General features: G+C 36.7%; 5 protein-coding genes and 1 long non-coding RNA gene across 7 annotated transcripts; 4 read left to right on the top strand and 2 right to left on the bottom strand.

The window, feature by feature from the left end:
- Positions 1–31661: 31661 nt before the first annotated feature.
- On the top strand, positions 31662–62121 carry LOC149796031 (uncharacterized). Its single transcript, XR_016422479.1, has 3 exons — positions 31662–32989; positions 33579–34486; positions 61786–62121. It is a non-coding gene; the product is annotated as an uncharacterized LOC149796031 (long non-coding RNA).
- A 25352-nt stretch (positions 62122–87473) lies between these two features.
- Positions 87474–88810, bottom strand: LOC149796030 (uncharacterized). The gene has a single exon (XM_089965946.1). It carries the CDS (start codon positions 88712–88714, stop codon positions 87494–87496), a length of 1221 nt encoding a protein of 406 aa, XP_089822072.1. The 5' UTR covers positions 88715–88810; the 3' UTR covers positions 87474–87493.
- On the bottom strand, positions 88781–92687 carry LOC149796029 (uncharacterized). The gene is made up of 5 exons (XM_089965945.1): positions 92043–92687; positions 91482–91625; positions 90870–91010; positions 89602–90291; positions 88781–89313 (listed from the first exon to the last, which is right to left on the bottom strand). The coding sequence occupies exons 2-5, from the start codon at positions 91612–91614 to the stop codon at positions 88781–88783; spliced, it is 1497 nt and encodes a 498-aa protein (XP_089822071.1). The 5' UTR covers positions 91615–91625; positions 92043–92687.
- Positions 92688–92891: 204 nt separating this feature from the next.
- On the top strand, positions 92892–96958 carry LOC149796028 (uncharacterized). Its single transcript, XM_089965941.1, has 5 exons — positions 92892–93207; positions 93481–93573; positions 94023–94202; positions 95080–95140; positions 95895–96958. The coding sequence occupies exons 2-5, from the start codon at positions 93489–93491 to the stop codon at positions 96358–96360; spliced, it is 792 nt and encodes a 263-aa protein (XP_089822067.1). The 5' UTR covers positions 92892–93207; positions 93481–93488; the 3' UTR covers positions 96361–96958.
- A 5919-nt stretch (positions 96959–102877) lies between these two features.
- LOC149796027 (uncharacterized) lies at positions 102878–105313 on the top strand. The gene is made up of 3 exons (XM_089963916.1): positions 102878–103055; positions 103763–103902; positions 105215–105313. Exons 1-3 carry the CDS (start codon positions 102878–102880, stop codon positions 105311–105313), a joined length of 417 nt encoding a protein of 138 aa, XP_089820042.1.
- On the top strand, positions 103908–111302 carry LOC149796026 (uncharacterized). Of its 2 annotated transcripts, XM_089965942.1 has the most exons (6): positions 103908–104308; positions 104663–104779; positions 105719–106379; positions 106720–106773; positions 107816–107996; positions 108298–111302. In XM_089965942.1, exons 3-6 carry the CDS (start codon positions 106158–106160, stop codon positions 108387–108389), a joined length of 549 nt encoding a protein of 182 aa, XP_089822068.1. In that variant the 5' UTR covers positions 103908–104308; positions 104663–104779; positions 105719–106157; the 3' UTR covers positions 108390–111302. The 2 variants fall into 2 exon arrangements, with proteins under 2 accessions (XP_089822068.1, XP_089822070.1); XM_089965944.1 differs by having other exon boundaries at positions 103908–104779.
- The last annotated feature ends 25371 nt before the right edge of the window (positions 111303–136673 follow it).

The following is a 136673-nucleotide window of genomic DNA, read 5'->3' as shown; positions in this document are numbered from 1 at the left end:
CCTTCTATTCAGAATACAGGACAAAAAAAAATGTCCCCCGAAAACTCGAAGAGTTTCCAGGGACAAACTCGTTGAGTTTGCACTGACAACTTGGGTTACTTCAATAAATCTGAAACAGTTTCCGTGGCGGGGTCGTTATTGAAAAATCCATGGGTCGGGTCCATCCCCTCTGCTGCTCTGGGAAATGAGTTTCCAAGGAAAAACATTTTTATGTTGCAAATAGTGTATCAAGTCCAATACGGTATCTTGTTCTGGGATCGTGTAAATTTATTGTCACAAATCCGTGAGGTTTTCTTTGAGCATGACTGAAGAAATTTTTAAATTTATTTAAATCCATATCGCCACCACACCAGGTTTGATGAATATTTCTCAGTGTATGTGTATCAACTCCATTGAATATCGCAAGAAGATTACAATTATCCCTGATTACTTTAGGAATTTGTGTATAACGCTGAGTAACATAAATCACATCAGTGTTTTTGTGACGTCCCCGGGAAAATATTCTTGCGGGATTTTTTTGCTTGTCCAACATAACATCATCATACACTACTAGGTTGTTAATTGATTCATCAAGATCCTCGACGCTGGGGGCTTCTTCGATATCAGTGATAAATTCAACAACATCCTCACCGTCTTTACTCAGCGCGCTTGCACTCTCATTAAAATCTTTTATAACGTTATAGCATCGTTGATCATCTACAGATGGAGCTATCAAATACAGTTTATCCCATTTCATCCACTTCATTATCAAGTTCAGCAACAGCTGTGTTTTACCTGAACCGGATGGCCCAATTATAATCGCGCGGATAGAGTTTGGTAGCACTGAATTATGCTTAACTGGCTCTTTCTTTTTTGTCGCAGAAAAATCTGTAATTTCCATTTGTATATAAAGAATAATAATTATGGATCTATATTGTGTGAAGTGTAAGGCACGAACCCCTACGAATGATCTAACAACCATTACAACAAAAAATAACAGACAAGCACTTTCTGGTAAGTGTACGCGATGTGGCACAAAAAAATTTAGATTTCAAAAAAAAAGCGAGAATTTAGCGGAGGTGACATTGCAGCCAAACTTGGAAAGCTCCCCGGAACTCCCTGGGCAAAGTATCCCGGAGAAAAACATCTCCCAGGATACAATTACTGCGGTCCAGGGACCCGACTAGATATCAGACTTGATGAACAATCTAAACCAAAACCGGGAGAGTATCCGATAAACGCTATCGACGCAGCGTGTCACATACATGATGTTGCTTATCGAAGTAAAGATCTACAAGACAGGCATATCGCGGATGTGAAATTAATTCATGCACTAAGCGCCATAAAAAATAAATCATTTAAGGAGTCACTCGCTAATTGGTTAGTAAGATCAGCGATGAAATCTAAATTAGTATTAGGCGCTGGATAATTAAATAAAAATGCAAGCGATTTATTATTCCCCAATCGGATACTGGAGAGGTAACTCAGCAATTAATAAACTCGCCAACGCGGCATCAGTAACACGCGAGGTTGCCAAAAATTGGCTATCAAAACAAGCAATATGGCAAATCTACTTACCACCACCTCGACAAATCAACTTTGCACATTTTGATGTTAGTGTGCCCAATGAAGTTCATCAGGCTGACATACTATTCCTGCCTCATGATACTGTCCGTAGAAAAATATACAAATACGCGCTAACAGTAGTTGATGTTGCCAGTAGATACAAAGAAGCAGAACCGTTAGCGACTAAAACAGCGTCCGAAGTCGCCTCTGCGTTTAAACGAATTTATCAACGAGGACCTCTAAACTGGCCACGATTATTACAAGTTGATCCTGGCAAGGAATTTCAGGGCGCGGTGTCATCACTGACAAAGCAGCATAACGTTACCATACGACGAGGACATACTGAAATTCATCGGGATCAGGCAATTGTTGAGCGATTTAATAGAACACTCGCTGAGAGATTATTCGGATACCAGTACGCGAGGGAATTCATTTACGATACGAGATCTCGTGAATGGGTTGCAAGACTGCCAAACGTGATAGCCGCACTGAATAATGAAATTACCAGAACAACAAACATGAGACCTGTAAATGCAATCACAAAAAAATATATACCCCGCGTCAGTGAACGCGGACAACAGCAACAAAATGTTTCAACGCAGCCAGGGACGCTAGCGTCCCCACTGCTGGGTAATGTCACCGTTAGGTATTTATACGAACCAGGCGAACTAGAAGGAGGAAAAAAAAGAGCAACCGATCCCACATGGAGTGTTACTACACATAAGATATCCAGCATAACCAGATCAACTGGGAGAAACGCAATCTACAGATTAGATTCGACTGCTCCTCAACGCGGATTTAAACGCGAGCAACTTCAGGTGATTCCCGAGGATACACAATTACCACCCCGATCACTAAAGTGATCCGCACTGAAGTGATTCAATCATTTAAATAATTGCAGCAACACCTCTGCGTCGGTTACACTCAAGACAGGTCAACATCACATTTTCACGTGTATGACCGCGACTGCTATCTATTCTATCTACGGTGAATTGCCTTGGGTCGTTTTTCGAATACTGCCACAGCAATAAACAATTACAACTCGCACAGTGATTATTCTGCTGTTGTTGTAATTGTATTACAAATTCAACATCCAAACTTTGTTTGGGATCAAACTCTCTACCATTTTTTTTGTCGCTCTGTTTGTAACCGGCTAATTTCTTTCTTATTGTGTCATCAGCGATTGAGCTGTCGTTGACAACATCATCTAATACAATTCTTCGTAACTGACCTATCCTTCTTACTCTTGACACGGCTAAATAAACTAAATTTGACCACTCGATGCGATCATCAACAATCCAAACTGTTGTATCTGAAATAGTTAGTCCCTGCGAACTGTGGATGGTCATAGCGTATCCTAGCGTCCACGGGGATTTGCTCATTTTCAGTGCCTGTTCAACAGCATCAACATCAACTGTGACAATATCATTTAATACTAAATTCTGTTTCTCCGGACCCGACGCAGTCAGGCGCCCTGGAATATCAACATCAATATTCTGCAATCGCGTATCAGCTGGTCTATAACACAACGGCACTGGCAACATGGGAAATTTCTTCTGATGTAACTGAAATAACCGCTGCTGAAGTGTGTCCCTGACTATCTTTCTACTTGCCACAATTAAATCACCTGGTTTCCACGTTTCCCAAAAGTCGCTCAGCGAAGTCTCTGGAATTATTTCACGCATTATCTCACACTGGACTTTATTGGTTTGTAGCCTGATCAGTGCCTTAAACTCTTTCAGCGTTTCATCGAGTGCTCTAACATCGTTAGTTATTTCCTCATAATAATCTACAAAAGTTTTCAGCCACTCGTGTGGAGATTCACCTGTAAATGGGGGTGGTTGACCATGATCGCCGCACATCACCACTGCGGTATTTTTCTTTAGCAGCCAATCCAGAAACTGTTTTAATGTATCCAACGGCACAGTGTCTATCTCATCCCAGATGATTTTCTCGGGAATATATTTCGTTCCCATTCGTTCAGGTGTCCACGTGCCGCCGCTGTATTTGAAAAAACTGTGATACGTGCACGCGTTAACATCCCGTTGTCTCATCTCCCTGGCAAGTCTGTGTGTGGGTGTTAGCACAATCATGTCAGAGTTTCTAAATAATTCAATCGCTCGAGTTGTTTTACCAGAACCACCAGGACCGTTCAGATAAACTGTTTTGTGTCTTGTAACAGGATCGTGCACCGGCGGCAACAACGAAGTTGCCCCCGACGAAACCATCGAAGATATTTCTGCGCTGCGATACTCATCCTCGATTTCAACATCAGCCGATTTACAATATCCGTGTAACATTTCATTCTTTATTCTCCACGAGCCCCACGATGGATCATCCGATATAACATTATCCAACAGCGCTGAGTGTTTTTTATCAATATAAAATGAATCCGTTGCAACTCTCACTGCGGCAACAGGGAATCTATTGATCATCGACAACAAATTTATGGATACATAAGCCAGCATCGAAGATCTCAAATGTATGTACTGAGATGATTCTCCGTCAATATAACTAAAAACAGTCCCTAGTTTTTCCCCGTTTGACAGAAACACATCTTTGCGGTTACAGAACATGTTGTTCGTGGCTGCATCAGCGACAATAAGATCCAATTCAGTCTTGTCCATGATTAATCGACTGTGATGTTGTTTATGATCATACGCTCCACCTTGAGTGAATTTCCCTATTATTCTTCGTCCTAGATCTTTTGCTGTGCTTTCATCATTTCTGAGTTTGCTTTTAAGTACTTCAGGAGCTTTCTTGATGATAGCGTCGATAGAAGTTTCTGGATATTCTCGTGACCAATCTTCGATGACTTCTTCTAACGTAACCGGCGTTGGAGTTGGCAACCAAACTTCGGTTTGACGACAATAACATATAATCGCTTCGCTGACCGTCAGCGACAACAGTATTCGACTGTCAAGCATGTATCGCAATAACACTATCGGTGCCCATCGCTTCTCAACGAAATGTCTGCCAAACCAAACATAACACACAGGATGTAAATCCTTAACGAATTTAAACGACGACACACAAGCAAATCCGGTCAAGTCAAAATCGGGTAAAACACCGTTGACAGCTACTCTTGTCATGGTATTGCCAGCGTGGCCAAACCGTTTAAAATATTCGCTGCATTCTCCACGCCCAAGGAAACTTCCTGGATAACACGCCGTCATGTCCACGGATATCATACCGCGGTGATCATACTGAGTATTCCACAAACCGCCGTGTCCGTATTCGACACAGCTCTGCTGGATATCAGCAAGAAAACTTTTCGGAGTTGGTCTCCATGAATTTCGTTCCCGGGCTACATGCGCGACAACACCCGGGACAGTAAAACAGTGTGTCAGTAACGTATCAGTGTTGCCAGCATGATATTTTTCTGCGAGTTTTTTCATTTCCTGCTGTAACGCCATTGTTCTGTATATTTCCCCGTTGGGTCTCACAAACTGATCATATTCTCCATCTTCGCTACTTCTGAATAACCACACAGACACTGGATCGGTTTTACTTATCTGATAAATAAAATCAAACATGCTCCCAGAATTGCTTTGCAATTCCGGATAATACTTCACAACACGGTCTTGCGGAAATATCCTAACCGAGTCAGTCCAGGCGTGACTGTTATGATCGATAATAGTTATTGGTGTTCCACGGGAATTGTATTTACACTCATACAATACCTCACCGGTTAACGATGAAACCGTTATAGGAAATTTTAGTAATCGCTCTAGCTCAGCAACATCATTTATTGACGCTCCTTTATCCGCTACTCGTGTCGCCCACGCTGTTATTTTAGTTTGTCTTAGCGGTGTTAGGCCGTTTCCTCGCATTGCATTTTTAAAATGTTCCATTACTCGCTCAGCTACACAATTCAACACCGACACCTTCATCGGTTTGAGTTTATCAACGCGTGGTTTCTTCATCGGATAAATTCCATAAACAACTGCGGTCACAGGATACGCTCTGGCATAATATGGTATATCAATCCCAACAAGTACTCCCGGTTTTGAGTCTTTACTTAACAGAACGGTTTTTCCACGAACGCCTCTGGCATCAAGAACAGGGTCTAGTTTGTCTCTGATAATCCACGTTCCCTCGCCGACTCCAACAATAAATTTTATCTGTACGAAATATCTTCTATCGTCGAGATACCCAATTATGTTACGCGCGATTGTATCGTTCATGGTAGCATCAATGATACGGTCACGAGAAATGCTCGCGTTTCCGAGGATAATTTTATACGAAGACCACGTGTGTGCGGCACCATCACGACGAAACTCTTCTTTGGCATTCTTGATAACACCAATTACCTCTGCTAACTCTCTTCGTCGTGGATCAGCGGTTAACCGGTCAAGATCGAATCTAGAACCTGATATGGGTTTTATTCTGGATAGTCTTTCAAAACCCATTATTATAATTAAGACAAATATTTAAATAGACAAATATATTATATGATGAACCAATGCAAGTGGATCAAACTAAATTCATCAGCGCCGTGTAGCAAACCCTGCAGAGGCGAATACTGTGGACAACATGCTCAACAGGTCCGCGGTGGGAGTCTAGGACCGATACCGTGTATCAGATGCGGCATTGGAGTACGAGGAAAAACGCAATTATGTTCAGCGTGTGGTGGAAAACGCTATCGAGAACTAAAACGGTATTATGATAAAAAAAATCCAGACTGTGATAACGCTCTCAAATGCGAGCGTGATTACATAAATAAGTTTTCAGACAAATTATGAATTAGACAATGATTTGCTTATAGTATAATGAATCAAGAATTCGTCCGACATCCAACTATTCCAAATTATGAGGCAAACCGAGATGGCATAGTGAGAAACTACAGGCTGAGGAAACAAGTTGGTACAGTTGATAATGCTGGTTATTTAAGATTTACTGTTAGGAAAGGGAGGTATTTATGTCATCGTTTCGTCTATGAGGTTTTTAACGGAGAGATCCCTAAAGGCCTTGTCATTGATCATATTAACGGGAACAGACTTGATAACAGTATTGAAAACCTTCAAGCGATCACTCAGAGCAAGAATACCATACGAGGAAGAGTTAAATGTAAAACAGCTATAAGAAGAGCAGTGAAATCTGTGAATGTTGAGACTCGTGAAGAAATAATATTTCAATCAATGAGCGCAGCCGGTAGGTATTTCGGTATTTGTCCACCTTCTGTACAGCATGTCGCAGATGGGATCTACAAAACAGCATTTTCAAAGAAGCTCAAACAGAAGATTTCATTCTGTTATATAACTCTTATCGTTGACACAAACGACGATAACTCCTCCGAGAGTGTGTAACGCTTTGCAGAGTTGTCGTTGCTGGTCAGAGGATTTGCTCCCCCTAAGAAAGCCACCTTGATAAAATATTTTATCGAGTTCATAACATGTAATCATTTATTTACCGTAGAATATATATTTTTTTACAAACAATATCCTCGTTTTACTGAATATATCCGACTGTTTTGCTCTTCTGTGCTTGTTATATGACCGCGCTTAAGAAAACATACAATTAAAATATTTTAAACAAGTCCCGCCCACTGCTAGAGCGAATTTCCAACTCGCAAGTAACAGTTGGGTTATATACGAAATCGCTCCCTAAGACCTTTGGGTCGATCGAAAGTCAGCACGCGCAAGCAAAACCATAAATTTAATCCGCCAATGGCGGGTGTCTTTTGTGCACCATCCAATGGTCGATTCAATGGATGGTTTTGCTCTGCTGCTGACCGTAGAAAATGACCCACCTGTGTATGTTTGTGTCGTCATAGGATAAGGTCTTAGGATAAGTTAGGATAAGATTACATGTTCATTGTGCCTTTACTTGCTGTCATACTCGAATCAGAGGTTAAAGGTTGTCTGTTCTGTACCGTCTCTTAGGATAAGATTACATGTTCATTGTACCTTTGCTTGCTGTGATACTCGAATCAGAGGTAAAGGTTGTCTGTTCTGTACCGTCTCTTAGGATAAGATTACATGTTCATTGTACCTTTGCTTGCTGTGATACTCGAATCAGAGGTAAAGGTTGTTTGTGTTGTCAAATAAATGTTTGCCGGGCCTGCTAGAGAACTCGATCCTAGAAGCCAGGGCTGTCTCGTCTTGTAAATAAATGTGCCTCTGAGTCACTTGGCAGTCAGAGGGGTCCGTCCTTAGGATAAGTTACGTGTTATATGTTTGTCCTTGTCAATTCACTAAACACGTCCTCTTGAGCCTATAGAACGTTATTTGACGATCTAGAGGCTCTTGCAGGGGATAAAGTGTTTCGTGTTACATGTTGTATTGTCATGTCGGAAGCAGTCCTCGTGGGGTTCTAGAACGTTATTTGACGATCTAGGCCCTTGCAGGGGATAAATGTTTCCGACTGTCTCGTTTTGTTTTGGAAAGCTAGCGTTTCTCATGCAAAGTGTTTCTATTAAAAATATAAAAATATATAATAATATGAATCACGAAAATATAAATACCATACTTGTTGAAATTAAAGAATTACAACAGCGAGGTTTTAATATTTTACTAGACACTGAAACAATTATGTCAGATTTTGAATCCTTGAATGAGCTATCACGCTTGGGGAAGAACAATCTCCCTGCTCGTTATAGGTTCATTAAGGGTTTGCAAGATCGTGTTTACAGATCACTTGCCGGGATAACTGAAAATCAGGTATCTGAATTTATTCCACTGTGCCGTGCAGTTGAGAAGATTCGTCTTGGATTGTCACAAGAGTATGAGACTCGAAAATTAATTAGCACCAGGGTGAGACGGTTAAAAGGTTATATAAAGAATCTAGACACGGAAATGCCTTGCATTTCTGACAAAAATACTAGTGTTTCTGACTACGAGGCCGACAAGGAAGTATAAACCGCATAGCGTGTGACTCACAGCACAAAGTGAAAGTAGAACCTGAGAACGCTAGCGCCCCCCCCCCCCCCGCTTGGAGTGTAAAGCACATTTCCACGGGTAAAAAAAAAAGTGTATTATTTTTTTTGCCCTTGGAAACTCAAAGAGTTTCTCAAGTGAAGGGCGCTTTCAGATTTTCAGGATTTGCTTAAGCGTTTCAACATCAATACAGGAATGAGAATAGTTCATAATCTGTTCTCGTTGACACCAAACTATGATCATATGATTTTGCTGTAGCTCTGTTAATTGTGACGGAGTTAACAAGAAGTCTTCGTCACCATACACGTCAATAACTATTTTAACGGGGAAATACTGTTCTGGGAATGTCTGTATTTGAAATGCGGTTTTTATTGCCTCGTAAAGAATTTGCTTATCATGAATATGAACTCGTGCATGAATGTACTCGGGTTGATACATTATACACAACCGTTTTTTTTTAAATGCGTGCTAGCACTTTCAACGATAACTTATGCTGGTTTTGATAGGGTATTTGCACGATAAAATGACGAAAATGGATCAGTGCAGAAAAAAAAACTATTATAAATATTATGGATCCCTTGACTTAGGACTTCACCAGTAAGTTTATACTAACAGTCTCGTCACGCAGGTCCAACAAATTCCCCCTCTGGTCGGTGAGTTTGAAATTTATCGTTGACAACCACGGGTTATGACACCGTAGATAGACCGGATTGATTGGTTCTTGCACAATCAGAAAACCAGGGGGGTCTCTTGGTGTGAACGTATACAGGATAAACCCCTGTTGTGCCGTCGTAGTATCTGATGCGCTGTAACTGCCATCGATGACGTCACATACAAGATTGACCGCAATAACATCTGTGATATTTACGATCCCGGGTGAGATGTGTCTGCCATCGGATGCTGTACTGTTGTCGTGCTTGAGAATAACAGGTTGTGGTTTTATTCGTTCGTACGCGGCAAGAATATCTTCGAAAGATTGATCGATGAGATCAGAGACTGATTTTCTCAGCTCGGGCACGTTATATCCAGGAAATTTAAAATCTGAAATATCATTCACTTGAATACCATATTTAATTGCAAAATCTGCTCTGGCTATCTGTCTATAATTATCATCGATATAGTCTTTAAGATCGAGTAAAGCCTGAATTATTCTTAGATTTATAGTTTCCATGGCCGATGCGAGTTTGTTTAGTTTTTCTATGGTTGTGATAATATTATCACGCGGACTTGTTAAATCAGAAATATAATCTTGGAAATATACTCGCAGGAGTTGTAGCTGTTGTTTATGTACTAGATTGATCGGAATAAATAATTCAGATTCTATATCATCTAGACGGTAAACACGGAGCTCCTGCCCCCCCTTAACACGTGGAGCTTCTATACTCCAAGTATCGGGCATTAAAGTACTTTTTCTTGCTAGTAATTGATCTGCAAGGAGTAAATAATAATTGTACTCGAGGTCGTGTAGTGCTTCTTTATAGGTCATAAAATCCGATTTTTCAGGTTTTGGTGGACGAGGTTTAACCTCGGGGGCCTTTGGCCATCCTAATAATGTTCGGATTGAGCTGTTATAAATATCCACGGCGTATCCTGGCGTTGAGATTTCAATGACCGCAGACAGCGTTGGTTCATGAGCTGTTATAGATATTTTGGCTTCCTTGCCGGTGATTCGTTTTATTTGGCGTTGTATCTCATTATTGATTTCTTCGATCTGATAACTCCCAGTGGGAAGTGTAATTGTATTCCAGTCAAGTTCACCCTGTTCGCCGGAGTCGGCTTTGCTTTTCCCGAACACGAATGAATTATTTGGCTGCAGACCACCAAATGATGCCGACCTAACATTGGGCCAGCTGTGATACACACTGAGCTTTGCTAACGCGATTTCACTCACTGGAATTGGAGTTCGAAAATTAATACCGAATTCTGGTGTCGTCGAGGACACTGAGATCATTGTGGTCCTTACCGGTGTTGTGTTTGTGACTATTTGTTGAAGCAGTTCTATTGACATTATTTATTTGTTTAGTTTTCAAATAGTCATTGTACGCATCTGACATTAGTTTGAATTCAGAATCTGATATCGTAGCGTCGCTACTTTGCACGTCTAACGATGATGATATCAGCGATGATAATTTCTGATATGCGGTCGTGGCTGTATTTAATTTTGTCGTGTAATCGTGTAATTTTGTGTTAGCACATGATGATATTTTTTTTGCTATGATGCCGAAAACTCCAGCTGTTGTTGTGGCCGCGGAAACACAGATCGTGGCGGCGACTGCTGCAGTTACCGGAGTGACCGCTGATAGTATTGCTCCGGCAGATGCAACAACGGCAGATACTGAATAAACCATAATATCCAGCACTGTTATGCGGCGCTTGTATTTTTTTACTTTTTGACTAGTTACTTCGATGACAGTTTTTAACTCAGATTGCCACTCACGGACTTGATTGTATCGATATTGTTGAGCATCTGGCGTCGTTGACATTATTCAATTACGCGGTAACCAATTGAGGCGTTGCAGCGACGAATTCCAAACAAAACCAGTAAGATGTTGCTGTTAAACTATCGTCCTCGGCTTCAAGCATAAATGTTTCCTCGGTTCCGCTGTTTAGTATTACAGTGCAAACCCCGGAATACTTATCGGTGGAATGTCTCCAAGGATATGTTGTGAAGATTTCAAATTTAGCGGCTGAAAACACAGACAACCTGTAAACACCGGTGGCTGTTGCTGTATATTTGATAGTGTTATTTTGTCGTGACCATGTTGCGAATCCCGATGATACCGTGAATACGATGTTGGTGATATGCCCCGGAGTAACTCCAGTGGGAACTTTAATCAAACTGGTTTTGTTAACGATATCAGGAATACCCGATACGATATCCTGCTGTGTTTGTTTGATCGTGTTAATGTCGGTCTTTACATCAGCGAGTTTTACATCGACGACTGGAGGAGTCCCAAAGAACTTATCCACGACCTCATCAGTTTTTACGAAGTTTCTTCGAAATCTTGTAAACGCGCCCACGTGAACATCATGCTCTGCACGCAGCGTATTTAGTTTACCGTTGACGATGTCCACGTATTGTTTGTTTGACGCATCCTGGTCGGATTCGGGATTCGCTAACGCGGTTATTTTGTTGCCGCTCATGCTGAGTTCGCCTGTCATCGTGTCACCGGCTTTTTTCACACATTTATCAACACCTTTATCAATACTGTCTTTGATGCTTGCGATTGATATATTCGAGTCCTTGATCCGGCCGCCATCACTAAATGCAACGAAGTTATCCTTGGTAGCTCCAAGAACTCTGCGAATTATATCATTCCACTTAATGTTGCTCGTTCTTAGTTTTCCTTGCCTGTCTTGGAAAATAGCAACTTCATCTGGGTCAACTCCAGCTATATTCAAAAGATTATCGACTTCATCTTTGGTCGCATATTTTGAGAGATCAGCATCTGTGCTTGGTTTACCTCCTCGTGTGAAAGGTCTTCCGTAAATATCCACCATTATTCTTATTGCTGTTTTTCAAATGCTAGCATTTCTCGATGCGGTATATTCATACACTACTTTATGAGGAGGAGTTGCTGGATTTCTTGAGATTGCATCAAGAACATTTAAAACCTCCCTCCCACAAATGGGCGGATCAATTAATGTTTGTGTTGGTAACGTCGACTGCCACACTGGAACATTAGAAAATCTGCTGACATACTTGAGAAACTCAACTGGCGGTGCTAAACCGTACGAATCAAAATAGATAATTCCACGTGGATCGATCGCGTAAGCAACCCAGTGAGTTCCCGGACCATCTTTGTTGTCGAGATTGATAATGCCAGTTTCTGGATTATTCGGTCGTTGCGGTAATTGATCTCGCATAAATACGCCTCTGAAATGTTTTACACGCAATTTTTTAACAGCATCGAGTAAATCAAAATTGCTCAACGGCGTTAGAATTTTTTTGGATACCATGATGGTGGAGTTCCTGGTAGTCTTAGACCGCGTCCCTTTTTTTTCTTGTATCCTTTTCCCGTTGCCTTTTTTAGTGCCATTCCAGCTGCAGTTCCAACTGCACCGAGTGCTGCGGCTTTTGCTACGGCTGGTGCTGCCGCGGCAATCAACGCCGGTATTGCTGCGAGAAGAGGAAATATTCCACCGGTTTTAGTCATGTCCTTGATAGCTGCAGCAGAGAAATCAAGTCGGACACCGGTTTTTGCTGTTAGTGCCTTATTAAAATGTTTAAGCTGAGTATTAGTCAACGACAATTTGTTTGGACCACCAGTAATCTGATCTCGTTTTAGTGTTATTGATGTCCCGCACGTGCTTGCGTTCTTTGATTGCAATTTCTTCGTTTGACCGGAAGTCAAGGTGACATTAACATGACTGTATGACATTATATCCTAAGTTTGATTTTAATTGCGTTACATATTCTCGATTGGAGCGTCGATGACCCTCATTCGTCCGCCAACACCTTCAAGCAGCATTGCTTTATCGGAGAGTATGACAGCAATCGCTCTGTAACCACCAGCAGGAACACCTACACGAGCTCGGAAATGTAGGTCGACAACAGATTGTTTAACCAGATCAAGATGTTCCAGCGAAAAGTAATAAATCGGATATAAACTCATAAAGTCTCGCTGTGATATTTGCAGGCCAGTGTCTACATTAAGGTCGCGCCCCATAAATGACATCAGACGATGATACGCGCGTGCGACACGATGATGTTCGAAATCTATTAATATATCCTCAGATGGCTCCTGATGCCCATTTATTCTCAACGAAACTTCAGAAACTCCAAGTGTATCAAATACCATTGGATTTCTTTCCTGGCTATCTGTTCTAGCACGGTATTGAAATGCAATGAAAATATGTCGTGGTGCTGATACTCCTTGTTGCGATGATATATGCCATGTAAACAACCCACCATTATCACCCTGAATAACGTCTGTGGTTGTTGTTTTCCAGGATAGCAGTGATTTACCGCCCGTGTCCATGAAAGACAACAGTCGTTGTTCTTCGGTGATTGACGGAGACAACACTGGCATCCACAACCACAGTTTAGTTAGTATTACCTGACCAGGGGCAACAGCAGCATCTCGCCAGATAGCGTCATTATCATCAGGTTTTCGCACAAGTACAACTGTGTGTTTGGCACCGAATATGACCTTGTGGACATCTCTGCAGAATCCAAAGATGTGAGACAATGGAATCACACCTGAGAACTCTTCATCTCCACTTAACATCGATCTACGTGTTGCAAAACCCAAATTAAAATTTTCGTTCATCGATGCAACTGCGTCACCGGCATTATTCATTGTTACATTCCTGTTCTCGGGGCTGTCGGTTATATCCTTTGCAAACATCATTGATGGTCCGGCTGATCTGGTGTAATCATCCGAGTATCTCGCCAACCCGAGAATTGTTGTGGCAACGTCGACGTTATCATGAATTGTTTCAATTTCTTTTCCATCTATCATGTAAATAGCGGATTTAAATAACGCCATGATGCCGTTGTTAACAAATCCAACTCGGTCGCCGATTCCGTAGTTAGTGTTATCATTCTTTAAAAGCCTACCTTCAACTTCGATGAAGGCCTCAGCGGGCAAGAAGTATCTACTTGTATCCTGGACCTGTAGTTCAATTCTTCCGCGTTGGTTAGGATCACGTGCTTCATAAGAATAATATTGAAAATCACGTACAGAATCATCTTTAAGTACTGGTTTGGACATATCAAACGCGTCATTGGATTTTCGTGCAAACATTATTATTATTTGTGATGATCTAATTAAAATGTTATCGTCACCGGAAACCACTACCAGCTATCAAATTAGCAGTTACACTATCTTGCAACGCTTTGGAGGTAATTCCTGCTGTTGCGATCTCAGCTAATTTCTGATTTACGGCCTTATTTACTACGCTACTAACATTTGCCGGCATAGCTTCAGTGGATGGTAGTTTTACTGGCACCAACCTCTCGACTGGGTTTTTTTTTCGTATCAGCTGTGCTAGTCGATCCTTGATTGATTGAAATGCTTTCCCGGCAAGACTACCAACAGTGCCAATGGCTTTATCCTTGACAACATCAGCGGCTTTCATCGCGAATTGTTTTGCTAACGGTCCAGCTTTCGGAGCGATTCTTGTGACTAAATCCCTAACAACATCACCGACTCCATCTCCGTAAACAACCTCGTATACTGGTAATCGTGAGTTTACTACTCTGACACTTCTTGGTCTGCGAAAAGAATCGTGTAGTATCATTTTATTTAATTATTGTTTATCTAACTGAATTTGCTAGCAAATTTAATTATTAGTCGCTGTGGTAACCGTCTGCGAGTTCATCAATGAGCCCCCGGTAGATGCTGATATCCATGATGCCACGCTGAAATAGTCTCTGACAGATATCTGCGGCTTCATTTATAATTTCCGGAGAATTGTTTCCGGCACGTCTTCCTCCGATGAGAACTTCCAACCGTGATACATCATCGATGATATTATTAGGGCAGGCAATAAAACCGGATCCTAAACCCTCCCCTGTTGATGGTACAATTCTTGGGGATAAAATGTCTTGAGGCAAACTTTCAGAAGATGTTGTTAAGCTAATTATCGGCGACCTAGTTTGTTTGAATTTTTGGCCCCGCGGACTTCCTTCAGATGCAGCCTCGTATTCACTTAACGGAGTTAGGTCAGGATCTATTGCTCTTCGCCGTGAAGGATATTGTTGTCGTTCTGTGTGTTGCAACGGTGATTTTTCTTCTTGAGGTTGCGATGGTGGAATTTCAAGTTTACGTATAGCATCTACAAGTCTATCGTATTTTGTATCGTCCCTGCTGATTTGTTTTTTATTTTCACGTATACGATACGAATATTTGATAAAATTATCATCTGTCATAGAACCGTGTTCTGGGTTTAAAGACACATCTCTTCTAATCAATCCTAACAGTATTGTCTCAGGTAATTTCTCTTCTGGTACATTTTTAAGAAGTTCAATATAATCCGGCGTAAATCTTTTGGCGGGGTCAGTAATTCTCCCTGTTACTCGCTTACCAGCAGGTACTGACACAACAACTTCATCGGGTGGAGGCGGGGGTTTAAGTCCAGCTGAAATATCCTGTAAAATTTTCCTTTGCTCTATTAAAGCCTCTTTGGTAACAGCTGCGGATTTTTCAGTAGCTTTGGTCACGGGTTTAAATAATTCCTCCGTAGTCTCTGCAAAGCCTTCCCGTGCTTGCTGTCTTAGTTGTAATTTTTGTCTGACACTATCACGGACAGGAAGAAATTTCTGAATTGCTTCGAGACGTTCTCGAGCTAATCTAGTCGTATGTGCTTCTCCAATATTTGCCATTATTTATTTGTCAATGATTTAATTCCGCTAACATAAAAATGTTTTTCCTTGGAAACTCATTTCCCAGAGCAGCAGAGGGGATGGACCCGACCCATGGATTTTTCAATAACGACCCCGCCACGGAAACTGTTTCAGATTTATTGAAGTAACCCAAGTTGTCAGTGCAAACTCAACGAGTTTGTCCCTGGAAACTCTTCGAGTTTTCGGGGGACATTTTTTTTTGTCCTGTATTCTGAATAGAAGGGTTTATTTCGTCGAAATAAGCCCTCTATCGAGGAATAGTTTCCTGGAGGGGTTTATTGTGCAAAAAGTTTCGGTCTGTACAGCCCCTCTGCTGCTACTGTAATATACATCTAACAGCTAAATACAGATTACCAGCGCGTCATTTCTATAATGTACACCTACCACCTAAATATAGAGGACTAGCGCCTGAATTAGTTTTAAATTAAATTATAAATATCCAAGGTATATACCACGATTTACGTATAACCCAATTTGGACAATATTCGTGTATGTTTATAGAGGTTGTGGGAAAAAATAAACCTTAACAAGCCAGTATTATACCAACAGGAGGAAAAAAAATATTTCACTTTAAACATGTTTTTAGGTGGTTGGTTTGAAAAGGATGGAGGAAAGATTCGCATAAAGATGTTGTTGTTGTTGTTATTGTTGTAGGGTTTAACGTCATTTTTTCAGCACACGATAGGCTATGCATGGTGGCCAGTATTAATGGTGGAGGAAGAACCATGGAAAACCCCTGAAAGAACCACCGACCCGCGAGAAGCTACTGGCAAGCGTTCTGACATACCCACTTGGCCGTCGCATAAAGTATTTCAGACAGATTGTTAGTTTTTTTCTTTACGGGCTAATCTTTAGAGTAACTCGCATAGGTTCAAAATAATGATAAATTATCAGAAACAAACGGTGATTTAAAACATTATATTGCTCTAGAACTGGTAGTATGCAATCAAAGTATTTAGAAGAGACACATATCCAAATATGGATTAATTTGAAATACTTAAGGAGACTAATTTACCTGGCATTATAATTTTAATAATTTTTTTTTTTACAAGATCTTGAACTGGCTAGCATGATTGCAAATATGTTAAAAGCATTAAGAAACATTTCAATACAAAACTCTCCTTGATGATTACTATGACTACATTAAAAAGTATACACTAATGGCGTGCAATACGTTTTAGAAGTGTGCATAAATAGCTACAATCTTGATTTTACACATTATTTTGGCGATCCGGGACTAGGATATGATACTAGTGAGAACAACATAAGGTGTGGAATTAAAGTTCCAAATAAATTAATATATGTTTACAAGCACTGAATTAGGAAGAAGAGAATGGATAAGAATGATTTTAAACCGATACATAAAGGCTAACCATGAATTTTACTAGAGAGATGAAAATACAATGGATGATGGAGATTATAACTTGCTTGTAAAATATTGTATTGCTTATTCAAAGCGATAAATGGTTTGCTATTCTACCAGCCAAGCCTTTAAATAGCTTTTGAAAGTCAAATGACCAACAGATACACAGTATTTGAGGATTATATAATGCATTCGAAAGCTGCCAATTAATCTTGTGGAGTTTTAGAATAAGTTATACGAATTGCTAATGAATTTGGTGGAAATTTGGTTTCTGATATAGATGTTTCAGTACATTATCAATATTATTTTCGGTATTATCTATTATCACCTGAAGGATTCCGGTCAGATTTGATTGAATTTTCTCCGCTGAAAAAGAAATTAATAAACGAAAAGAAAGGAACAAACACGTTTCGTTCGATAAATTGGTTTGTACACTCAAAATTAAAATTAAAAATAGCATGTATAGTTTCATTTTATTAACAGACTTGTTTATATATATATATATATATATATATATATATATATATATATATATATATATATATATATATATATATATATAATACCAGCTTAATGCAAAAAGCAAACAATGATTTTGATTCTTTACACTAATGAATAATGCATACTATGGAAAACAAATGGAAACTCATAGAAAGAGATCTAATGCATTAATAAGCACGGACGAACCAAATACCTTCACTACAAATTGTTCGAAGAAAAGAACTATAGTAAATGAAAATATAACATTAGTTAATATAAAAAACAAATCAATGAAGCTATCAAAACACATTTTTGGTGGATTTACACATAAAATATACAAGTTATTGATTTTTCTATTAAAGTACGATAACGAAACATTTGTAATGATTAAATAAAATTTGTAATGACAAAAACAGGTTCTAAATGTATTCATGTGGAAACAGATACTTTATAATGATATTCATTTTTTTATCTACAAAAAGACAACGTATTTGGCATCCGATATTTAACCGAAATAAAAATCCACCCGGAGTTTGTCATGATGAAATAAATGGAATATCATTGCAAGAATTTTGTGGATTAAAACGTAAAAATATGTTCGTTTAGAAGGGATGATAAAGAGTATTGCGTTTGCAACGGTATTAAAAACGATTGGTTAAAGAAGGATTTAAAGCTGAAAATGTATCATGTTTGTCTTTCTAATGTATTGCAGTTAGACAGGATATAAATTTAATAAGATCTGATCGTTATGATTTGTGTAATAAAACGATTTTATGATCGTTATGATTTGTGTAATAAAATGATTTTATGATCGTTATGATTTGTGTAATAAAACGATTTTATGATCGTTATGAGTTGAGTAATAAAACTATTATATGATTGCTATGAGTTGTGTAATAAAACGATTATATGATTGTTATGAGTTGTGTAATAAAACGATTATATGATTGTTATGAGTTGTGTAATAAAACGATTATGTGATTGTTATGAATTGTGTAATAAAACGATTATATGATTGTTATGAGTTGTGTAATAAAACGATTATATGATTGTTACGAGTTGTGTTTTAAAACGATTATGTGATCGTTATGATTTGTGTAATAAAACGATTATGTGATTGTTATGAGTTGTGTAAAAACACGATTATATGATTGCTATGAGTTGTGTAATAAAACGATTATATGATTGTTATGAGTTGTGTAATAAAACGATTATATGATTATATGATTTTTATGAGTTTTGTAATAAAACGATTATGTGATTGTTATGAGTTGTGTAATAAAACGATTATATGATCGTTATAATTTGTGTAATAAAACGATTATATGATCGTTATGATTTGTGTAATAAAACGATTATGTGATTGTTATGAGTTGTGTAATAACACGATTATATGATTGCTATGAGTTGTGTAATAAAACGATTATATGATTGTTATGGGTGGTGTAATAAAACGATTATATGATTGTTATGAGTTTTGTAATAAAACGATTATGTGATTGTTATGAGTTGTGTAATAAAACGATTATGTGATTGTTATGAGTTGTGTAATAAAACGATTATATGATTGCTATGAGTTGTGTAATAAAACTATTTTATGACTGCTATGAGTTATGTAATAAAACTATTATATAATTGTTATGAGTTGTGTAATAAAACGATTATATGATTGCTATGAGTTGTGTAATAAAACGATTATATGATTGTTATGAGTTGTGTAATAAAACGATTATATGATTGCTATGAGTTGTGTAATAAAACGATTATATGATTGCTATGAGTTGTGTAACAAAACGATTATATGATTGTTATGAGTTGTGTAAGAAAACGATTATATGATTGTTATGAGTTGTGTAATAAAACGATTATATGATCGTTATGATTTGTATAATAAAACGATTATGTGATTGTTATGAGTTGTGTAATAAAACGATTATGTGATTGTTAAGAGTTGTGTAATAAAACGATTATATGATTGTTATGAGTTGTGTAATAAAACGACTATATGATTGCTGTGAATATCTATATTTTTTGTAATTCTTGGTACAAGATATGTATACTATTTGTAATTTTTGTTCATGTCTAAATTGCAATGATCATCTACAATCAAGCTATTATAGAGCTAATTTTTGTACACAGGTGTAACATTCTATTTTAAGATACTAAGAGCGTATATTGCGTAGGATCTATCAAATATATTTACGTAGATGTTTACAATCATTAATGATAATACTAAAGCCTGGTGACAAGTTTGAGGTAAGTTCTCATTGGCTGGTGGGATCAGGTGAGTTATTAGAAGAGTTAAATTGTTTCCCATTGGAATGGTAGGTCACGCGAGTAGATATCGTGAAATATTAGATTGAGTAGAAAGGTCTGTCAGGTGGCGTATATTGCAATACATATTTGAAATAGTTACTTGGAGATTTATAGAGATAACTGAGAAATTACTTCATTCCTATTTCGGATTCCTATTTTGGATTATTATTTCTTATATTCTTGTTGTAACAACAGTCTTCAAACTATTTAATGTTGTGGTTAGGTAACATTTGAGAGGAAACATTTTGTTTGGATTATTCATCGCAACTACAAAGTACTCATTATTCTAGAACGATTGTGAAATTATTCAAAGGAGTTCTGGACAATGCCGTTTTGATTAATTAGAACTGATGTCAGACCGGAACATTCGAGGATTTGAAATTCATTCTGGACACTCCATTCTTTTGGACTTGAATATACCTTTTAGGATTGTTTTAGATTCAATTCACAATACTATAATTTCCTTTTAAGTTTTCCTTTTTTAACTTTGATAATTAAATTATTTGTCAAGTATTACAGAACGTGATCGTTTTGATTCTTTATGTTACCGAGTTTATGACTAAAGAATCGTATCATGATGAACAACGTTACTCCATTCTATTTGTGAACATTTATCTACACAGTTATGGTACAGTGTCTACAACTAAATGCTTGTCTGGGTAGGTTTGTTGCCTTATCTCTAAATGCCTGTCTAGTTAAATTTGTTGCTTTACCTCTAAATGTTTGTCTAGTTAAATGTGTTGCCTTACCTCTAAATGCATGTCTAGTTAAATTTGTTGCCTTACCTCTAAATTCTTGTCTAGTTAAATGTGTTGCCGTACCTCTAAATGCTTGTCTATTTAAATTTGTTGCCTTACCTCTAAATGCTTGTCAGGTTAAATTTGTTGCTTTACCTCTAAATGTTTGTCTAGTTAAATTTGTTGTATTACCTCTAAATGCCTGTCTAGTTAAATTTGTTGCCTTACCTCTAAATGCTTGTCTAGTTTAATGTGTTGCCGTACCTCTAAATGCTTGTCTAGTTAAATTTGTTCTCTTACCACTAAATGCAAGTCTAGTCAAAGTTGTTGTTTTACCACTAAATGCTTGTTCAGTTAAGTTTGTTGCCTTATCCTAATAAAGTGAAACAATTTCTATTAAAAGGAATTGATTGTTTATGGTTTTAGGATTGTTATATCTTATTTGTATAAACTCATTTACTAACGTGTTTGCTTTGAACCCTCTCCCCCAAATATATATTTAATACATTAATTAATATTGTACATTTTTAAATTTAAAGTGAGGAGAGTGAAGAACTTTTACTATAACAATAAAAGTAGATTCTTTTGAATACTTACTTTTCATCAGAAACACAACTGTGTACATCTTTTCTGTTTATCTACATGTATATTCCTTGTTGAACAATTTACAATTTTGCACTTTTCCGGGTAATTTATTAGCATATTGTGCGGGCTTCATAGATCTAGCCATAAACAATTGTTTTATGTATACATTGGTCATTAATATTACTAAAATCTGCATGATATTTGTCACAGAAATATTTCTTTGTTACATTCAGCTGCTACTTCATTGTATAACCATGTGAATAAAATATATTTTTTAAATCTTCTGGAGTAATCATAATTTTATCTACATTTGAATTTCGATACATCTCATGATTAGTCTTTGAGTTTTCGTGTACATATTATCAATACTTCTGTTAAATTCCGACTTTTTGTGTACATATTATTAATACTTCTTTTAAACTCATTGGTTAATCACGTATGACACTTGTGTACATATTATCAATACTTCTTTTAAACTCCGAGGTTTTGTGTAATATTATTAATACTTCTTGTAAACTCCGAGTTTTTGTGTACATATTATCAATACTTCTGTTAAATTCCGAGTTTTTGTGTACATATTATCAATACTTCTGTTAAATTCCGAGTTTTTGTGTACATATTATCAATACTTCTGTAAAATTCCGAGTTTTCGTGTACATATTATCAATACTTCTGTTAAACTCCGAGTTTTCGTGTACATATTATCAATACTTCTGTTAAATTCCGAGTTTTTGTGTACATATTATCAATACTTCTGTTAAATTCCGAGTTTTTGTGTACATATTATCAATACTTCTTTTAAACTTCGAGTTTTTGTGAACATATTATCAATACTTCTTTTAAACTCATTGGTTAATCACGTATGACACTTGTATACATATTATCAATACTTCTTTTAAACTCATTGGTTAATCACGTATGACACTTGTGTACATATTATTAATACTTCTTTTAAACTCCAAGTTTTCGTGTACATATTATCAATACTTCTTTTAAACTCATTGGTTAATCACGTATGACACTTGTGTAATATTATTAATACTTCTTTTAAACTCATTGGTTAATCACGTATGACACTTGTGTAATATTATTAATACTTCTTGTAAACTCCAAGTTTTTATGTACATACTATCAATACTTCTTGTAAACTCCGAGTTTTCGTGTACATATTATCAATACTTCTTTTAAATTCCGAGTTTTTGTGTACATATTATCAATACTTCTGTTAAATTCCGAGTTTTTGTGTACATATTATCAATACTTCTGTTCAACTCCGAGTTTTCGTGTACATATTATCAATACTTCTGTTAAATTCCGAGTTTTTGTATACATATTATCAATGCTTCTTTTAAACTTCGAGTTTCCGTGTACATATTATCAGTACTTCTTTTAAACTCATTGGTTAATCACGTATGACACTTGTGTACATATTATCAATACTTCTTTTAAACTCATTGGTTAATCACGTATGACACTTGTGTACATATTATCAATACTTCTTTTAAACTCATTGGTTAATCACGTATGACACTTATGTACATATTATCAATACTTCTTTCAAACTCATTGGTTAATCACGTATGACACTTGTGTACATATTATTAATACTTCTTTTAAACTCCAAGTTTTCGTGTACATATTATCAATACTTCTTTTAAACTCATTGGTTAATCACGTATGACACTTGTGTAATATTATTAATACTTCTTTTAAACTCATTGGTTAATCACGTATGACACTTGTGTAATATTATTAATACTTCTTGTAAACTCCAAGTTTTTATGTACATACTATCAATACTTCTTGTAAACTCCGAGTTTTCGTGTACATATTATCAATACTTCTTTTAAATTCCGAGTTTTTGTGTACATATTATCAATACTTCTGTTAAATTCCGAGTTTTTGTGTACATATTATCAATACTTCTGTTCAACTCCGAGTTTTCGTGTACATATTATCAATACTTCTGTTAAATTCCGAGTTTTTGTATACATATTATCAATGCTTCTTTTAAACTTCGAGTTTCTGTGTACATATTATCAGTACTTCTTTTAAACTCATTGGTTAATCACGTATGACACTTGTGTACATATTATCAATACTTCTTTTAAACTCATTGGTTAATCACGTATGACACTTGTGTACATATTATCAATACTTCTTTTAAACTCATTGGTTAATCACGTATGACACTTGTGTACATATTATTAATACTTCTTTTAAACTCCAAGTTTTCGTGTACATATTATCAATACTTCTTTTAAACTCATTGGTTAATCACGTATGACACTTGTGTACATATTATCAATACTTCTTTTAAACTCATTGGTTAATCACGTATGACACTTGTGTAATATTATTAATACTTCTTGTAAACTCCAAGTTTTCGTGTACATATTATCAATACTTCTTTTAAACTCATTGGTTAATCACGTATGACACTTGTGTACATATTATCAATACTTCTTTTAAACTCATTGGTTAATCACGTATGACACTTGTGTAATATTATTAATACTTCTTGTAAACTCTGAGTTTTTGTGTACATATTATCAATACTTCTGTTAAATTCCGAATTTTTGTGTACATATTAACAATACTTCTTTTAAACTCCGACTTTTTGTGTACATATTATTAATACTTCTTTTAAACTCATTGATTAATCACGTATGACACTTGTGTAATATTATTAATACATCTTGTAAACTCCGAGTTTTTGTGTACATATTATCAATACTTCTGTTAAATTCCGAGTTTTCGTGTACATATTATCAATACTTCTGTTAAATTCCGAGTTTTTGTGTACATATTATCAATACTTCTGTTAAATTCCGAGTTTTTGTGTACATATTATCAATACTTCTGTTAAAATCCGAGTTTTTGTGTACATATTATCAATACTTCTGTTAAATTCCGAGTTTTTGTGTACATATTATCAATACTTCTGTTAAATTCCGAGTTTTTGTGTACATATTTTCAATACTTCTTTTAAACCCCGAGTTTTTGTGTACATATTATCAATACTTCTGTTAAATTCCGAGTTTTTGTGTACATATTATCAATACTTCTGTTAAACTCCGAGTTCTCGTGCACATATTATCAATACTTCTTTTAAATTCCGAGTTTTTGTGTACATATTATCAATACTTCTGTTAAACTCCGAGTTTTCGTGTACATATTATCAATACTTCTGTTAAATTCCAAGTTTTTGTGTACATATTATCAATACTTCTGTTCAACTCCGAGTTTTCGTGTACATATTATCAATACTTCTGTTAAATTCCGAGTTTTTGTGTACATATTATCAATACTTCTTTTAAACTTCGAGTTTCTGTGTACATATTATCAGTACTTCTTTTAAACTCATTGGTTAATCACGTATGACATTTGTGTACATATTATCAATACTTCTTTTAAACTCATTGGTTAATCACGTATGACACTTGTGTACATATTATCAATACTTCTTTTAAACTCATTGGTTAATCACGTATGACACTTGTGTACATATTATTAATACTTCTTTTAAACTCCAAGTTTTCGTGTACATATTATCAATACTTCTTTTAAACTCATTGGTTAATCACGTATGACACTTGTGTAATATTATTAATACTTCTTTTAAACTCCAAGTTTTCGTGTACATATTATCAATACTTCTTTTAAACTCATTGGTTAATCACGTATGACACTTGTGTACATATTATCAATACTTCTTTTAAACTCATTGGTTAATCACGTATGACACTTGTGTAATATTATTAATACTTCTTGTAAACTCTGAGTTTTTGTGTACATATTATCAATACTTCTGTTAAATTCCGAATTTTTGTGTACATATTAACAATACTTCTTTTAAACTCCGACTTTTTGTGTACATATTATTAATACTTCTTTTAAACTCATTGGTTAATCACGTATGACACTTGTGTAATATTATTAATACATCATGTAAACTCCGAGTTTTTGTGTACATATTATCAATACTTCTGTTAAATTCCGAGTTTTCGTGTACATATTATCAATACTTCTGTTAAATTCCGAGTTTTTGTGTACATATTATCAATACTTCTGTTAAATTCCGAGTTTTTGTGTACATATTATCAATACTTCTGTTAAATTCCGAGTTTTTGTGTACATATTATCAATACTTCTGTTAAATTCCGAGTTTTTGTGTACATATTATCAATACTTCTGTTAAATTCCGAGTTTTTGTGTACATATTTTCAATACTTCTTTTAAACTTCGAGTTTTTGTGTACATATTATCAATACTTCTTTTAAACTCATTGGTTAATCACGTATGACACTTGTGTAATATTATTAATACTTCTTGTAAACTCCAAGTTTTTATGTACATACTATCAATACTTCTTTTAAACTCCGAGTTTTTGTGTACATATTATCAATACTTCTGTTAAATTCCGAGTTTTTGTGCACACATTATCAATACTTCTGTTAAATTCCGAGTTTTTGTGTACATATTATCAATACTTCTGTTGAATTCCGAGTTTTTGTGTACATATTTTCAATACTTCTTTTAAACTCATTGGTTAATCACGTATGACACTTGTGTAATATTATTAATACTTCTTGTAAACTCCAAGTTTTTGTGTACAAACTATCAATACTTCTGTTAAATTCCGAGTTTTTGTGTACATATTATCAATACTTCTGTTAAATTCCGAGTTTTTGTGTACATATTATCAATACTTCTGTTAAATTCCGAGTTTTTGTGTACATATTTTCAATACTTCTTTTAAACTCCGAGTTTTTGTGTACATATTATCAATACTTCTTTTAAACTCATTGGTTAATCACGTATGACACTTGTGTAATATTATTAATACTTCTTGTAAACTCCAAGTTTTTGTGTACATACTATCAATACTTCTTTTAAACTCCGAGTTTTTGTGTACATATTATCAATACTTCTGTTAAATTCCGAGTTTTTGTGTACATATTATCAATACTTCTGTTAAATTCCGAGTTTTTGTGTACATATTATCAATACTTCTGTTAAAATCCGAGTTTTTGTGTACATATTATCAATACTTCTGTTAAATACCGAGTTTTTGTGTACATATTATCAATACTTCTGTTAAATTCCGAGTTTTTGTGTACATATTATCAATACTTCTGTTAAATTCCGAGCTTTTGTGTACATATTATCAATACTTCTGTTAAATTCCGAGTTTTTGTGTACATATTATCAATACTTCTGTTAAATTCCGAGTTTTTGTGTACATATTATCAATACTTCTGTTAAATTCCGAGTTTTTGTGTACATATTATCAATACTTCTGTTAAATTCCGAGTTTTTGTGTACATATTATCAATACTTCTGTTAAATTCCGAGTTTTTGTGTACATATTATCAATACTTCTGTTAAATTCCGAGCTTTTGTGTACATATTATCAATACTTCTGTTAAATTCCGAGTTTTTGTGTACATATTATCAATTTCTTCTGTTTAATTCCGAGCTTTTGTGTACATATTATCAATACTTCTGTTAAATTCCGAGTTTTTGTTTACATATTATCAATACTTCTGTTAAATTCCGAGTTTTCGTGTACATATTATCAATACTTCTGTTAAATTCCGAGTTTTCGTGTACATATTATCAATACTTCTGTTAAATTCCGAGTTTTTGTGTACATATTATCAATGCTTCTGTTAAATTCCGAGTTTTTGTGTACATATTATCAATACTTCTGTTAAATTCCGAGTTTTTGTGTACATATTATCAATACTTCTGTTAAATTCCGAGTTTTTGTGTACATATTATCAATACTTCTGTTAAATTCCGAGTTTTTGTGTACATATTATCAATACTTCTGTTAAATTCCGAGTTTTTGTGTACATATTTTCAATACTTCTTTTAAACTCCGAGTTTTTGTGTACATATTATCAATACTTCTTTTAAACTCATTGGTTAATCACGTATGACACTTGTTTAATATTATTAATACTTCTTGTAAACTCCAAGTTTTTATGTACATACTATCAATACTTCTTTTAAACTCCGAGTTTTTGTGTACATATTATCAATACTTCTGTTAAATTCCGAGTTTTTGTGTACACATTATCAATACTTCTGTTAAATTCCGAGTTTTTGTGTACATATTATCAATACTTCTGTTAAATTCCGAGTTTTTGTGTACATATCATCAATGCTTCTGTTAAATTCCGAGTTTTTGTGTACATATTTTCAATACTTCTTTTAAACTCATTGGTTAATCACATATGACACTTGTGTAATATTATTAATACTTCTTGTAAACTCCAAGTGTTTGTGTACATACTATCAATACTTCTGTTAAATTCCGAGTTTTTGTGTACATATTATCAATACTTCTGTTAAATTCCGAGTTTTTGTGTACATATTATCAATACTTCTGTTAAATTCCGAGTTTTTGTGTACATATTTTCAATACTTCTTTCAAACTCCGAGTTTTTGTGTACATATTATCAATACTTCTTTTAAACTCATTGGTTAATCACGTATGACACTTGTGTAATATTATTAATACTTCTTGTAAACTCCAAGTTTTTATGTACATACTATCAATACTTCTTTTAAACTCCGAGTTGTTGTGTACATATTATCAATACTTCTGTTAAATTCCGAGTTTTTGTGTACATATTATCAATACTTCTGTTAAATTCCGAGTTTTTGTGTACATATTATCAATACTTCTGTTAAATTCCGAGTTTTTGTGTACATATTATCAATACTTCTGTTAAATTCCGAGTTTTTGTGTACATATTATCAATACTTCTGTTAAATTCCGAGTTTTTGTGTACATATTATCAATACTTCTGTTAAATTCCGAGTTTTTGTGTACATATTTTCAATACTTCTTTTAAACTCCGAGTTTTTGTGTACATATTATCAATACTTCTTTTAAACTCATTGGTTAATCACGTATGACACTTGTTTAATATTATTAATACTTCTTGTAAACTCCAAGTTTTTATGTACATACTATCAATACTTCTTTTAAACTCCGAGTTTTTGTGTACATATTATCAATACTTCTGTTAAATTCCGAGTTTTTGTGTACACATTATCAATACTTCTGTTAAATTCCGAGTTTTTGTGTACATATTATCAATACTTCTGTTAAATTCCGAGTTTTTGTGTACATATCATCAATACTTCTGTTAAATTCCGAGTTTTTGTGTACATATTTTCAATACTTCTTTTAAACTCATTGGTTAATCACATATGACACTTGTGTAATATTATTAATACTTCTTGTAAACTCCAAGTGTTTGTGTACATACTATCAATACTTCTGTTAAATTCCGAGTTTTTGTGTACATATTATCAATACTTCTGTTAAATTCCGAGTTTTTGTGTACATATTATCAATACTTCTGTTAAATTCCGAGTTTTTGTGTACATATTTTCAATACTTCTTTCAAACTCCGAGTTTTTGTGTACATATTATCAATACTTCTTTTAAACTCATTGGTTAATCACGTATGACACTTGTGTAATATTATTAATACTTCTTGTAAACTCCAAGTTTTTATGTACATACTATCAATACTTCTTTTAAACTCCGAGTTGTTGTGTACATATTATCAATACTTCTGTTAAATTCCGAGTTTTTGTGTACATATTATCAATACTTCTGTTAAATTCCGAGTTTTTGTGTACATATTATCAATACTTCTGTTAAACTCCGAGTTTTCGTGTACATATTATCAATACTTCTGTTAAATTCCGAGTTTTTGTGTACATATTATCAATACTTCTGTTAAATTCCGAGTTTTCGTGTACATATTATCAATACTTCTGTTAAATTCCGAGTTTTCGTGTACATATTATCAATACTTCTGTTAAATTCAGAGTTTTTGTGTACATATTTTCAATACTTCTTTTAAGCTCATTGGTTAATCACGTATGACACTTGTGTAATATTATTAATACTTCTTGTAAACTCCAAGTTTTTATGTACATACTATCAATATTTCTTTTAAACTCCGAGTTTTTGTGTACATATTATCAATACTTCTGTTAAATTCCGAGTTTTTGTGGACATATTATCAATACTTCTGTTAAATTCCGAGCTTTTGTGTACATATTATCAATACTTCTGTTAAATTCCGAGTTTTTGTGTACATATTATCAATACTTCTGTTAAATTCCGAGTTTTTGTGTACATATTATCAATACTTCTGTTAAATTCCGAGTTTTTGTGTACATATTTTCAATACTTCTTTTAAACTCATTGGTTAATCACGTATGACACTTGTGTAATATTATTAATACTTCTTGTAAACTCCAAGTTTTTGTGTACATACTATCAATACTTCTTTTAAACTCCGAGTTTTTGTGTACATATTATCAATACTTCTGTTAAACTCCGAGTTTTCGTGTACATATTATCAATACTTCTGTTAAATTCCGAGTTTTTGTGTACATATTATCAATACTTCTGTTAAACTCCGAGTTTTTGTGTACATATTTTCAATACTTCTTTTAAACTCATTGGTTAATCACGTATGACACTTGTGTAATATTATTAATACTTCTTGTAAACTCCAAGTTTTTATGTACATACTATCAATACTTCTGTTAAATTCCGAGTTTTTGTGTACATATTATCAATACTTCTGTTAAACTCCGAGTTTTCGTGTACATATTATCAATACTTCTGTTAAATTCCGAGTTTTTGTGTACATATTATCAATACTTCTGTTAAACTCCGAGTTTTTGTGTACATATTATCAATACTTCTGTTAAATTCCGAGTTTTTGTGTACATATTATCAATACTTCTTTTAAACTTCGAGTTTTTGTGTACATATTATCAATACTTCTTTTAAACTCATTGGTTAATCACGTATGACACTTGTGTACATATTATCAATACTTCTTTTAAACTCATTGGTTAATCACGTATGACACTTGTGTACATATTATCAATACTTCTTTTAAACTCATTGGTTAATCACGTATGACACTTGTGTACATATTATTAATACTTCTTTTAAACTCCGAGTTTTTGTGTAGATATTATTAATACTTCTTTTAAACTCATTGGTTAATCACGTATGACACTTGTGTAGATATTATCAATACTTCTTTTAAACTCCGAGGTTTTGTGTAATATTATCAATACTTCTTGTAAACTCCAAGTTTTTGTGTACATACTATCAATACTTCTGTTAAATTCCGAGTTTTTGTGTACATATTATCAATACTTCTGTTAAACTCCGAGTTTTCGTGTACATATTATCAATACTTTTTGTAAACTCCATGTTTTTGTGTACATACTATGAATACTTCTTTTAATCTCCTTGGTTAATCGCGGATGACACTTTTTAATGTTGCATTAGCAGCTATATGAATAAGTTTCCCTTTTCTAAAGTAGTCATAAAAGAATGAAATACATTCTTTTTCTTTTTCTTAAAGGTATTATTCATGATACCGGAAGTAATTCTATCGCACTGAAAACAAATATTCGAATTCATTATTTTAGTTAACATAATCTATCACGTAAGATGCTTCACCTAGTGTAACTGTTCATTTTTGAAACACTGCTCTCTGTACAACCATAAATCTTGACGGGCGCCTTCATCCTAAAGAGCACTACTATACCCCTTAAAATATAAGTAATTGTGAACTACTATTTTATACATGCGTGGCAGTGTTAATTTTTTTTTTTCTTTAGATCTATTTTCTGAACATGTTGCTTTTAGTCATGGGACTTGATGAATGCAAACATCCTCAGAAGCTCAGCCAAATGGGGCCAACTATAGGTCTCTGACCAAATCTGAATATTCCAGGATCGTTGTCTAGTGCTCGTTACCATTGCAATTCATTGCCTACAAACGATACCAACATATGCATTTATGACACGTTCTACATGGCAGTTGGAGATGAAGCACGAGTTTATCTATAATTATTATCATGCTCCCACTCCATATACCACACCAATGCCAGAGCTAAAGATTTCATGAGTAATTCTCATCTGTTTCGACAAATCATTCAACAAACATGTCATTACAGAAGAAAGGGTAGGGAAGGATGTAATAACTGGATTCGTGTTGTGTAAATAGCAACTTTTCTAAAGGTAGAATCTATAGATTGAGTTGTATGTCTTCTTGTCTGCCGTCACATTTTTGATTCCATGTAATAACTCGATCAGTGTATACGTAGATGATGGACAGACTTCGTATGCAGATATATGCATGCTGCTTTTGAATGTCGTGCAGGGTAAGCAATACAGTACAATAGTCTTACCTTACTTGTACAAATTAAAAACAAACCAGCAACAATATTACATGTATACATAAAACATGTTGATTTGTATTTCAAATATATGTAACACACAACTTCTTTTCCCCCATGTGAAATATGATGTATTCTGCTTTTTGTTTGTGAATACTGTGTTAGATTCACTGAAATGCTCATGATAAATAGCTGTAGTTAACTTCAGGTTAAAGCCACCACGACCAGCCTGTCGCTTAGTCAGACAACACCAACGTTCCTTCAGCTTTTTATTGTTACGCACTTTTGTAGGGATTCTAAAGAAATGGCAATCAGCCAATACAGTTTCACTGTCATATTGATTGTCTGTTCTTGCATCCAAACACACAGCAAATAGAACTTTTTGCTTTCCCAAACTTTGGACATTTTTGTATGGAAGCCATATCTATCGATGTATAGCTCACTTTACACTTTATTTGGAGAAATTTGTGACGGTAAAGGCACAACGTTCCAGACAGATGCATCATTTAAATATGGTAATTAGTAATAAATGCAAACACAACTTATACAACGCTGGCAACTATTTCCACTTCCTGGTCATTGCACAGAGGCCCCGAGTGGTCTAAAGCGCTCTCCGTTACGGATCACTGCCATCTCACCTCTCTCTGCGTGGGTTCGAGTCTAGGATTCGGCCAATGTGGGTATGTGAGAAAGCTTGCCAGTAGCTTCTCGTGGATCGGTGGTTCTTCCCAGGGTTTTCCCGGGTTTTTCCTCCACCATTAATACTGGCCGCCATGCATAGCCTATCGTGTGCTGAAAAATGGCGTTAATCTCCACAACAACAACAACATGGTCATTGTACACATTCACCCAGCAGTGATAACCTCGTTTTGATTTTTAGCAATCCATAACAGGAATAGCAACTCGTCAGAAACGCGGATTGTGAAAAGGGTCTATGGACCTAAAGGAGATCCTTTTTACCTTTTTTCACAATTCCCCCTCCCACCCAAAATTTTGCTTCCATATGTTAACTCGGCACCAACCAAAATTTGAAAAATGATACCCATTGGTTGAAAGATCACTATTACTTTCAAGGCCAGTAGGTTAAAGTTCGACCTTGCTGTTACAAATATGTATAATGTGTTTACATCTGATACTTTAAGTTCCATGTGGTGGATATCAACCAAACCTTGTATCAAGCTACCCCTTAGTGAAAGGAGAGATCCTGGTCATTTAATGGTTATCGTATTGAAGGTCACGGTAACTACTAAAATAATGTATTATTTTCCTACAATAATTTAAAGTATGTCCTATTGATGAAAGTCAGTCTTGCTTTACAGATAACTTTTTCGTACAAGTCCATATCTCAATGGGTTAAAGGTTCAGGTCAACGACACTAAATTAGAAATGATGCTTTTGTCTGAAAACAAGTTTTGTTTGCAGATGTCAACCAAGCTGGTGCTGGATAACACGTGGAACAAGGAACTCCGTATTTCGGGTTTTGTAGTGTAAGTTCAAGGTCCACGTTTATTTATAGAAATATAAAATTTAATTTCCATACATTGATGCTTTCGTCCTCAAAAATAGAATTCATAATTTCCTATGAACAGCGACAAACAGCTGTTTCCAGGAATTTACTGTTAAATATCACACTCTGAAACTGTCTATGACTGTAAGTTATATTATCACCAATATTTACAATACTTTTGAGAGCAATATTTACAGACAGATTACACACTAAGTCTTGCTTACCCCGTTTGGGAAGGATCAAGATCAGAGAAGACTGGTGCTGATGTTTCAGATAAACTTTTCCATTTGCTTCCTTCATCTACGGATGAATGCTATGTAAACTTGAGATGCCATATTATGAATCAGAAAGAATTCATTTGTATAATGAACCTATACAGCAACAGGAGAATCTTTCTACAACAGATAAGTAATGAGATTCAGTAAATTTAAAATAAAAATTACTTAAAGAAATACACAACATAATATGCTTGGAAACTGCCGTTATTTTAGGATGGTGTATACGGAAGGCGACATATTTCAATGATGCAATACTTACCTGTTGCTACTCAGTAGCCTACTCTTTTCCAGATGGTAAAAACCCTCGACCATGAGAATTCACCACACACAATTGGATGATTCATAATGTTCTGGATTCCAGAACGTTCCCACGTAGCTACCTAAAGTCTGTCTTGATCATCCCCTGCACTGATTCGACTGAGGCTGGGATTCTCAACGGGAATGGAGAAACCAAATGGAAGCTGGTTGATTGACAGAAAACCTGGTTGGCGAAGAAGAAAAACTGATTCATAGTTGCCACTGAACCTAGTTCAGTCTTGAAAGAAAACCAGACTCGAGGATAAGGTTCTCTAAAGAAGATTCACCCAAAGGTTAATACTGGCAGGCCACAATACACAACTTTGTGTAGGAAATAGTGAGCGAGTCACTTGTTTATGCAGCTTGAAATATCTGTTACGGCATTCAATATGAACGTCTGCACCAAAATGAGACGCCTTCCAAAGATTTAAGTGTTTGATAGGGCTGCCATATCGCTCTTGATAGAAGAAACCAGGCAATGTCATTTTTTAAATAAAAGGATGAAAAAAGTAACTTATTGTGCCCACTGAGGGGTAGGTAGAACTGACGTTACCTTCTGCACCAATCGCAAAAGATTCTAACCTTGGCTTAACAGACCAAAAACGCAGATCGTTTCTTGGACTGAACGATCCATTTGGTAACATTGCTTAAAACCGTATCATGGAATAGAGATTTTACGAGACGAGTGAAGAATGATAATATGTGGGCTGCTATGTAGGAGAGAGTCTATGTGCTGCAAAGAACAGTCCATTCTCTGGGACAACGTAATAAGATGGTACACCAGTAGGTATTGAAAATCGGTGTACCACGATCGTTGGGGTCAAAGAGGGACTATCAAAATGAGCTGAACAAGCCTTGTTGAGAACAAGCCCATCGGAATGTCTCCCCCAAAGTCTAAATAGGTAATCTATCTCACTTTTTGGGGTAGACTGTCTGCCAAAATATTCTTTTTGACACGAAGGTGTGTCTTACTCCAAGGGTAATACCCTCTGAGACTGCCCAGGGAAGGAGGTTCGTTCAAGCACACAAGTAATTGAGCTGTTTATTGTTTGAAATACATCAACAGGTTTGGGGATTATTGTGCAGAAATAAAAGTAGATGGGTCTGACACTCGCACTCCTCTATAAAGTCTCTTGAATATATTACAAATTAATAACACGAATTTATATTCTTTGATTCACGTGAGTAGTGAAGTGGGATAGTATAGCGTCAATGGGACTTAGCATTAAAAATACCCTTGGGAACATATAGCGTCAAGGGAAATTTAACATGGAGAAAAATCGTGGGAACATATAGCGTCAAGGGAAATTAACATGGAGAAAAATCGTGGGACTGTTGAGCGTCAAGGGGAATTTAAACAGGGTGGGACTGTATAGCGTCAAGGGAAATGGAACATGGGATGTTTTTTATAAAAAAAATTTTAAAAAAGGGGTAGGCAATGGAAAGGCTATCTCTTTTCGAGAAATATGACTGGCCCTGAAAAGGGCCTTTGGGTTTTTCTTCTTCTTTTAACTTCTTAACTTCTTCCACCATCCTCTTATTTTGTCCATCATTCCTTTCTTCTTTTTCTTTTCTGTTTCCGGCAGCCAGTCCGGGTGGCCCATGGCCCGGAACTTCTCTTGGATTTTCATCCAGTTTGTGTTCAGTTTATCGAATTCATCCCTTTTTTTTCTATTTTCTTCTTCTTTTCTTTCATTGGACCACTTTTCTTTGATCTTCTTGACCTCTTTGGTCAGCACATTCCTCATTAGTTCTTCAGCTTTCTTAAGTTTTTCTAACCCCCATTTCGCGAAACACCAATCTGTCCATTCTACAATGTCTTCTAGAAAGAACCTTGCACTCGTCACATGATCTATCGCTTCTTTTAACTTACCCACTTTGACATACGGTGGGTTAATTAAACCTCTGATTCTCTTCTCCTCATCCTCTATCATTTCTTTTACAATATTTACGGATAAGTGGAGGCTGGTTACTTGTCTTGAGACTAAGTCTTTTGTCACTGCATACCTCCATTCCTGTTCAACCCTTTCTACTACACTCAATCCATCCACCATCCAATACCAACTTCCCATAAGATCATTGTATAAAGCTGAAGCTGCTGGCATCTTCTTGTTTGCTTATTCCGTAGAATGGGTTCCAATGGCCAACACTGTTAGTTTTATACTGAAAGCGCGTACGTGATGGAAAACATCCCCTAAAAACATAAAATTGATCTTACCTAGATCATGACCTAACAACGCGCGGACGTGAAGGAAAACATCCCCCTACTTTTTCATTTCATATATAACCCCAACTATACTCTTCACATACGCTAAGAAACCCATAATCTACTATTCACACTAACATACCTGAGCTCTTACAAACACAAACACACAAACGCATACCCTCACACTATCTTAAAAAAGAGTTAGTGTTTATACACACACTACTCTACCTACACACATTGGCAAATTGATCGTTATTTCTTTTCTAGAGTATTGGGTAGCCCTGAAAAGGGCTGTTTTTTGAACTCCTGATGCACCTATCTAATGGTTGCACCGTCCTGGCCTGGCGCCACACACGCATCTTCTTCCCCAGTCTTCTTTCACCTTTCTTCTGGGGAGCGCAGAGGGAGGATGATTCGCTTAAACACCCCAATCCTCTGTCTCGGGAATATTGAACGACATCCTCTCTTCTCTTTTCTTTTCCTCTTCTTCCCTCTCTCTTCTCTCCTCCTCTTCCTTCTTTACTCTTGCTTCTTCTACTATAGCCTCCGCTGATAGTTCGTTTACTATGCGCCTGGCATATTCCAGGTGCATCTGGAGTTCTAACAGTTTCACTATTCTGCTAGTCATTCTTCTGGCTGTGTTGATCAATCAACAAGGGTAGCTAGACTGCCCAGCGAGTTTCAATTTATAGTGAAAGCGCGGACGTGATGGAAAACATCCCCTAATAACATAAAATTGATCTTACCTAGATCGTGACCCAAAAAAACAGCAACGCGCGGACCTAAAAGAAACACTCACTCACTTTTTATGCTACCCATCACTATTTTAAAATTTTTTATAAATCACTTCAATAGTCTATCCACATACTCAAAGCAATTCAATCTAACTCCTAATATACACCTCAAACACCAAAAAACATCATTTTAATCTACTATCCACACCAACTTACTTGAGCTCTTACTAACACAAACACATACCCTCACATTTTTTAAAAGATTTAGTGTTTATTTTCACACTACTGTACCTACTCACATTGGCAAATTAATCGTTATTTCTTTTCTAGAGTATTGGGTAGCCCTGAAAAGGGCTGTTTTTTTGTTTGCTATGGCATTCTTTTTTAGTTTCTAAGAATGCGATGTCCTCTGAGGATAGACTTTCTGGCAATAGGTCTGCTTCTTCGGAAAGAGAAGAAGAACTCTTTGGTGTCGATACGGCAATCGACAAAGCCTCTGTCAGGTTCAGGTTGCTGCTGCTGTTGCTGCTGTCTCTGAAGTCTGTACTTCTCTGTCCATTCTTCTTTTTCCCTGTTCACTTCTTCTCTGAAGAGCTCTTCTATTAGGTCTTCAGTGATTTTTAGCATTCTCACATTCTCTATTTCTTCTGGCTTTGGTATCAGACTGTGTCTGACCCTATGCAAATTCACGTAGGCTTCGTTGAGCTTAGCTAGTTTGGAGCACATCTTCTTAGGAGGATGAGTCGACAATGGATGGTTAGACTGGGAACAAACCGGTTCTTAAAGTCAAAGCGCGGACGTGAAGGAAAACATCCCCCACACGGTTTTCGAGCCGCAACGTTCAGTGAGTGGCATGAGAGGGATAGTAAGAAAAAAGAGCATCAATCCAACATTCTTATAGCTAAACAAAAGACAAAGGCATTTTTTTTCAAAACGCAACATTTTTTATTCAAAAATCACTTAACACTAAACAACAACTCTAACATTTTTAACAATAATCCAACACTATAACATCAAACAATCTTTTCAAATACAATCTACTTAGAACAGGGTTGACAACGTTGTGAATGAAATTGTGATTTCCACTGTTGGAAATCATTAGGCCATTGATGGACACTACGTTTCCTAGCTTGAGACAAAAGATAAGCATAATGGTCACAAAACCATCGATCTACTTTCACATCGTTTCTAGCAGAAGAACGAGGATCAAAATGAGTCACTAAATGTTCTAAGGAATAGCCCAGGCTGCGATGATGCAGAAAATACACACAGTACTGTCCACACACCAAGGAATCTGTGCCTTGTAATTTCACGTTATTGAATCGGGTGGTCTGAGCATTTCTTCTCATAAAGTCGATGATATCGTCTTCCAAAGGGGGCAATCCGTACGAATCGAAATATTCCACACATCCTTCTTGAGGAAAGTAGACGGCTACCCAGTGGGTTCCTGGAAGATGACTGTCGTCCGTGTTGATCACGTAAGCTTGATGGTTTTTAGGTTTGCGATGAGGGAGTTCATCTTTAGCACAGACGACAGGATTCCAAGAAGACGTATACGAACTGTGGTTCAAAAGGTAATAAAGTTCCCAGGTATCCATTTGTGTGTTTCTTCTTCTTCTTCACAGGTAATAATAAGTCGTCAATTCGATCCTGACTTTTTGCTTGAAAATGTCTGACGAATAAACGGTTATTCGTTCTGTTTCCTCACTCTGATTCAGGAGAGCTTCGATACGATGGATCTCTTGAGTGGTTAATGGTGGACAAGAATGTTCACGCAAGTCTTTATACCACTGGTGCAACACGTCTTTGTTCGAGATGAGACTCCAAGCTTCGTCCAGATACTCGTCCAATTTTTCTTCTTGACTTAACATCAGGCATTTATCGTGTTGAATTTGACTGGGATGATCGTTTTGACATCCATAGCAATTTTTCTTGATCAATTCCGTCATTTTGTCGACCAAGTGTTTGGCAAAACAGGAGACTAAATGGGCTTCTTGTTCTGGCCATCTTGACTTCATCATGATCACTTCTTCTTCTTTTTCCACGGTCTCCTCACATTTCATGTCCAAAGTTTCTTCACTAGGTAAAGAGGGATAACAATCTTCCATGGTTACTAATAGTCTAGAATGACTTCTCTCAAACTGTTGATTTCTATGGTATTATCGAATTCGGCATACAGGATGACGTTCAACGTTGGATTATCATCAACACCGGTGGGTTTGATTGCAAACTGAATTTCCACACGAATCTGGCCGGATTTTATAGGGTGGAAATGTCCCTCGTCGCTGCCTTGGTCTGGAGTGAAATCGAAAGCCCACAAAGCGTAGCCTCCTGCATAATCTTCGTACGTAATGCCGTGACTGGTGTTGGTTCCTAACTGTCCGGTGGCTTCGTACAGGGACAAGTACGATCTCAAGTAATTCTTCTTGGTAAAGTCAGGTTCGAAAGGTCGGGTACACAAGGTCTTGCCATCGCGACTGACTTCAATCTTAGACACGTCAAAGTGTTTAAAGTAGAAAGGATTTTTAGTGATAGTTCCGTTGAAGGCTTCATTCTCGACGATACCAATGATTAAACGTTTGGGTAGCTGTCCTTGGAACAAATGATCTTCGATCATGGATCGCTGTCCCTTGGGAATGGTGAAAGTTTTCACTTCCACGCGTCGTATGGGATACTTGGCGGTCGTTCTGCTCAACGTCTGACTGATGTCGTTACCTACTTAGGTAGCACTTCCACACGTCGCACGTAGAGTCTGGCTTCTTGGATTTTGGTTTTGTAATCGACAGCACTAGCCAATAAATGGAAAGCGGTACTGCTCCGATTCAGTCTTAGGCGAACATTCACTCCGTTCAGCAAATATTTCTCTTGCAACCACATGTCCAAATGTAAACGATCCATCAGTTCTAAACTTTTGTTGTCTCCTTTGATTCTGTCTCTTCGTTCTAGAAATCCCGCATTGTGTTCTTTGGTTGTATCAATTTCAAATAATTCAAACTGACCTTCATCGTCAGCTTCCCATACCACACAGGCATTGAGATGAGTGTTCTTGGCATCTATTCCGTACGTCAAGAGATTTTCCAGGTAGGCTCGATAAGGGTAAGTATCCATGCTGCTGCTGACCAGTTTGTTGTTCAAGTACAAGTCCACTCCACTGAACAAGGAATGCATGAAATTGTTGACGGGAGCTACTGCTTCAGTGTCTATATCACCTCCTGTCTTATCTACAACTTTGACTTTCAGGTACAAGTAACTGCTATTCAGATCGATGTAATCTTCGGGCTGTCCTTTGATTTCAAACTCGATGGGAGCGGAATCGGTCAATGAGGAGACGGGGTGAAATTCCACCCACTGAGATTCTTGCATGGTCATCATGGTGGGGGGCATGGCAAACAGATCCAGTTCCGTCTTGGAACAAGCGCAAGACTCTCGGTGCATCATTTTTTTTGTTCTGTGTCTCAATAATCGAAAACGTCTAAGTCTCGAACGGTTCTTCTTTTCTTGGCCTTTCTCGCTTGAAGTCTGGTGAAAGGTGTTTTCTTCGTCGTCTCTTTCTACCTTGTCCTTGCTGAATGCCTGATTCGGTAGCGTGCAGGGCATTTATAGGTGTGTCTCGTCGGCCTAAAATGTCTTTACCCGTTTGCAGCAAGACATTTTTGCCTGCCCTCATCAAGGCTTCTTTAGGGTTTTGTTTGTCGATGATGACATTTTGGAGAAATTCTTTGCCTTGCGTCAGTGCCGCGTCTTTCAAGGCGTGCAATCCGCGTGTCACCATCGGTTTCAACACCGGGGCTGATTTTAACATGTCTCCTAAACCGTGTCCTCGCTGTCGTGCAACCCCTCGGTACACTGGATACATGACTTACTTACGAATCGTGAGAAAACCGTTTTCGAAAATGGAGTTTCACCGTGACTTTTCCTTTGGTGAATGGAATATTTTGTCCCAAATCTCCTTTTATAGTAATGTTGACCGTGTCCAAATACGACTTGCTGACAGGCAAATAGTGAGGATGGACAAATTCGCGGTGGACGTGGTAAGTGTTTCCACCTTCCTCGTCAGCGTTTGCGGCAGAATCCACTTTGAAAGGAATGACACGCAGTAACGGCACGGAGGTGTGTCCCACCACGTTGTACTCCACTACATCGGAGTACACAAACATCAAATTCAGTCCTTGGTTCAGTTCTACCGGGGTACGAAAATACTTGGCAAAGGTCTCGTTGTCAGAAATGACTGGTAATTCGGGTTTTTGTTCTACTTTCTTCCTCAGCTCCATGTCTCCGCCCAACATGTCAAACAATTCAGAACAAAATAAGAAAGACATCATTTTACGCCCCTCAGGAAATTTTATCAGGAAGCGACGAGCTGTTTTATGGTACTCCAGGGTGACGATACCTTTATTGACACTTTCCAAAGCTTTCAGAAACACGCCATTAAACCTGGTGGCTATGGTGCTGACCAAATGTTGACCACTAAAATAATAGCCTGGGGGAATGAACAAGTGATAGGTGGTGTACTTTTGTGTACGGGTTTTCTTGTCATATTTGCTATGGGTTTCCATCCACTGTTGCATTTGTTCGTCATAAACTTCCACATCAAATTTATTTTGATTGGGAAGGACATTGAGGACTTGGGTCGGGTGAATCATTTCTACTAAAGCCACTTCCCAATGGGCTTCGTGATCTAAGGGGATGGCTTGAGGTAATTTGGCCGTGTAACAGCACAACGTGTTGTGGGGAAACACCTCCATGGAACTGTCACTGGGTAAGGTTAAGTAAAATTGGTTTTCGTGACTCATAATTCCAGAGTTTTGTGGCTGTCCGAGGGGTTAGTGGACGTCAGAGGCGTGTCTCCGCCCAAAATGGGGTTCTGGTTGTGGTTGTTGTTGGAGTGGTGACTGGCACTGGCACTGGACACAACGTTCCCGTTCGAGGAGAATTTCAGGGAGGGATTGGGAAGCAGGTAACCGATGCAACTGCTCAATAAAATGGTCCACAATTGTTTGTCTCCTTGTTGCAAACTCAAATTGGCAATGGCTGCCCCGATGACACAATACACCACGAAAATTTGGCAGAAAAAGACGATTTGCGTTTTAGGCACACGTTCTCCACACCACACCCACAAGGGTTGTTTTTGTAAATCTTGCACAGAAGAACTAGGGGAAGAAGGACTGGTCGACGTAGCTGCGTCTGCTGTGTGAAAGGGCATGATGGTCACTTCTTCTTTTTATAGTCGATGACTTGCGAAGCGTCGATCCAAGAATCGAAACTGGGTGGATATCCTTTCCAACGTACTTTGACTTCTTTGACACGTCGTTTGCCCACTTTACGGGTTCTGCGTTCGAGAATGCTTTCGATGTCGTACACGTCTTCTTTTTTGGTGACACGTTGTAACTCGGGCAAATAAAACGTTCCTTTGAGTACTTCTCCGTTCATGTCTTCCAATTTATAGACGGTTGGATGACGGCCATGCACTCGTCCAGTGACGCGAAACAATTCGGTCGTCCAATTAGGTAAGTAACCTTTGTCGAAAGTGCGTTTGGTTTTGCCAATGCGCACCCAATCTCCTACGGCCAACTCTCCACTTTTCTTGGGGACAGCCCTCGTCGGGGACGTACCAAACAGGCGCTCAAACACCAGCACTTCGTTGTCGGGAGTCACGTCTTGCGGGGCACGTCCGATGCTTCGATGGTAAGATTGGTTGTACGCTTGCACCAGGTGCGGTAAGATGTCGATGTACTTCAGAGTGTGGTGATGCGTAAAATATTTCCACATGCGTTCTTTCAAAGTGCGTTGAAAACGTTCCACGATGCTGGCTTTGGTTTCGGGATTCTCGGTGGTAAAAAAATGAATCTCACGTTTCTTTAATTCTTTTTGGAAAGCTTGGTTCAGAAATTCGGTGCCTTTGTCCGTTTGCCATCGAAGAGGGTGACGACCGCTTTGTTTCAACACCCGTTGCAGGGCTCGCACTAACTCGCTGCTCGATTTGGAAGTCAAGGGCACGACCCAGGCAAATTTGGAAAAGACGTCGATGACACAAAACAAATATTTGTAGCCACGATTGTAGCTGGCCAAATGAGAGACATCGGCTAAATCGGCTTGCCATTGATGATCGATGCCTTCCACTCGGGTGCGACTTCTGGCAAACTTGCGTCGAATGGGTTTGTGTAAAGTGTAGGTAGCTTGTTCTTGTAACCATCGATGCACTTGAGGTAAACGGAGACTTTTCAGTCGCGTTTTGGCAGCATGATACAATTTTTGAACTCCTGCGTAACCTGCAGGATGCGAGGGATCGTAGTAAATGCTGGCTAAGACTTTTTCCATTTTTGTGTTGGTGTGTTAATAAGTCACCCACTCTTCGGTGATGCTACTTTGGGTGGGTCGAAAGGGTGGTTTGGAAACAGATTTACGTGTCCGATGGGCTACGGGAGTAGAAGTCGAAGGTAGTGGTGGAGGTGGCAATGGAATGGCTTTGGTTTTCTTTTCTTTTTTCGCTTCTGGTTTCCCTTCTTTCTTTTTCACTTCTGTCGAAGGAGGCGTGGACATCATCTTTTTAACCCAAGCTTTCATTTCTTCTCGTTGGGGTGTAGGGGACGGGGTCAATAAGGATGCTGCAATCTTACTCGAAATGGGAGCTGCTGACGGTGTTTGAAACACTTCGCGCGTCTCTTCTTCCTCAGGTCTTTGTGGGGTAGCATCTCTGGTGACGGTTGGGGATGACAGTAGTGGTGGTGGTGGTGGTAATGATGATGATGGTGCTGGACTTTTCATCAAGGTCTTAAAATCTTTCAGAGTGGGTAGAGCTGTTTCGTATAAAGCTTTCTGGTGAAAGAGTTGCAGTCGTTGCAAGAGTTGACCGTACTTTTGCGATTTTTCTGTTTCGGACAAATCTTGGCGATCCATCAAGGATTGCAATTCGTGTTGTAACTGGGACATCTCGCTCAAATGGGGATTGGGAGGTAAATGCGGGGTGCGTTGTTCTTGCCACCGATGGTATTCCATCCATCGTTTGTAAGGCACTAAAGCTAGTTTTCGTCCTTCCATGGGGTTGTCAGGGGTGAATTCTGAGATCTTGGGACTTCCGAGGGCCTTTTTATCTTGCTCCCACCAGTCCTCCCAACATGGTTCCCAAGACTCCTTTCAGTATGGGGCCTAACAAGAGAGGTAAAATGCCTCCACGTTGGACCAACATCTTCTTTTTTTGACGAATGGGAATTTTCTTTTGAACCATTTGGCGAAGAACGTGACGATGTTTGCCTAAGCATTGTTTCTGGTGTTTGGACAAAGGGATCGTGCCTTTCAAAACGTTCAAACAACATTCGCACACGGTATCGATGACCTCTTTGGAGGCCGTTTGAATGAGTTTTTTTCGTAGGGGTGGAGAAGCTTTGGACAGGACAGATAACAGGTCCCCATGTTTGGCTAAACGTGGTGGCAGTCCTTTCCTTTTCTTTCCTTGGGGTTTTCTGGAGGGTGACATCTTTGAGTCTTTAGGAGCACCAAAAGAACACTGATACCCTACTTGGTCACAGGCCTTTTTTATACTGGAACGCGTCGCCACTGATTGTCTTTACGGCGTATCAACTTCATGACAGGCATGACACGTCGTGCAGGGGTACGTAACGGACTAAATCGAGTCAGTTCTTGCTTGGACAAATCCAGTAAACTTTGTAACATGCCCGATCTTTCATGGACTTTGATTTTGGGAGAAGGTAATTTGTGAGCAGCAGCCACTGCCGCTAAATTGGAAGGTCCTGCCACTGGGGAAGTTCTTTTGGGGGTCATCAACGGAGAAGTTCTTGGTGTGATTAACGTCTCCAAGTACTCTTCAGTTCCTGGTGACATCAACGGAGAAGTGGATAAACGTGAGGCTGTCGGAGACACAGTCACCGCTGTGGCAGGTCGTGGTTTGCGAGTGTAAGGCTGCGTCCTGGCCGCAGTGCCTCTCTTGCGACTAGTTTTCTTCTGTGGACTTTTCTTTTTCTGAGGACTTTTTCTCTGTTTCTTTTTCTGGGGGCTTCTTTTCTTTTTTCGGGGTGGTGTCTGGTAAGAGGAGGGTCCCGCCACTGGAGAAGTTCTTCTATTTGGGGACCTGGTCTTTTTCTTCTTGGGGCTTCGTTGAACTTTTGTGTTAGGGATAACTTTGGGGGCATTAGGATCCCATCTTAAGAGTGAGCGAATGATGACCCCTCCTAGAGTACCGCTCCCTCCAGGTTTCAAAATGATTTGTTTTTTGGTTTGAGTGTCGATGCGGGGATCGGCCAGTTGGACCAAAGCGACTTTGTTTCGATCGAAAAAGCGTTTGGTTTGATGAGGAATCTGAATGATTCCTTGGAGTAATTGACGTGCCGTCACCGTAAATCATCGTAAGACTTCTTTGAGACTAGCTTCTAAGACACGAGCTCGTGTTTGTGGATCTTTTTCTCGACTGATGCCATACAAGGCACGAATCAATTTGACGGGAAGATGCGACTGAAGGGACGTCATGTTCGCACTGAGTGTGAGACAGACGAAAAAGGGTCTGAGGTTTTTATAGATTTTTTGATGGGGAGTGAAATGAAGTCGAGGACGGAGACGAGTACAGGACAGGCCCTCCGTCTTGGCACCAGTGGTGAAACAAGTGGGTACGAAATCGCAAATCCTCGGGAGTGGTAGGTTTCAAATCGACGAGTAAATAGGCGTGTGGCGTTTGAGTAGCATCGTCGTACGCCTGAGTCAGCCAAGGCGTTCCTAACTGTTTGGCTAAGACTTGCACTTGCGATTTATCTCGAGGGCTTTTAAACAAGACCACGTAATGCGCATTGAGACTGATGGTGCGATGGGCTTTACTTTGTTGAAACAAATTTTGGGTGATGTAAACGACACTGGCATTACGGTGATGCCCTTTGCGCGTGAACCACAATTTAATTTCTTCTTCGTCTTCTCCTAACATGTCGTCGAAAATGACCAAATGGGTTTGACGGGAGTCAGAGACGATGCCGTCGTCTTCTTTAGGAATGCCTTCCACAAACACGATGGAATCGCCTTGACTTTCTCGCAAAAGGCTGTACGCCGATTGCCACTCTTTGTAACACCACACGATCCGTTGAGGGGGCCGATCGATCAAATGATGTTTATGTTCGATCAAACGTTTGACGAATTCGGTTTTGCCTGAACCGCTAGGTCCAGCAATGAGCATGTTAAAGGGATGGCGAAGATACAAAGCCTCCCAACTGGCACGATCTAAGTGTTCGTCGATGACTTTGACAGTAGAGGAAGAGGGAGCAGAGACAGCAGAGGTAGCCATGGTGTGAGAAATGTCACTTGTGACACGAAAAAAACAAACAAGACAAGAGTTTATATACTTTTTTCAGAACACGTTTATTGAATGTTTCAAATATGAACACGAAAGACAAAAATACATACAACCCAAATAGTGATGTACAGGAATATAAAACACAGCAAAGCGATCAAAGTGGAATATAAACAAGTGTCTGTACAACATGTTTTGGGTAACCAAGATGTCCTAGGGACAGTGTGTAATGTTCTTACAGTCTCTACATGAGGTATTGTCACACAAGTGTCCTCCCGGAATGACCTTTCAGGAATGTCCATGACAGTCCTGTCCTGAAGCGAGTGGTTGTTCTCGGTGACGGGTTCTTCTGGCACCGTCACTAACACGGGTTGAAAAGTAACTTTTTTCCTTGAACAACTCTTGTGCATACTGGGCCACTTCTTGGGTCCAAGCCTCAAAACCCCCCTTTTTCCAGTCACGAACATCTGTCCAATGAGGGTGTAAGTCACAAGCTACACACACATCGTCATACACGTCTTGGGTAGCTAACAGTTGACGAATCTTTTTTTCCTGTTGAGGTCGAGAAGTATCCAGATGAAACCGCAAGGCTTTGAGCAAAAGGAGTTTTTCGTGACCATTTAAGGCCATGGAGGTGGTAAGTACTGATCGTAAAGAGTCCACAAAGAATCGGCTGGTAAACGAAATCCCAGAAAACAAGTCACTAAGACACACACCACTTGTCGTCCCAAATTAAATGGATACAATTCTTGTAATAATTGATGGTAATGATCCACGGTTTGAATATGGTCATTGAGTTCCTTCCACGGAATCTGTTGGATGACATGTGACATAAACCGTGGCATGGCAGCCTGTTTTTATATTCTCTTTTTTTTGGATGCAATACACGTACTTTCTAGCCAGAGATCTTCGTTCTCCAGTAGGGAATCTAAATCTTGCATACTGTAACCGAAACGTCAGAGTTCGTTTAGGTGTTTCCTCTTCCGCTAAGCAGATTCCACGTAAAATATGTTTGTAATCCTTTAACTTGTCTTCCTCAATGCGTTGCACTAGGTGAATCTCGAAGTAACCATAATCATGAACATGTCGATCATTAGCGACCTCAAAGTTTTGAACAATGTCTGACCATTGAAAGAATTTCTGACGAATCAGTTCTCTTATACCATTCAGGTACCAGTGGTTAAAGATCTGGTGACGTATCGGATGCAATTGTTCTTTACGTTTGACTTGTATTTTGACCAGCTCTCGGTAAATGCGTTCTCTCAGCTCCACAGGCAAAGCACGAATGTTCTCTTGTAAAGTATCCATGAATAGGTCATACTAAATCCTCTTTGGTCTGACACAAGAAATGTACTGTTTGCACAAACATGGTTTTAATTCATTGTCGAATCTAAATCGTTTCACCACTAATTTACACATTACAATTCGTTCAGAAGTTTCCTCTTTCACCAAGTTGACATTGCGTGAAAGATGTTGGTAATTCGTTAACTCTTCCTCTGGAATTCGATGCAGTACGTTTACAATGTAGTAGATAGAATCGTCCATACCAAACCATTCCTTTTTATAACCAGGAGGTCGTTGATCAATGTCTGTCTAATGGAACACTTTCAACTCAATCAGTCCTTGTATAGCCTGAAGGTACCAGTGGTTCAAACACCGGTGACGTAACGGATGCAATTGTTCTTTACGTTTCACTTGTATTTTGACCAGTTCTCGATAAATGCGTTCTCTCAACTCCACAGGCAAAGCACAAATGTTCTCTTGTAAAGTATCCATGAACAGATTATTATGGTAAGAAGTTACTTCAATGTCTCGGTCCCACTAAGGGTAAGTAATGACAATTCGGTGACCATCGAGCATGTTCTACGTAGGCCGAATCTTGCGGTTCCCAGTGGTGAAGTGACACACCACAACTGAAGCACTTGACTTTATCTCCTTCGCCCAAGTAGAAAAATCCGGCTCTGGCTAATTCTTCAGGGGTCGGTCCTCCCAGATACTTTGGCCATTTTCCTTTGAACGATTGAAGACGATTTTCAAAGTCGCAGTATTCCGACAAACGCACAGGAAACGAATATTCGTCTTTCACAGGTTCGTTTCGATGAGGGTTGGGTGACATGAACAGGTGTTTGCTCAGGGCTGGATGACATCCGTAGGGAGGTAAACGTGAAGGTCGACATTCCCCTTTAAACCCGGTAAAATGTCTAAGAGGACGAGCGGCATCGCTTTCGCATCCCTCAGGTTTGACACGCACAGCATCACTTTCCATGATAGGGGCAGTGAGAACAAAGTTCCCATGATGCTTTACGGCATCGCTCAGGTCACAAGGTACAGCATCGTATCCATCGCAAGGCTCACAATCGCACTCGTCTGCAAACTCCGTTACGCAATTACAATGGTAACCACATGGACAATCGCAGTTTCCTTCCGGACATTTTCCGTCGCAATGCCTGGGTCTTATCCATCCAATATTAGTCACACTAGAGGAAGATACAACTTTTTTACAATCCCCAAACTGGAACGATGCCTCTTTCAAAGTATTCATCTTGTTCGCTCGGTCTTGGTAGTCACAATGAACTATCGATCTTGCCTAGGGTTCCTTTTTTATATACAGACCAATACCGACGTGACCGTACGGTAAGGTGAAATGATTGGGAAGTCGAACTCGCTTCTGGTATACAATTTGATAGACTTTTTCCAAGGGTCGACTGACGATGTGGTGAGTGGGTAAACGTACAATCTTGTTCGGTTGGTGAGTGGTCACTTTAAAGTTTCCATCCTCTCCCGATTGCAAGGCTTCTTTCAATACCCCAAAGTTGACCACTCGACTGGTACGATAATTCAGAGTCAGTCCTTTCACTTTGCACGTCGTGTGCACTTCTCCTTGTTTGTCCCGGTATTCGTAGCCGTAATTTTTGGGACCGCCACTGACGAAACTTAGAATCTTGTCGTCGGAATGCTCGTCTGTCCAGGCTCCTAAACGGTCTCCTTCGATGTTAGGGTGATGTTGAATCGGGTGATGGATGTAAATGCAGCTGTCCGTGTCAAAGTACAGGACGCGTTCCCCTAACAGTTCTAAAGCTTCGTACAATTTTAAGCGAGCATGAGCTGTCACGTAAGCCGCAATGATGACATTTCCAAAAGGGTCGTCTTGTACAAAGTCCAGATCTTCTTCGTAATTGACCAAGATCAAATTCTCTCGAACGACGTCCACGTGTTTCATGTATTTGGTTTTGTCGTGAATCATCTGGAAGTAGCGGGAAGGTTCTGTCAAATATTCCGTCTTGGGTAAACATGGTCGTTGTGCCATTTTACCCCACAAGCAATTTAACATCACTTTGGCAAACGATCGCCTGCCTTCGTTTTTCTCGATGTGGTCTAAAGTGATGCCTTCTTGTTCGTAGTATTTCTCTTTGAATTTTATTTGGTCTTCGGGAGTGTGACACCAGGAAGGATAGCCGCTGGCCTCTTGCTTCAGTTTCAAAAAGGCATCCACGTAGTCGGCGAAAATGCCTTTCTGACTGGGGTCACCCTTGCGGTATTGTTGTGTCTTGGGAAAGTGGCAAATTTCGTACACTTCTAACAGTTGGTATCCCATGTCCAGAGCTTTGAACAATTCTACGCTGACCCAGGTTCCCGTCAAGGCCCGTTCTTCTTGGGTGTGCTGACAAGGCTGGTCTTGGTTGCACGTTTCGGCACAAGTACGGCACAATGGAAACATTAGTTTGCCTTGACAATGGTGAGGTAAGACGGGATGGTATAGGTTCGTGGGAGGCAAAACTTTACACTTGATCAAGCCTTCGTATTGTCGAATGTTTTTCAGGTCGATGTGTTCAGTTAACAATTGCGGGTGCCCTACAGGAAAGCGACAATATTTGCACACGTAGGGATACAGCGAACACACGTCCAAGTATTTGATTTCTTCTCCTTTCTCTTCGTCGGCTTGGTACAGCAAACAGGTGGCATTGGTCCTTCCTCCGTACAAACTATCCCTCGGGTTCAGCGGGTCCATGAACTGGTAACTTTCCACGAGGCGTTTAAACTCGGGATCGGTTTTCATACGGTGATCGTACTCGTGTTCCCACATTTCCACCACTTGGTATCCTTGCTGTTCTAACTTTAGGCGTCGCTGACAAGTGTCCTGGTACAGGTCTTCCATGGTTCGTTGTAAAAACTGATTTTTAGTGCCACGGTCAGGGTAACAGACGGGACATCCGTGAAATAAGCAACCGTTAAACTCGTACACGATCTTGGGGTTTTCTAAGTCCCAGCCATCGACCGAATACGTTCCGATGGTCTTTTCGCCCCCTCCGTTGCGGGCATGCTGAATCGACTTGTCTTCCTTGTCGCACAAGTAATGTAACCAGCGTAGGGCTTTGACCGAGTATTGACGTTTGACATAGTGGGTCGTTTGAGGGCTGATGACAGCCACGGTGTTTTCAGGCATGAATCGTTGTCGATACACTAAGGAACACGCTTTGGCAATGGTGCAAGCTTCTTTCAAAGGATCGACCCCTCCGTGTTCCATGAACAGTTCTCGAAATTTTCCACAGCAACGCCGTAAAATGTCCACGTCGGAACGACAATACTTTAGCATTTCTTCCTGAAAGTCGAAAGGGTCCGAGGCGTGAGCCTGGTACCAAGCGTAGAAAGCTTCTCGTTGTTCGGTACGCATGTTGTCGGGGTCATAATAGTGAGCCTCAGGCAAATGGGGTAGAACGGCGTGTTGATTGGCTTCCGTATTGAAAAAGTGTGGAAAGTACCCTTTAGCCATTTCTGTCATTCCAAACGTTTTAGGCATTCGACTCAAAGGCATGGCCAAGTAACTCATCGAATCTTTAAACTGCACTTGTCCCACTTGCATGAAAATGATTTTGGCTCCGTTCAAAGTCACTTTAGGACGCTCGGTGCCATGTTCCGTATAGTATCTCAAAAGAAACTGTCCATCGTATCCGGAGAAATTGTGAGCCATCACCGTGGCATGACGATGACAATCTCCGTAACGTTCGATGTCCTCTTGGCTCCACGTCTTGTCGATGGGGTCTAAGACCCATTGGGCAAAATCAGCTAGCGTGTTTGGTCCCCGAAAGATTTTTTCACGTCCTCCAGGAATCTTGCTGCATTGAGGGCAATGACTGAAGATAGGTTCTTGAATGCACTTCTCGCACGCTCGATGAGCCACGCAGAAATTAGGGATGTGAATGCCGGTCTCTTGCATGCATTCGAAATCGGAAAAGATGAAATTGCCTTTCTTCTTGTGACCGTCCTCTTTCTCTGGTGGGGGTTGGTATTTTTGCACGTAGCATTGGTGTTCCAAGTCCACGATGTGGTGACAAATGTGACATTTTTTCTTTCCTCGACATACGTGTGCCTTGGCATTGTTGGTAAGTATGCCTTGTCCACAGGTAGGGCACAATCTCAGCAGTTGACAAGCACATTTCTTCTGTGAACCTTGCGTCTTCAAATGTTGTTGGTAACAGGTAGGGCTGACAAACGTGCGCAAACAAGTTGAACAAGGCACTGGTTCTTCGCTCAGACAGGGTGAAGAGGCCAAACATCCTGAGCATTTCGATCCACAATGCTTGTGTTGCTCTCGATTATTATAACCATGGTCACATTTCTCACAGTAATAACCGTATCCCAGGAATCCGGTGATACTGGTAATGGTATCGAAATGTTCATCGTGATGATAAACATGAATGTATTTTCCGTCCTTAAAATCTTGCCCTCGAAACAACAAAGACCCGCGCACTTCTTGAGGGTGCACTTTCAAGGTGTATCGTGGAGCTAGGGCATCTTGCAATTTTTGCATCTCAGGAATGCCACAGGGTGTGTCTTTGGACAGGCCAGCTTGTTGCAACAGGAGTTCTGCTTCATTTCGTTGTTTGGCTCGGTCCGATTGTTGAATAGTTTTCCAGGTTCTTTTCCATTCTACCGTGTCGTTCTTGTTGGCATAGGTTCGTCCCACCACGATGGCACGGGCTAAACACATCTGGTCATGAGGATTGTGAATTTGGACAAGGCTACGCTTAATGCTGCGAAGGTCGTTCACCAATAACATCTTTTTGCGTCCGGTCCCTTGAGGAGGAGAGACGTGGGTCATGTCCAATGTGGCTTTTCCATCGGTGATGTCAAACTGGTCATTAGATTGTTGCACATGTTGAATCTTGTCCATGACTTTGGAAGCGGTCAATTCTGCAGGGGTGCTAAACTCGATCCAAACAGGGGATTTCAGACCGTCGTGTTGTATGGAAAGTCTCAAGCGATCGTCTTCTTTGGGTTGACATTGTCGCTTGAGTGCAGTGAGCAGAGAATCCCACACTCCGGTGATGAACCCTTCTGCTTTCTCTAACGGTACTTCGGACTTGAAATCTTTAAACTTCACCGTGTATTTGTAAGCCGTGGTTCTAAATTTTCTAGAGGAGCGCTTTTCCGTCTCTCGAATGGAATAGTATTTTTCAGGGTTGACTAAGGGTGGTGAACTTGGTTTAGAGGTTTCAAATTCTGGTTCACTCATGTCCTCTTCAAAATCACTGGCATGAATTTGTGCCAAGATTTCAGCCCTGGTACGAGGCGATAGATCACGTTTCTGCCTCTTACTTCTTTCTTCTTCTTCTTCTTTCTTCTCGAACGAATTAGATCGTTTCATCTTGAAAGCAAAAAGTCAAATGACTCAAGTTCAAACACCATAAACTACTTTATAGTCATGGCAGACTAGCGTATATAAAAGGGTGTGTGTCTTATCCTTTCACTATTCATTTCACTCTCAAGCCGAGCACAACGATGGAAGAGACTAACCAGATGGAACGTTTCGTCAGAGCTTTGCGAGGGGTCATTAGAAAATTCTCTTCAGACCAGCCGACAGACTACTCTCCTTCCTTTCGAGATAAAAGTCAAGATACTTGCTATATCTGTCAGAAGAAAGGGCATTGGTCTTCAGAGTGTCCAGACCGTCAAAAAAGAACAAAAACAGGGACTAAAAAAGACAAAAGTCAAGATACCTGTTATTATTGTAAAGAAAAAGGACATTGGTCTCCAGATTGCCCAAAAAAGAAACAAGAGGAGTCAGAAGAAAAGAGGGATTCTTCAGAAGAAGAGAGGGATTCTTTAGAGGAAGAAGAGGAAGAAAAAAGACAATTCTATTTACAAGAGGCAAAGAAACAGGAGAAGAAGAAAAGAAGAAGGGAAGAAAATGAGGAAAAGACGGTGAAGAAATTCAAAAAACAGAGAGACTAAACAAGGAGAAAGAAGAAGTCAATGAACTTTTTATTAAAGTGATGTGTTGTGAATTGTGAATTGGATTGTAAAAAATGGATAAAAGAATAAATGAATGATATAAGGTAAGAGTCTTTTAGTTCTGATTTTAAAATAAGAACGTACACTCACGCACTCATACACAGACACGTACTATAAGGGTAAAATGGGTGGGGTTTATTTTTTTTTTTTTTTGAGTTATTGGCAAATTGAAATTGTATTTCTTTTCGAGAAATGTGGGTGGCCCTGAAAAGGGCCTTTTTTCTTCATGGTGAAAGGGTGAGTTTAAGCAATCAACTTTAACTGCCTTATGCCTTTGCCACGGCCAAGGCCTACTTCTGGACTGCGTAATGTTGATGATGATAATGATTGGGTTGAAATCACTAAGGGTGGTACGGTAGGCTTAGTCACAGGGTTGACGTGTTTAGCTCGGGAAGGTCGTATTCTCTTCGGTCGTGATAAAGAAGTCTGATACATTTGTTTCAGACTTCTTAACTCCGCTAAAATGTCCAACAGTACCGTGACCGTTTGATTTTCACCCTCTTGTTTCTTTGCTGCTACTTCTTCTTGCTGTTGCTGCTGTTGTTTTTTTCTTACCTCTTCTTCTTGTTGCTGTTGCTGTAGGAGAAAAGCCTGTTCCGCTTCCTTTTGTCGTTGTATAAATTTCTCCAATTCTTCTTTCTGTCTCTGTCTAAAATTTTCCACTTGCGGTAATGAAGAAGGTAACGAAGGTTCCGGAACAAATTCTTGCGAGGAGAGAAAATCCACAAAATCCCAATTCACCTCTTCTGAAAGTAAGTCCGAGTTCCCTTGGGCAGTCTCCCCTGCTGGTGCACCCCAATGGATCGTTTTCTGAGTTTCCGTTATGTTGAATCATTGTCGCATAGATTGACTGCACACAAGCGCTAGCGAATCTATATAGAATACGTGACATCACAGACTACTCTCTTCGGATTGGATGCGGGCTGACTGAATTCTGTAACGCGTGTTCGGATTGGTGAATGAACTCAATCCGTTTCAATCCTTCCTGTCCCTATAAATAAGCGCCGTTCACTGCATTGATTCACCTATTCTCGGAGCCTCAACATGTGGACAGACGTTGAATCTTCAACCCTTGTGTCAACAATGATGTTCAGGACGGACATGCTCATGTATGTCCGATCCAAGTGGACGGTTGTCCACAGGACCAACAGCAGCCTGTGGATAAGAAGAGTCTATATAGAGAGACAAGGTTGCCTCAAGAGGACTCTGATGTATGGCCCTGCTGTAAGACGAAGTTTTAGGAAAAGAAGATGTCGCAAAATGCCCTTTATGTTAAGGGCATATTAACATAAACCAAAGGCCCTTTTCAGGGCCAGTCATATTTCTCGAAAAGAGATAGCCTTTTCATTGCCTACCCCTTTTTTTAAATTTTTTTTTATAAAAAAAAAAATCCCATGTTCCATTTCCCTTGACGCTATACAGTCCCACCCTGTTTAAATTCCCCTTGACGCTCAACAGTCCCACGATTTTTCTCCATGTTAATTTCCCTTGACGCTATATGTTCCCACGATTTTTCTCCATGTTAAATTTCCCTTGACGCTATATGTTCCCAAGGGTATTTTTAATGCTAAGTCCCATTGACGCTATACTATCCCACTTCACTACTCACGTGGATCATGTTTATTTTTGCCGTAGATCAATGCAAGGTGAATTCTAATATACAATCGGGTACGCTTTCCTGCCAAAGTGTCAGGGTCAAAACGGACCGGTACCAAAACGGACTATTGCTTAAAAGGCCCGGTCCAAAAAGGCTCATATATGTATCAATTACTAGTGTCATGTATACTAAAAGTAACTAATACGTAAATATTAAATCCTTGTTTTCCTTTTAAATATATATAAATAATGTGCGGTACGTGAGTGATCGTGAAATTAATTGCGACACGCTACTACTTGTTCTTTTTAAAATGAATAAAGAAGAAACTGAATGCGGGAAAGTTCAAATAAGACAAATAATAGTAATTGTGAACGCAAACATTCGATGTAAAGCGAATCAATATCTTTGTTATAATACTGACAACAAGTTATTGTAATCCGTGTGTGGCTTGTGCATGCCAACCTTGTCATGGTAATGCCTTAATTAAGTAACGACGATTCCATTAATGATGGATACATATTTTCATTTGCGAAGACTATTGACTCTTTTCCTGTTTCAATATCGTTAATACATGTGTATGCGTTGTTTATATTTATTGACTTAATTTAGGCTTTAAATAGACGTTTGCTATATTTTGTGTCTTGTAGGCACCGTTATTGCGTTGTGGTTGCAACGAAGGTCGTCAAAATTATAAAAGATTAAGGGGTTATGATGTTTTTTTAAATTGTTACCGGCTATTGCGCATGGGCAAGGTATAGTTAGTTACCTATAACGTTTTGGTCCACATTTGCTGCACAGAAAATGAGCTAACACATAACACACAAAGCGAAATATGCGAGACGAACTGTTAGCTGGGAATCAGTGCTGACATTTGCTGTATAGTAGTTTCAAAGGCAAAGTTGCATAACACATTTTACTGGAAATCTATAAATACGAAAAAACATTGTGCACTGCTGACAATGGGTGAATCAGGGGGAAAAACTCTGCTGCAACTAATGTAATGCTCATTCAACTCGTCAACACAGAATCCAAATTCAGCAATGGTCTCGTAAATATCAAGCTATTCATTAATTTGTTTAAAATACATCAATAGGTATGGGAATAACTGTGCAGAGATAGCTCCTCGATAAAGCCATTAGAATATAACAGTACAGTCTAGCAGCACACCGAATTTGGCTGAAATCCAATTACGATTAGGAGGGTTATTGCGCAGAAATGAAAATAAAGTTAAACTTCATGACTCTGTTAAATTACACAGAATGTTGTTATTTAATGTGCGAGAAATTCCCATCTGTTTAAAATTGTGTACCAAAACTGGCTGAAATCCAATGACTGATGACAGAGTCATTATAAGGAAATTAAAGGGAGAGCAATCTAACACTTATACTGACCTAGACTTGTAACATTTAATTATGCTAAATTTTTACCAACATCAAGCCTCAGTACAAAATTTAGTTGTAATGCAACAATGATTATGGAGTTAGTGTGCTGAATGAAAATGCGATGGGTGGACAGATGGGATGGACAAAGAAAGAAAGATCCAATTTAATATCACATGTCTTCAATGACAAATGTGGAACATTTGGCAGCTCAATATACAAAACACTATTTTCATGAACTTAATAAATCATCATAAATTATAATGAGGTGACAAGTTTTCATTGTACAATGAACACACAACACCAACTTGATCAATATATCCTTTATTAAAATGAAAATACATTTCCAACAATAACAGAAGGCAAAAAATATGTGTTTCTGGTTGGACAACCATCCCAGTTTCTCATTGCTGAACCTAGCCCCTTTTCCCCCATGGTAAAAAAAAAAGAAACAAAAAATTCAAAATATAGTCACATTCAATATATGTATATAATGTTTGAAAATAAAGAAATTAAAAACTGACCTGCCTACCCTAATTTTAAAACCAGTGCAATAGGAAACACATTTTTCTTTTGCCTAATAAGGAAAACACAATTCATACATGGCATGCAATCTTTTACCATATATATATATATATATATATATATATATATATATATATATATATATATATATATATATATATATATATTAGCACACTGAATATTAATCTTCACATTCAATTTGTCCATTATGTATAAGAAGGCATAAAAGTCATGCCATACAAATTTCCTACATCCCTGCATATAACATTGGTCACTGCACATAACATCGGACAGTCTGAATGACAATAGATTAACAAGACTGTACCAAATTTCCATGGTGTGAATAGCTCAAGTCCTAACATTAGAAAGGATTGATATACAGCAAACTGTCTGTTCATAAAGAAATCATAAGTAATGAAATACAGGAGGTTATGAAGCAAAATAAAAGATTCCTTTTATTGTTTAAAAAATATAGTACATCATTTATAACAAAATCTAAATATGATTGATTGGGTCCCTCGTGCTTAATTACATGGCCCCCTACTCCACCCCACCCTGATTTCACCTCTAAACATGTTTTGGCCTACATCTGTAAAACGTACTAGCTCTACATGCCAACCCCCACCCCCAAAAATAATTCTGTGGGTACCTGTGCTTCATCATATTCAATTAGAGCTGCTCACTTAATTTTTAATATTTAAAGAGTGTTAAGATCTACAAGTTGAAGGAACGTTGGCTCCTCATGATGCTCCTAGAGTCAATTTGGTATGATCTTTAAGCAGTCAATGTCATTACAGCTGGGCATCTTGAATCGATTACATCTGTCTGTACATCTTGCAAAACTTTTGAGCCTGACTGTACAAAAACTGCCCCAAGCTGACAAAAGTGAAGTTGGGAAGACATCTGCATAAAGATGTCCAAACTAGACTGTCAGGACATTATATAACATGTTCAATAATCTTCTCTTTCTGAACTTTTTATATGAAATCTGAACCTCTTTGAGCACAACTGAGTCAAAACCACTCAATGTAAATGACCAAAGTTTAGTAAGCACATTTGTATATGCATGCAGATGACCTTAATAGATTCCCAGACTATTAAAAAGTTTTTTCTTTTTAATATATATCTGAACACTTTTGGACATTTCATGAAAAACTTCTTAGCATAATCTAGTCAAAACCACTCAACAACCACAATTAAAAATTTGGTATAGACATTTTTAAGCAACTGTAGATAACATAATTAGACTTTCAGGTGATAAAAGACTTTCAGATAGTAGAATGCTTTTTCAGTTTTCATAAACACAAGTCCATCAGTGGGACTGATAGTCTACTAGACATATTTGCTTCTTCAGCCCTTTTATTATTTTCAACAAATGAGTATTCAAACCATCTCTGAGGATCTTCAGAAACTCACTGGTACCCCATGTTGGTATGGCTAACTGCTTAATACATTTTCAATCAAAGAAGCCATACTGGTTTTCTGAGAAGCACTATTTTCACTCAAACCCAATTATAAAAGTAGCAATAACAAGACTTCAATATGGTCACCATGATAGCCATATTGAATGTAAGATAGGTACCATTATAATTTGGAACCAACTGGATACCAAAGGAAGTCTTTTAGTCTGTCACCATATTCTCAAAAGGAATATTGAGACTCAGATTTGCAAGATGGCAACTGTGGCAGCCATACTGAATATCAGTGCAGCACATTTTCATCTGGGACAAACCAGGCCCTGTGATGAATTTGTGAGTCAAGCTTCACAGCAATCCTTCCAGGAGTTTAGGAGGAGTATTGCAATCAAAATCGGGTAGCTGAACTCAACTCTGGGTGACATAACAGACAAAACATCATCACATGAGCTCTTCTAGTTTTTGACTAAGTAGAGCTAGAAGATTTAAACTCTGGGAGTATGGACATATATATAGTAAAAACCAAATATTTTTTTTAAAAAAACATTTCCAAAGAAAACACCCAATACAGTAAAATCTTTTATCACTCAAAATATCACACACTCTGGAAGTAATTTCAAATTCACCAAACATTACAATTCAATCTGAAAAAATCAGATCTCTACTGCCCTAAATGGACACCTCTGAGTGACCACTTAAGGGTAATGTTCTGGTGACCCTTGCTATTACCATAATTGCTAATTTTATCAGCCAATCAGAGAAAGTCTTATATCTTTTGTGTTTGGGAGGCTGAACAGTATGACTAATGAACATCAAATGTGTGTTGAACGATTTGATTCACCTTCAGATCTCAAAAAGCTGCATTTCCATTAGCTAATTCAAGTCATCAGAAGACGACAATCACTATTGGATCTTCACCTAGGACAGTGGAAATCTAATTTTAATCAGATTGCAATACAAAATCGGAATTACAGTAGAAATCTAATTTTAATCAGATTGCATTACAATTGGAATTACAGTAGAAATCTATTTTTCATCAGATTGCATTACAATCGGAATTACAGTGGAAATCTAATTTTAATCAGATTGCATTACAATTAGAATTACAGTAGAAATCTAATTTTAATCAGACTGCATTACAATCGGAATTACAGTGGAAATCTAATTTTAATCAGATTGCATTGCAATCGGAATTACAGTGGAAATCTAATTTTAATCAGATTGCATTACAATTAGAATTACAGTAGAAATCTAATTTTAATCAGACTGCATTACAATCGGAATTACAGTGGAAATCTAATTTTAATCAGATTGCATTGCAATCGGAATTACAGTGGAAATCTAATTTTAATCAGATTGCATACAATTGGAATTAGAGTGGAAATCTAATTTTAATCAGATTGCATTGCAATTGGAATTACAGTGGAAATCTAATTTTAATCAGACTGCATTACAATCGGAATTACAGTGGAAATCTAATTTTAATCAGATTGCATACAATCTGAACAAAAAGAAACATGTAAACAGAGATGATGTGGTTAAACTGGCTAGTGCCAACATCATTTGCTTCAAATTTGACAGATTTACTGAATTAAAAAAAACATGTTGTATACATAGATTATGTAGTTATGTTAGCTGTTACAAACATCCCTTTTAAATTTAACAGATTCACTGAATAACAAGAAACATGTTATAAACCTAGATTATTTGGTAACACTGACTGATGCAAACATCATTTGCTTTAAATTTGACACAGATTCATCAAATAAAAAGAAAAATGTCATAAACATAGATTGTGAAGTCATGTTAACCAACACCAACATCCTTTTTAAATTTAATAGACATTCAATGAATAAAATGAAACACATTAACACAGATGATGTGGTAACACTGACTTATGCAAACATTCACCATTTGTCTTAAATTTGACATGGATTCAATGGATATCCAAATTTTTCCGAAAAGAATGACCAATGAAGAAAGAGAAAGAACATTTACCTTTGAGCCTAGCCTTCATTGCAGTGTGAAGTTGAAGCCTTCATTGCAGTGTGAAGTTGAAGCCTTCATTGCAGTGTGAAGTTGAAGCATGCTAATGATGTAGATAAATGTACTTAGCCTTAATATTACAAGTCTGTTCAACCTTCTTTCAGTTAAAAGAAATAATCAGAAGAAACAACAATTTTTTAATTTCAAATGTCAGTGCATAAGTTAAAACATTATCTTGCCGATGGAATATAATTAAATATTTTAAAAGGATGATAGCAAAAACTTCGAAATAATTGTGAACAAATAATCATTTTAGGAAATATATATGATTGGTACAGGGATTGATTACACTGGCTAATGTGTTTTTACTTATGTGAGTGTTTGCTTGTTTATGTTGTATATACTCACTTAGAAGTCAAACTGCAAACAACAAACAGCCTGACCTGCTCTTGCATAATGCGCCTGCAGGTCAGGGTCTATGGCCAGATTACCCATTAATCACATACTTAGGGCACCAGCCCAATAGGAGCACTAGAAAAAAATTCAAAGTAACTGTTGATGATAAAACTGAATGAATTATATATGACCATTTTGATCTGCATTTACAAGTATTTTGATTATCTATTTATTTACATTTTAGCTTTTAATAGGTTTTTTTTGAGTTTCACATTTGGCAGGGTGGCCCAATGGCACTGTTTGGGTCTATATTGTTTGTTCTACTGATTACTTCTAACAAACTGCACAGACTCAGATCTGCCAGTGCATTATGCAATGGCAGAGCTAGGTCTGTGCAGTTGGACTTGCCTTATAAGTGAGTATATATGGTATATGCTGCTGAAGCATTTGGCATTTTTAGCTAGACTATTTGAAGCATTTGGCAGTTTTAGCTAGACTATTTGATTCATTTGGCAGTTTTAGCTAGACTATTTGAAGCATTTGGCATTTTTAGCTAGACTATTTGAAGCATTTGGCAGTTTTAGCTAGACTATCTGAAGCATTTGGCAGTTTAAGCTAGACTATTTGAAGCATTTGGCATTTTTAGCTAGACTATTTGAAGCATTTGGCATTTTTAGCTAGACTATTTGAAACATTTGGCAGTTTTAGCTAGACTATTTGAAGCATTTGGCAGTTTTAGCTTGACTATTTGAAGCATTTGGCAGATTTAGCTAGACTATTTGAAGCATTTGGCAGTTTTAGCTAGACTATTTGAAGCATTTGGCATTTTTAGCTAGACTATTTGAAGAATAAGCATAAAGAGCTTATGTAATTAACAAAGCATCAGCTTCAGCATCAGCAGTCCACCTTGCTGGATGCACAAAAGACATAGTCTTTCACATGTCAGAAAGGTGTGATTACTTGATTAGGATCTTAGTTTCATTTTGATAATGTTTAGAATTGTATACGCACATCTTGTATGCATTAAGCCATGCCGTCTGTCCATCTGTTCCTAGACTTTTGATTGGGTCTCCTAATCCTCTATTAGAATTTGGACCATCCAGATCAAACTTGGTAGGCATGATCACCAGCAAGAGTAGTTAAGCATGTGTAAAGTGCACTTTATTCCTTCATTTTTTGCTTGAGTTGTTGCCCATTAGCAAATATAATTATTTTAATGTTTTTATTGTTTTGGTGTTTCCTGAAATTTTCATGAAGGCATATATTTATAGTTGCATGTTTGTTGTGTACACTTCTCCTTCCATTATACCACAATTAGGATACCTTTGTGTGGAGATTGAAAACAAATAATCACTCGATAATTTGCTTCACAATGTTGTTTCAGGTTAGCAGTGCAGCTGACACTGAAATAACAGAACAGAAGAAGTATGTTGGATCTACATTTCTAGCTGCCGATAACGAATCTAGTCACTGCTCTTTATGGATCTATGACCAATGCTTCTAATGAAAATACAGTTGTTGATTCTAACAGATGGATAGTCAGTGGTCCTATTGAAAATACAGTCATTGATTCTAACAGATGGATAGTCAGTGGTCCTATTGAAAATACAGTCATTGATTCTAACAGATGGATAGTCAGTGGTCCTATTGAAAATACAGTCATTGATTCTAACAGATGGATAGTCAGTGGTCCTATTGAAAATACAGTCATTGATTCTAACAGATGGACAGTCAGTGGTCCTATTGAAAATACAGTCATTGATTCTAACAGATGGACAGTCAGTGGTCCTATTGAAAATACAGTCATTGATTCTAACAGATGGATAGTCAGTGGTCCTATTGAAAATACAGTCATTGATTCTAACAGATGGATAGTCAGTGGTCCTATTGAAAATACAGTCATTGATTCTAACAGATGGACAGTCAGTGGTCCTATTGAAAATACAGTCATTGATTCTAACAGATGGATAGTCAGTGGTCCTATTGAAAATACAGTCATTGATTCTAACAGATGGATAGTCAGTGGTCCTATTGAAAATACAGTCATTGATTCTAACAGACGGACAGTCAGTGGTCCTATTGAAAATACAGTCATTGATTCTAACAGATGGATAGTCAGTGGTCCTATTGAAAATACAGTCATTGATTCTAACAGATGGACAGTCAGTGGTCCTATTGAAAATACAGTCATTGATTCTAACAGATGGATAGTCAGTGGTCCTATTGAAAATACAGTCATTGATTCTAACAGATGGATAGTCAGTGGTCCTATTGAAAATACAGTCATTGATTCTAACAGATGGACAGTCAGTGGTCCTATTGAAAATACAGTCATTGATTCTAACAGATGGATAGTCAGTGGTCCTATTGAAAATACAGTCATTGATTCTAACAGACGGACAGTCAGTGGTCCTATTGAAAATACAGTCATTGATTCTAACAGACGGACAGTCAGTGGTCCTATTGAAAATACAGTCATTGATTCTAACAGATGGATAGTCAGTGGTCCTATTGAAAATACAGTCATTGATTCTAACAGATGGATAGTCAGTGGTCCTATTGAAAATACAGTCATTGATTCTAACAGATGGACAGTCAGTGGTCCTATTGAAAATACAGTCATTGATTCTAACAGATGGATAGTCAGTGGTCCTATTGAAAATACAGTCATTGATTCTAACAGACGGACAGTCAGTGGTCCTATTGAAAATACAGTCATTGATTCTAACAGATGGACAGTCAGTGGTCCTATTGAAAATACAGTCATTGATTCTAACAGATGGATAGTCAGTGGTCCTATTGAAAATACAGTCATTGATTCTAACAGATGGATAGTCAGTGGTCCTATTGAAAATACAGTCATTGATTCTAACAGATGGATAGTCAGTGGTCCTATTGAAAATACAGTCATTGATTCTGACAGATGGACAGTCAGTGGTCCTATTGAAAATACAGTCATTGATTCTAACAGATGGACAGTCAGTGGTCCTATTGAAAATACAGTCATTGATTCTAACAGATGGATAGTCAGTGGTCCTATTGAAAATAGTCGTTGATTCGAACAGATGGACAGTCCAGCTGATGCTCCTGATAGATCTGTAGTCAGTTTCCTGATGGATCCATGATCAGTGTTCACAAAGAAATAACAGGTATCACCCTGAGGCTTTACCAATTTTAACAACTTAATGGTTGTTGATACAAATAAATCAGATTTAATAAATAAAAAAATAAAAGAAATATCCGAGGCTGTGTGCACCAGTTAAGTTTTCCCATGAGAAACTTTTTGTTGATGAAGCATATCTGAAAACATATTCTGACAGGTGCTGAAAAATTTTTGCCTGTAGTAAGACTCAAACCCATGCTGCAACACTGACAGTGCAAGTTTATGTTTCATGTTTATGGACAGGTTAAAGAAAAAAGCATGTGTGGTTCTAATTACCTGACAAATCCTATTTTTTCCTGCCTATCCTTCATTTCTCTTCAAAAAAAATAATTGGAATGGGAAGAAAAAAATTAATTGTTTAAAATTAACAAAGGGATTTAACTACGATCAAAGTTAAATTCAGGATGTGAATGACAATTATTTTTAGTTTATGCTTCAATACAATTTTTCTGGACCCCCAAAATCCCCCAAAACAAATAAAAATTTTGTACCAACCTACCATTCTTAACTCAGTGTATCCCCTAGGGGTACAAGATTGAGAGTCAAAAATCTTGTTCGTGTCAAAACTGGGGGTCAGAGAGAATAAAAAACTTCGGTATCAAAACCGGGGTTCAAATTAACATTACATATTTGCAGAAATTGGCAGAAAAATATGCTCATATTTCATATCAGTATTATAGTTAATATGATTTAACTGTTTCAAGATAACACCAAAAAAAAAGCAGAAACAATACAAGGAATATTTTGACTGTAAAACAGCAGATACAAACTTCTACGCGAGTGAACATGTATAATTTATAAAACCCAAAAGTACCTGTTGGGAAATCTTCAAACTTCCACAACAAAAAGACCTGACCATATTTTATCAGTAATATTGGACCTAACCACACATATTGGTTGTGTGACTGCATTACTCACAAGCTGCAGAAAGCTTTGATTCATACCAACTGCTTGAAGGTACGTAATGATCTGGCACTACAAGAGCAGCACTTTCTGACTGAATGGACACAAAGAGGTCATGGTGACCCATTGATTGCACCAGATGTCAAGAGAGCCTTACCAGGAAGAGGATTCAATAGAACCTGCAAAGAAAGGGCCCATCCCATGGACTCTTGAGGGACCTATCCTGAGAGTCAACACAAGATTGGGGAATAGCAGTCCTGACAACTCGTACGATTTTGCCGTTAAGTCTAACAAAATTTACCCTTAAATTATGGACTTAAGGCATACAAGCAAAAATTACAGGAAAATGATCATTGCCGAAATATCCGGAAAATTTGTTCATCTGTGTTTGATTTGGATCTGGGTTTCATATTAGAAGTAGTGAAATTGGTCAGAGAACCAGACTAACTTTACAGCAGCATGTCAGATGTTTTAAATTGCACATATTTATTCATGCGAAGTGTATGATGATCATGGAATTTTTATTACAAAAATGGCATCCAGCATGCTATGCAATTTAATACAAACAGTGAAATAAGCCTCTTGAAAAGTGGTAATAATCAACACAGAACAATAAAAGGAATATTCAGATTCTTGTGATTATAAGCTGGAAGGGAAACAATTATGTTTATTGGACATTACATGCCAATTTGAGTATGACTCATGGAGGGAAATATGATTGCTGTCGTCATGTGAAATGGAAAAAAGACTTTCCAAGAATTACATCAAGTTGGGAGATAGCAACAAGCCATTGAGCTCCATAAAGTTTGGAACTAAAATTTGTGCAACTGTACTAGTGGTAAATAAAGTGGTAAATAAAGTCTATGCATACTTTACAAACTTTTCAGTTGAACATAGACTTAGAGACAATTCAGCCCAACACGTTAAGTCTTCATATATATTTTTATCAGTTCTTCACTGTTTGAACCTAGAGATAAGATGGTTCACGGTGTTCATTTTTAAAATTTTCCTTATTTTGTTAATGATCTCATTATCTCGATCAATTTGAAGTCTAACATGTATATATTGTTTATTTGTAGATGGCATACAACCAGCGGGATGCGGTATTCAAGTTATGTAGGAAGGTGTTTGCTCTGGCCTTTCTTCCAGCCGAGCATATTGCATTAGCATTTGCAAAATTGAAAGGAAAGGCAAGAACCGCCGCATTAGAAGAATGGATGACTTAAATTAATGACAGGTGGATATCCAGCAAAATTTGGCCCATATCCACATGGAGTACCTTTGGTAAAAGTGTACGGACAAACAATGACGTGGAGGGCTGGCACAGTCGTTTGAATCACAAAGCGCGTAAAAGCAATCTGCAGTTTTATCTCATGATAACTTTACTATATAAAGACCAAATGATACCATCTCAAGTAAAGATGGTATTGCAAGGAAAACTAACAAGACACCAAACTAAACAGATCCGTACCATGCACGGAAAACTTTTTAAGATTTGAAGGATGTACACCAATAAGGAAATCAGTGTCAACAATCTTCTACGAATGTGCAGAAGGATCTACAGACCATGAAGTTGAACTGAGTCACGTTATTTTCATATCAGGTATGTGTGTGTGTCTGTCTGAGGGAGAGAGAGAGAAATGCCGAGCATTTTGTCAGTTTAGTTGCTGCAACATCAACCTCGTACCAGTTAAGTTTATGTTTTATTGTGTGCATAAATTGAAATCTTGACACTACCAGTCAGTATCGTTTTCATACGTCACATATTAGAATATGCTTCCCCAAGTCTTGACAATCCTTTACTGAAGATATGGGCAGATTGGAGAAACACATTAAAATTGAAGCTGCATCGATTAAATGCTTCTGACACCCAAATTCACTAATGAGGCACAAATCAATGTCGCTGATATGTTATCACTAAAAGTAAGAAAGGAAAATGTTTTCAGATGATCAGGCGTAGGGCTCTTGCGCTAGCCAAAAAATTATAGGTATTCTGAAATCTGACGTTTCAAACCTGAGACGTAAAATAAAGACAAAAAATACGAAATTTGAGCGACTAAGTAAAATACTACGAATGTTGCCAGAACCTAAGGAATTAACACCAAGTAAAAGAACCGATGAAGAGGTGTACAAATTTATATCTGATCCCAAGAGGACGGAATCTTGTAAGATGAAAACTTCTTGTATGCAATGCAGTTTTGTCTGAAACAAAGGCGTCAAAGCAGTCTCGTTCTCTAAAACGACGCCGTGTTTTACATCAGATTATTTATGGGTTGAATATTCAAAATGTCTGATGCCAAAATGGAATTAATTAACAATGCATTTGCTTCATGTTAGTGAAATACATATGTTACCTAAACAGTACACGGCTAAAAATGTTGTTTTCTATATGTGAGACTGTATATAAGTTCAGGACATTATAATTGCTCACAAAAGTATACGTTTAAGTTGTTTGAACTTTAAAATGTATCCGTGTTTTACACTACAACACATACGTCATATGTTAAAAATAAATACTTGTTAAAACTATTGTTAGTTTTATTATAAAATTGGGCCAAATTGTCTTTTAAGTTGGGCCAATTTGTCTTATTTTCGGTCCAAGCTGGGCCGAATTGTCCAAAAGCCTTGAACATAATGTTTATCGTCGCTGCACATTCTGAATACTGAACTTTTAATTATGTTTCCAGCTTTACAAAAACATTTTATGATATTTTTTTTACACCTTTTTGAAAAATGGTTAAACTTAACGGAAAAAAATCAACTGCCTTACTGAGACGGACTCATCATGGTTGGCAGGTCTGGAATAGCAGTGAAGCTATTAGTATGTGCAAGACATCATGGAAAAAAGTCTACAAAGTGAAGTGGCAGGACTATTAGAAAACAAACTGGGAACCAGCAGAAAATTTACCATAAGTTTTTATTCGAAATTTTCATGTTAACAGCACTCTAAAAGGAAACACATGAAAATCTAACAAATGGTTTTAAAATATAAATATTCATACGGTAAATAAGGACTGGTTCAAACTTCAAATAAACAGTGTAAACATAACTGTTTCAGTGTCATGTAGTGCTGGACCTTTTCTCTGGAAACTATCTTCTGACTTTCCTATTACCTTGTTTTTTGAACACCCACAAAATGACACTGGAAGATTTAAAAACTGTGACTGAAATCTTTACTAATTTTATTCGGTCTCTTGTAAAGGCTGAATCTGCCCAAGAAATGTATTCCATGTGTGCCATATGGACACCTTCAAACACCCGAAACTTTCTTGCAAATGAAAGTGACATTTACCTTGAGCAACATTTACATTAACTGATTGAAAGCTTCAACTTCTGAATGAAACCTAATTTTTTGCATAGGGTATAGTATACAGGTACTGCATAGGATATAGTATACAGGTACTGCATAGGGTATAGTATACAGGTACTGTATAGGGTACAGTATACAGGTACTGCAATCAACAGTGATTTTGAGTAGACTCATGTGCATTTCTGGATTAAATTTTTTGGATTCTTTGTAACAGTGAACATTAATTGATTCATGTTGTGATTATCTTCAGAACACTGAAACCTGTACCTTTTATCAGTTCATTCACTTTAGAATATGAGAGAAACTTTATTCTGTAGTTAGAAACCATGCTGCCCACCTTTATAGTAGTATTTTGAATCATTAATAGATAACATTATGGTAGGAATTGTGCCCACCTTTATAGTAGTATTTTGAATCATTAATAGATAATGTTATGGTAGGAATTGTGCCCACCTTTATAGTAGTATTTTGAATCACTAATAGATAATGTTATGGTAGGAATTGTGCCCACCTTTATAGTAGTATTTTGAACCACTAATTAGATAACGTTATGGTAGGAATTGTGCCCACCTTTATAGTAGTATTTTGAATCACTAATATATAATGTTATGGTAGGAATTGTGCCCACCTTTATAGTAGTATTTTGAATCACTAATAGATAATGTTATGGTAGGAATTGTGCCCACCTTTATAGTAGTATTTTGAATCACTAATAGATAATGTTATGGTAGGAACTGTGCCCACCTTTATAGTAGTATTCTGAATCATTAATATATAACGTTATGGTAGGAATAGTGCCCACCTTTATAGTAGTATTTTGAATCACTAATTAGATAACGTTATGGTAGGAATTGTGCCCACCTTTACAGTAGTATTTTGAATCACTAATAGATAATGTTATGGTAGGAATTGTGCCCACCTTTATAGTAGTATTTTGAATCATTAATACATAATATTTTGGTAGGAATTCTAGGTTTGTAGTGAGAAAGTGTCTCCTGTAAATAGCTCCTGATCCCCACTGATGCATATATGCAGTGCCGATAAACCTAGTTTACTACCCCAGTGTCGCTTATGTGTGTGAAGTTCAGCAGTACTCGAAACCCCAGTGTCACATCTATGTGGACGTGACCTCTATGTTAACTAAACATTGACTGGTTGAAAGTACAGAAGTTTACATATTTTTGGTTATCATAACCAATGAGAGGACTGTTTACTCAACATTTTGATACAAGTATGAAAGCTGAGAGGTTAAATTTAGACACACTGTAAGAGGTTTTCTGCACTTTATGAAATGTGTAGTTGAGATAAACAAAGATGGATTCTGATTCTGATATGAGCGACTTTTGAAGGGTTCAGTGCAAGCGATATTGAGAGTTTAATGGATCATTCATAGAAAATGGATCAGATATTGATATTAGTCCCGTTTCAACACCAGATGTAAGTGATTTTTAATCGGATGACGAAGACATAGTACCACTTGCACAATGAAGTGATGACCTTGCCGTGTTCGAGGTCAATGATTTTGATTCTTGTGTTGGTTCAACAAATGAGATTGCACTACTAAGCAACAAGAAAGATTTTTTTCTTCAAGTTTTTTCCTGAATGTCTGGTGGAAAAGCTTGTGAAAGAAACAAATGATTATGCCAAGAAAATGTTGGACCAAAAACAAGACCAGAAATGGTATGAACCAGCATCACGGAGATGTGGGCACATCTTGGAATATACCTCGTCATGAGTATTATGCAGATACCCAAATATTCCATTGTTTGGATCACAGCTGTATATTTTGAGATCTCAGGAATATATTATCGGGCTAAATTTAGTTCTTTCATGTGCTATGGTATTTATATAAGTTTTAGAAGAGAAGATATATTTGTGTATAAATTTTCTAAATTCTCTCCATAAATTTACTAGTAGTATGTCTATGATAGAGGAGTAACTCTACACTGTTAATGTACAGGCTGAGATTTGGGGGAATACAATATTTATCAGCAGCTATTCAAAAGCTAATTAAAATAAATTATAGCAAGTTTGCCTTAATACTTAAACATTAACATTAGTGACCAGTTGAAGGGAAATATGAATCTCTTTTAATAGGTATAAAGTGCTTAAAATTGAGTTGGGTAGTTATAGTTTAATTTTGAATTAATCTGCTCAAAAAGGATAAAGTTACAAGTAATTTGCTACTCAAAATAACATTTTTGGAAATTCTAACATACAGTATCAATAGGAAAAGAGTATATGGAGAGTACATATATGGCTTTATTTTGGATTAAATAATTTAGATTCTGTGCATTTTGATATGTAGATTAGAGTTAGATAAAGGGACTGCACCTAACACAATCAGACCAGAAGTTTAGTTTTAGATTAGGTCTTCAGGGAATGTTCTCTCTGAAGTCTGCTAGGATTATTTAAAAAGCCAGGTCAAACATAGTACAGGGGTCTAGGTACACTCTATTCCTAGATGAAAGGTTTTTTATTGATTGCAAATCTTTTAACCGCTAAATCCTGCAGAGTGCTGTACCAACTGAAGAAAGGAAGGAAGACAAAGAAATAACGTGACCAGACTGCTAAGCAGCCATCTTGAACAGCACCGAATAAAGGAATTCCAGCCTAGCAGCCCGCCCCGCAGCCATATTGGACCATGCCACCTCAATATAGTAATTAAGTACCTAAGTACAAAGTAGGAAAATTGCTAAGCCTGCGGGCAATCAAAACTCTGTGCTGTTTACATTTTACTAACATCTTTTTACCTTTCTCATACTAACTATTCTATATTACTCAATTTGCCACCTATTCTCTTAAACAGTCTCTAGGAATCATACTAGAATCTACTGGATTGAATCCACACGTGGTAGTAGCACGTATATATCATTGTGTGATTTTCAATTATAGAGAATAAATACGACAAATTACATCACTAACTATCTACCTTTTTAACTCATAACAAACAAATCTAGCTGTTATCACCATTCACAAAAAAAAGGCACTAGGAAACACTAGTACCACCCCTGGTCAGAATCCTCACAAGTTGCAAGCACAAGCTAACCACTGTAAGATTTTCTGTCACAGAGAATTCAAACAGCACCTCTTTCTAACTAAAGTACAATCAACAATTTAATAACTTACCTTTAACCTTTATTCAAACCCCCAAACTAGGAATGTCTCAACCCTTCATCAACAAACAAAACTTTCAAGCTAGGAACAAACTCAGGAGAGATAATAAACTGACAAAGGAAATGAAAACTCACAATATCCCCACCCATAAGACACCAAACTTGCAAATAATCATAGGGAAATTAGACCTCAGTGCAAACTCCAAGCACTTGGAACTCTGCGAAATGAAACTCAAGATCTCCTCCACCCCTGAAAGGAATGTTTTAATAAAATCACAATTAACCACCCCTGAGTGAGAGAAAGGAAAATTGTCCATATTTTATATAACAACATGGATCCCACACAGCTGTCCAGTGTAACTCAAAGAGGAAAAAATGGCCGACGAAAAGAAGTACCTTGCCCAAAAGTTGCAGATGAGTATTCGAAAAACAAAGGGTGTGTGTGTGTGTATTGCAGACCAAAACAGAATGCAATACAGTTTTTGCTGTAAAGCTAAGAAATGGTGGAAATATCTTTTTGGTTTCTCACTGATACAGCGATATGTAATGCCCTGATATGTATGAAAGAGTCACCAAACCAACAGATCAAAATAACGTCTGGAAAAAAAATTAAAAGAACACAGCTTGAATTAGAATGAACTTGGCCAAATGTATGGTTGCTGGCTTTCAGTGAAGTAGGACAAAGAAAAGCTCTTTCCAATGTTGATACCGAAGGTTTAAAGCACTGGCCAGGATGGTTCTCAAACATGGTTGATAATATTAATAATAATAAAGACTTTATTTAGAGAAGGTAACTCAATTAGTTACAGAACAAATCTACCTTGAGGCCTTCTATATGTTATGTACAATACATGCAAGATGTGTGTTAGGGAAGGGAGGAGACATTAAGTTTTCATAGGATACAAACAATGCCAAGTATATTTGTGTGGATAATGACCGTTTTGAGAGGTACCACTCTCACTGTTTAATTAGAGTGTGGATTTCTTTCATGTTTTTATATGTACATATGTAAATATTGGATTTATTTTGTGTGATTCAAAACAGTTTACATAACAGGGATTTCTTGTATAATGGGATGTAGGATTATATAAAGTGGAAATATATGAAAAACAGACACTATACAAGGTACCCGGTAAGCTGTTTTTTATTTCGCCGAAATCCTCCAAAAAGTAACCAAAGTAATATTTTTGGAGATTCTACCATACAGTATCAGTGGGAAAAGAGTGTGTATGGAGAGTACATATATGGCTATATTTTGGATTATATAATTTAGATTCCGTGCATTTTGATATGTAGATTAGAGTTAGATAAAGGGTCTGCACCTAACACAATCAAATTAGAAGTTTAGTTCAAGAAAAGATCTTTAGGGAATGCTCTCTCTGAAGTCTGCTAGGATTGTTTAAAATACCATGTCAAACCTAGTCCATCTGGTCAGCTGCGAAGAGAGCAATGAACAACACAACAATGGAGCTAGCATCGGAGCAACTAATTCCAGCCCAGGCGTTCAATGCAATTAAAGGCTTAGGCCTTTGTGATGCAACCAGCTGGAGTTTGAGAGTGCAGGAGAACAGAACTATGCTTCTTCTCCTATGGGGAAAATAAAGAAGTAACCATATCGAAGCCCAGGAATCATAGCAGAAGGGGGAAAAATCCACTGTCACGAAATACCTGATATGGCTTGCTTAGACCACCATAAATTCCAGTATTTGACGGGTTTTGTGCGCCATAGTATCTTGTAAATATACTTTTTCTTTGCATCGCGTGACGCCTTCATTGATTGCGCGGCATATGCGTAATACATGTTAACGTGCGTGACTATATATGTGACTTAGGGATCTTGATTGACACAGCCATTTGAGGGAAGCTCTTTATGTGTTTAGCTGTCGGGGCAGGATCGCCATTATGTCTTACTTAGTTTGAGCCAACGAGCTGGGTGAGTTATATTATTTTTAATCAACTCTTTTTAATTAATGTTCAGTTTCACAAAACACATTCAATGTTGTGTTATATGTTTGCGTTGTTTTATCGTACTTGTAGTTTAATTCATCAAGAGTGTATGGCTTATGTAATTTGGTAGCGAGAGATGGTACGATTCGGATTATTAACAGGGATATGAACACATATGCAATACTCCTGTTGGTAGGTTATCTTGTCGCTATTATAACTAATATTGAAGATGCATTATGTATGTATTAGAGTTTAAGTATATCATATTTCTATTTTTTTGGTATGCCATTCGTACATAAGGAATATTTCAGGTGTGTTAGCATTAATCCATTTGAAATGCTCAGAGATTTTAATCTAGATACAGACAAAGCAGACTATTTGGAAAGTTGTTTCTTTTCATATTCAGCTAACTAGGTGTGGCTAACTAGGCGTGGATTACTAGTCGTGGATAACTAGGTATAAGTGTCTAGGTGTGGATAACTGTGTGGACTGACTAGTTGTAGCCAGAGGCCACAGCAATAGTGATGAAAGACTGCCAGGAAAGTGCCAACGTATATGTGCATGAAAAGTCTGGATGGTTGAAGTGACCAAGCCAGGAAGTGGGTCAAAGGGCATAAGAAATGTCAAGTAAACATTAGGCATACATATAAGAATTTCATTATAGTGTTTGACTATAGGGTCATAGTGTTTGAATAAGAGAAATGTCAAATGTTTGACTATATAGGGAATGGTCAGAATGGTCTTATATGTATGCCTAATGTTTACTTGACATTTCTTATGCCCTTTGACCCACTTCCTGGCTTGGTCACTTCAACCATCCAGACTTTTCATGCACATATACGTTGGCACTTTCCTGGCAGTCTTTCATAGTGACCATAGTGACAAAAAGCATGGCAGTGTTTAATTATCTGAGACAACTTTATAATTATTGAACATTTAAAATAATTATATCTGTTCTTCATCATGGTTTTCCATTGGATCCATATTATGTACCTTTGTATTTATTTTGATGTCATGTTACTTCATTGGTCTGAGAGAATAATACATCTTTTTATTGTCACTCGCATGTGTATTTGTTATTTCTTAAATACCAATTCAGTCTCAAAGTGTGTTAGCTCGATTACGTTACAGCCACAACAGAGGGAGCATTCTATGCTGACCCAGTTAGTTAGCTGCCCATCTAGCATTGGTTCACTATACAGACAGCAACCAGCAGCCATCAGTGCTAACCAACGAAACTACTCAAGGAGTGGAAAACCCATTACAGGAAGGCATTCAACAAATCACTCATAACAACCAGATTAAGACTTTTTCCTATTGCTAACTCAACTGCTAGGAAAACTTTTCCCGAACACCAATTAAATTGGCTACACTAACACAAACATGTAAACAATAGCACCTATAAATGTATATAAGCAATGAAACCAGAATCATGGAGAATTAATAGCAGCCATCAATAGCACTAACAAAAAACCTGTTTTATTATGTCTAAATGAAACAAATAAAACCATACCCAAAATACATTGCTATGATACAAAATTCCTTAAACATAGGAGTAGTGGGAAAAAAGGAGAGGGGTTGGCCATTTATCTCCAGAACACAATTACAGAAGCAGCATAAATCGACACAAACAAAGACTTAAATGGGAGCCCCCATAAAATATAAAAAAATCACCATCAAGGTAGGGCACAAAAATCTAAACATCTACAATATATATGATACAGGTGGTATAAATGCAAACTGCATCCTATGTAGAAATATTTAAAGACAGGGGCATAAACAGCATTTTATGTGGGGATTTTAATGTACACAATACAGAATGGGGCGGTAATCATGTAGATACCAGAGGGAAAAATATTGAAAAATACACTAGCGAGAATTGATTAATAATACTAAACACAGGTTTACTAACAGATTTGACAATTGCCAAACCCAACCTTGCACTAATCACCTATTGGGAAGTGCTTCAAGAAAGCACGTTAGGCAGCGACCACTTTCCAATATGTATCACAAGATACATACAAAGTGCAAAAGAACAACAAAGAAACATACAAAGATATACAAAGATGGAAAACGGAAAAAGCGGACTGGGAGTTGTTCAAACAAATACTGAGCAACACACAACTGGAAGACCTGCATAGTAATGACACCAACCAATATTAGAGTAATATAACCCAGGCAATAAATGTTGAAGGCAACCTATGTTTGCACATGATTGCTTCACACAGTGATGAGGTGATAAATGCTGTTCCTTCCGATGATCTGCTAAGGACCTGAAGGATCTAGACCTAAGTGAAGAAACATTACCCTTACAGCGCAGTCTAGGCCTGACTTGGGATACCCTTACAGCGCAGTCTAGGCCTGACTTGGGATACCCTTACAGCGCAGTCTAGGCCTGACTTGGGATACCCTTACAGTGCAGTCTAGGCCTGACTTGGGATACCCTTACAGCGCAGTCTAGGCCTGACATGGGATACCCTTACAGCACAGTCTATGCCTTAATTCAGATTCATTCACATTTCAAGTGTCATCCAAGGAGAAGCCTTATACACGGCAAGGAATTCTGTCTACTGTCAACAGCCTCTTTGATCCTATAGGTTTTGCTGCCCCCGTTACAATTCAAGGGAAGGTTTTTCTTAGGAATCTGATATCAGAAACTACAGACTGGGATGAAGCTCTGCTTGTTGAACATCAAGCAGAATCGGAGGATTGGAGAGATTCGTTACAGATCCTTGAACATGTAAAAATTCCATGCACATATTTGTCTATGTGACTCAGTATTGCTGTCAAGAGTTGTACATATTTTCTGAGGCTTCTGAAAAAGCTATCACCACAGTAGCTTACCTGAAGACTACAGCTGCCAATGGTAGTCAACAAATTGGTTTCGTTCTACACAAACTAAAGTTGCTCCTATGCATGGGCATACTATTCCTTGTCTTGAACTCTGTGCAGCAGTACTATACTATACTATATTGGATCACTTAGATATTATAATGGACACAGTGCGGTTTTACACCGATAGAAAAGTTGTTCTAGGATATATACACAACCAAATGAGAAGATTCTACGTATACATCAGTAACAGAGTGGAGCGCATCAGAAAATCCACTAGACCAGAAAAATGGACCTACATTTCAATGGACTTGAACCCCGCTGACTATACTACGAGGTCAATTCCTTGAGTGTTAGGCCCATCACATCTACTCTGTAAAGACAAATAATCTGCTGATGACACATTCCCTCTCTTGGATGCTGACGAGGATAAAGAGCTGAGACCAAAGGCTGACGCACTCAAAACAATTGTGTCAGAAAAAAACTCACTGGGTTCACATTGTTTTGAAAGATTTTCATCTTGGAAGAACTTAGTGGAAACTTTTGCCCATCTTAGACACATTGTTCTACTCTATTACAGCAATGAACACTGCAAAGGATGTCATATGTGCTCGGAATTCAGGACTGTGAAAACCTATCACACGACTCAGCATTTCATAATTAGAGTGGTGCAGCATGAGACATATAGCAGCGAATTAGCCTGCCTCAAGGAGAAAAAGCCATTACCAAGAGACAGTCCAATGCTATCTCTCAGCCCAGTCATTGATAAGGATGGCATACTTAGAGTGGGAGGTCGCCTTAATAGAGCGGATCTTAGCATTTAAGAAAAGAATCCACTTATTATCTCTGGACGCCATCATATCACGGCATTACTTGTACGTCATCACCATGATAATGTAAAATGCCAAGGATGGCACTTCACAGAAGGGGCACTTAGAGCTGCCAGACTTTGGATTATAAGAGGCAAGTGGTTGATATCCTCACTGATCCACAAGTATGTGAAATGTCATAAATTGCATGGAAACCAGAGTACCAGAAGATGTCTGATCTACCTCCCAATTGCCTTGAACCAGTACCTCCATTCACCTATTTAGGAGTGGATACATTTGGTCCATGGTCAGTCATAGTATAGCATGATGGACTAGAGGAGGTTTAGCCAACAGTAAGCGTTGGGCCATACTCTTTACACGTCTTATGATTAGAGCCATCCGTATTGAGGTGATTGAAGATCTCAGTACATCTGCATTCATAAATGCCTTTCAGAGGTTCATTTCCATCAGAGGTAACGCGAGGGAGTTACGATCAGATTGTGGAAACAATTTTATCGGTTCGACTGACGACCTGAAGATTGATGCCATTAATGTGGAGGATGGTCTTGTTAACCCTTTACCTCATAGAGTGTATGGCTTTTTAGTCCTCCAATATACATGAGGCAAATTTACCCAGTGCAGTGCGCTATAAATAGAACACCTGTTACCTATTCGACTCCATACACATAGGCCTGCCTGTTAACTGTTATGCAGTGTAGTGTATGTTATTTTAACAGCAATTTTAACCATTTTACAGTTTTGGTATGGTACACATCTATTATGTACGAAAAAATTTAGGAGTAATGTCTGGTCATTTTATATGTGTAATTATTTTTCATGGAATAATTTTTTATGTGCTTTAAAATCTTGGGAGAACTTGTTCACCCTCAAGTCAGTGAAGCCACATGACCAACCGTAGCTGTCATTTCTCATACTCAAAATTTACAAGTTCTTTGCGTCTACATCACTATGTCATATGAATTTGATAATTTATAAAAACTAATTGTTACCTACATCAATATCAGATCCTTTACCTAAGTTATTGAAGCTTTCATAGTTGTGATTCTAATCATGAAAAGTACTGAATGAAATCCACGACCTCCATTTTGGAGAGTGGAGAATACGACCCAGTTACTTTAAATAACAGATTTTGACCAGAGCATAAATAGTGACCACGTGATCTGGGGTAATGGTCATTCACAGCAATGAATGAGGTATCTAATAGGGGGTTTTCCCCGAAGGTGGCGCTATGAAAACCCGCTAAAAATGGCAGATGTTTACAGCAGGTGTCACCCAAACCAAAATGCAAGCTTACCACAAGCTTGCAGCAAGCTAGTTGAGGTTGTGCAAGCTAGTAAGGAATTCTGCAAGTATTGTTAAACCAAAGAAAACGAGGCTGCAGTTTGAATCACCTTCATTGCATTCAATGGCAAGCCATTCTGCTTCTGAAGCTCAGGAAATTCCTACTGTAGATAAGCCAGTTGGAGCTGCAGCAGACACTGCACTGAAGAAATACGCATGGGAGGAAAACGTTACGGTATTTTGTTTATTCATGTTAACTAAAAGTTTCAAGTAGCCAATGCACACAACATTTTTGGACAAGCTCGTTTTGGGTTTTGGTCTTGATAAGGTGCAACTTTCTCAAATTATTTACTAATTTAAGCTTGTGCTAGGGGCATTATTAAATGTAGCATTATTCATAACATTGCACAGACTCGTTTAAACTGTTTGAAATTTTCTGTTAATTTATTTTCTTTGCTACTGAAGAGCCCCCTTATTGTTATATCCACAAATTGGAATAGGTCTGATCAATGCCTTATGCATGACAAGTAAATGTAATGCTTTTCTACCCAATCCAACCTTATCAGAAGAAAACAATTGCTAAAATCATTAATTTTATTTTATTTTTCAGAGCACTGGAGTGAAAAAATTCTGGTTGGTTGATGATATAGACTGTTTTATTACTCAATCACAACTGTCCCACTTAACAGCTCTACCGTGGCTTAATGAAGATTGTTACTAAGAGGGTTTTAATGATGACACAAAAGGAATGTTTATAATGAATCTGACACAAATAAAGGGTACCATATGCACTTGCAAGACACGTGGCATTGCGTATTGTTATCCATCCCTATTGTCAGAAATGATTGTCATTTTCAATTAACATCCATATCAGAAATTAAATATATGAGCACATAATGGAAATTAATTCATTCATGAATTCAAAAGGATGGAAAGACATGAGGAACTTTTTACTTTCGATACATGTTGATTGTTTCAGTACTACAGATATGTTTCTTTAATTTAACGCAGATGTAGTAATTTCATATTTTGTAATGGTTGTATTTACATTTATTGCAGCTTTTTACCCTAATCTGATGAGAGTTCCTGCCAACAAATTAAAACAGTATTTGAACTGTTGAATATGATCTCTTGTGTCTTGGATATTAGAGAGCTCAAGGGTTATGCCAACTGCAATTCCTCCAGAGGAAAGGCAGTATAATATTGCTGACCCTGGGAATAATGGCGAATGCAGAAGGAACATAAATAGAAAGCGCAAAGACAGGAGGAAAGCGGTCTTATTAAAGACTATGAACCACTCTACAGCGTGAACTGGACCTCTACCAGAAAGTCAACGACCCCTAGAACCGATCAAGGTCACATCCACTGAAAATCAGACAATACCAATAAGATGGCAGATGAACAGCCATACGTGGAAATACAAACTGAATGCAGTATTCCTTTCAACTCAGATGAGAGTAAAGATGATGAACAAGCTCCGGCTTACTCCAATAATGCACTTCACATCGGAACACAACCAAGAAAGCTACTAATATCTCTTCTGGACACGCTCTTTACAAAAGAACAGTTGGCAACATCGAATACGACAGGGACTCGAATTACTCACAACTCTTCAGTTAAGACAAGTGCCTTGCCAAATTTGGCAATACAGGCAATACAGGGATTTGTTTTAAAACAGTTCAAGAAAGACAGTAATGATGTAATAAATAGCAAATGTGCCACAGCTAGACGCAGTATAAGACAATGAACTTGTGGATTTGAAGAATTTCTTCTGATTATGGATTTAGATTATTATAATTATAATATTGTTGTTTTTTGTAACAACACTTCCTTCACATGCTTTTTTATTCTTTTAATTGAACATTATTAAATGATTTGATGGCTACTCATTTGTTGTGACATTGATTTTGTGCTAATTATTTTATAGCATATATCAACATTTTACTTTTAATATTTAATATTACTGGTACTTTTCACACATCAAGGGCAAGAAATATGGCAGCAATACAGGCCATGCAAGCTTGCCATAGTTTTATATCAAAGCTTGCAGCAAGCTTACATAACAAGCTTGCCGCGGTTTCAAATCTAAGCTTGCCGCAACCTTAAAAATAAGCTTATACAACAAGCTTGCCGCAACCTTAAAAATAAGCCTGCAACTGGGCAAGCTTGCCGCGATTTTAAATCTAAGCTTGCCGCAAGCTTACATAGCAAGCTTGCCGCAACCTTAAAAAAAAAGCTTGTGATTTTGGTTTGGGCAAAAGGTGCTTGCATGCAAATGGAGTAAAGGCATCAAAAGGTGCTTGCATGCGAATGGAGCAGAGATGTCACAAGGCACTTGCATGTCAATGGAGTAGAAGCATACAGAGGCGCTTGCATGCGGCAAAGGGTTAAGGAATTTTTATACAAGAAAGGAATTATATGGATATTTAATCCACCTCACTCTTCTCATACGAGGGGAGTGTGGGAATGCATGATCGGAATTACCTGCCAAATTCAAACCTTATTGAAAGGATAGGAAAACTGGTGGCGGTGGGCTCCTTGTGTATGTTAGAACTGATACTATTTGTAAAAGACAGGAAGACAAGAAACACAGGAAATAGAATCCATTTGGCTACAGATCACTCCAGAAAAAGCTAAGCTTTATTTAGTAGGTTTTGTGTACAGACCCCCATCATCACATACTGATTGGTGTAAATATTTTGAACTTCAAGTAGATAAAATTTCAAAAGAAGATAAAGAATTTTACATTCTTGGCAATATAAATAGAGACTTTCTCATTGATCAAATAAAAGTGAATTGGATGAATTTTACTGCTTCATTAGGTATGGAGCAACTAGTAAATGAACCCACCAGAGTAACATCTACCTCTAAAACACTTATAGATCACATTTATACCAATACAAAAGAAAATGTTTTGGAAGTAATGGTTCCAAAGATTGGTATAAGTGACCACTTTGCAATTTTTCTAACACATAAAGTCAATGGCAAATCAACAAAAAATAATATCCATAAATCCATTACTTATAGATCCTTTCAAAACTTTGATCCTGTTAAATTCCTAGAAGATCTGAAATAGATTCCATGGAATACAGTCCAAATCTTTGAAGATATTGATGATATTTTAGATACTTGGACAGATCTGTTCATCAGTATAGTGAACAAGCATGCCCCTTTAAAAACACACAGGAAAAAGAAAGACCACGAATGAATTAACGTCCATTATGTGCTCCCATACTTTGAAATTCACCATAAGGTACGTCCCACTTAACAGCTCTACCGTGGCTTAATGAAGATTGTTACTAAGAGGGTTTTAATGATGACACAAAAGGAATGTTTATAATGAATCTGACACAAATAAAGGGTACCATATGCACTTGCAAGACACGTGGCATTGCGTATTGTTATCCATCCCTATTGTCAGAAATGATTGTCATTTTCAATTAACATCCATATCAGAAATTAAATATACGAGCACATAATGGAAGTTAATTCATTCGTGAATTCAAAAGGATGGAAAGACATGAGGAACTTTTTACTTTCGATACATGTTGATTGTTTCAGTACTACAGATATGTTTCTTTAATTTAACGTAGATGTAGTAATTTCATATTTTGTAATGGTTGTATTTACATTTATTGCAGCTTTTTACCCTAATCTGATGAGAGTTCCTGCCTACAAATTAAAACAGTATTTGAACTGTTGAATATGATCTCTTGTGTCTTGGATATTAGAGAGCTCAAGGGTTATGCCAACTGCAATTCCTCCAGAGGAAAGGCAGTATAATATTGCTGACCCTGGGAATAATGGCGAATGCAGAAGGAACATAAATAGAAAGCGCAAAGACAGGAGGAAAGCGGTCTTATTAAAGACTATGAACCACTCTACAGCGTGAACTGGACCTCTACCAGAAAGTCAACGACCCCTAGAACCGATCAAGGTCACATCCACTGAAAATCAGACAATACCAATAAGATGGCAGAAGAACAGCCATACGTGGAAATACAAACTGAATGCAGTATTCCTTTCAACTCAGATGAGAGTAAAGATGATGAACAAGCTCCGGCTTACTCCAATAATGCACCCCATCCATCACATCTAAAGTATGCTTGGGTGGGGGCCATTTTGTGTGATTGAGTATTTCATATTATACGCTTCCAGTTTCATCTATTTTTAGCTGAAACTGGTGGAGGGGAAGAATAGGTGAACCAGATGGAAACTGGTGGGAGGTGTTGTTATGCCAGACAGTAATTGGTGGGAGGCATTGTGGCGCCAAACTGAAATTGAAGGGATAGTAGTTGAGCCAGACAAAACTGGTGGAGGGTGAAGTTGAGCCCGTATGAATCTGGGAAGTTGAACCAAAGTGGAACTGTCATATTTTGTGTTTTTTTTCGTTCAAAGTGGGAAGTTGAACCAGAGCACACCCGATGTGGTGTCAAACTGACATTATGTTTTGTCATTTTTATATATATGTAATGTAGTATATCGTAGTATATCGGTTGTATGAACCAACGTCATTATCATTCAAATTTCAGCACTATGTCGTCATCATCTCAATCCTCCTCATATCATTAGATACATATATATCACACACACACACACATATATACACCGCTCCCTCGATAACTCGCGCACAACGGGGTCCAAAAACATCGACCGCACTATAAGCGAGGGTGCGAGTTACCGAGGAACCTATATAAAAAAACTAATAAAGAGATGGAGATCGACAGAGAGAGGCGAAAGGGGGGGGGGGTTTGCACTGTTAAATACTCGTTTCATAATCGTGCTGAAAATAACTGTGAATAAATATTTCTTTATAAAGGTGTTGTTCGTTTTTCTTTATAAATTATCTTTAATTTATGGATAAAGTATCTTGAAAAGATCATAAAAACAAACATTATTCCACGAGGTATCAGTACTCTTAACATGTGTATCGCTAAACACATTGTGTATTACGTCACTGTTTTTTGTGTTGATTTGGATACATTCTAGTTTTATTGTTTGTTCAAAATGAATCAAGATTTCTTTTATCAAAAAAGATAACATTCATATCGAAAAACGACAACGTTGAAACTTGTGTTGCTCTAAAAAAAAATTCTGCTATCACTAGATAGATAGATAGATAGATAGAGTAAAATGTAAAAAAATAAATTCACAAAGATAAACCATTACCAACCATAACTTAATGGGTCTAAATGTCAGAAATGTGAAAACAAAAAGAAAAAAAAAATATTTAAATACAAATACGCGAGTGAGAATATGACAATATTTGCAGTTTTTGACACAGTTAACAAATATAAATTCACATTTTGAAAAAATCTGTTAATTTTTTTTTGTGTTGTCAGTTTATTTCTCTGCCGCCGAGCAAAATCTCTTAGGTTTCTCAACTGAATTATCTTCACAGAGTCAACATTTTGGGTCTCCAGCCACCGGATGGCAACATTAAAAGATTCTATTGCTTCCTGTGCAGAGGGGGGAGGTGGAGCAACATCTGAATCGGCTTCACTCTCGACACTAGGGGTGCTCCAATTGGAATCGTCTTCCAATGCGACTCTGCTTGTTACTGAATGTACAATCTGTTCTTCTGTCATGTACTCAGCTGTGGGACAGTCATTGTCAGCACATAACCACCCCTCCATATCTTCGCGATTAACATCCATCTGAGCAGCATGGGTCGGTATAAATTTCTCCCAAACAGCCTCTGCCTGAACGACATCCGTTTCGCTGAAACCTTCAAAGTCGCTCTCGTCAACACTGTCTTGATCAATGTCTTGCTTTATATCAAAGGCAGCTCCAAGACCCTTCATCCAGCACCCCTCTATTATCTTAGGTGTGATCAATCTCCATGCTTGACCACCCATGAAAACAGTCTCCTTCAAACTCACACTCTTGAGAAAGGTTGTAACACCTTCTCCACTGTCCAGCATGGACTGTATTAACAGTCGACGGTAATTCTGTTTAAAAGCGCTTATAATTCCCTGGTCTAGTGGCTGGATTAATGATGTTGTGTTTTTAGGGAGATATTCCACCTGGATCTTTCCATCGCTTGTTTGTAGTGAATCAGCAGGGGTGTGTGCTGGGCAATTGTCTAATAGCAGTAGAGCTTTCTCCTCTAAGCCCCTGGATCGCAGGTGGTTTCTGACGGCGGAGACAAACATCTTAGAAAACCACTCTGTAAATATTGTTGCAGTCATCCATGCATTTCCACTATTTCTATATACAAATGGAAGGCTGTCCATATTCATGTGATGAAAACAATGGGGAGACTTGTATTTGCCAACACATAATAGTTTAATTTTATGTGTGCCAGTTTTGTTAACACAAAACAAAAGTGTTAATCTCTCTTTGTTCAGCTTTTTGTGTGTATCATCTCTGGTAGCTAGAGTTTTGTCTGGCATCATCTGATAGCATAGACCAGCCTCATCACAATTATAAACTTGGTCGTTGGTCGTCTGTATATCCGTCACGGGTCAGTATCTCTCGGAGTTGGTTGGGATAACTAGATGTGGCCGCCTGATTTGCTGAGCGTATCTCTCCCGACAATGAATTTTGTTTTATTCCATGTCGGCGCTGGAATCTCCAAAGCCATCCATGGCTTGCCATGAAATCTGTATCAGTATCCACAGTTTTGGCCATTTTCTCTGCCTGGGCCTTGAGAATTGTTCCCGAAATCGGAACACCTTGTTCATGCTGCTGTGTGAACCAGGTGTACATAGCATCATCTAATTCTGTGTCGTTTGCAGTGCATGCCTGTTTCCGTTTAAATCCATCCTCAGAATCAACTTCATGCAAATAATCCCGAAATTTCTGCTCATCCTTGAGCCAACCTCTAAGTGTCGACTCGGCAAGTTTAAGTTCACTACAAACTTTTGATCTTGATTCACCATTACGAACCCTCTCTATGACAGTAAGCTTTTCATTCACCGAGTACGCCTTTCGCTTGATTCCCTTGCTCTCCATGATCACATTTACAAATAATTAAGATAAATTACTGATTAATATATACTTTAATGACAATAAGTACATACTATTTGAAACCATGTTCGATTGGTCCAATTAAACTGATTGATGTTGAGACACGATATTGACCACAAGAGTTTATGCATGTAGGATTTGCATTCCTTTGAACTTTTGTATTGTACATCTTTTACCCGATTTGATACAAAAGACCGACTTAACGTGATAAAACAAAGCAGGTCTATTTTAATTGATTTTTACAATGCAACAAACACTTCCCCAAGTCGTCGATCAAAGCGCAGCCGGTACTTAATTAGGTTCTCACAGATGTGCTCGTGGGCATCGATGTGATGGTCAATCTGCTATTTTCATGTTTGAATAGACGAGAACATGCAACGATTATACTGCTTACACTGCAACACAATGAAAAGATTAAAACACTAATTTCCTCTGACAAGACATATTTAATTAGTGTTCATTTCATTCAGTGTTGCCACCTATTAGCATTTACTATAATTCATTGATCGCTGTTGCGCCATATACATGTACAGTATTATTTACAGTGAATTGAGAAAATATTTTTTCTGATAAAATCTAACAAGATATGTGATTCCTTATTAAAACCTGAAAATTTCACGATGTTGATTCCAACTTTTCGGGCACTAACCGCCATTTTCGATGATAAAACGGGTGATATATCAAGGTTTCATTCACCAGTTCTGATCACGATTTTCTTCATTTTTTAAAAATATTTTCTTTTAAAAAAAGACGGGATCCGTGCCAGACACCGCGTTATAAGTGGGTTCGCGAGTTATCAGGGCGCGAGTTATCGAGGGAGCGGTGTATATATATATATATATATATACTTTCTTTTGTGAATGTGTGTGTATGGTGTGTGCAAGAGTTGGGTATTGAAGAGATTGTTTCATTTATTGTTTTTGTGCCATCATCTTATTGTACAATACACAAGTCTCGTCATTCACACACATTGTGTTTGTGTTATTCATTTAGTCCAAAGGCCACAAGGTTTCAATTCTGTTACAATGAACAGGAATCTGCCTGGCCATGGCACGGCTTTGACAAGGAATCTGTGAGGATTTTTACGAAAATTTCATAAACCTGGTTGTGCATGAACAGGATATGTAATTTAAGTACGGACCCGGTACTTCACCATGAACAGGATTCCACTACTTGTGTAGAAATCCTGCTCATGACACAGAAATTTGAACTTAGAAAACTTGTGGAAAGAAGGGAGACGGACTTTTAACTCTGAAGGTCTTGCTTCTTTTACTGTATATGAATATAACAGAAAGAAAAGATTTTCTTTTACAGGATAGTCCTCATCCATAACCACATTACACGGACTTGGACACGGACTCGCAGTTGATGATACCAAATTCCCAGCATTTCAATTCAGAACCATTTGGAAGCTTTCCCTCATCCAACTGCTCACAACTTTTCCTATCAAAACACAAGAGTCGAGTATTGGAAATCATTTTCAGCAATTCACACCCATGTCCAGCGGGACAAAACAAGATACTAATACTATACCTTCCCCAGTGAAAAAAAGTTCTTAAGTTCATGAACGCTTCATGAACTTCATGAACTGTTCATGAACTGGTTGTGAAAAGTCAAATTAATTCAGGAACTGTTCATGAACATCAGTTCATGAAATTCAAGTTCTTGAACTTTTCTTTAGAGTTCATGAACTGTTCATGAACATCAGTTCATGAAATTCAAGTTCTTGAACTTTTCCCCTGAGTTCATGAACTGTTCATGAACATCAGTTCATGAAATTCAAGTTCTTTAACTTTTCCTCCAAATTCACGAACTGTTCATGAAATTAAAGTTCTTGAACTTTTCCTTAGTTCATGAACTGTTCATGAATATCAGTTCATGAAATTTAAGTTCTTGAACTTATAATAGTACATGAACTGTTAAGTACTGAACCAAATAGGCAAACAAATTACAATTTTAGAAACTTGTTATGCATACTTGTAGTTCATCAACTGTCCTTGAAGCAATCCAGTTTATGAAGAATTAAATTTGAGAATTTTGATTGCATTTTCTTAAAAAAGGCGATGAACAAAATAGTAACTAATTTTTTAAGTTCCAAGAATTGAAGATATCTGCAAAATGTGATTTAATCTGTTGAAATTAAATGTGATTGAAGATTAGCAGTACATGCTTACATACATCAACCTATTTCACAACAAATTATGTCCAAATGAACACACTGGAAGTGCATTGTACCATATTCTTAAATACATTATGTATTATTCTAAATATATTCATGTTTCAGTACATGGCCTAATTATTCTGTATATACTTTTAGGAACAGCCCAGCCAAGTTTTGGATTTGTGTGCATCTCATTTTCATCTTTACCTAAGTGAAATTTTGTTACTTTTGGGCAAAAATTGTGATAAAGACCTTTAATTTCCTTCAAAAAGTAAAAAAAAACTTCAATTAGGATTGTTGTAAAGGTGGGGAAAAGGTGCGTAAAATTCCATGTCTGTGCTGTTCCTCGATGGATGGTGTATTGTTTGTATTGTAGTCAAACATGCTAAAGAGGAACCAAAATAATCTATTCAATAAGAGTAAGGCTATGGATTCTAAGTTTGATGTGAGTAAATAATTGTAAATTATCATTTTACATAAAAGTAACCAGTACAACATGTTTAAAGTGTTGACATTTGCATCCCATTCAGTCCCCATAAAGTACAAATATATTCAGTCAACATTACTGATGCTAGAATCATTTGAAAATGGCATGTCCATGACAGTTTGGCATCACTGCAACATATGCTTCTGCTTCAGGTGATGAAGAGGGACTGACATTTATGTAAACTAAAGTGTCGATCAACTCTTCAGCAGGTACCACATCTATTGTCAACATAGCTTTAACTGCTAACAGGTGTTTTCCAGCTGGTAGTTGTGAAAGTTTTGTTTTTGCAGCATCATATTTTATCAAAACTGCATGTACAGTCTTATTTGATGTATTGTATACAAAATATTTAACACGTCCAATTTTGCTTTGGTTATATAGCACAACATTACAGACTCTTCTCTGCATTCTCAAGTACTGTGAAGAGCAGAATTGTTTGCTACCTATGCTAATTCTGTCAACCTTTCTCAAATCCATATGACAGTCTAGATTTAATGTAGCCAAAACTTCATCTGTCACTTCACCGTCTCTAAAATATTTCACCTTCCCTGATATATCACAAGTTGCAGCTTCAGCAGTCTTTTTCCAGAGTGTTGTTGATGCTGAATAAACACCCTTTCTGCGCAAACTTGACACTGCTTGTTTGTACTTCATTACTTGCTTCGTAACATTACCCGTTCCATGTACAGACTGTAGCAACATTGCATTATTATCCTCAAATGGGAAACAGCTCCATGCCCACATTGGTCCCCACAGCTTTACATACCAAACCAAATGAATACAAGCATTATGGACATTGAGACCACTTGAGCCTTGACCATATAAATCAGCAAAGGAAGAGTAAAACTTGTCAAAAAGAACAGCTGCTCTGTCCAATTGTCCTGGCAATATATTGTCTCCAAGAAGAATATACACAGCTTCTGATAGATATGCAAAATGTTTCAGATAAACTTCTGGTAGTATTCCATCTAAACATGGGAGTGCATAAAACAACAACCATGCTTGCAATTCTGTAGCTTTTAGGTTTGCATAATGTTTTTCCAAATCACGGGGTAATCTCTCAATACTGATTGGAGGTTGAATATTCTGAAGTCTTTTGGAAACAGTTTTAATATGTTTTCCAATAAAATAATTCTTACCACTTTGTGTTGGTGAGAACCATTTGCTCAATAATGTGTTTGTTATACCTAATAAAATCCCATGCATGTAATCTGGTACTACACCTTTAACCAGGTCAAAGGACTGAAGAAATGCAAGACCAGACAAGCCCTTAAAACCTTTAATCCGTTTTGTCGTTGTTGCATTTTGCATGTTTTGCAAAACTTCCTGATTATTTCGTAGTGGATACTGTGTTTCAACAGTCCTGTGAGGATAACATCACGATGTTCCTTTTCCTTGTTTTACAACAATACCAGGCTCTTCACAGGTAATGCATGCCTCCGTCCCATTAAAATATGTCATATTTAGAATACCTGCTTTAGCTGGTAGATCAAATACACCACAAATAACAGCAACTTTTGCAACAATTAATTTGTTGTCCCAATTAACTTCAACCCCTTCATTGTACAAACTATTCATTTCTTCACTGAAACTTGCCATATACTGTTTAAAAGGGGGTTTTCCCTTTCCTTGCCATATCCCAACCAATAACATGTTATCCCTTGAAAATCTTGCTTTGGGACCCAACTCATTTATAGCCATAAAAAGTGGCCACAATTCTATTTTCGAGGATGAATACAGATTTACTCCATCTGTATTGATGATGGCACTTAAGCTGTATGGATGATGTAGAAAACCATCTTCATTCAGCATATCTCTGTACGCAAACCCATCAGTTATGTCTGTCAAAATTCTAGAGCTTTTTCTGTCCTCAAGTGCTGCCTTACAATTTTCAATTTCTTTCGAAATACCTGGAAAAGACAAGAAATAGAATTACTTCAGTTGAAGATTATATTTACAGGTAATTGTTCTTCAACAAAATAGAGCTACATTTAATGTATATGCCTTATTTGAACATAAGATTTGCTTAACTAATTTTGTCGGTATTAACCTTATTAAGTGCAAACAATTCATGATATTGCCCTATCAAACAAGAAATGTGCAATGCTCCTCAATAAATTTTCCCTTAGAACTATGTAAAAGTAATCACAGTTCTTCAGTTAAGGATTCTAAATATACAAGCATAAACTTATTTATACCTGGTGTCTCAAGTAGATGTTTCAACTGTTTTTTGGTATCAGCCAGTATAAAACTTTTCCTCGGTTGTCGATCCTTTTTTTGTTGATCCAACAATCTTCCTTTGTAACGAAAGCCTCCACAATTTTCCAAGCTACATCTAAATTCATCCAAGTTGTTTGGAAATACCTCGTCACATGTGTCACAATAGTGTATTTCTTTAATTGGGTGTATATCAACAGAAGAATATATATAATCCAAGTCTAGGACATCAACACATTTGGAGTTAGGGAACACACTTTTCATAGTTTGAAGAATGTCTTTACAGGCACTGGTTGTTAAATTATGTCTTTGAAAGAGGGAAAGAATTTTTAAGGCTTGCAGTTCATTTTCTGAGAGAGGCTGTGGTTGCATCTTTTTCACTTCATCATTGCTGTCTCTTCGTAATGAATTTGCATCTTTACTGCTGGTCTCCACATCAGAAAAATTATCAGAAGATTCAACATTTGAAGAGGTTTCCGATATTATAGAGTCATTTGAGTCTGATAGTACAGATGTGACCTCGCTTTCATTTGAATTGCATGTCGATACAGAGCTACATGTATCATTATCCGTGTAGCATACATCGGCAGCTACATCATCTGGGATTATTGAGGATCCAGCTGTAGGATAGGTTAGACTTCTTTCTGAAGATGATGCATTCTTATCATCATCTGAAAAATAAGACAACTTTAAGCAATGTTGTTTACACTTGGTATAATTTCAGCATTAGGATTAAAATAAAGTAACATTTTGTGAGCTAAAGTCTGACTTTCGGAATACAACTAGCCATTTTCCTTAGTGAGAAAAGTTTGCAAGTTATAATAAATTTAAATATGAATGTTAGGGAGGGTAAACAATGAACAGTATAATAATATACACTAAGTCTGTGATACTGTTTTCATTTCATAAAATGATAATGTTTTTATTGTTTCATTCAGCAATTTATTCTGATAACCACTGGTGGCTGTTGTAAAAATAAAATTTTCCTGAAAATAAACTACTTAATTGAGGCAGACATAAATAACTTTTAGGTGAAATCTGAACTTGTTTTAAACAAGATCACAAATATGGCAATATTCATCAGTTAATGATTATGAAGTTGATCTATAAAAAACAATCATAGTTTTTGCTTATGTTACCATATACTTTACTTCTGGCTAGTGCCGCTTCAAAGTAGAATTTATGATTTAGCATTATTTCATGACTAAAATCATGGGTATATGCTTTTTACAACACTCTGTGCACTTACAATCTAATGGCATATTATCAGATTCATTGCAGCGTGTAGCCATATCCTTTGACTGACTTGTCTTCCATCGATAAGCTGTACGCACAGGAACTTTGACTGACTTGTCAAAAACATGCAGTTTGTAGATTCGTTTGACTGGAGCTATATAAAAAATGAGAAATACTAAGACACTAACTTAACAAAACAAAGCAAGTGATGGCAAAATGAAATGGAAAGGCAGTGATAATACACAAGTCTAATCAAAGCTTTTACATGAATCATCATTTTATTTAGTAATAGTTTCATTTCTTGTGATCATGATCTAAAGTGGAATTTTGAATAAGGATGCAATACATTCAATGTATTTTTTATAGTTCTCTGTGGTGTAGTGATTAAAAACTGTCTGAAGAGTGACTGACAAGTTTCAATGCTGTGATTGTGGGTTTAGTCCTCAGATTTTGTAAGAATGTTTGCTTGTTACTTGTGCCACAAATGGAAGCTAGTGTTAAGTTGTCTGAGGTCTACCTCCATCATTACAACTATTTGCCATATATAGCATATATTATGTGCTAAGACATAATTTTTTCCCCAAAAATTTTATATTTTTAAATATGTAAAAACATTTCTACTCACATAAACTGTGTACTCCACTTAAATGATGTAAGATGTTATGTTTACTGCCCACTATCCTTGTGCAAATCAAACACTGATACTTCTTTCGACCGTTTACAACTATTTCACTGTAACTGGTTTGTTTGGTCGCCATACTGGATTGAACTGAAATAGAAATATGAAATTACTGCACCTAGTTCAAATTTTACCGGAATAGAGGTATTATGTTACAAAGTTATGCATAAAATTCCTTTTTCTACAAAGTTACAATGATATTTTACAGCGAATTGTTCAGTATCAAACAAAATCACTGAAATTTTAACTAACCAAATAAAATAACAATACTTTGAGAACTTGCTGACTTTGGTGGTGCACCGTGTATTTTTGTATAAAAACTCAAAACAATAAATAAACTTGCCTCGAATATACAGTTCAGTCAAATATGGCGGCTCAAATTTCCCGCAATGCATCACTTCCAGTGACCTTGGTCTTGAATATATATATATAACCATTACAGATAAGAGTTACCGTGCTGAACTGGTTTAGAAGAAGAGTTATTTATTTTTAAACATATTAACATACCCCGATTGTATCTGAACCTTCAAAGTATCCTTCCACTGGTTGGTGAAGTATAAATGTCGCAGAACATTGACATTTGTTTTCGTAAGGCTGCCATTTTTTCTGGTACCGCAGACTCGGGTCCAAGTAGACATCTATCAGTTACCATCCTCCGTCGCAGAAAGCGCGTGAAGATTGTAAGCAAGCGATTGGTTAGTTGATATAATATTTTATTTCGTGCAAAATGTCGATGCTGTTTTCTTTAAGATTAAACGATGTTTGTAGATAAATATATTTCTTTGTTTTGGAACTTCATAAATAACTACTATATATTGTTTACTAATAAAAGAAACAAAAACGGACAATTGTTGAGCATGCGCATTGCCGATAAACCGCACGTGTGAAACAAAAACCCACACACACAACAAAAAAAAAAAAGATGGCAAGCAGTCGCAGCACCCTTGTTTACTGGACACAAGAAAACAACTGGTCTGTCTTGAAAGAAACCTGCATCAAGGAAGGTTCTTTAACTATAGGAAGTACGGTGCAAGCATATTATCTGAGGAAAGTTTATCCGGCCATTTTAATTGCAATTTCGGGTAAGTTTGCATGTTTTCATTTAACAAAATCGAGGTCAATCTATCTTTTCGAACTTAAAAGTTAGCATTCCATATACAGAAGAGTTTTTAAAAAATATTTGTCTACGGCAAGCCGATATGAACATCGATTAACGATAGAAAAGTAGCCTACAAGTTTGATGTCACATTTCACCATCGTCCACTTTTAAAAAAAAAATACAATCATAAATGTTGCTATCGGTATAGATATAAGAGATTTTGATCGCAATATATGAAACATGATAAGCTAGTGAAATTGTACATGTGTATAGATCAGAAGCGGAATTTGGTTTATTTTCATTAACTATTGGGTGTAAATGTTCGAACTGGAAGAGTGGTTAGCTTTAATACGGTAGCCGTGCATTGGATAATTTTCATACTTTTGAGGTCTAAAGAAACGAAACGGTAATAACGTGTTCAGTCTGTTAATGGACACATTTTTTAAAATCGAATTTCAGAGAACAATTCATCTATAGAGAGGATTGAAGTGCATTTTAAAAAATTCCTCCTTGGAGTCAATGCACATGTAGATGAAGAAGAAGAGAGGATAACGAAAATCAAGAATGAATTCAGTGAGTATGTGTGTGTGTGTGTGTATACATATGCAGCCAATATAGATTCAGTTAGACTGCAATAATTCAAACTTGCATTACAGCACCAAACTTGGCTTATTTTAAGGTAGGGATGTGTAAATGATAACTTAATTGAACATATATATATTTACAAGCATACTTAAAGTTTTAGTAACACTAAATTTGAATTAAATAGTGATTTAGTCCATGTAGGTACTACTTTTTCCATTATAACAACTTTTTAGCACATTCTTTAAAATATTTCTCATGCAGTCCCATTCATGACTGACACACCAGTTGCTTCAACCAAGAAGGTTACAGCTACTCCAAAGACTGAGGAGAAATTGGGTGGATTGGTACCAGAAGGTATGACATTTTCAGAAAACTATACAGACTGTATAGACTTTAACTACAAATAATGAAAACTAATTTATATTAAACAAATCTTGATGAAAATAATAATGTCTTGCCAAAAGACAGTTGTTGACAATCTTATTTTAAACATTTTTATGACTGAAAAAATGAATATATGGATTAAAGTTGAACCTAAAATTAATAACTTAAACATTTATTTTACCAACAATATTTGCAAACACTAATGAGTTTAATACTTAATGACTGGGAAAATTCCCTGTTGTCCTGCAAGAGTAGAACAGAAACAAAAGATCCATCAAGCAGTATAAGCTACCACCTTGGCTTGTTGTGTAACTGAAAATGAATATGCATATTAAAGCTTAATTAAGAATGTTATTGTTTGATTAAATGCTGCCTTTCATTCAACCCACAGCAAATTCTTTAAAATATTTCTTATACAGTCCCATCAGTGACTGACAAACCACACCTTTCAACCCCAAAGAAGAGTGCTGCAGTCCCAGAGAAGATGGCCACGCCAAAGAAGATAGCAACAAAGAAAACGGCCACTCGAAATAAGATCACTTCAGAAAAGACGACTCCTAACAAGAAGTTACCCAAAATGGATGGATTGGTACCACAAAGTATGAAATGCTCCCATGTCTTATATTCTGTCTTTAATTATTTTTAAAGGACACCTACAAACTTAATATCCTTAAATTGCTAAATTTAATTGGATTCTGCCCACTGGTTTCAAATGAGTCAAGTTTAAATAGCTTTTCCCAAACTGCTATTAGTCCATTTAATTATTTTCAGTCTGTGAGCAAAGTCTGAATTTTTCCAAAACTGCAAATATCATTTCATTTCTGTTTGTCAGGAATGTTATTTGGGTCACTCTGCTTTAAATTTATAAGTTTCATAATATTCTGATATCCAAGATGTTACCAGGTGATTGAATATTTTACATTGATTCTATTTGTAAAATGAATAAGACTAAAGCTTGACATGTATATATGTATTGGGTTATTTAATGTACATCAGATTTGAGATGTTGATTTATAGCTTATCAAATATTAATTGCTTAACAGAAATGTACTTAAGAACTAGACTTACAATCTGAGCATGTTAAAAAATAATAGAAATGTAATAATGAGATTTACTTATAATGATGTTAAGTATATGAATGGGCCATTAAAACAGCAATCTGTTCAACCAATATTGGTTGGCCATTAAATGTCCTGGTCATAATAGTTACATGTAAAACAAAACTTAAAATGAGTAGCTTTCTTAAGGGATGTTTCACATCTGATTACATAGTGATGACAGTTCCAATAAACTCCTGTATTTAACATGCACTTTTTAAATACACCTTCTCTTGGTTCAGTCAGTTTTGGGAAAAGTCGGCCACTATCGGAATTCATGTAAGAACCCTGCATTTTCTATAAATGTTCATTTCCATAACTTGTATTCTTTTTTGATGCATGTAAATATTCATCTAATTTATCTTCCTTTAACTTGCAGTGAAGGGATCAAATGAGGGAATAGACTACCTCAGAAAAGAAAGTGAGAGCAACAACTCCAGGTAAAATTGTATAGATATTCCATCAACTGAATATTTTTGCAAGGTTGACCTTTAGGGATAATAACATTGAAAGCATGTTACACTTACTAGCATGAAACTTGACAGATATATTGCCCCAGGGAGAAGCCCTATTGTTTTGGGGGTCAATGGTCAAGCTTTGCTATAACCTCATGTGGACATGGGCATTCTGTGCAATAAGCCAGGATATATAACACCCAGGGTCATGAAACTTCATAGTAAATTGCCCTTGGTGAGAGGAAGAACCCCTTTATGCTTGACGCCATGAAGGAAAACATTGGTACACAGTGACAACATGCACATAATTTTCACAGTATTCTGGTCTTTATTTTCACAAGTTACGGAATGGGTGGGGTGCTACCTTTCATCTTTACAATGAGATTTATAAAAACTTCTATGCACAAAAAGCTAACTGGCAAAATGTCATTTAATTCTCCATTAGGTAATTTTTTTATTCCCCCCCCCCCACACACACATTGGTACTCCTGGTGTATTCTTATAATCATATCAGATTTTTATTAGGATAAGCTAGTTGCTACCCAGATTCGGCTGAAATGGAAATAGGGAGTTTAATAGGCTCTAGCTGTATTAGAAATCTGTATTTTGCATTATCAAAACTATGCTTTGTGAAATCTGCAACATTTAACTGTTTACACATGATGACATCTAGTAAATATTAAGACATTAACAAAATAGTATCGTTGTTGTTTAGCGTCTTGCATCTAATTTTATACAGGGATAGACGCATTAGAAAACTGGAAGACGACGTTAAAGCACTCAAGGAAGACAATAAGTATTTAAGACGGAAATTACGAAAACTTGAAGAGAGAAATTCTCTGCAGGATGTCAGTGGTGAATCGAGTGTTCAAGAAGTAAAACAGCCTGCAGCAGAGGGAGAATGCTGCAGTGTTTCTGCTCCAAAGGAAGACACTCTTGATGACATTAAAAAAAGTGTTCAACACATAAAATGTGATAAAGACATTTTTAAAGTGTTATGTCTGAAGATTTTCTCAAAGGATGAATTAAAGAATTCTTCAAGAACAGGGAAAAAAACCATTAAATGTGTGGGCACTGTAAGACCACCACTTGATATTCAAAAACTGAGCAAGCTGGAATTGTTAGTTTTACAGTGTACCACAATGGACAAGGACTTGTTTTACAAGAAACTTGAAAACTTACAAAAAATCCTGAGGAGAAGTTAACAGGTTCTTTTTTATATATATATACATCGGTCACCCTAATTGTGATCAATATCATTATGAAATCATAAAACATTTTTAATAAATTCTGTTCTAATAAATTTGATATTTGTCAATGATTTTTAAATAGTGCTTCAATTTTAAACAGGATTGGCATAAATGTATTTTGACATTTGTTTATGTTTCTAGAAAACTAATCTGCAGTGCAACATTTAATCTAAAATTGTATACACCCATCTGCACACAAGGACTATTACTAAAGATGTTAGTAGTCAAAGGGAAAGTTATTTTCACAGGAAAACTATTATTTGCTTTTTCAAAAGCTTTCCCGTGTATCTTTTCATAATCAGCATCATCAATCTGAGCTTCTATTTCACAGAAAGAGATGTTATTGAATTTCATGAAATTTACTTCCATAAACTATAAAGAACGGAGTTCATGAACAATAGCATTAGTTCATGAACTAGATTTATGTTCTGTTCATGAACAGTTCTTGATTTGTTCATGAATAGTTCATGAACCAGTTCATGAATAGTTCATGAACCAGTTCATGAACAGTTCATGAACTAGTTCATGAACAGTTCTTAATTTGTTCATGAATAGTTCATGAACTGAAGATTCATGAAGTGGCCATTTTCTGTTCAGGTACTAATTCATGAACCAGTTCATGAACTAGTTCAAGAACAATTCATGAACAGTTCATGATTTTTTCACAGGGGTTATGCACCTGCTGGCATCCGATGCAGTCAAGCTCACAATATGCAACTTTTTGACACCCAATATTCCTCCACAAATTCAAACACAAGTCTGTTTCAAAGTTCACCAATATGTGACCCAGGACTTGAGTCGTGTACCAATGTGCGTGGTTGTCATAAGTGAGCGAGCGAGTGAGTGATGATTGCGGTGCATGATTCCCGTGTGTCATGAATATTAAAATCACTTCCCTGCCAAACTAACAAGAAACTTCAGGCATTCCTACTCTAGGCTGGAGACGGACAACACCTCGAGCAGTGCGAGTTGTGAAGAGCACTGGTCTTTCATGCAAGTGAAAGATAAGGGATTGAATATAATTTGGAAAAATTATACCCTTCGAGTCTGGTAAGGGATAATTAGTTTTTTTATATATAAAATTATAAATGTCGGTGGGTGGGTTGTATACTGTGTACTGTATTTGTGTAGGTTATATTCTGTATTGCATTTGTCTTGCATTCTAAGTATGCATTTTGCATTGCTTTAGGTTTACCTCGTACCATTTATAAATCCCACAATCGACAAGCTAGTCTTATTATTTCAACCCAAAATGAAAGGACAGATAGCTCACAAATAGTAAGCAAAACACAGATATCACCAATCTGCCTTCCAGCACCTACAAATAACAGAAATCAAGCGTTTAATGATTCATCCATTAGCAGTTATCCAAGAACCTCAGCCTTACAAAATCAACTGCCAGTTATAGAAACACCAAGGAAATCCCCAAGAAAACAAAAGCAAAGGGATCTAGTGGCAAAATCATCATCTGAAAATATAAGTTGTCTAAAAGAACTGATTTGTTATTTTATATATCAATTAGTTATATTTTTACGAGTGTTCACATGTTTACTGCACTGGAAAAGAAAAACAGTAAAAGTCATGTCCAACAATCATAAAAGTAAACCAATGACAGATAACCCATGAGAGTCTATATCCTGTCTTTGAGTTAAGTCACAATACACAATATGTTCATATTTTATTTCATTATTTATTCGAAATATTAACATATAAGCTTGATAAAGAAAGCCTTTCGAGAGCTAATCTATATTTAAGAAAGAACACTTTTTCATAACTCTCGTGCATTGATAGGTTCACAGATCCTCGAAAGGGTTGGAGGGTTGTGCACTTCTTAAAGCCGATATTGGCTTGTTATAAGAGGGAAGGGGGCTACACATGTAGGAAATCCTCATTTCTTTTCACAATAAGTGGAGCTGGATCCCTTGCAACCCCTTTTAATACATGAATGTAATTTAAATATTCATGTGCTCCTTAATATCAATTTTATTATAATTTGTTTCCTTTATTTGCTGCTATTGTGATCAAAACGTCAAATTAATACATGAGAGCCATTTTAAGCACAAGTCTTACCTGGAACTGATTTTTTTTAATTAAAGTACTTTTCAGACAAGTAAACTTATTGGCAACATATCTGTGACTGTTGATCAAGATGTTATTGCCATGGCAGTGAGGCTTTCAATAAAATCATCCAGACCAGCCCATACACTGGCAATGAAATTAATGCTTGGACTGTTACCAATGAAGAGATGGCACAGTCCGGAGGACAGGGATTGCTGGCAAAGAAAGAGGATTTAAGGCCTGTCTTAGACAAAGATAGAATTTCAATCTTGAAAGGTAGACTTCTTTCTATAAAAATGATGATTGTTTAAAAAGCACTTGTCAAGTTATCATTGATTAAACAACACTGGTTTAACTCTGGTTATAAAGCTTTCCACATGATATAATTGATTTAAGCCAAACTGAATACTTTTTTTGTTGTTGTAGGGTTTAACGCCATTTTTCAACACATGATAGGCTATACATGGTGGCCAGTATTAATTGTGGAGGAAGAACCCTGGAAAACACCACCGACCCACTAGAAGCTACTGGCAAGCTTTCTCACATACCCACATTAGCTGAATCTGAGACTCGAACCCATGCAGACAGCCAAACTGAATAATTTATTTTATTATGTTAGGCAAAAGTTATGAACAGGAGATCTTAGCACATAAACAAAAATACAGAAAAAACAAAGCATGACAAGTCAGTTTGATTTTGTATACTGTCCACCAAACCAAAAAACAAAATATGAAGAAAAAACCACCATATTTAACATTTATTATTGACTGAGTAATATTTTGTTGATTATTAATATATTTAATATTCTTTTTTTCAGAATATGTAAGATGCTGGTGCAAAACTAACAACTTGAAGGCACCTGGTGATAAAGAAATAAATGAGGCAATAACAGAGAGAGTCAGTTAGGCAGAAAAGATAGTTTTAAAAAAAGTCTGCAGAAACAATAATGTGAATGGACTTTCTATTTTATGTCTTCAGTCAATATTTAATACAAATCTAGTAATTAAGACTGTTACAATTCAAGTTTTGTTTATACCTTTAAAAAATAAATAAATATTGCATATACTTCTGTGATAATTTATCTTCTTGACGATTTCCTTAGAGGCTGAATATATCAGATAAATGTCAAACATACTTATATATATACTTATAGTTATATGATATTGTTAACTTTCATTGTCATGTTGTCATTGTTCAGAACATTGCCAACTTTTCAACCCTATTATGCCAGCTACACCAAGAACCCATGTCTGTATGGGAAGAATGTAACCCATATCTGCACCAGAACCCATATCTGCACCATTAGAACCCGTGTCTGCACCAGAACTGATATCTGCACCATTAGAACTCGTGTCTGCAAGAAAATCTGTGTTCACACGAAATCCATGTCCAAAGAGAATCCATGTTGTTATTCTTTGTACATATAAAGACATGGGTTTTGAAAACCCGTACAGGCTAATTTAAATAATTCAGTCAATAACCCACCTCTTAGCCGTGTGGATTTCTTATTTCCATGTGGATTTTTGAAAGGCTAGAATATAAAAGTGGGATTTCAAATATGCAGCTTTTATTAACCAGAATCTGTGCCTTGGCCAGTTGGTTTATTTTGTATGGACTCCTCATGAACACAATATACAACAATCAACGAATAAGGTAAATAACAAACAAAATGGGACAATTCACTTCAAGGCAAACTACAACAATCAGTATAATCAACCCACCAATAGGGATAATAACACCCCCAGTGTTGGAAAAGTGGTAAAAAATGCAAATGATGAATATCTCAACCAGCCCAAATAACACAATACTTCAAGGAACTACGAGAAGGAATCCAACAAAACACACAACATAACCAGATTAAAAAGCAGGATTTCTTCCTTCTAATGTTCAGGATATTATTATATAAAAAAGTCCAAAAGGTAACTATAATGATAAAACCTATACAAATCAATTCATCATATGGCAATGGAATTGCAGAGGCTTAAAACCAAACCATGGTGAATTGATATCAGCCATCGACACCACCAACAACAACCCTCATATCATTTGTCTCCAAGAAACACACTTAACTGTAACAAGTAAAACTGCACCTAAAATAACCAATGACACAAAATTCCTCAAACACAGGAACAATGGGGAAAAGAGGAGGAGGGCTAGCCATCTACATCCATAATAACATCTCAGAGGTGATATAAATAAACCCAAACATTGACTTAAAAGGAAACCTTATAGAATATCAAACAATCACTGTCAAAATAGGACCAAAAAATTGAACATTTACAATACATATGACCATGGGGCAAATAATGCTAACCCCACTCAAAACTATATAGATTTATTTGAAGACAAGGGCACTAATAGCATTATATGTGGGGACGTCAATGCACACAACACAGAATGGGGTGGGGACCATATAGATACAAGAGGAAAAATAACATATCCCAAACTACATCTTCAAACACACTTATCAAATTTATTAAAGAAACATATTTTTGTATATTCATCTTTAGAACCTTTCTTTGGACTTTTATTCAACAACTTTATGAAGTGATCTGTTGGGTGGAAATTTCTCATTCGAGTTCCTTATGTGTATTTGATTTTTTGTGATTATACCACTTCAAAATGGATAGAAGCTGCACAGACTTCAGTCTCATGCCGCTTCTTTCTGGTGATGGAAGCCAAGATGCAAAGTTATGGTTGACACGATTCAAACTTCTTACAATAACTAAGGGACTAAATGACAGCAAGGCAAAAGCAACCTCTACTGTTAACAGATAATGCATTGCGCTGGTATATGTCACTGGCACGGAATCAAAGGATGACTTGAGCGTGCTCCAGAAAGAATTTATCATTCGATATGGGCCAGATGAAAGAGTGCAGTGACAGAGAATTGCAGCTCTGTATCAAACATAACAAGGTACAAACGAGAAAGTGGAAGATTTTATTGCAAATATAGTTGCTAAAGGAACTGAGATGGCACTACCAGAGACAAAAATTGAGCATATCTTCATCAACAGACTAAAGCCACATATACGACAGTTCGTCTTACAACAGAATCCAGAAACGGTTGATGATCTCCGTCAAAGTGCAAGACTCACTGAAGTCACTATGACAGACAGCATTAAAGAGAAACAAACACTTGTGGCAGCTATTCAGAGACTGAAAGAAAAACTTAACGCAATGCCAGTGGCAGTGTCATCCAAGCCAGAATTCAAGCATTCATTGAAAGAAAGTGGACAATGGAACAACCGCACAAGGCAGCAACCAGAGGTTTGTGATAGTGGAAGATTTCCTGGTCATGTAAAGCAGAGATGTCCAGCAAATGGCTAACAATACCATAAATGGGAAAAAGCCTCATAGACGCAGTCAACAGTATGACACGAGAAACTAAAAATCCATCACAGTAAGAAAATGCCCGAATCAAATCTCAGTAGCAGACAGGATACAAACACATCAAACATTAACAGAAATCACTTAACATTGATTATCAATAACACAAAAACAACATCACTAATTGATACAGGAAGCACTTTCATGCATTTCATGTAGACAACTGCAGCGTCTGGACAGTAAATTTGAATTGGAACCACTCAAAATTCCCTACATCAATGGTGTTAGTGGCGATCAACAAAAGCCTCTTGGATGTGTAACTCTTGACCTCAAAATCAACCGACTTCAGTTACAGACAGTTTACATGTTTCTAAACATATACACAGTGACCTTATTTAAGGTATGGACTTCTTAAAAAGCAAGAGAGCTACAATAGACTTGAACTCAAAAATAATATCCCTGTATAGTGGATTAACAGTGTCTGCCTTAAAAAGTGAGCTTAAACAGAAAATAAGCCTTGCTAGAATGCTTGCCAGGATTGTAGTGCCTGCACAATCTGAATGTGCGATTCCAGTGGAAATTCAAGGGATAATATGTTGTTACAGCATGTATCCACTTACTCCTCCACAACCCAATTACTTGGGGCAAGAGCAATAGATATAATTCAAGGAGGCAGAGGACGATTACATTTACTAAACCCCACAAAGATATAATCTTAACTCATTCAGTCCCAGCACTGTTATCAGTATCTCTGCTGCTATGCCCCAGAAGAAATAAGCTTTACTTTTATTTCCCCTGTACGTGCCTTGGGATATCATGAGATGGAATTGGTCTTGTGATGAGTCAGTGAATGGTCCAGCGTCAGAGTCAGTACATAAGTGTTGTTCTAGAGTTTTAAAATTTCGCGATTCCAGTAATTTACAGCTGAACTTTCATGCAAATTTGTAATTAGCAGGGGCTGGAACTATCCAATCGCAGCAGCCGATTCACCAAATCATAAATCTCATTCGCGCCTTCATATAAATTTGAAAGCAATCCATTCAAAGCATACGAGTTATAATTTGCATTGAAAAGTAGATTTGCCATGAAGTTGTTTGGGTTATTCATATGGAAAAATGACAATCCGATTACTGGAAATGTACTCAGCCTTCAAAATATTGTTGAGCCGAGAAAAGCAATAGAAGAATACAAAGCTGGGGATTTGGTGTCGGCGAAGTTGCCGAGTTTTGGAATAACGGAAGGGATCATTGGAAAGATTGGGGGTAAGTTCATTTCTGTTTTATTGTATTACATTAAATTAGAAAAAGACATGTACTTTTATTGTCTTTCGTATATTGTCTACCATCCTAACATGCGTGAAAAAGAAAGTGCATTTTAATACACAATTTTTTTTAATTATAGAGCTACTGTTATTTTGATCTAGATCTATGTTGCAATCATTAAAAATGATCGAAAGTATGCATTTTAGTAAGAATTTTGTTTACAGGTTTTGAGTAATTAACTGTTTCAATAGTTAAGGAAAAAAAGTAGAGATGATATTTGGAATGCAGCATGAGAAAGCTCGAAGAAAACGGACTGCTAAAAAAAATGTGTGTATATATATGCACATTACAGTTAAGGGGCCATCCATAAATGACGTCACGCGATTTTTGACCCCCCCCCCCTCGTCACACATGGTCACAAAAGTCAGACCATCAAATATGACGTCACAAAGCTCTGCTCCCCCCTCCCCAGAATGCAATCAAAAATTTAAGTGGTACTTTTTTTTAAAGTAGCGCATTTTGATGTGATGTCACATTTTTTAAATACCTTCCTCCCCCTCGTCACAAGTGTGACCCCCCCCCCAGGTGCGTGATGTCATTTATGGACAGTCCCAAATTTCGCTATTAGGAATTAGGATAAATAAATTCATTTAATAAACAATTATTCTGATTAACAAGTTAAAATTTTAATTTAAAAAATCTTGCAGATGAATCCAAGAAAAAAGAGATGCAGGGTGTATTAGACAATGATGTTCTGTTCTACACCTTAGTTGAAACATTATCAGGAAGAAGGAAAGATAAAGAACATAAAGAAAGTCAAGATCAACCACCAACTAAACGCTTGAAGGTACTATAAACCTTTGCTAATCTTTCTTAAGTTTCTTATCTTTTGATTTTAAATAAATCTAATATAGATTTAATAATTATTATATTGTAAATAAACTAAAATTATAAATTGATACTGACTTAAATGTCAGTATTTCCCTTTCAAAGATAGGTGTAGGCAAGAGGAGATCAATAAAATTCATGAAAGTTACCTGGATGTGTTCCCAAGAATGATAATACCATTCCATTTATGTAGTTAGTTATTTATTCCTAAATATTAAATGCGTTAAATTGAGTTATTTTGACTAGTGTTTTAATACTCTACCTCTAACATCATCATTTACATGTATTTGGTTTTACTATTCAAAGCTGTCAGACCAGGGGGCAAGAAAGGTTCAGTTGGAAATGGAACTGGAGATGGGAAAAGGGTATGGTTAAACACTTTGTAAATATGATTTATTTTCAGTCTTAACAAAGTCTTTATGCAATGTGCAGAACAAGTGTAATATTTTGCTCTTTTTAAAAAGTTTATATTTGGTTAATGTTCATCACATTTAGTGCAAATATAAGCTTATTTCTCTAAAATCTTTTAACAGGATTTATCCAAATTAAGAGTCGGTTGATCCAATCCTGCAGGTGTTTGAAGAAATGTGAATTTTTGTTGCATCAATCCATGACAAAAATGAAATAATCTTCTGATTAAATTTGATTTCTTTTGTTTGTCCAATTGATATGTAAACATGACATCGAAGATATTGATCGTGTGCTGTTTTTTAATTTAGGATTGAAAGAAATAAAGATGATACAGATGTAAAGTAATAAAACAGGCAAAACCAAAGCAGATCAAGAAGGCATCACAACAACAACAAACGAAGACAGTAACACCAAAACAAGCGATGGTAATATTAAGATGCAACAATTTCAGATTTTCTAAAAACTTTCACCAACAAGCTTCATGTAATATCTATAAGGATTGAATACAGTAATGAAATAGTATGGTAGTAATTCTGAATAATTTTTAATATTAAAGTGGTGCATCCGGATTTTATATTTGATTGATTACACTAGTTTAAATATTATTTTTAACATAAAGTAAAAGTAAAATGCCCACAGTAATTTCGCACAATGCACAGTGTGAACGGGAAATGTTCGTTCCACAACATTCTGATGAACGTTTACCGAATACAGTATTAAAATTGGTACGTGCAGTACCATGTGATCATGCGTCTCCTTAAAATAGTTCCAACTTAAATCAACCATTTTTTAAAGGCCTGTTTTATTGTACCAATACAAATTCTGTGCATATAATACATGTACTTTTGTATGCTCTGCAGATCAATCTAGAAAAGGCTGCTGAAGCACAGCGACAGCTTGAGCTCGATCTGATGGGAGAGCAGTCGGACTTGCAACAAAGACTTGCAATAAACGAGTAAGTTGGGTTTGTAAGAAAGTTTGGTCAGTTACTTGCAGTTTACACAAAACTGAGTTCCACTTGAGATGTGTTTAATCACTGACACTGTTGTTTTTGTATCATTTGACAAATGGTCCTAGTTTGCTCTTGATCTGTAAAATTCTCCAAAATCATATAAATATATAATGATCCTCACAGTGTTCTTATTCAGGATGATGTATTTTATAAAGCCAACATTAAATGCAAGGGCAAAAAAATGCATTTATTACTTTTACTTATCTCCCATAAAATTGTTTGTTTAATCAGCTTATAAAAAAATAATAAAATATAACCATGTAAAACAAAATAACCATCATATATCAGTCTTTGGTTTTCCAACACTATTCCTATCCACTATATTAATCACCACAAATGTTTTTTTATATAGGCAAGATACTTCAAGTGTGGTTGGTTCAGCTTTCAATGTGCTTAACAACCCTGACTATTTGCATCAACACCCAAGATTGGCATCTTTAAACCAACCCAATGGTGCATTTGTTGACAACCAAAGTTATCAAACTGAACGCAGGGTTGCAGACTTGGAGGCATACGTAGAGACCCGGCTAGATCAGTTATGGCAATATGTAAATGTGATGCAAAGCGATTTTGTATTGCAGATTCATCAGGTAAGTTTTATTGGAACCCATAAAATGGAACATTTTCAATTACAGATTTTTTTTTTCTTCCTTCAATTCAAATTTTAAAATTTTGAAAATAGAGTTCTACACTTAGATCTGTTGTCTTTCTCTGCCAATTTAATACCACATATATAACAGTAACCTTAATGAAATATGAAGCCATAGCTTTAAAAGTAAAAAAAAAAAAACATGCATATTTTTCAGTATCACAATATGCAAGGTATGGGTCAAAACATTGGCAGTCCTGGCTCAAGCTTTTCTGGTGTAAGGTACCAGAATGAGAGTCCAACAAATGTGGCTGTAGGGTGCACAGGCAGCAACTTGACCTGTGAAGAAAACGTGACAGATTCAACTGTCCCATTCATCAACATGGCTGAGCATAGCAACTCACTTGAGGATTGTACATTACAGGTATACAATGAATTCCAGATCTTATATTGCTAACAATGATATAATTTAATATCAGTTATTTTCCATGTATGCTTGTAGAACAGTTTAATTTGACGATTTAAAATGGTGAGCTAGTGAATTATTTCAAAATAAGAGTTATTGATCAAGTTCTTAAAATAGAGTTATTGATCAAGTTCTTGTTTAAATTAAGTACACAGGCAAGCTTTAAATCTAGTAAGAACAATCAGCCAGCGAAATATTGGTTTTCTTTATATTTAATAAATGGTAAATTTCCTTCTGTGTACCCATTTTATGCAAACGAAATTTAAAACCAATTTAAAATTATATGGTATCATTTCAGAAGTCCTCTTCTAATCTTCTACATCCGGACTCTGTCTACAATAATTATACAAAGGTATGTAGTGCATCATTCTTCTATTTTCCAGCTTTCCAACTTTAAACATATATAAAAAGTAATTGTCTTATGACCGTTTTCATTATTAGATCGACTATTTGAAGATTAGGTAGAACTAGATGTTGCACTCAACCATGTTGTTGGCATCCCCAGTTGCATGTAAGCTTGTATTTTAGTATGCTACATAACTGAATGAAACTTCAAAAAGTGTTCTCCATCAATAAACAGCATGAACTTCATAAGTTCCATAACTCTGTTTTCACTTTACCAATATCATCACCCTTTTTGCAAACACTCCAAAGGTTAAAATTTTGTTTGTAATCAGTCGTATCTCTAACAGCCGTATGTAACTGAAGGATACTTCACACAAGTTTTCCCCATCATTAGACATCATGACAATTGCACAAGCTTCGCAATTTCTTGATTTGAACATAATTATCCCCCTATTTTGTACTTAGGCCCACCGATCCCAGTTTTCAAACAGTCAGGCATGCAGTCATTCCAGTATTTGTTCTAGCATGGTAATTACAAGTGATGCTTGTAGAAAGTATAAAATGGTTTTATTTATGCGTGCGCGTGCGGATGTGCTTTTGTCTGAACACTAGCCTGTGTTAGTGGTCACCCAAGTATTAGTAAGTTTTCAAAATTTCCCTTCGTATGAAATTTAAATGTGACCTGCACCAGTTACTTTCCTTAAATTCTATATAAGTCACTTAATAAGTGGTAAGCTATGGTAGATTAGGCCTGTATTAGCCACCTGATTGAAGTCATCAGTTATAATAGAATAGACCTGTTAAGTCACCTGATTTGAGATCAGTTATGGTAGATTAGACCTGTATTTTCACTCACATGCAAAAAATAATTGTTGGTTAAGACACCATATTGTAACATCCTGCATAACCACAGTGTTACAAAGGTGCATTTAAATTTCATGAAGTATGAATATCCCCAAGACGTAAAAAATATGTAGATATTTATAACTGATGAAGTATTTTTTTTGTTGAAAAATTTCCATTTCTGTTAAGTTAAGCTACTATTTTAGGATCAACTCTGGAGCTATGTTGAGGCTGCAGATGACTTTGGGAAAGTAGCCAAACTCCTTTTCCGAAAATTGTATACTGTGGGGGAAATCAAAGGAAGGAGTTTGACAGGATCTGCAGCAAACAGAACATCACTTGCTAGGCCAGCTATAGAGGATCAAACAAAACTCCAGGTTATTTATGGTAAGTATTTGTAATTTTGAGATGAACTTGTAAGGCATTTAGTCAGGTACAGAATATAATCTTGAGTATATTTTTTATCAACAATTTCAAACGATTTTCCCAAATGTCAAAAGAAGACTTTTTAAAAATAGTGTTTTAAGGGTTAATACCTTGTTTTCTTTTAAAAAAAATTAAATTCAAAACTAAAAGATTCCAAACATGATTTATAAATTAAAGGCTACAACTGTTACAATAATGTTATATGTGTACTAATTGTTTTATCAATTCATCACATTATATATATTTATTTTTTTATTTACAGAATTGATCCAAAAGAAATGGCCATATGTAAAGGATGCAATGATTAACAATAAAATCAGCGAAGTACTGAAGCCTTCAAGAAACCGGGATTAAAATGCATAGATGCCAACCATTATGCTTTTTCCCAGCAAATTATGTTTACTGCTAGACTCTTATGGATTACACTTTTTTTGCTAAATTAAAAAATAAACTTAACACAAAGCATTAAATTTTTTTTGTCATTTTTATTATCATCTCTTCAATTCCACTTTAAAAATTGAGAATATTCTTCAAAAGGTGACTGCTGCATAATAATAGCACAAGAGTACCTTCTTATTAGCTATTAGCAACTGTATACAACCAATTTCCAAGAAAACATGGCTTACTTCCTAAGTGAACTTTGCCTTAAGCACTGATTCATTTTATTCATGAGCTAGTCAGTTTGAAAACCAGTCTATATTTTTAAAGAAAAGAGAGTCAGAGAAACACTTCACGGTTTGAGGTGTGGACGTTATATGACGTATTACAGCAAATGGATTTTTTCAAACTTAAAAACATGTCTAATCAGGAGAAAGGACAAATCAACACTGCATTACAAACTTTAAAAGAATATGAGAGTTATGATATACAGCACTCTGAGCTGTAATTCTGGCATTTAATATATAGCTTACACTTTTTTTGCCATTTATAATAGCAATAAGTAATTATACCTCTCGGGGGTTAGTAAGTATGGAAATGGATGAATATTTCAAACTAAAATGTAAAATTTAGCATTTTAAAAACATAATGGGCATTCTGGATATTTTCGAAAATTTCATTTGTGATGAACAAAATTTAAAATATATTAATGTAATCATTTGCTTCATGATATAAATTGTTGATCTGCTGGTTCTTTATGCTAGTGGGTGTCCCAGGAAACCACGGATAGTACGTCCTAGGACAAGCTCAGACATCTAAGTATAAAAACCTTGGACCTCAGGTATCAAAAAGTTTTTGTGAGTGGACTTTTACCTCGGACAGTAACCAATACTCCGAGGTTTTTCCTAGGAACATTTGTCCAGGGTTACCTAGGAAACCTCGGAAAATTTACAGCTGGGTACACAGTCATAACTGTACCGTACTTTATTGTTTCATCATTTTTGAGTGTCATCTCTGGCACAGTTTTGCACAATGGCATAATCGGGACAAAGCCAAAGGTATCCTGTCAATACAGGGAATGGACTAATGCAAGAAATATTGCAAAATAGAGCCAAGCGGCGTTTAGCTGATAAGGTCAAAGATTTCTTCTTCATCACGGTTGCAACAAAACGCAATGATTCCCAAGGGGGAACAACTATGCAAAATGGTAGCCTTGTAGTGGCCTCAAAATCTAAGATAAGGGGACCTCAGGCACTTATAGGTTCATAAAATCCCTATCAAACTGCGACTTTGGTAAGTCTTGTTTAATTGTGAAATTTGACTGCATTTGAAAGAACTATATATATGCATATAAATTTTTGTTGTTTTTTTGAAAGGTCCACAAACAAGATCGTATATGCTCATATCAGACACCCAGAGAAAAATACTAATTTGAATATGTGAAACCAATGCTTTTCATTGCTGTTTCTTTAATATTTATTTATTTATTTTTAGTCGAAGAAACATCTTGAAAAGAAGATGAAAGACAGGCAACTGATGGCTGAGATGGTGCAATGTGAAACATCCCAATGCAGTAAGCTTAATACATCAATTATATTAAATCAATGTAACAAATCATTGCAACTGCTGAGATTTGTTATATTTTGTTTCATTTACATAAAAACCACAGTTTCATCCAACTGTCATAAAACTTGGTCAGAATTTTGATAGATGTGAACCCTCAAACAAGAAAGCAGGTGAGTCAGAAGAAGAATGTTGAATTTACTACCTGTAATTTACTGAAATATATTTTCCTATGTTTGGCCTCAATAATTTTCTGCCCTTTCTTTCAAACTTGGACCTAGTTGTTAGTCATCAGTGAGTTAGTAAAGGGTTCTCAAATTGGCCAGATCATAATAAAATGTTCCTCTTTAAGGCCTTAACTAACTGCAATTAATCCATACTCGGTTCATTGTGTCAGGACTAGTTAGCCCTTGTTTTCACAAACTGATAAATCTGACAAGAGAAAAAGGAAGGAGGACAAGACAAAAAATTCTACAGCAAATGATAATGAAATACTTGAAGAGGAAAGAAGGAAGAAAGAGTTAGAAACAAATTAGAGGTAGTCAACAAACAGTTAGAAGAGGTAGTACTGAATAGATGTCTCGGTGGCATTTCAGATTCTGGATCACATGTATCTATTGGAAATGCATACAGAGATAAGAGAAATCAGCACGCGGGAAAAGACTCGATTTGGAGAGAGAAAAACAAGTATTACACTCAGCACAAATACGTCAAAGAGTAATAAATGTAACGTTGCATTACAGTTAATTTTCAGTGAGGCAGGAGATGAAAACACAGAATTAGGCAAGAGAACAAGATATGACTTGACAGCATATGCAGAGATTTATATGGAGCAAACACTACATTTCAGCCATATATCCCTCCTCAGAACTAATTCTTTCTTGAAGATTTTTACAGGTCTCCTGTAATTCTTATTTGACGCTACAAACACGGCAAGAACAATATAATGATATGCACTTGAAAAATCAAGTGCTTGAAGATGAAAACAGACAATTAAAGGAAGAAGTGTCCAGGCTGAAACTAGAAGTTTACATGCTTGAGTCGGGCGCAACAATGCTACCAGGTAAAACAAATTAACACATCTGTTTACTCATATTATCATTTAGGCATATAACGTATGCTAATAGAAATTTTAAATGTATCAGTAATTAATGCCCAGCCATGGGTTGGTGGTTTTCACCAGGTTCTTCCTTCATCAATAACTGCCATTTAATAATCTATCATGTGTTGAAAATGGTGTTAAATTCAAATGATATCGTAATTTAAAACCTAATGCCCTGCCCTTCTACATTGTTAAAGTCATATTTGGAAAAGAGCAATATAAAATTTTTAAATATTTCAGGTGATTAATTGAAGACTGAAGTATGTTAATGCTTTGACATTTTTTTTAAAGGTAAATTATTCTATATTACAATGATATTTCTAGCCACAAAGAAAATTGCACTTTTGTGTGAAACTTGACAAATTCTTTGGATTTCTTTCTGCAGAGGATCAAGTTTAATTTTTTCCAGGTGTACCTGCCGCAACACCCATAACAATTTACTTCTTAAAGCAGTTGACCAGTGCGCTTGAGGTAGGATATGATATATTTTTAATCTGATTGTCATTTTCACCCAGTGATAAGTTTATGGTTGTTAGTATAACTGGTGGAGACATGTTCAGTTAAAGCTGTAAGTTCTTATACAGGGAATGTTGAACTGATATTCAGACCAAATCAGGCAGATTAGAACATTCCATGGCCTTTTAATAGAGGTAAAGTAAATGAGAGCAAGAAATTGTTACACATTTCCTTTTTCTGCCAGTTATGATTCCTCTATTTTATTAATAGTAAGACCTGCATTAATTCAATAGGATTTGGTAGAACATTTTCAATATGTTTAAGTTGAGGCAATGGACTAATGTGAAATCGATAATGTGAGTACCAAATCCATGATTAATAAACTTAAATAAATAAATAGATAGAGAAAAAGTTCTTTTCCAAAGTAAAAAATGCAAGGAACTGAATAATTAATCCATCATAACATAAGTCAATGTTTTTCATACAGCATTGTTATATTCCAGGACAAAAGAAGCTTTGGGATGAGAGCGAACAATGAAGTAGGTATTTATCTTTTCATACCAATTTACATTTGCTACTTTTTCAGGTAAAATACTGGGCTGCCCCTGTTTTTAATGCACTCATAATTATAACCACACACATACTGTATTTTTTTTATTAAAAAAAATCAAACGTTCATACCTGAAAAAATTGCTGTTTTTGTCCCAAGGTAGATTCAAGTCATCACATAACGATACTTTATTATTAAAAATCAAAAATGCATAAGTCACTCATATTTGGTGCACATTCTGCAAAATGTTACGTGGTTTCAAGGAGACATAATTATTAAAGCCACCACCACCCCACTCTTTTTGGCAAATGCAAAGCCCTTGGCAGCATTAGACTACTTTAAATTTCACAGGTTTAATGAGGACAAGCTGTACATTTCACAGGTTTAATATGAATACAACTGTACATTTCACAGGTCTAATATGATGACAAGCTGTACATTTCACAGGTTTAATATGACAAGCTGTACATTTCACAGGTTTAATATGAGGACAAGCTGTACATTTCTCAGGTTTAATATGATGACAAGCTGTACATTTCACAGGTTTAATATGATGACAAGTTGTACATTTCACAGGTTTAATATGAGGACAAGCCGTACATTTCAGAATAAGCTACTTGCATAAGATCTGATTGAAAATCATAACTTTCTTGTTGAAATGAAACATTTGCCTCCTTACATTACCAGTTTATTGTGAAGAAAATTTAACTCTGACCATACAATAATCTTGTCACAGGAGGATTACAAATTTTGTATATTACATTTTTCCAATAGTAACTTTCACAAACATGAAGAAGATTAATGCCATGGAATCATTTTCCAGATTGTCATGCATACTGAAGTTCAGCCCCCAATTCATCCCAAGCCAGTTCAACTACTATTTAGCCAAGTTGAATTTCAGGCAGAGAACACTAGTGGCCAAAATCAGATGCAAGATAACACTTGTGATGAACAAGATTCCTGTGCCGAATCAGTACCAGTAAATACATGGGAGGAATCACAGACGGTGAGTGTAGACATTTTGTTATGTATTCTGAGGTACTAAAAAATAGTAGGTCTTACATTTCATCATAAAAAGGTGCCAAAAATAATGAGTTCATATTTTATTTATTTTCAAAAATGATGTATACAGATCATTTTACATTTCACAATTTGCCGAATGGGAGCAAAGATGTGAGAAATTTTTTTTTGTTTGTTGACATGCCTGAATTTGTAAGAAAAGTTTATGCAATATTCTGTATTGATGATGGTCACCCAACCTGAAAAGTGGAGTTCTTCCATGAAGCACATAGTAACACCAATCAGTGAGAATATTTTGTATAATGTAAAGGCTTGTTTGGCAATTACTGTTAAGTGTACATTTTATTTAATCTCTTATTTTTCAGAGCAGTGGAAATCCCAAGATAAAGCTTGTGGACGACTGATGTTTACCTAACCCAGGCCCAGCTGTCCCAAGCAAATCATAAAGCAAATGGAAATCCAAGAAAACTTGCTACTGTTCTTCTGGATATGATTTCCAACAGTGATAGGCTGGCAAGATCCAGTGCACTTGGGAGCAAAGAGTGCATGTAACAAGAAGGATGACAAAGCTATCTGTTTTGTCTTCTGTGAAACAATATATTCCACTGCCAGCAGTAGTTTTGTCTTCTGTGAAACAATATGTTCCACTGCCAACAGTAATTTTGTCTTCTGTGAAACAATATGTTCCCATGCCAGCAGTAATTTTGTCTTCTGTGAAACAATATGTTCTGCGTATTTACAAATGGCCAAATGGTGAACCATGTCTAAGTGATGCTGTATTCAACGACGTTATCAATCAGAAGTGTGCAACTGCATTGAGATCGCTTATGAGTCAATACAAATTTTTTTTAGCATCATGTTTTCTGTTTATGCCGATTATATTACATAATAACATACTTTATACTGCAACTGCATTTTTGTATGCTATATTTTTTTTATAGCAATGGACCTAGGCTTGCGCTGAATTACTAGCTTGCACAAATTAATCTTAAAATGACTATGGCTAGCGCACGCTTGTTACATAATTTAAGCTTGTGCAGGCTTGCATTTTGGATTGCTCAAGCTTACGCCTAGCTTGTGCAAGCTCACAATATATTTTATGTGGTTTACGCAAGCTTGCAATAAAGAACCTTGCAAGCTTGACAGTTTATTCAGTGCAAGCTTGCCACAAGGTTCAAAATACTAGCTTGCATGTATCAGTTTGCGCAAGCTTGCATTAAGAGCTTGCGATTTCGGTTTGGGTAGGCGACTTAAAGCTTTTTCATCATCATCAGTGCAGGGAGTCATTCACAGGTATCTACAGCGCTACCAAAGAACAAAAGAAATCAACAGTGTGCTCCACTTTAATTAAACTGAGCCAAGCCACCACCCACCTTAAAATAATATGGTAGGAAGGATATCATCTAATCATCATTTTTATTTTGGATTAATTCTATGGTACCAAATATTGTGCCTTTTTTATAGTGTTTTGAACCAAATTTTGTATTTATAACTAACGATTTAGTATCGATTTTAACCTCGCTAACCTTTAATGTTTAACAAAGTCATTACCAGCTCCTACTAACAACTATAACTCAATTAACATAGTAGACTAATTTGATGTGAAGTCACAGAACTCGGTGTGGTTTCGTGTGACGTATACACTGTGTTATAGTAACGTTGGATCAGAAGAGTATACTAGTTATCTCGGTGCGAGGGACCGGGGCTTCATGACCATCGGGTCTGTGATTGATGTGAAGGCTCTCGAGGGATCCTTTCAACAGACTGAAAGGAGCAGACCGTGCGTGGGTGCTTTTCTGGCCATTGACTAGAGCGCGTGGAACCGGAACATCTTGGATGTCAAATGGGCGTCACAATAGTTATATATAGTGTTCCATGTTATTTCCACTATTGCATTTCATAATTTCATTCATTCCTATTGCTATATTGTTATGTGAATGATAGATAGGTTCGTAATTTCATTCATTCTTATTGCTATATCGTGTGAATGATCGATAGGTTCATAATTTCATTCATTCATTCCTATTGCTATATCGTTATGTGAACAATCGATAGGTTCGTAATTACATTCAAATTTACAATCTTTTCTAAATCGTTATTTGAGCGATACATTCAAGACTTTCTTTATATTGGGGTGTAGATCACTTTTATTTTGTTGATTGGTGATAGGAATTCATGTTTGTTTTGAAATTCCATTTGTTAAATTCATGTTTCGAGTTTTTCCTCGTTGTGTTAATTGTTGTTGATAGTTCCATGTTAGGAACTTTATAATTTTCCTCATCTTTTTATTTATAATGGTGTCAGATTTGTTCAAATTTAAATTGCGTTTATAAATAAACATCTTGTAAATGCAGTTGCTTTTGGTGTCTTCCCTAATCCAGTCCCAACCCTGCTTCATCCTGTGGAAGATGAAGGGAAGGCTCTCAGAACTGAACTAAGAAGTGTGAGAAAGAAACATAAAAAAAATGTGCGGAAACATCTGAGGAATCGACCATGCGAGATTCGAATGCAAAAAGTCCTCAGGAAGAGGACAGTCAGCTGGATAATTGTTTAAGAAATTACAGCGTTTGTCAGCCAATACTGTGAAAGATATAAACGATATCATCAATAGAGCAACCTTTACAATATTTACGTCTATTGATCAACTGCTCTTGTATTGGGATGATGTAAAATTTAAAATCCTTGAGTGGGTAGTTCTAACAAAATGTCCTACAATCACACAGACAGTATTCATAAAATTGTTTTACAATATCCAAAAGGTTGAAAAGCGTAAAGCAGTCAGTGAGCCATCAGAAAATGTTACAAAAAAGGACAGTAAAGTTGTCTGAACAGCAACATATTTTCCTGCCAAGCAAATATCAGTATATGCCTTTACTACTACAGCATCTAAGCATCACCTGTAAATAGCTCCTGAACCCCACTGACGCATATATGCAGAGCTGATAAACCTAGTTTACTACCCGAGTGTCGCTTATGTGCGTATAGTTCAGCAGTACTTGAAACCCTGGTGTCGCATCTATGTGGACATGACTGCTGTTAACTAAACATTGACTGGTTGAAAGTACAGAAGTTTACATATTTTTGATTATCATAACCAATGAAAGAACTGTTTCCTTAACATTTTGATACATGTGTGAAAGCTGAGAGGTTAAATTTAGACACAATGTCGGGGATTTTCTGAACTTTACGAAACACGTGTAGTTGAGATAAACAAAGATGGATTCCGATTCAGACACGAGCAACTTTGAAGGGTTCAGTGCAAGCGATATCAAAGAGTTTAATGGATCATTCTAAGAAAATGGATCGGATATTGATATTAGTCCTGTTTCAATACCAGATACAAGTGATTTTTAATCAGATGACGAGGCGGACATCGTACCACTTGCACAATGGAGTTATGACCTTGCCATGTTCAAGATCATGTTGGTTCAACAATCAAGCTTGAACTAAGAAATGAGAACCATTTTTTTCCTGAATGTCTGATGGAAAAGCTTGGGAAAGAAACAAACAATACACTATAGTAGAGCTGCTTATTTATTCTCTTCATAACTTCCAAATATAAAACCATACTCCATACTAAGTTAGACATTTTTAGGATAATTTGGAAACAAATATAGTCGTCAAAGACAAATGAAATTATTAGGAGACAGAGCACCCTAATATAAAATGAGCTACAAATTGTGAAGTTGCACACACACACACACACACACACACACATATGCTGTCTATGTAATGGACCATGTATCTAGGGACTGTCGTTTCGGAAAAACATTTCATGGCATTCCAGTATCTAAAATTTTTAATCAAGACTTATTTTCATTAAATCGTCTGTGTACTTTGTGCTTTCCACTTATATAGCATGAGTTGTTGTCATTAAAATACTTCAGATTTCTTTTCATAATAAAGCTCCATGTCATGTGAATATCATGCTTGAAATACACAAATCATCAAAATACTATCCTGCTATTAGGCATATATGATGGAAAAGTAATCTCTGAGGTTTGCTACAGATGTTCTCCGAGACATGCGACTATTTAAAAACATAAAAAGAGCACATTTTAAAATGCTGCAGTTTAAATTTAATATTAATTTAAATCCTCCTTTTCTTGTATCATTTTTTAAAATAATTTGATTCAGATGACTTAATATAATTGCGCATAAATTTGTTGTGTGCTTTTATTTCAATACAAAAACATTAATTTCAAATACATTTCAGGCGATACTACAAATCTGGCCTTTCATCTTGATCATGACCACAACCAACTGGATCAACAAGAGGTGCTGATGCTCCCTCCCCAGCCAGCCAGACAAAGATTGATGAACAATTTAAGAAGCCAATGGAGAGGATGTCAGCTACAGTGCAGAAAGAAACTGATAACGTACTCTTGAAACTCACTGTTGGCAAAGTTCTTCCGCTGAACCTCGTTGACCATAAATTATTTAGAAACTTTGTGATGCTTCTTAATCCAAAGTAAGTTAGTGAGTAACAGCTATATCAAGAACATCATGATAACACTATAAATTATTAATATTTATTTAAATTGACAGTGAGAAAACAAAAAAGTTTTAATCTACTTGATTCTAGATGTCAACACTGTAAGGTGTTGAATTTTGAATTTTCATACCTAAATTAAGCAATGTTACATTAAATATAATGCTGTCCTTGTTTGACTAACATGACTAAAAATTAAAAACTTTACATTTTCAGGTATGAAATTCCAGGTCGTAAATCAGTGTCCTCCAAACTAGCTGAGAAGAAAGACCAGGTTGAGAAAAAAATGAAAGAGGAACTACATGATGTTCTTGATATAGCTGTTACTCATGATGCATGGACTTCATTAAATACATAAAGTTATAGCACAGTGACTACACATTTTATTTCTAAAGATTGGGAATTGAAAAGTGTTGTGTTAAAAACACGAAAAGTTGAAGGCAGTCACACTGGGGAAAATATAAAAGAAAGTCTGTTGGCCACTCAGAGGCAATGGAGTCTTCCAACACCAACTGGAGTCACAGATAATGCAGCCAATGAGATAAAGGCTTTTGATTTACTTCATTGAACTCGATTTGGTTGTTATGATTACAGAATCAACCTTATTGTTGTGAAAAAAGCTTTAGCTATACCAAAACTGTCACAAATCATTGCAAAGGGGTGCAAACTTGTGACCTTTTTCCATCAAAGCACAAGCATAAATGATTTGCTAATGAGTAAGCAGCAGTTACTACTTGACATAGGTGCTCGAGGACACAAGCTCAAGATGGATGTTCTGACTAGATAGAATAGCACTGATGACATGCTTGAACGACTGCTTGAGCAGACACAGATTTGGTTGAGTGCTTGCCATCTTCCTGGGAAGAATAATGTAGAAGCAAATCACTTGGTCAACAGGACATAAATTGTATCTGCAAATGGAATACACTCCAGCCCAGTTAATCTATGTTGTGGTGTTGCACAGGGGTCTGTTCTTGGACATGTTCTCTTCATTCTATACACTCAGCCACTCTTAAGTGTCATAGATCATTATCCAGTGTCTCACCAATTGTACGTTGATGACACCCAAATATACAAATCAAGCCACCCAACTGAAGTTGATGCTATCATCCAAGGTGTAGAGAGGTGCATTTCTGATGTGAAATCATGGATGACAGGTAACAATCTACAATCAAAAACACTACTTTAAATGAAATTAGGGGGGCATGCATACTTTAGGGAAAGCTATGTCATGTCAAGGCAGACAATGCGCTACATGCCCATTTTTTAGGGAAACAAACAGTTTCGCCAGTCATACGAATAATCAAACTTTTTCAATCAAACAAAACTTATCATGTGGCTCCAGGAACATCATTTACCTAATTACATGCGAGGCATGCGGTAAACAATATGCAGGACAAACCACTCTTACACTTTAGAGATCATTTTACGAGACACCGTTTTGACATAGTTCATAAGGAAAACATTTGCAATCATTTTAATAGCGATGGATGGACTGTTCAATCCTTCCCATAAGGAAAATCTCACAAAAAGAGAGGCTTATTGGATCAAAAAACTAGGAACGATTAGCCCATTCTGTCTTAATTTGCATGAAGAAATGGTAGACATACCGTTCATTATCACATATAATACTAAAGCAACTCTTGCAGCCAAATTGATTAGAGAAGCATACAGTAAAATTCAGAAAGACTTCCCTCAGATTTATCATCAAAAACTCGTAACAGCATATCGGAAGAACAAAGACCTATGTGACATTCTAATGGGAAACAAAATAAGGAGGTAACGCGATTAATTCTCCCTAAGCCACTGCACATGGGAGTTTACAAACTCCCACCCTACGTTTAAAACCTAACTCAGCCAGTGCCAGGGTTTCGCACCCTCCTTACAATTTTTTATTTTCCGCTTGATTGACTAATTTTGATCAGAAAGTATATAAACTGATCATAAGAAATGTGAAAAACACATATACTAAGTGTTAGATTGGTTTGTCATCATAACAGTCTCCTAGGGCACGGTGAAAGTAGTAAACAGCACTCCCTAGTAAAACACATGATCCGTAATGCTAAGGAATATATTAATATTTGCTACTATCCAGGAGCTGTGTGATGTAAAACAGATAGGGTTTATAAATGCATACTTCATTATTATGATAATGATTGTTGATACTGCTATTATGATTATTATTGTGGACAATTGTTATGGTATTTTGGATTTTTATTTTTATTATTATTATTGCACGGTATAACTATTGTAGGTCAACACATTAAATACAAAATGTGGTACAAATTAACTCCCATTAATTTTTTCTGGGCCTTAACTTTACGGTGGAACTACGACTTAGTTTAGACAAACAAAAAATTGGAAGCAATGATCATAGTCACTTAAAATTATAACTTTAAAAGTGCAAACTATTAAAATTTGGAAACAGTCGGCATGATTGGATTGATTTAAGTTAAATAAGTACTCAAACCAACATTTATTTTGGCTTCAGTGGGGTAATAATAAGCTGTACACATGTTTTTGACAAGTGACTGCTTAGGCACCACTCATGCTGCTGCCAGGTGTGCACTAATTCTTTTGTTTACGCCGAACCAACAGGTGCGCACTAATTAAATTGATTGGGATAGACTCTAGTGGCATGCAAAAAAGCGTGCTCTCAAAGCACATTGAAAGATGAAGGCAGCCGACAAAGGAGAAGGGGAAGGGGGGCATGGAGATAAGGTCCGAGCATCACACACAACCCCTTAGACTGTTCGAGTCACATGAAGAAGGCAATACGCCAAAAGGCCTCGTGACAAAATGGATAATAGCTGGATGTGCTCAGTAGTTGACAAGGAATTATTTCACATTTTTTTTGACATTTTTTTATATAATTGATCACAAAAAGATGAAAAAATCCCCAAAAACTATTAAAAAAAACAAAAAGAAAAATATCTTTTTTTATTATTATTGATTACAGACTTTCTTCAACTTTTATTGACAGTTTAGGTCAATAGCAGAGAGTCTTAAAACACTGATTACTTTTCAGATTGATATGATTTACACAGAGGCCTGCACGAATTCATCATCGCTCTGTCAGTGTAGGGATTTTAGACCCTTCATAAAGTGAACCTGTTGCAAACTAGCGCCACGTGGACAAATCGCCGAAAAGGTTGAAGACAAGATAAGTTTCGCCCCTTTAGGCGTAACAAGGGCTGTTTGCCAAACATTTTTGTGCTTTTAGAAAGGAATTTGAATGGATTAATTCTTAGGAGGAAAAATAAAGGAAAGAGGATCAAGCGCCTGGATAATTGCCGAAAAAAGAAAAGTACCATTATTTATCCCGGCTTTTTTCATCCAAATTAGTAGACATAGTTTCAATCACAAAGTCCTTGTATGCAGAGGACATTTTTTCCTATATTTATTGAACATTGTGGTATAGATTAACTCGTTCATTTATTTGTTACTTCCTATAATTTTTTTCAAATTTTATTTTATTGGTTTTGCCATTCTTTGACGATTTCATTCATTCATTAATGCATCACAATCACAGCCTGAAAATGAATAGAGGTGGGTGCTGGGGTTTCATTGATGAAAGGCAAGAAAGACAATCCAAATGGCCAGTTCATAAAACTCTTCTATCAAATTTTGCAGGCTTTGCATCTTTTAAAAATTCTCACACCACAAATGCTAGTCAAAGATCATACAAATGGTTTTGATCAACAGGTAAAGCTCTTGGACAACTTTCTGAAACCGGCTCAGTCTAATTTGACAATGAAGAGCAATTTACTGGGATTAAACAGGATGTAGGCAACTAAGGTCGCTCGGACTCTATGCACACACTACAAAGACAGAATTTCAGAACTTATGGGAATGATTGTCGATTTAGGCTTTTCCAAGTTTACGATTAGGTCCCTTTCCAACCAGGCGCTTGACTGGTGGAAAAATAATTTAAAGAAGAAATTACATTTCAAAACAATTCAGGAATATAAAGCGATTATAGGGTCACTTTTGCCAATAATGCCCAAAAAGCATAATATAAATCCATCAAACACCAAGCTTCGTCCCCCTATAAGAACATCTAAAACTGATAAAGTCGCCCTATATAAGCCCACATAAAACGACCCCTAAAAAGCATCATCTGGAACCCACAATTATGCTGAGTAATTGGTTTCAGCCATTACAAATTTTGGACTCAAACTGATCCGGATACCATCCAAAAGACATATTTCAGACTCTAACGACAGGGATAATCACATTTACACCCCAAAAGGCACAAAAAACAGGATTCTAACCAAAATAAGATAAGACCATCTTTAGAGAAGAAAATGGTCAACAATTCATCGAGCCCCCTGGCAAACGGCGCAACTGCTGCATTAAATTCTATAACTCGACTGTCCTAGTGTCTGTCTGTCCCCACCCTGAATATCCCCAAGCAGACGTATGCCACTATCGTTAGCTCACCAACAAAACTGGGCAGAGTAACGAGGTACATTGGCCCAAAGTCGGATTGGGACATACCTAAAATAACCAGTGCAGATCTGATAATCGGGGATTCAAATCTTTCTCTATTAACCAATTTGGCGGACAAAAATGTACAGGTAGAGGCATACCCTGGTGCTAAAATAAAACATGTACTAGAATTAGTAAAAAATTATCGATATCAAGAAAAACCTAAAAGAATAATTATTAACATAGGAACTAATGATAGAGAAAATACAAACACAAGTAAAGTATGTCAATCAATGAAAGACCTGCTGAGAACGACTCAGAGGAGATTCCCTAACTTGGGAGATTTTTAATAGCGAAAATTCCAGTTTCACAAACTCTTCAATCAAGGAAACCTACAGAAGCATACAACCTATCAAAATTAAACAAGACTTTATCCAAAATTCAAAACAAGGGAGTTAAAGTTTTGTACAGCGGAAAAAGGGACGAGATGTCGTTCAGTCTGGACGGAATTCACTGAAGCCCGAAGTCGGCACAGTGCATTCTGGACAGATGGTACGAACAGATGCACGGTTTTAACACATTAACCCCTGGCGATGAGTATACTCGCCATACTTTACATCCCTGATCTCCCGCGAGCCTCGGTAAAGTGGCTGAGTTTGCATAGCTTGTATCCTGAACACCGAGTTTAAGAGGCAGTATTTAGCAAGGCCTTTCTCCCGCATGATGAGTTAATTCAGCGCAAACCATTGCTTGATTTAAAGCCATTTCCTACTAATGCAGGCAGATTAACCAATCAAATTTTAGCTTACATAGATAGAGCGCACATTGCTGAACAAAGGGAAAAAAATTTCACTTCGATATCATTTGATTTAATGAAAATATTTCGATTTTAAAATGATGCAAATTGACGAGAATCAGCCTCTAGGAGCAGACTTTTACTTGATGGATTCTGACAGAGAATTTTCTGGATTTTCATCAGACGAGATCGATAGTGACATTGAAGTAACTATTGGAGATAACAGCGATAGTGATGAGAATGTTGAAGAGGATGGAGAAGAAGAAAATGAAAGAATAGCTGATCGGTGGATCATAAACAATAGAACACGCATTGTGACAAGAGGCAATATACAGGACCAACACCCGGGCCAACAACGGATTTAGACCCTGATGCTAATGAATTTAATTGTTTTGAGCTTTTTTTTCCAGCATTTATATTTCAGTTGATTGTAGATGAGACCAATCTCTATGTGAGACGAAAGCAGGTGGAGAAAGAAGATCCAAATTGGGGAGAAGTTACAGAGAGAGAAATCAAAGCATGGATGGAGATGAGAGTTTTTATGAGTATTCTTCAGCTCCCTGAGACAGCCATGTACTGGTCAACAGATGCCCTATTTGGAAACCTAAGTATTAGAAGAGTAATGAAGAGAGATAGGTTTGATAAAATATCACAATATTTTCATATAAATGATAGTCATAGAAATCCTCCCAGGCTTCAACAAGGTCATGACAAGCTACATCATGTGAGGCCAGTGTATGATGCCATTCAAAACAGCTGCTTAGAAAACTACAATCCTGATCAAAATGTAAGTGTAGATGGAGCCATGATAAAATTTTGAGGTAGGTTATCTTTTCGCCAGTATCTACCAGCCAAGCCGACAAAGTATGGAATCAAGGTCTGGATGAGGGCTGACCCAACGAATGGCTACACCAATGAATTTCAAGTCTATACAGGTAAGGACGCAGGTACCAGAGAAGTTGGATTAGCAACACGTGTCGTTATGGACCTAACAGAAAAGACTTGGGAAAGAAACCACATAGTAAATGTAGACAATTATTTCACCAGTCCTGATTTATTCGAGAAGCTTCTACAGAAAGGTACGCATGCACGTGGAACCATAAGATCTAACAGAAGAGGATATCCCATACAGCATCTAAATAAAAGAGACATTAAGGTTCAAGGGGAATTTAAAACAGTACAGCGTGGTGAAGTAACAGCCTGTATTTGGATGGACAAGAAGCACATCTACACTCTATCAACAGCAGAAGATCCAGCAGCCATAGAGAGGGCAGTACAGTGCAAATCCAAAAATGGACAAGTCAGGGACATCGGAGCGCCATCTATCGTGCCAGAGTACAACAGTAACATGAAGGGAGTAGACACAGCACACCAGCTGAGAACACAGTACAGTACATACAGAGCAGCAAAAAAATGGTGGTTGTACCTGTTTTGGTTTTTGTTTGATATTGCAGTAACCAATGGATTCATACTAATGAGGGAATCAGTACATCATGTCAAGCAAAGCATGAACAGACGGATAAAAGCACATCGATTGATTGATTTTAATATGAATCTGTCAAAACTCCTTATTGGAGACTACCAGGAAAGCTATATAGCAACACTAGCGACAAACACAGGAAGCCACTATCCTAAGAATGGTGAAAAGAGGGGAAGATGTCGACAGTGCAGTAAACAGAAGCGAAGCCGTGAAGTTTTGAATATGTGTATTCATTGTAATGTTCATTTGTGTGCGGATTGTTTTAAACCATATCATGTAGATCTTTTGAAGAATCGTTAAATAAATGTTTAGGAAATACATTTTATTAGCATGAGTGCATAATTCAAGGTTTGTTAAATGTTTTATTAGTTTTTTAAATTTTCAGTGAGAATTCTAAGGAAGAAAGGTAAGTAAATTGCAAGGAAAATATGTCCATCTGTATACAGTATTCACAGGATATTAGGTTTACAAGAGAGATGACAAGTGGATTATCAGTGTATATAAAAAAGAATTATTTCATGTGTTGATAGTGTTAATAATTCTGTGTGAATTCATAATGGATTATTTATGGCAAGAGTAGCAAATTGGTAAGTACATCATTTGTTTTCACCTTTATGCACGAGTTTTATTTCTGCATGTAGCATGAGATTTATACCATTATGTGTGTAATTTTATTGAGAACTGCTGTGCCAAATTTCAGCTTAATTAAATAAATACAAATAAAATAATAACAATTTTATTGCAAGTAGCCCCCTCTATAAAAATCTGCAAGCCAAATGCTGTCAGCTAGTCTCAGGGATACAGGCACTGGAAAGGCTAGCACTGCTCTAGGTGATCTCTGCAAGTATGCTGCAGGGGACTGCCTAGCTGTTTGGCTCAGGGGGTTAATGCGTTAAGCAGGTTTTTCAGCAGTACAGAAAACTGAAGGAAAGAGATAATAAAGCAACTAGGGAAAACAGTTGTAAACCTGAGCTCTAGAAATGATGAGAAAACTGAGGCCATTCTGATCAGAACACAATGACTTTCTTGGTCACATCCTTTACCTCAAACAATAAATATAAGTAAAACCAACATTATTTTAGTTGGTGAAAATGATGCCTATGAGGGAAGGTCACTAAATCAAATCATAACAGATTTTGAAAGTTTACTGTATGCTGCTAGGTATTGCAGCCCAAATACATGTAAAATAATGATATAAGGACTACCTCCTCGTGTGGACACCAAGGCCAAAGAAATCAATGATCTGATAATTGATCTATGTGAAGACTTCAACCTACAGTACATTCCACAATACACATCTTTCTTTTCTTCAGAACCAGGATGTCAACCTTAGTCTCTACAACCGAGACAAAATTCATTTAAGCAGAAAAGGAACCTCTTATCTACTGAGAAATATTATCAAGTATGCCCCCATTTTCAGGCACTATAATGAAGAGTACTGTCTCTACTGTGGAGAAACTGGGCACATGACACAGGTATGCCATCATGGCAAACAGTTTGAGTGCTTCAGATGCCATAAATATGGACACAAACAAAGACTTTGTCGATCAGTGTATTTTACATATTAGGAAGCTGGCAAAAAGGAGAAAGCCAAATGCTTCATTTACAACAAATCTAACTGTACCTAGTGAGACTCTTGATTCTAACTGTCTGGTTCATCTCAATATCTGCGCCAGAAGCTTCAAAACACAGCTGCTCAGATCATACTTAGAGTACCACGATCAGAGCACACCTCCCCGCTGCTCTGTACCCTACACTGGTTATTCATTCAAGCCAGAATCAAACACAAAATTTGTTCTCTGTGCTACGTTTCAGTGATGGACATGCCTATCCGACCTCACCCATGTGTACACACCAGCAAGATACTTACATTCCTCTTCTGACAATCGTATACTCATTATTCCCACTATGAAAACGAAGTCATATGGACAACGTTCTTTTGCATACCAGGGCCCAGCAATGTGGAATGAATTGCCCACTGAACTTAGACACAAAGACACAGGTTTTCTAATTTTATGGTGTTTGTTTTCTGTAATCATATCGTTATATATGTTTCTTATGTTATAGGTGTTGTCTATTGTTGTAAAGCACTTAGAGCTTCTAAAGATTAGGCGCTATACAAAGTCCTCATTATTATTATTATTTTTTTATTGCTTTATTCAGAAAGTGTCAGCATTGTTATATCAAGCAACACTGTGGTGGACCAATTGGTGACTTTACCACAAACCAACTTCTATTCATGTTGACAAATGAGATACAAAAGATGAACTTAAATTACTGAGGAAGAAACTGCCATCAATGATGCAAGTGCTGCTCTTAAAAAAAGGTCACCAAACTGAGTTCTGTACTTGATGCAGAATGGAGTAATCCAGAAAGTAGCCAACAGGTACAAAGTCAAACAGTAGTTGTTTTACTTAGGTAATGTTACTAAATTGTACAAAATATTTTAAAAAATCTTTTGAAGGATTTTCTGTTAAAAATTGTATGATACAAAATTGGAATGTGTATGCATTTCAACAAAAGTCTGTATGGTATTACCCTGATTGCACTACCCATCTAATTGCTGAGGGGATTCATGTTTATAATACAAAGGTGTTGATAGAGTTTCCTTCAACAGCAGGTAGTTTTAAAAGCCATTCAGCTTGTACATTGACATGTTATGTCACATATAGATAAATTACAATGAAGAGAATGTTATTTGTCAGATATTTCAATATTGTGTTAACTTCTGCTGAAATGTGGGGTCACATTTTGGCATCACAACATGAAACATGGTTACAACACTAGTAATTTTTAAAAAGATCTTACTTTCAATTTAGAAACAATAAATCCCTTAAAATTGTCAAGATAAAAAATGTTGAAAGAAAAAAGGTTTACTGGTTCTTTTGTTATTTCTGTTATCTTAGCACAATTTAAAATTACCAGAGTACATGTTCAGAGGTGAAATTATGCCATTTATTGATGTTTATGGAATTTCAGATTGAGCATTTGAATTTCAGATTGAGCATTTGTCATTGTTGTACATATTAATGTAACTGTAGTACCACTATCCAGAGAATTCAGTTTTTGAAATCACATTTGCTGCCATGACAGCCTGTTGCTATGCTTTATGTACATGTACTTGTATTTGTGATCTGTAAGATGGCAAATATGGATTTAGATATAAGGGTTAGAGTCAACACTGCATGTGTTAGCTTTGCTTCTTGGTGTCACGATTGCTCAGCCCCAGTTACCATGTCAGGCATAAACTAAGGTATTATTACAAGCCATATTTTGATGTCAAAACACTGCCGCAGGCTAGAGTTAATCTCTTTCGCAAGGTTACCTCGACCAGAGAGAAGATCCGACATCTTGGATCGGCAATGGCGTTAGATCGAACGACTTCCCACCTATGTGTTACAGCTTTGTCCTAAGATCAGAGGAACTGCGAGGAAAAGGGCACATTCTAAATCCATCCCCATGTGGACAGACAGCGAGAAGGACACTGTCCACTAAGTTTGATTGGATCAGGTCAAAGCGACACCCAATTGGAATTGAGATAGAGGGTGTGGTAACAATGTCGATCCAAATAATATCTTCTAACTAGCAAGCAAAACTATAATCTTGCCTAGGAAGATTGCTGAGCAATATAGGGTTACTCCGAGAGAGCCACTCATAAATTTGGCAGTAAAACTTATAGAGGAGAGTCTAAGGAAAGACAAAGCTTCATAAAGGTCACTAAGTTATTTGCTCGATTTCTGCAGAATATAATGGCATTGTAATTGTAATTATGTGTAGTATGCATATCTAATTACTAGAAGCATAGTACAAAGAATTACCTTTGTAGTGTTCATTTACAGGTGTATTTGAGTATTATGTAGAGAATTATGTAGATTGTTAGCTTGTGGTCAGAATTAATTTTGTAATTCGCTATTAGGTTACTTCATAGTAAACTGGTGCATTTATTCATGTGATATGTTAGAATTTACACATGCTTGAATTGTGAATTTGGAAAATGGTTGAAGTGTGTAAGATTAGTTAATATGGAAGTATGGATATATCAGAGCATTGATATTTGAATATTTGTGTACTTCGTATGAGTTGTAATGCAAAGAAATGTGTCTGATTCCTGTGTTATTGTTCAGTATAATGGGATTAGGAATATGTACTGATGTGATGCAGACACACATACATATATACATAGAAAAAGGTCCTCAAATGGCAATGTTTGCTAAATGTGACAAACAAATGGGTTCAAATGATTATTTGCTAACTCGATATGTCAGTCATTGGACATGAGGTGTCCGTAATTATCCCATGCAGTTATTTGGCCATCATGTTTTAACAATCGTTTAAGCACCATACAGCCACAAAGCAGATGATAAAAGAGGCATGAAAGCTTTTTTTAATGGACTTACCAAATACCAATACTTCAAAAGTTGTGCAAGGATAGATACTGACATTACATCTGATCCGTACACCATGCGCTTCTTAACTAGATTATGTTGCAGTTGTCAGTACCTATCAGACCATTAAAAAAATATTTATTTTCTCTGTGTCTTTGGAGGCTTTTGGTTTTCAGACACAAAAAACTGTTTACCAAAATAATTTTAATGCAGTATAATTTTGAGATATGTTACAAAACAATTTTTCATGAACTTCTGTTTTCAGACACCATTTAAAGAGAACTGTTGTTTTATTTTTAAGTAACAGTCTCAGTGCGTTTATCAGTAATTGAACAAGTCAAATTTATCTTAATCAGCAAGAAATATTGAATGTAATCATGAACTGACCAATAACTAATTATGTGACAGTGGTCATGGAAGATATGCCGTGTTTTCTTTTTGTTTTGACTGCTATTTTTGTGCAAGTTACCACGTGAGTGTCTCTGTGTAACTATTAGATGTGGCATGCATGATTAAATATGTGTATGATAGTGAATGCATAACACTGTCAGAAAGATTTCAGTAGATGTATTATCATGTTTAATTGTATTTTTTGGATATCAAATTGTAATGGAAGGGTATTTATGATTGTTTATTTTTGAACTGCTTGATTCATTTAACACAAGTGTGATTGGTTGTCAATGTAGACATCATTACACAAGAGACAAACAGGAATATCAGTAATTAGCAGCCATGAACCCCTATTTTATATCATCAAACAACAGATAAAAGAATAAAATTACAAGGAATCATGAAACAAAAGATTCAGTCCCTAATACATTTTGTTTTCTTTTTTCTATAGAACTAGCATATCACATGGTCACACTGCATCAAATACAGTTACGATAATGCCAGTATTATGGTTGGCAAGAACACCTCAGTTCTGACCTGAATTCGCTCAGTGAATCCAGCAGGGAACTTTGAACAACACAGTACCATCCAGTCTCAAATGAATGCAAAGACAAACACAAATGACATTTAAATTTTCAAACCCCAAATGAACTATTGATAGACTGCATTTAATTAAGACTATATTGCAATGTCCATTAGATTTTAACGACAGAAACTTTGTGCATTTTTTAAAATGTCTGTGTGGTTGTGATTCTGTGAGTGTACACGTGTTTGTTTGGTGATGATATTTGACTATGCTAAGTGAACCAACTATATTTTGTTTGTAAGCATATTAAATGCTTTAAAGAAAACACGTGTCATTTTCTTGTATTCAGGTTGGATTTTCCAGTCATTTTCTATAGGTTTATATGAAAAGAGTTTATTCTAAATTGGATGATCTTGCTTTGGGGTAGTGGTGAGCGCACTGCCCCTCCCCACCCACCCCAACCTAAAAACACCTTTTTCAGTCTCAATAACCATCAGGAAATATGGCAGGTATGCCATTGTAAGGCCCTGCATCCGTCTGTCTCCTACTACGTTTTATCAATATTATTGTTGCGGGGTCCCTAAAAGGAGTGGAGCCCCTAGGACTGTGCCTATTCTGCCTATTTAGTAATCTTGCACTGTCTGCCACTCACCTGATAAAAACATTTATATTCAGCATGGCACTGCTGAAAATTCTTCTGAGAAAACAAACAACAATGTGGAGCTGAACATACAAATCAAATGCACAACAGAAAAATGCTAAGAAGATGAAGAGATTAAAACAGGTATGCATGCAGTGAAACTGACAATGATGTATGTTCAGACTTGGAATAACCCCCCCCCCCCCCTTCGCCACTGTTTGGCAAGAAGAGATGAAGAAGCTTTAGACACCCACATAAATGCAGTTGTAAGGCTACTAAAGAAACAATATCTGGATATCCAGGGATTACTAGAAAGCAAACTTCAGTTGCAAAGAGAAGTTTGTGCAAATAGTGCATGATGGAAATTTGCAATGGTTGACAGTTTCAAACATAATGGGTAGTAATTATGCAATAGACTTTTTGACTCATTGGCATCTTCCACTCATCATAATTCAATGAATGTCAAGATGTAAATAGCGGCAATTACAATGACAAAAAAAAAAAAAAACCAACACATAATATGGCCGGGGGGGGGGGGCATTTCTTTGGTAATTTAAATATATACACTTGCTTACAGTGCTAATGTCACATAGACCCACTGTCACGATATTGATGTTGTACAGTGTAATTCAATTTATTTCAATTCATTTTGAAGACATGTATTATATGAATAAATGAAAGTAAATATTCATTTGTATGCATTAGTTAGAATCCAATAAATCAAAACCATGAAAATTTAATCAGGCTCTTCAACCAATCAGGCCAGAAGCTTCTCGTGGGTCGGTGGTTCTTTCCAGAGTCTTCCCGGGTTCATCCTCCACCATTAATACTGGCCGCCATGCATAGCCTATCATTGTGCTGAAAAATGGCGTTAAACCTCACAACAACAACATCAACCAATCAGATCAGACCTTGACAACATTTATGGCTCTTAAATTTTTCTTATTTACAAGAAAGTTCTGTATGGTTCATCCTTGTAACCAGTAGAGCACAGCCCACATGTACAGCTTCTTTCAAGACCTTGGTAACATCATTTCTTTTTGTAATTGGTTAACTTAAACCATTCTGAATATGGCTATATTATACAATGTGGATTTACATGACTTAATTGTGAACTGATTGCTGCTTAGATTTTGATGTGGTTGATGGCAGAGAAGAAAATCCAACAGTCGAAACTTTAGTTGACGATGTATCATTAGAGAAGCAGTCATGACCAGAATATTACTCCAAAAGACAAGAAAGGTAAAAGTTGGTAAAATAAGTAAAATTACTCCACAATAATATATTTTGATCAATTTGTGAAAATGAATTCACTATATTTTATATTGATAATATAATTCACTTTGATAAACAAACAGTGCATATTAACAGTTTAAAATGACATTCTTTGCTTAAACAGGTTATTATATGGTTAAATGAAGTCAAATTTGTTTCTAACAGTTCAGAATTTTCTCCGTACCAGAACTTAAATTCTAAATTTGAAGTTGAAAATCGTTAAAAATGATGGCATCATTGTATCACATGAATCATTATCAAGGGCTTTTTACAGTTTTTAAGTCACCAGTATTTGATTGTGCACTAGTCAGATTGCATACTTTTTATTCACTACTATTCATAGCTGTTGATATGATCTAAGAAAGACAACTGTTACTCTCTATTCTGTAGTGGTCTTGAAGGAGTTACCTTCGTGTGTGTTGATTAACACGTGACTTGTGTTTTCGTCTACGAGCTATTCTTTTGAAGATATCACCACTTATGATGATACAAGCATGCTATCAACATGGTGGCAGCGGTGAACGCATATCCTGATAACGTCTGCAACGTTGATTTTCGCTGGATAAACGCACAGAGTTGAAGAAACTCCGAAAATTTGACCAAGCCAGGTCGCGAAAATAGATCACATTTAATTGAACATTCGTCCCGATTTGATTCATTCGACATGGCGGACTCGTTAAAGCCACCTGGGACTTTAGATATTACTGAAGGAAACATAAGTGAAAACTTCAAGAGATGGAAGCGACAGATAGAAATATATTTGACCGCTAGTGGTTCCCAAAACAAAGACAAGACAGTTCGAACCAGCATCATTTTACACTGTGCAGGACCGAAGGTAATTGACATTTATGACCAGTTTGTATGGGCAAATCAAGATGACAAAAACGATCCAGACAAAGTTCTGCAACAGACTGAAGCCTACTGTAATCCACGGAGGAATGAAGTTCTTGAAACCCACAGGTTCTGGTGTGTGAAATATGATGACTTTACATCGTTCGAACATTTCCTTACCGAAGTTAGGAGAAGAGCAGAGTCGTGCAATTTCAAAGAAAAAGACAGAATGATAAGAGATAAAATTGTACTCAGCACAAGTGGTAAGCTCCAAGAATTGTTGTTGAGAGAAGAAAAACTTGAACTTGACAAGTGTCTTCAAACTTGCCGAGCATTTGAACAGTAAAATAGACATGTGCAAGAAATCAGACAAGACAAAGTACATGATTCGGTGAACAAAGTTGATAACGCGAAACCACGATCACAAGCAGGTGTATCTGGTACTGGATTGGTAAGACCGAAACTTAAGTGCGGTTTCTGTGGACTGTTTCATGAACGAAGCAAAGAAAAATGTCCAGCCTGGGGAAAGAGATGTAACAACTGTGGTGTAAAGAACCATTTCAAATCATGCTGCAAGAAAGTGCAAACAGTTGACCAAAATGACAAGCCCGAAGAAGCTACAGAAGAAGAATTCTGGCTTAACTACATTGACAGTTCGATCAATTCAAAGGCAAAAGCCAAAATGATTGTAAATGACTGTGATGTAACATTTCACATTGACACTGGGGCCCAGGTAAATACAATCCAACAGAGATTTGTCCGAAAATCTCAGAGAATACAGAAAGTGTCACATCTCAGAATGTGGAACAAGTCAACAGCGAAATCCTTAGGGGAGGCAACTCTGACAGTGACAAACCCAGTGAACAATGAAACTTATAACGTAACTTTTGTAATTGTGCCAAATGAGCTAGATTGCTTGCTAGGTTTGAAAGCGGTTCAAGAACTGAAACTGGTCACAATTAACACCGGTAATTTTATCGGAAGCGTCAAACGCCACCTCGGAGATCTTGGTGAAGTGAACCTCAGACTCACAGATGATGCAAAACCCAGGGCATTGCCAGCTCGCAACATACCGCTGGCAGTGAGAACTGAGGTGAAAGAACAAATTGACCTACTGACAGAACGCGGCATTTTAATACCAGTTACAGAACCAACTGAATGGGTTAGCCAGATGGCAATTACAAAGAAGAGCAATGGATCGTGGAGGATATGTTTAGATCCTCAACCGCTGAACAAAGTGTTAGTGAGAGAACGATATAGACTTCCAACTTTTGATGACGTAGTTCCAGGATTACATAATGCCAAAGTATTCACGAAACTCGATGTGCAAGAAGCATATTGGCATATTAGACTTGATGAAAAATCCAGTCTACTTACTACTATGATAACACCGTTTGGAAGATACAGATGGGCTCGACTACCATTCGGACTGAATGTATCCAGTGAAATATTTCAGCGGAAACTTAATGAAGCTCTTAGCGACCTTGAAGGCACATTTACAATTGCGGATGATATTATCATCGTTGGTTGTGGTGATAATGAAATAGCAGCTCAGAAAGACAATGATGAAAAGCTGGCAAAGCTTTACAAACGCTGTGAAGAGAGGCATATTGTTTTGAATGAAGGAAAGAAGGATATGGGCCCTGAAATCACTTTCCATGGACACAGAATCACGCCACAAGGTATCAAGCCAGATAACGATAAAATCAAAGCTGTTCTTGAAATGAATGCTCCGACGGACGTTACTGAAATCAAACGATTTTGTGGATTGGTACAGTATATGGCTAAATTTGTGCCAAATCTGTCTGAGACTCTTGAACCATTGAGAAACCTGACTAGAAAGAACACACCGTGGAAATGGACAAAACAATGCACGGAAGCTTTTGAAAGAGTGAAACAACTGTTAAAGCAAACAGATGTGTTAGCAATCTACGATCCAAATAAGGACTTGGTACTACAAGTTGATAGTAGTAAAGATGGCCTAGGAGCTGCTCTGCTGCAAGATGGACACCCACTTGAGTTTGCATCAAGATCTTTGAAACCAACTGAAAGGAACTGGGCACAAATAGAAAAAGAAGCGCTTGCAGTATTGTATGGGCTAGAGAGGTTCGATCAGTACACATATGGTCGCCCAGTGATTGTTGAAAACGACCATAAACCTCTGGAAACCATCCTGAAGAAACCACTCAGTCAAGCACCAAAGCGGCTACAAGACATTCTAATGAAGATGTTTAGATACAATGTTACGTTTCGGTACGTCAAAGGATCTGAATTAATCATTGCGGACACACTAAGTCGTGCTTATAGTTTGTCAGATGACACTGAACTGACTAGGCTGAAAGTATGTGAGGTCGAAATGTTTGATAACATTCCGGATGCGCGAATTACAGAAATCAGGAGAGAAACTGCCAAAGACACAACTTGTCAGTTGTTGATTGACCGTATTATAGAAGGATGGCCCAAAAACAAAAATGACCTAAAGCCTGAAGTGAGACCTTATTTCTCTATCAGAGACACACTGAGCTTTTATGACGGTATAATACTGAAAGGGGAAGCTGTTTTAATTCCAAAAGCTTGGAGAGGACAAATTAAAGAACGTTTACATAGTGCCCACCTTGGCTTTGACAGTATGGTTAGGAGAGCACGAGGAACCGTTTTCTGGCTGGGAATGAATCAAGAAATAAGACAATTAGCAGACAATTGTGAACACTGCATGGAGAGAAAGCCAAAACTCCAGAAAGAGCCCCTGCGGCAACATGATGACGGCAACTACCCATGGGAGAAAATTGGGTTAGACTTGTTTGAAATACAGGGTAGAAACTATTTGCTGGCGATTGATTATTACTCAAATTTTATAGACGTTGATTTACTCACCACAACATCATCAAGTCAAGTCATTATCAAACTCAAGAAGCAGTTTGCGCAATTTGGAATACCTAGAATAATCATCAGCGATGGTGGACCACAATTTACGTCTGACGAATTCAGTCAGTTCACGAAACAGTGGGGCATTCAACATCACGTGACTTCTCCTCATCACCCAAAGTCAAATGGCAAAGCCGAAGCCGGTGTGAAGATTATAAAGGCATGATGGTTAAATGCCTGAACTCTAGGACTGATCAGTACGAAGCACTGCTAGAACTAAGGAATACTCCAAGACAGGACACTGGTCTAAGTCCGGCCCAAATGATGTTTGGGAGAGAAACAAGATCAATGCTACCTTTGGTTCAAAAGAAGTCGCCCAGAAACAAGAAGCGAGATGCTAGGAAGGACTGTATCAAGAAAAGTTATGACCGCAGTGCTAGAATTAAACTAAAACTTGAAAACAGTCAGCCTGTATATTTCCGACACAAACCAGATAAACCCTGGAGAAAAGGTGTTATTACAGAATCAAACGACCGAAACTGTATTGTAACTTCAGCAGATGGTGTTCAATACAAGAGAAATAGTGAACACATAAGACCGACATCAATCCCAGTACAAATCCGCGATAAATCACCGGAAAGAACAACTGTACAGGAGCAAACGGCTGACACGCATGTAAAGGAACCTGATCAGAGGCGTCCCGTACCAGAGTCGACATGCCTGGAATCAGCGACTACACAAGTTATAAGACCCAGGCGTGAAGTGAAGACGCCAACCTATCTCAAAGACTATGTGAGGTTTTGAGTCAGTTTTATGCAGTTGTGAGGGACATAATAATCCCCTGTAGTGATCTAGAAATGTTTTCAAGTGTTACAGTTATTGTTAGCTAAATTAGTTGAATTTATTTGCATTGCATTTTGATGACTGCATAGTATAAAATCCTATCTTCTTTAAATCATTTTCAGTTAAAGTCTAGTCAATAATTTTTATCTAAGTCAAAAAATCCAAAGCCAGTACTTTTTGTAACTGTAAATTTTATAACCTGTTAACTTGTTCATAAATTGATGTTTTGTTTAGATCTCAATTAGTTTCGTTAGAGAAAAAGGGATGTTGATATGATCTAAGAAAGACAACTGTTACTCTCTATTCTGTAGTGGTCTTGAAGGAGTTACCTTCGTGTGTGTTGATTAACACGTGACTTGTGTTTTCGTCTACGAGCTATTCTTTTGAAGATATCACCACTTATGATGATACAAGCATGCTATCAACAATAGCATACTGCCATAAAATTTACAAGCACTACAACTTACTTTTAAGATGCATGTTGTGGTTAAAATAAAAAGATTTCAGTTTAGTTAATAGCTATTAAAAAACATTTCTATTCAATAAAAATGCTGACAAGAAAAGTGCAGAGGAGGAAACAAAAGCAGAAGAAAGGAAAAAGAAAACGGAAGAATT

This window comes from Sinohyriopsis cumingii, chromosome 7 (genome assembly GCF_028554795.1).
Source record: "Sinohyriopsis cumingii isolate HCF-2022 chromosome 7, ASM2855479v2, whole genome shotgun sequence".
In the NCBI taxonomy this organism is placed as follows: domain Eukaryota; kingdom Metazoa; phylum Mollusca; class Bivalvia; order Unionida; family Unionidae; genus Sinohyriopsis; species Sinohyriopsis cumingii.
Note: the sequence above shows the minus strand (reverse complement) of the source record. Positions and strands in the feature narration are given on the sequence as shown.

Bases quoted from the DNA above. Each gene is read 5' to 3' on its own strand.
- LOC149796028 (XM_089965941.1), top strand. From the start codon at position 93,489: ATGACTGACACACCAGTTGCTTCAACCAAGAAGGTTACAGCTACTCCA. The intron at 93,574-94,022 runs GTATGACATTTT...TTTCTTATACAG, and splicing joins GGGTGGATTGGTACCAGAAG to TCCCATCAGTGACTGACAAA. The intron at 94,203-95,079 runs GTATGAAATGCT...TTTAACTTGCAG, and splicing joins GGATGGATTGGTACCACAAA to TGAAGGGATCAAATGAGGGA.
- LOC149796029 (XM_089965945.1), bottom strand. From the start codon at position 91,614: ATGGCGACCAAACAAACCAGTTACAGTGAAATAGTTGTAAACGGTCGA. The intron at 91,011-91,481 runs GTGAGTAGAAAT...TTTTTTATATAG, and splicing joins AAGTGGAGTACACAGTTTAT to CTCCAGTCAAACGAATCTAC. The intron at 90,292-90,869 runs GTAAGTGCACAG...CTTATTTTTCAG, and splicing joins TGATAATATGCCATTAGATT to ATGATGATAAGAATGCATCA.
- LOC149796026 (XM_089965942.1), top strand. From the start codon at position 106,158: ATGCATATTTTTCAGTATCACAATATGCAAGGTATGGGTCAAAACATT. The intron at 106,774-107,815 runs GTATGTAGTGCA...CTACTATTTTAG, and splicing joins TCTACAATAATTATACAAAG to GATCAACTCTGGAGCTATGT. The intron at 107,997-108,297 runs GTAAGTATTTGT...TTTTATTTACAG, and splicing joins AAAACTCCAGGTTATTTATG to AATTGATCCAAAAGAAATGG.
- LOC149796030 (XM_089965946.1), bottom strand. From the start codon at position 88,714: ATGCAAAATGCAACAACGACAAAACGGATTAAAGGTTTTAAGGGCTTG.
- LOC149796027 (XM_089963916.1), top strand. From the start codon at position 102,878: ATGAAGTTGTTTGGGTTATTCATATGGAAAAATGACAATCCGATTACT. The intron at 103,056-103,762 runs GTAAGTTCATTT...AAAATCTTGCAG, and splicing joins GATCATTGGAAAGATTGGGG to ATGAATCCAAGAAAAAAGAG. The intron at 103,903-105,214 runs GTACTATAAACC...TATGCTCTGCAG, and splicing joins CACCAACTAAACGCTTGAAG to ATCAATCTAGAAAAGGCTGC.